We start from the raw sequence: 144179 nt of genomic DNA, 5'->3' as shown, positions 1-144179 counted from the left end.
GGAAAGGCTGAAAAAACTTGAAAAAACAATCCAGAACATTGGTAAATCTTTCTGAAACAGAGCACGCTCAACATTTGAAGAACAATTTCTCAATATCAACAACAACAATATCACCAACATAACTTCCGATTTCGTGATCGCATGCTGTTACGTATGTGTGTATTACGGTAAAATAATTTTTTTTGTTGTCTTCAATTCATTGCAAATTGAAGTGAAGTCAACATTGCTTACTTCATTCCGATGAATAAATCTGATTTCAAAACGTGCAGCACTGTAATAGTTATAGCATGTTCTCCTTTTTTATAGAATATCATATATTTCTGTACCTATATAATTCGAAAAACAACAATAAAGAATCATTCGAATTACTTGAGAAATAGTATCATTTGTGTTGATTATTAATAAATTTTTATCGTTTTCTTGGTAAGTATTTTTTAATTTTGAATGATAAATTTCAACTAGAATTCAGCTCAGCATAAAATTCATTCTGTTTTTAAGTTACATATTGAAATTCATATCGAGATCTTGTAATTATAAAATTTTATTGTATGGTATGTCATCTTAAGGTAATGAAGGGATGATTTATGTATATATTATTTCAGAATAAAGCTTTCAAACGAAGAACAATCATTTTGGAATTCTCCGGATTTATAAATCAGGTAAAAGTTATGAATTTTATAATAAAAAATTTACTTGTAAATAATCTTTTTTCTAATTTGATGATATTTCTCAATAGAATGGTTTTCTACGTCCGATTAAGAATTAAAGAAAATCTGAAAGTTTTTTTATTATAATTTGAGTAATTTTTAGAATGGTTTTTTAGTTTATAAATAGTGATTTTTATTGAGACTTAAAATTTTTTGATAACAATTGTTGCAAAAAAACGTTTTTCGCAAAATTAAATTTCATAAAATTATAGACTTATGTATACTTTTAGCATATTTTAACGTTTGAAGTAATATAATTCATAAAACTATGGAATGTAAAGTTTAAATGGGCCTTTCATGTTATATCATTAAATTTAGTAAAATTATTTCGCTGGCATTAGGTTTTAACTCGAATAAGAAGATACATATTTTTTGTTCTGCCTATTTACAATTATTTTTCCGTGTTTCGGATGTTCCTTGTCTAAAAAATTTTATTTTCGCTTGCATAAGAAAGAATATCAAACATTTTTCTTTTTCAAAATTAATAAGCCACAATAAAAAAGGAACATTACAATCACACACGCTACTTTAAAGACGTCTCCAGAGTAACTGAATGACTGTTCATATAGAAATCGCAGGTATCCTCTCATGCAACAACGCCCTATAATTCGTTGCTATCTCGAAATGTGATGAATGTTCAATTTAATAGCGTAAAATAGTCGTCTGCTCATTGGTGTGGTTTTGAAAAACAATTTTCATGTTAAATAAAATGCATAATTTCAGTGCATAATTTTGTACTTAGTGTTTCTATGGGCGTCAGTTTTCAAAAGTTTTGGGAGTTATGGCAAAAATCAGACCATCAAGCTCTTCCTGCATCACTGACATAAATATCCAAATATTTGGCATTTATTTCTTCCTATTGAGTCACAAAATCTGTATTCTTTAGGTATAATGTTTTCTTAAGCACACAAATGATTATTTTTCTAATCAAGATAATCGTCCATTTCGTGTAATTAATATATAAATAAAATGTTCTGACATAAAGCTGCAATAATTGTATATTTTTAAAATAAAATATTCTGTGTTTTCATGGAAAACATTGACGTTGAAGAAAAAACAATGATGAATAAGAGACAATTACGGGGGCCTTGCGAGCAGGCAGTGGAGCCTGCTTACTTATTTACTTATCCTCTACGTGCCTTTGGGTACTTAAGGCCTCTAGCATATCCCTCCAACGCCTCCTGCCTCTAGCAATAGATCTTGCTTCCTCCCAGCCAGATATTCTACATTCTTTTAATTCGCCCAAAAACATGCGCTGGATGGTAAGTCTGGGTCTTCCTCTTGTTCTTTTACCATCAGCGGCCCATGTGAGCACAACAGATGTAATTTTTTCTTTGGGCATTCTAAAGATATGTCCGAGCCAGCTCCATCTTCGTTTTTTAATTTCATCTTCTATTGTTTTTATTTTAGCTTTCTTTATTAGATTTTGACTTGATACTTTGTAAGACCAGAAAATTTTAAAAATAATTCTTAAACATTTGTTTTGAAAGGTTTCTAATTTTTGTATTTCAATCTTAGTTTGTTTCCAGGTTTCTGCGCCATATAATAGTACTGCTCTAACAATAGCTTTGTGAACAACTATTTTTGTCTTTATTTCAATATTTGAATATCTCCAAAATTTATGTAATCCCTTAAAACATGTTCTTGCTTTGATTATTCTCTGTCTAATATCTTCACTACTTCCTCCTTTTTTTTTTATCTACAATAGAACCTAAATAGCTGAATGACTCTATGTCATCTATTTCGTGATTTTCGATATTAATTTTGTCATTTTTCCTTTGATTTATTCTCATTACTTTAGTTTTCTTCTTGTTTGTGAATAGTGGAGCCTGCTACCTCCTATTAATATATAAATGTGTACTCAACTTATTCCCTACCGTGTTTCATGTACTACACGGTAGGGGGCAGTATTTGTAGAGGTTGTTTCAACTTTCTGTAGAAGATTCATCTGAAAGAATTTCTGCTGGTGTAAACTAAATTGCGTAAATCGATATCTCAACAGTCAGGTAATTGCGTATCATTACAGGATAATTTCCCAAAGTACTTTTTTTCATATCTTCATCTGGTATTTTAAAATATGAAGAATGCTTTTTTTTCGTGAAAATATGACACAAAAGTTATACTCAGAATAACTGAGTATTCCAAGTTTATACAAACAAACAACAAAAAAAGAAATAGTCACGTGAAGGCTATGAAGTCAGAAGAGGACCTCAAGTCTTCCGGTAGGGTTTGCTTATTTTTTGAGGATAGATGGTGAATATTTTACCATTCAAAGTTTTTTTTTATTATTATTACGTTAAATAAAGAAATGGAAACATTTATAAATACATTTTTTAAAAACAATAATTATGTATAATTTTTTACTAATCTAAATAGTTTTACAGATATAAAGAAATACTTATAAAGCCTACTTGTTATTTCATATTTCAAAATATGTATTCAAATTTTCAACAGACCTATTCGCGATCGCAACGCTCGAGTACGCCCTCTAGCGGGAGCCTGAAAATATCGGGCATTAGTTCCCTCATAACCTTTGGCAATGACGGAAGCCATTTTCTTAGCAGCAAATAAGAAGCAAAATTTCCATAAGGAAAAGGTAGAAGAACTTGAAAAAACTTACCAGAACATGCGAAACATTGGCGAAAAACACGCCAAGCATTTGAAGAACAATTTCTCAATAATTTTTACTATTCTATTACCAGCAACATAACTTACAATTTCATGATCACTTGCTGTTACAGATATTATGTGTGCATTATGTGTATATTATGTGTGTATTACGGTAAAATAATTTTTTCTGTCTTCAATTCATTACAAATTAAAGTGAAGTCAACATTGCTGCCGTCATTCCAATGAATAAAGTGAATTCAGAACGTACAGAACTGTAATAGTTATAGAATATTCTTCTTCTTTATAGAATAGTATATATTTCTGTATCTATATAATTCGGAAAACAACAATAAAGAATCATCTGAACTACTTGAAATAGTTTCATTTGTGCTGATTATTAGTAAATTTTTATCGTTTTCTTGGTAAGTATTCTTTTGTTTTGAAAGAATAATTTCAACTAGAATTCAGCTATTCTGTTTTTAAGCTACATTTTCAAATTCATATCGAGATCTTAAAATTATAAAATTTTGATGTATGGTAAGTTATCTAAAAGTAATGAAGGGATAATCTATGCATATATTATTTAAAATAAAATTTATGCATATATGCATACATTTTATTTATTACTATGCATATATTATTTGGAATTCTGCGGATTTATAGAACAGGTGAGTGTTATGATTTTTATAATAAAAAAAAACGCTTGTAAATATTTTTTTTAATTTGATGATAGTTCTCTACAGAATGTTTTTTTTATGTCTGATTAAGAACTATAAGAATTAAGAAAAAGAAACAATATGAAAGTTTTCATTTCAATATGAAGAATCTTTAAAATCGTTTTTTATCCTAATAATTCTTTATTTTACGTTTTTTAGTTTATAATTTTTTAATAAAAAGAGTTGCCAAAGTACCTTTTTTGAAAAATTAAATGGTATAACATTATGTGTTTATGTATACTTCGCGTATATTTTAATGTTTGGAGTAATATGATTCAGAAAAGTATGGAATAAAAATTCGGTACTTACGTATTAACGCCACCGGTTTTTAAGTGCCGCCAATCTACATTTAAAATTTTTGCGACAAATCATAAAATAAAACACTTTATTTAGAATCAAAGTAGTCAATCGGATTTCGGTGGGAAATGGGTCGATATAGATTTCAGCATAGATTCAAAGCAATCATATCGCCATATGAACTCTGAAATAAGATTCCAAATGAAATAGCATTTTCAAAACGTACGTTAACCAAGATAAAGTTTCATGTCATGGGAATTGGTACATTTTCTTTTTTTCAATAAAATAATACGCTCCTGAAAAAATAAAATTGCATCTTGTTTTGTTATTAGCAAATCCCAAAGACGCATTTTCGTTGCACTAAAAAATGGCGTCAAAAAAGAATTGTTTTTTGTTTTGTTTTGTTTTGAAAGCATTCTTTATTTTACGTTTTTTAGTTTCTAAATAATGATTTTTATTGAAACTTTAAATTTTTTGATATAAATTGTTGTCAAAAAAATTATATAAAATGCTTTATTTCCTACTTTTTGTTCATTTTAATGTTTGAAGTAATATGATTCTTAAAACTATGGAATATAAAGTTTAAATAGGCCTTTCATGTTAGATCATTAAATTTAGTAAAACTATTTATCAGGCATTAGGTTTTAACTCCAAAAAGAATATTCATATTTTCTTCTGTTTATTCACTAATATTTTTCCGATGTGTTTTGGATGTTTCTTCTCTAAAAAAAGAGGTACCATTTTGTTTTCTTTTGCATAAGAAAGAATATCAAACATTTTTCTTTTTTAAATTTAATAAGCCACAATAAAGAAGGAGCGTTACAATGCTACACACTAAAGACGTCTCTAGAGTAAATGAATGACTGTTCATATAGAAATCGCAGGTATTCGTCTCATACAACAACGCCTCCTATATTTAGTAGAGATAGCGAATTGAGCTGTTGGGTTAATATTTTTTCAGATTGCTGCTAGCTTTAAATATTAGATAAAAAATTATTAAGTTTTTTGCACTCATTTTGTCTTTGATAGTAGCACGTTGTTTATCTTTGATATAAAGTATATTTTCAAGAGTATTGAACTATCATAAGCATGACTGATAACTTTATTAATTATAAAAACAAAGAAGTAAGTACATATACAAACTAGAGTTTAAATTTTTAAACACAATTTTAGTTTTAGTGCTGAGTTTTTGGAACTTATAAAATAAAATGCTTCGAACAATCCGTCTTAGATATGCAATATCGAAGTAAGATTTTCTTTTACTTAAATATATGTATATAACTATGTCGCGTTGCAGCAATGAGAGGACGGGAAAAAATACCACTTATATATATATATATATATATATATAAACAGGAAAATTTTGGAAAATTTTTATACATGTAAGCATGGAGTAGTTCATGCTTCAAGTAAGCATGGAGTAGTTCATGTAGACTCAAGTTTTATAACTATTGTATTCTTTCTAATAGTAGAAAAAAATACTGTTACTTGCGTGGATGTTTTCATATTCCAGCATTCATCAAGTGTTGTTACTAGACATATAATTCTAAGAAATCTATATTTTATTAGTTAATAACGTGCATTATTATTTGATATTTCAATAGATTTGGTAGATCAGAAGTGACGGATGCTACTAATGGTGGATGGGGAAGCGGAACTGGAAGGGTAATATTTGTTTTTGTTCTTGAAGCAGAAAAAAAGAGTAAATGTACTTAGAATGTACTTAGTTTTAAGTTTAAACATCGTGCCAGCCCTGTTTCAAATCATCATGGTGTTCATTCATCAAAATCACGATACATAATGTTTAGAGCTTGTTGTGTGAAATGAGAAAAAAAATTCCCAAATCAGTACTGTCTGTAACGTTCATAAGCTGTTTATCAACGATAATAAATAGATAATATAAAATAAAACCATTTGTAGCAATCTAAGCAAAGTTTTAAAATTCTATGCTTATAATTTACACAAAATAAATATTAAAATTTAATGATATTTTTCATCATAAATATCATTCGACATCAAAATATATATTTGTCATATTTATTTATTTATTTACTTACTTAGTGCTCCAAGTGTATTAGTCAGATTGAATAACAAATTTATAGTTAGTTCGGTTAAGATATAGATAATTAAAAAAAGCAATAAAAAATTTGATAAAGCAGAACGAATCGGGGTAATATGGAATACTGCAAGAATTATGGAACACTTGAATATGTTGATAATTAATGGTTAATGAAACTGTCTAATTCGGCATTTAGGAAACGGTAGTAAGCAGGGGCAGATAAATATACAGACCCTGTTGGTAAGGGCAGAAGTATTCTATATGATAGCCGTTTATAAAAATTTTGAAAATTTAATTTCAAAATATTGCCTTAGTTATACCAGGGCTGTCCAACTGGCTGCCCCCCGACACATATTGTGCGGCCCGTCAACTTATTCAGGCTGATCGGTCTCTGTATTTCCATTAAAAGGTAAGCAAATTGTTTTATAATCCTTCTGTTCCATTGTTTTATAATTCATGAATTCAACTATTAATTGTTATTGTATAAAAGGTTATCGTTCAGCTTTTTCAAACTGCTGCCCGCCAGGTGATCAGTGACCGGAATTCTGGCCCGTGGGCTCTTTGCAGTTGGACAGCCCTGAGTTATGCGATACATATTATCAACAAATTAGGGGGAAACAAGATTATATAGCTTCAAAGGGAGTTTTATTAAATTAGTAGTTTTGGTAAGTGTTTCTTTTTTCTTTTTCCAATTGTTTTTTATAAATTATTTTATTATTCTTAGCAGGTTAATCGAAGCTTGCAGATCTATTTTATTTGGACATTATTATTTTTTAGAAGCATATTTGATATAAATTGACAAATCTTTGATAATTTATAATAATTTGTTAATTTAGAATAACTTTTTAATTTGTAATATATGTATGTTTTTATTGCAGGGTGGAGGCTCAGGTGGTTCAGTCAGGTTAGTAAATTTCTTGTTCTGCTTATACAGCTATTTCACTTTGATTATAAAATAAAAATTATTTTGCACTAACTTTTATGTAAAATAATTTACACAAAATATATTTCAAGAAGATTTAGCCTGTGCTGTTATTTATGGTATAATTAGTGTGATAAGTGATTAGAGACAATCGAGGGTATAAAGTTCTTGAAGGTAATATTAAGGTATATAATACTAAACGTTTACACTTTTTTAGCAATCACTTTACCGTGGGCAACCCCATATAGGTGGATTCAATGTCCTATCAACAAACAAGAACTATCTAAAGGTAAGTTACACCCATGCCCGGAGAGTAATTCGAACCCGGATACTTCCTGGTAAGAGGCGAACTCTTTGACCATTATACAGATGATTGGCCTATTTCGACACTTTAATTTCAATCGCCTCGTCTTCATTCTACTTCTGCCATTCTAGCTAACTCTCCCACATTGCACTATGATGAGGTTTCCTGTTGAGGAAACATTTTCATTATATATTTGAGGTTTGACGTTTCGTCACAAATCACGTGATTTCGAGGCGGAATGATTCTCGAAATTATTGAAATTCAGCACCAGGATTGCTGAATCATCAAAAGTGAGAGTTTGTTTCTGAGAGTGCAATTCAGGTGAAAAGTAGTTGTCACCATTTTTAAAGTTAATGTATACTACTATTTCTTACAATGTATTATCACTAATTAAAATTTCACACTTTCAATTGCAATTTTAAGAAATAATTTGATTTAATATAATATTTAGTTTGGTTGATCATGACTTAGGGATGATTTTGAGTTTTTTTCATGCAACTTATTTTTTATAGCAATTTTTTTAATAAAATAAAGGTCTAATTTAATTCTTTCGATTGCAATTTGTTTCAAATGATTTGATAAGATGTGGTTGATCTTTGCAAAAAATTATTGTCAAATGTGCCAGCATAAATTTTGGAAAATATTTTGTAAAACTGGTTGAGATTTTCATGTTTCTCTCAAAGTTGTGAAGCTGCTGTAGTTAGAAATTAACAAGTTTATTTACTTTATATTGTTTTTACTAAAATAATTTTTCTTTTTTTAAATTGTCTATTAAAGCATCAAAAAATTATTGGTAAATTAAAAAAAAAGCAGCCTATAAAAACAATAGCCATGATATGGTTTGTAAATGGCTAAAACATGAACAAAACTGCTTTAAAATGTGTTATCGATTTATTGCATTAGGTGTATGATTGAAAAATAACTGAATCAGTAAAACAAATAAATATACAAGCTTTAAACTTATCAAACTTCTCATATTAGATTTTGAAATCAAATGCAGAGATTAAAAACTTTCATAATTTGAACCAGAGATATAAGGAATCATCCCATTGAAACATGAGTAGTTATTAAACTGTTATATTTTAGAGATGCTGGTGGGAGTTTTGGAAAAATGCAAGTTGCAAGAGAAGAAGAGTATTTTCGAAAATTGGTAATTTCTTTTCAAAACATTTTTCTCTTTTTCTGTGCACATAAGATAGTTATAATTAAAGTTCTCTTATTTGGAAAAACTGAGTGCTCGTTGTGACTGACCTATGTCGACTAAACTTAGCTTAGAACCGCTAGAAAAAAGAATTCTTCAGAGATTTAAAAACAGGAAATACTATAAACATGACATCTTAGTTAAAAATTTTTTTATATACCTCTAAACGAAACAACAAAAAAAAACGAAAAAAATGAATTACGGTTAAAGAAATTTAACTGTAAACAAACAATCAAAACTGGGCAATAAGTATTGCAGGTATTACAGATATAAATAGATATTTTTGATGACTGTAATATAACTTCTGATAGAAATGAAAGTGGCATTTAGAAAAATTTGGAACAATCATTGTACAACTTGTCATCTAACTACACAACCATCATATATAGATAGAGATAATAATTGCAAAAATCCATAGTAAGAGCCGCAATGGCTCAGGGATTAGAGCGTTCGCCTTCCAATGAGGCGAACCGGGTTCGAATCCCAGTCGATACGAATTCTGCATTCGGCTTGCACCGACCACAGTGCTGATGCGAAATATCCTCAGCGTTAGACGGATCATGGATTAGAGTCCCCTTGCCGTTAGGGTAACCGTGGAAGGTTCTTGTGGTTTTCCTCTCCATGTAACGAAAATGCAGGTTAGCTCCATCAAAAGTCCTCCATGAAGGCAAATTTCTCTCAATACTCGATCCAGTAGTTCCCTTGTCTTCTGGATTGGGTTCAAAATTACAAGGCTGCTGAGTTGAACATTAGTAGTCGTAAACCCATAAAATTGGGTCGGCTGTTCAACGACGGTTATAAAATACACTAAAATAAAGAGCCATAGTAGAGCAGTGGTGGCTCAGATGATAGCGTGCTCTCTTCCCATTGAGTTCGATACCGCTCCTGACTCGCACGGACTACAGTGCTGACGTAAAAAATACTCAGTGGTAGACGGTTCATGGGATAGAGTTCCTTTGCCGTGAGGGTAACCGTGGTGGTTTTCGTGGTTTTCCTCTCCATGTAGCCGCTAGTTCCATCAAAAAGTCCTCCATGAAAACAAATTTCTCTGAATACTTTTAATTTGTCTTCTGGATCAGGTTCAAAATTACAAGGCTGCGGATTTGAACATGGCTACTTGTAAACTCTAAATTATGTTGGTTGTTCGACAACGGTTATAACAAAGCTTCTGTACTGTAAATTTGAAAATTAACACAGCCAGTTTATTTTTCTTCCTTCATTTTGAAACACTGATATTTTCATTGTGGCTTAAAATTTTAATGTCTGATTTCTATGTGCTTTATTTAAATATGCTTATTTAAATAATATATTTTACAGCTGATTTAAGGTTTAAAACTAAATTTATTTATGCTCATTAGCATATATGGCAGTACTTTTACTTTCGTTACTTGTACCGCCGGTACAAGTAAAAAGTACGTACTTTTACTTGTACTTCGTTACTTTTTAAGTTTAGTATTTTTACTTGTACTTTCGTTACTTTTTTAAGGAAAAAGTACAAGTATTTGTAACGGAAATATCGAATGAAATCGTTACTTTTTTCTAAAACTCGGTAAGCTTTTTTTAAAAAAAAATTCAATTAAAAAAAATACTTATGTTTTTTTTTTTAATTTATAAAATTAATGTGCAATATACATGCATTCACGGCTAATTTCGTGTTTAAATACCTTCTGTTTCAACTTATACTGCACATTAAATTATTTTTTACTAGCTCAAAGATCACAAAGCTATCTGAAACCCCGTGTTTGCTTTGTTTACGTTTGTGTTTTTAAAACGTGTTTCTAAAAAGTAAAACAATTTTAAATCAATGGTAATTTAAATAAATAAAATTAATAAACTAAAAATTAAAATCAATAGATAAAATTTCTTTTTCGTGCAAATCCATAAAAAGTTTGATATTAAAATTATATTTGATTATAAAATTATATTATACGATTATATTATAAAATTATATTATAATACTCTTCCGAATTTAAAAATAAATTAATATCCATAACTTTCAAAATTAAAAATAAATAAATAAATAGCAACAATTTTGGAAAAACATTAAAGAACATAATATTATTCAATAAAAGTTTAGGTTACTTTGAATTTTCCATTTCCTGGAAATGTACTTTTAAATCGTTACTTTTTTTGTTCAGTACTTGTACTTTTACTTCTACATTTTACTCGTTACTTTTTAAAATAAGAACTTTTTACTTTTTACTCGTTACTTTTTTTAAAAATACTTGTACTTTTACTCGTTACTTTTTAAAAGTAACGTTGCCATGTATGCTCATTAGTCATATATTTACAGAAAAGTGACGATGAAACGTCACTCGTCTGTAAATGTCATCAACGTCATCAATGTCGGATGCCCTTTCTTACCCGTCCGTACTCAACTGTTGGAAGGGTGAAGACAAGAGTGATAATTCTAAATATGCTTTTACTCATCTTCATTTAATTTTCCCAAATAAACTGATATTGATATTTAATCTATTAGGCAGTTTCTTTTGATAAATGTGAAATACAAGACAGCCACCCAATCACAATTTGAAATATAAAGCGAGTGGTATTTTAGATTCCCGTTTAAATTTTTTTTGTCAAAATTATTCCAATACAATTATGTAATCAAGAGTTTTTGACAAGTAGTTAAATAGCAAACAGTTGCTTGTTTTTAGATTTCTGACAAGTATCTTTGTTTCTATGCTATTAACGCTAAATAATTCTTTTTAGCGTCATTCAAATCAGTTTTCATCAATTTAAGCGGTAATAAAATTAGATTTCGAAAAATTACCAACTTAAACTCACGAAACGCATCATTTTACTGCTTTAAAGTTCTGAAGAAAATTTTCTAAAACTTCAAATAATAGTCAATTTCTATTTCTCCTAACCTAATAAAGCGAATAGTAAAGTGTAATTTTCAACATTTTTTTAAAATGTTTTGTACCATCTAATAAAACTATATCATCAAAAGTTAAGTTCAAAAAATATCGAGAAAAAAATTAATGCAAAATCTAAGATGGTGAGGGTAGAGGCCTTTTCTAGAGAAGATTATTCTTAGCTTAGCAACTAAGCTGTATCTGTGGAATACATTCAAATGTATAGTATGTCTAAAGTAAGAACTCCCCTAGCCATTCGTCTGGATCTGTGGCGGTGACTATGGCAACGAGGTATAACTATTTCAAGTAGTGGTGTGGGGTCATTGTTTGGGACACGGTTTGGCACGGGTCGGCGATAGATAGGGAATCCTTTTCTTTCGTCTATTGTGTTAGCCCTAGAATGAAGAGAAGCTACCCTCCCTAAAATGCATTATTCTTATTTCCATAGCAGCAGACGGCCTCAGATTATGTGGCGGGGAAGATCTTACCGTAGACGAACTGTAGCCGAAGAATATTATATATTCTTTGCTGTAACTACCTCTTTCATACTAAACGCATATCAAAACCTTTGAATACCAACTACAGAAAATAGAATATATTCAAATTTTGAGTTACAATGAAAGATTTTTTTACGGAATGCAAGGAAATGCAATGAGATTGCATTCCTTGATGATGGATGGTGTGAATACTATTTTCAAGATTTATGATGCAATAAACCATAGATTACATTCATTGTGAATAGTTTTTAGTTAAATTTTAACTGTTTGTTATTCTAATATAATAATATATTGCACAGCAACATCAGCAAATTAAAGCTTTGAGACACCAACTTCAAAAAGAGATAGATCACCAAGAGTCAGAAATAAAGAGAAGAGAAGGAGATATCCGACATTATAAGGAGCAAATCGAGGACTTGGATCGAACCCAACACGAGCTAGATAACGGAAAGAGCAACTAAAATAACTCCAGATTTATTCAAATTCATTTCAATGACTCTATATAAAATTTATAAAATAGTTTTTTTTTTTTTTGGTCGAAGTGCAGCCTCTTTTCCTTCCTTACATCATACTAAATCATATGAAATCAAAAGAAAGCAATCTATATCACAGAAGGAAAATAAAATTTAATTATAAAAATTTTAGGCTACAGATGTGATTTTTAATGTACTTTTAACTTATGTTTCTAGCCAAATCTGAACTTTATTGTAACTGTGTGTATTGACTTGTTATTACCTAAATTTTATCTGATAGATAATCGTCAAGTATAAACTCTTAAAGTGTGAAACATTATCGGGAAATAACTTTCGTGTTTTCATTAACCAATATGAAAAACATTTAACGAATTTTTATGACTTCCAAAAATTAAATACTTGTTTAAAAAATAAAATTGGGAATTAAGTTTCACTGGTAACCAAGTAAAATATTGGGTTTAAATTTTACCCCAATGGAATCGGTAACTTAACCAGTGAAACTAAATTTATATTATGCAAATTGAAACCAAATTATGATACAAAACAAGTTAAGATTTTTCAATGGAATAATTTTTATTAATTTTGATGTCAGAATTCGTGAATTCGTTTATCTTAAGAAAAGGAAAAATGATTGGCCTGCAAGCGTAGAGTTGGTGTGTAAAGTGAGCAAGGGTACGGACCCATAAATTTTTTTTTTTGAAAAACCGTCTTATATTAAGTAGATATAAAGCTCCTCTCCTGTAAATTTGTTACAAGTAAAATTTAATTTACTTGACACGAAAAAAGACAAGATAATTTAAACGGGAATCAAGTACGATTTAGCTTCTTATTTCAGTTGCAAATATATATCAACGTAATCTCGAAATATTTATACTTTGCCTACCAAAACAATATTGTCAACAATTTTATAATTATTAAACTATGCATTGAACTTGAAGTTTAATCAGAGCTTGCAACCGAATTCGTAATTTATCTTCTGTTTCGGCAGCGTTCTATTTCAATCCTTTTTTCTTGTTGCGTCAAGTAGTGTGTATATTCCGAGTAAGAAGCAGCTAATTTTATGTGAAAGATTTTGAACAAAACAGTGTTGTGCAAATGTTTCCCCCAGATGGCATTTTTATATCTATTTGTCTATTTTTTGCATTGTTTTCAGGTAAATAATTTAAAAGTTTTGTAATTCCACTAGATGGCAGCACACGCTACAGCAACATCTCATTGCCTAATGACATCCCTTAAATCACGCAAATCAGTATATGAGTTTGGGACATTTCAGCATAGTAGGCAATCTAAGAATTTAAATTATTTTTATCTTTGCCTTCGGGAATAAGAAAGAAAACTCATCCCAGTGCTTCATTACGTGTTGTATTACTCCCTTACCCCTCGAGTCATAACTTGAGTAAGGTAATCGGCTGATAAGTTTCCGGTCTGCCATACAGATGGCGCCCTAAATGCAGAGTTAGTATTTTGTTTAGCAAATCCTAACCTTCAAATAAAAGGTGTCAAAATTTTATAACGATCTGCCAATTGATTTTAAAGTTAGAGTGATTTTAATCGAACACCAATTTATATTACTGAAACAATGGATGAAAAAGAATTTCGTGTTCTTATATATCAAAATATCTAAATATATCAAAAGAGTGTGTAGGTTTTATTTTGCACGAACATTTGTTTATGAGAAGGCTGTTTTCGAAGTGGGTGCCTCGTGTGCTTAACAGTTGACCAAAAACAACAACGAATTGATGATTCCGAGAGCTGTTTGACGTTGTCTCAGACACCCCCTATTCACCCGCACCCACCCTATTCACCAGATTTGGCTCCTAGTGACTTCTACTTGTTTGCAGACTTGAAAGAAATGCTCACGGGTAAGAGATTCAACACGAATGAGGAAGTGATTGCCGAAACAAATGCCTATTTTGAAGCCAAAGATGGTTCTTTTTTTAAGAAAGGTATAGAGATGTTAGAGAGGCGATGGAGTGATTGTATATCTCTTAAAAGAGACTATGTTAATGAATAAATTTAAATTTTACTTAAAAAGTTGCGTTTATTTCATTAGACCGGGAACTTATCAGCCGATGTGTTATAATATACATATGCTTTTGTTTCAAAAAGGTAAGCTCTGTCACCAATAATTATGACAGTATGCGGCGTTACAGCACTGTTTATTTTTAAATTTTCTATAGCCATTTTAGAAAGGATAAAAAAATAAATATACGTAACTACTTCGTAACTAAGTTTTTTTTTTATAAAAATACAAAATTATTCTAAATAAATACTTAACGTATAACTAACTATTCGATACTACTTTATTGTTTGAGAAAGCCTAATAAAATGATTCTAAATCAATATTTAACGAATAACTAATTATTTAACACTTCTTAAATTATTATTTACAACAACATAACAAAATTAATTATTATAGATAATTATAGTGTTGCCAATTTGAATAGAGAAATACTCGTGTTTTTGGTGCCACATTAAAGAAATAAGTATGCAGATTATGAAATAAAACAAATGTTTTATTTTTGTATTGTATTACATATTTTTTTTTAAAGTAACGAAACTCTGAGCTTAACTGCCTTGAAAATAAGTATAAATGAATCACATTCAGTCGATGAAAATTTTCAAGGCATTTAATCAGAGTTTATCAAACTTGATGGCCAAACAAAACTTAAACGAGGGGATAGCTAGCCTTTGTAGCAATACCACATTGGTTGTTGTTATTTCTTGACATTTTAATATATCCTTGCATTCCCCATGTTGTGCCCCAACTGCAATTGAAAAAAAAAAGAATCACATTTGAGTAAATATAAATACTAAACACAAAATTTATTTTATTTTAAAATCCAATTCGATTCATTTAGGAAATGTCATTAAGTAGATTTTTAAAAAAATTATTCGCTTGTCATTTGTATTATTCAGCTTTATGTTTCGAGTATGCATTAATATCCATAGCAATTTTAAGACTATTCAATATACTTCATTTATTAAATTTTTAATATCATCAAATAGGTTCTTATGCAAACTGAAAATTATACATATCGAACTCGCTTGTAAACAATACCTGGATTTAACGAGAACCCGGTTTTAACAAGGAAATCGGAAATACTTGGAACATAGTTAAGTCTATCAGAGCAAAACTCGCTTTTTACGGAAGAAAAAAAATCCCGGTATTAGCGAGCAATATTTTTGCGATTCATAAAATTCTTACTTAATTACACCTCACCAGCTCAGCTAATTACTTCTTTGAAAAAAATACTATTTGTTGCTTTTCGTTTCGACGAATTCCATTTTGATGTCGATGATGTTTTTTGAGCCATGCGCCTTATCCGAAGAACAATAATACAACAACGAGACAATAATACAGTTTAAAGCAAATTAACTATCTTCTTTTGTAAGTACAGAAAAAAATAAAATAAATGCTATATTTATATTTCAGTAAGCATGTATCATGTTATATGAGTTCTTCTCAAACTAGTTTTATGCGAGCACTTAATTGTAAAGAGCAAATGTAGCAGAAATAAAAAATTTATTTTAAAAATAAAATGAAATATCTGTTATTAAGTCCTATAATTTTATGACACTTAATGAGTGGTGGTAAATATACTTATTACAAAATAAATGGCGTCAAAATCAATTAATTTTGTCTAATAAGCTAAAGTAATTTTTTTCATAATATCAATTTCAATTCCAAAAATATTTTAACTAACCCTTACAAGAAATAAATGGATCATTAAAAGATTAAATAAATACCTGTTCTTTACAAGCCAGTAGTCTTCGCCATCTTCACTTCCGTAACCCACTGCAAGCACTGCGTGATCTAATTGATCTGTGGAACATTGTGGCTCTGAGTATATTCCATTTCTACACAAAAAGTATTCAGTGAGTTTAATACTTTTTTCGGAAATACTATAGAATAATTATATAAAAACTAGTATCTTACTTGTATGATTGGAAACTGTTATGAGCGGCATCAATACATACTGATACTGGCCCTACAGTGGCCACAGCGTTTTTCAAAGCATTTTCATCACCGCTAGGAATGTTAACAAATCCAGTACAAGTGGCACCAACATATGGTTTTTGGAAAAGGCACTTAGGGTCATCCTAGAGTCATTTAAATTAATTTTATATATTGTTAAAATCAAGCAAAATTTCATTAAAAAAAAGTTTAAAGATTTTGTCACGCTAAATTTTCAAGCATCGAATACTTCTCTAAGCTAGATTCGATGATCATAAAAAATTCAAAAACATTACAAAAAATTGTCTTGTTAACCTCTTGAGCTATCTTTATGACTCAAACTGCTCTTACCTTAGCTGTGTAGGGATATGAAGATTCTGTATCCACTCCTTTGTTTGCTTTGATGTATTCAAAAGCTTGAAATGGCCAACCTCCTTGACAGCCCATGTTTCCTGGAAGAAAAATGTAAAGCGCTTTTAAAACCTTAACAAGATTTTTTTTTTCCAGAAATTTAATCAACTTTTTTAAATTAATTTTAAGATTATTAATTAATTTTAATTAATTTTAAATAATTTTGATTAATTTAATTAATCTATTTATTTAATTTAATTAATTTAATTCATTTTAAATAATTTTAAATAATTTTAATTAAATTAATTAATTTTAAATAATTTTAAATAATTTTAATTAATTTAATTAATTTTAAATAGTTTCAAATAATTGTAATTAATTTAATTAATTTAATTAATCAATTTAATTAATTTAATTAATCAATTTAATTAATTTAATTAATTTTGAATAATTTTAATTTATTTAATTAAATAATTTTAATTTAATTAATTTAATAAAAAGTTTAATTTGTTTTATTAATTTAATTTGTTTTATTAACCGCCTCCCTGATTATCTTGACCTAACTCTGGTATGCATACATTGCGAATATTTATTATCCCGAGAATACTTTGTCAGTACGCTTTGTTTTATGAAGTTTTTACTCAGCTGGAAGAAGAAAAAAATAATATCAACAACAACAATAATAATCTGTTGTGATTGGAAGTTTGCCAAGTTTCGCTTGGGAGTTTTGCTGTTCGATTGTGGGACTGCACATGTGTTTTGTGCGATTGTATATACGATGGATGCTGAATTTACATAGTAAAAAGAGTTAAAAAAATATGGCGTATCGCTTCACTGGCGTTTAGAAAGTTCCACTTTGTTTTATTCTTTGTTTCAAAAACTATCATGCAAAGACTAATATTTAAATTTCTCATGTGTCCGAAATAACTGTCGATGGTATACTGATGGTGAATTAAATGATTTTCACACATTAAAAAAATTAAAATTTCAACTTAAAATTTGTGTATTATATTTTGTTTTTGCTCCTCGTAGTTACTGATAAAATAAAAATTTTGTGGATCTTTTGCATTTTTTTAAAACTAAATTGCTAAGGGACGCGGTTAATATCAGATGAAAGAATTATTTGAATTGTAATTCTACTCCACTTAAAATTAAAATAAATAAATAAATGAACTAGCCAGGCTGTGGGTTGCCTGCTTCTTGATCTTGTGGTTAACTATGGCACTCGACATGATCCTGCAGATCATATAATATTCGAAAGTTAGACCTTTGGAAGAAAGTTAGACTATTTGCTTGCACGGTGTTACGTTCGATCTCCTTATAATACCCCTAAAACAAATTGAAAGATAAATTTTCCTACATTCTAGGTGGGCATATATCTGTCAACCCTTATTTCTTTGAGGGTGGGGAGGGATTTTCCGAAGTCACTTGGGGTATCATCCGGGAAAATGTCTGCTACAGCTAGCGCACAAGCCTTAATATTTCCGTTCATTCACGTAATTTTTGTCTTTATTTTAAAGCTTAATTTTGATACCAGAATGAGGAATAAATCTGATAAAATAGGCTACTTCTGAAACGATGAGATAGGTGAAATATTGCATTCACTGGACTCAAATGAAGAAATGATGAAATCCTCAAATGAAGAAAAAAAATGGACTTCTATCAATATCAATGTGAGGATTGCATGTTTTTAAACCTAGCGATTTGAAGTATTATTTAAATATATCTTTTAAAAAAGCTTAAAATTGTACAAAATGTAGTTCGTAACAGATATGACTAAGTATTACCATATGCGGATGAACAATCAACCAGGTTTTGTTCACTCAGGGATACTAAGCTGCCAGTTTTCTTCATGTGTTGACCCTCAAGAGCACCGGTTGTGGAGAAAGCCCAGCATGATCCACATTGTTCCTAATTGTCAAGGGAGAAAGTGTTATAATATGCAATGCTTTTGGCATGCTATGCAAAATTTTTAATTAAGCCTTTTAAAGAATTTTTAAAGTTTTTCGAAAAATTTCCTTTGTAGATTGTATAAAATTTGAGGAAATGTTTCACAGGCCAAAGTAGAGGAATGGTCAATCAGAGGGCTATATTGTCTAGAATTACATTATTGCTTCATCTGAAAGGATAGTATAAATACATTTAAAAAGTCTTATCCCTAGTAGCATATCTCTCAATACATTTGTTGTTGTTGTTGCTAATTCCCATCTGGTCTGACGGGGTCAGACCAGATCAATGAATCCGTTGACATTCAGAAAATCCGAAACCAGAATGGGAGAGGAATGAATGTCATTCCAGTCCAGCCCTAAACAGTTCAAGATGTGCTCAGGTGATGCCTGGTTTTGTTGGCATTTAGGGCAAAGAGGAAAGATTTTTTGATTTGCAGAAAATGTGAGACTTTTTAGGTGTCCACTGGCCAGTCGGGATAAGCAGGTACATTTAAAAAGTCTTATCCATTGTAGCATATCTCTCAATATATTTAAGGAATCTTATCCTTTGTAGCATATCTCTCAATGCATTTAAAAAGTCTTATCCATTGTAGCATATCTCTCAATATATTTAAGGAATCTTATCCTTTGTAGCATCTCTCTCAATACATTTAAAAAGTCTTATCCATTGTAGTATATCTCTCAATATATTTAAGGAATCTTATCCATTGTAGCATATCTCTCAATACATTTAAAAAGTCTTATCCATTGTAGCATATCTCTCAATACATTTAAAAAGTCTTCTCATTTGAGGAATTTAAAAGTCTATCCATGCATTTAAAAAGTTTTATCTCATGTGACATTTAAAATTCCATCAATGTATTTAAAAAATATTGTACCTTGTAACATTTAAAAGTCTATTAATGCATTTAAAAAGTTTTGTACCTATCAAATTACCGAAAAATATGACTTCAACATGAATATATGAGTACATTGAAAAAAAAAATAGTACAATGGAAATGCGTGATAATTATTCGTAGGAAAGATGAATAAATAAAGAAGACTAAACAAGCCTTTTTGCGTTTTTTTTCTCTTTATTTTTTTGTCAAGCTATACTAGTTGATTAATGTCGAGAGAAGAACAAATATTGATCTAAGATTTTCAAACATGACTTTTTGATTCACTGAATTAAAAGTTATCAGTGATAAATTCATTGATTAATATTAAATTATTTGATTATGTGATTACTCTCTCTCTCTCTCCGTGTTGCATGGCAGCTCATGGAGGGCCAAAGCCGAACGTGGATCTCACATGGTAAGTCCCAAAGCATGCTATAATGATTATCTTTGCCTTTTTAAAACTTTTAGCGAATAATTAGAACTTAGCAAAAGTGACAGAAGGCCACTAATATAGCTATTATTTTGATACCATAATTAACATCTTCCCTAGAAATTAACGATAATTTTTTTCTAAATAAATTTGTTATACAATTGAGACTCGAATTTTTTATATGTTCTTACAAAATCATAAAGTAGAACCACATAAAGTGGTTCCACCATGGTAGTGGTTCTATCACTTACGATTAGAAACTTTACAAATATGAAAAAATAGCGAAATGAACTTACCTGGTTTTTGACTGGAGTCACTAAACCTTTGTTTCGCCAATCGACTTCGTCAGGGATTCTAACATTCAGAGGCTCAACCCAAGTACTTCCATTGTTGCTTCGAGCACCATCCTTTTTAAGTCCATTAAAGGTGTTTACAAAGTCTTCATGACTCTACAAATATATTAATGTTTCAGATATTTGAAATATAAATTTTGATAAATTTAGCAAAATTTTCTAAATTTACAAAGTTTGTATTTAATTTTACTCAAAAAAAAATAAAAAAAAAAACAAGAACCTATCACATATCGGTAAGCAAAAGGTGGAGTAACCGAAGGTGACGTCATTGAAAATGAAGACAGCAAGGAATATCACGGTAATCAGAAATGGGGCTTTAGTAAAACTGAGCGAAAATCATCGCTAAATCAGGGGACCTCTGATTCTACACCTTGACCTATTGTTTTTATTTGCTAAATTTTGAAATAAATATTTTATAATCATTTTTATTGGAAAAAGAATCGAAAGTTGTTTCGATTTTTTTTAATTAACAAGCTTTAGACGCATTAAATAATCTATAACAGTTTGTGTGTGTATTTTTAAAAAAAATGACATGTAATGACTGCATGACATGTAATGACTGCGTTTTCCCCAAATTAGCATTTCTTAAGTTATCTAAAATCAAGTATTTTTTTAAAGCTTGCTTTTATAAAATTGAATAAATTAAAATCAACAGTGATTGAATTAGAAACAAAAATAAGTTACTAACTGCGGAGCCAAACGAACGGAGAAAAATGCTTAAATGTAGTAAATTTCGTTTTTTTTGTCTAATTTCGTAATCTTAAATATTATTTATTGCTTTAAATAACTAACATGTTTAAGGGTAAGCCTTCGAATCATCAAGATTTAGTCATAGCACGGCAAAATCTGATCAAAACGCTAATCAAAGCGCTCGCTTTTATTTTGCATTCTGTATATATATATATATATATATATATATATATATATATATATATATATATATATATATATATATATATATATATATATATATCAATACAAATTTACCATGTCCGAATATTCGTTGATGCCTAGTCTAAATTTGTGGATGCCCAAGTCAGCTTGAAGATTATGGCGCACGATGTCAGCAACATGCTTCTCCCAAATTAATCTTCTACTTGCTTCCTCACGTCCCTTGTATGTTTTTCCATAGGTACTCTACATAAAAAGAAATGAATTTTTAATTGTTACAAATTCATGTTACATGATTGAATATATTTAACATTGGATACCATTATGCAAGACATATCGATAAATCTTAGAATAATTTCGATCTTTTAAGCAAAATGGCAGAATTTTTGATGGCGTTTACAATAGTATTGCAGAAGTATGAGCTTCTATGTATGTCGTGAGCTAATTGGGCTGCCGACGTCCCTTTACAATGTATGTACAACTCAGAGTTTTACAATTTTAAATCGCTCAAACCCTAGGCCACAAGTAGCAGTAATTGTACACAGAAATTAAATACAAAACTTTTATAATTGATGGAGTTGTCCTTTTTTCTCGAAATATTTAGGATGAATTACTTATGCATCGCTATCTGTAACAAGAGCATCACAAATCCTCTGAAATTTATAGATGTCAGGCACAAACTAGATATCAATGATTTGGGTAAGAAAAACATACCTGAGACAGTACTAAAAATAAATGCATTATGCATGCTACAAGAGCAATATCCTGAACCAGAATGGACGAGAGTGTACACTGACGGTTAAAAAATACAAAACAGCACCGGAGCAGGAGTACACAGTAAGATCTTTTCTCACAGCGCCTCTGTGGGATACTAAATGTCAAATTTTGATGCAGAGATCTTCGCTATATCGATAGCCCTGGAAAACCTTAAGAATAAGATCAATTACTTCACTAAAGCAGTAATCCTTGTCGACTCTAAGGCAGCTATCCAGGCATTTGCCATAAACCATGATTCAGATACTCAGGCTGTTTCAGAAATTAGAAATAATTTGATTTTTCTCGAGAATGCCAACAAAATTATTATGTTCCTGTGGATCCCTTCGCATGTGGGAATCAATGGCAATGAAAAGGCAGACCAACTAGCCAAGAAAGGGACACTCGAACCACAATGTAATAAACCAATTTCACCAGACTCCCTTAAAAAACAATTTTCCAAGAAACTTATGACCGACCTAAAGCGCAACCAAGCAAAAAAATCCACCGGAAAACCCTGAGCTAACATCCAAAACAGTTGGAAGAAATTTTATCACAGTCCTCGTAAGAAGGCTGTGGCAAACTTTAGACTCTCAACAGCCAAATCTGCAATTCGGGAACCATGAACTCAGACCACTTGCTGGTATGCCCTTTACTGGACAAACAATCTCAAGAGCGGGGTGATCTCTGTAAACTTTACTGGGATGCCAGAGATCACATGAACTCACTGTAAAGACTACTCCTCTTTCTTCACTGTATATATATATATTTTCTTCTTACTTTAATTTTATCTATGTGTTCTTTTAGTGTTAATATGCGTTTGTCATGTGTTTTCTTTGTTTGTGAATGTAATTTTGTTCCTTTTTACTCCTTGTTTATGTCCACTTAAAGTTGAACATTGTATATGGATTAATATTTCCAATTAAGCCATATGTAACAACATTTATACACCGCTCTGTTACAAATCGAACATTATTAATTCAAGTATCGGAACATTATTAAATACTGCATTAAATAGAAGTTGGAAAAGTGGTACTGATTCTCATATCAATACCCTCAGTTTAAAATACTCTTGAAAACGGTGATCGTAATGATCAATTAAGGTGATGTTAAGAATTTTTTGTTTGCAACTTACTTGAACTCTCAAAAAGAAAAAAATCAACCTGGGTTTTCAGCTTTATTTTTAAAAATGAGTGGATTTCAAATTCTTGTCATTCATAACGGATTTTTCTGTCTCTTTTCTAGGAATACTGTAGCTTTTTCTTTGCTTTAAAAAAATATTTTAGTGCTTTAAACTAGACAGCTAATAATTATATTTTTAAAGAAGCTAATCCCTAGCAACGTTTTACAACCAAGCAATATCACGTTCATGTTTTCTAATTTAATTTCAGATTAGTAATTTAATTAAATGATATCAGCTACTAAGCTTGATTTAACTTATTATTTCCGTTATGCGTTAATATAATCCCTATCTATGAATTGTTTCTAACATTCTATCAGAAATAATTGCTGTTTTAATCGTAAAATGCTTGGAAAGCACTTTTTAAAGGAAAATGTAACATGAATCTATGCTTTATATCACTTTTTTTTCTTCCTCACAGCTTATTTACCTTGAAATTTTCCCAATGTTCGTTCAAATTACGATCAAAGAGACCGCTATTAGCTGCTACAACTGTGAAAAGGAGAGATAATGCCAAGATTTTCATGTTGTTCCTAAAAGGAATAAGAGTAGGTTATTCAAATGGCACACAAGATTTTCAAGATTCACATACTAAAATTAATAAATTCGTTTAAAGAGACATAAAAATGACAAGCACTGATTGGAAATAATACTTATTGTTCTTAAAATAGTATTGCGTTTTATTTGTAGAAAGTATTTTGCCTTCATTTAACAAGTATAAAAACATGATAAGGAATATTTGAATGGAAGAATACAATGCGAAAAATATGCATCGAACTAAAGACAATTAACAAAGTAAAAAGACAGATAAGAATTATCTGTTATGATTTCGCTATGAAGAACAAGAAACTTACATTACTTTTGATTAAATTATGAGAATATTGCATTTGTTTTGTTATTATTTTTAACTAAATTACATAGTTCTTTTTATGAGCATTGAACTATTTCAATTAGCGCATCGAAGATTTTCTTTTATCTTAAAGTTAAGTCGGGACAGTTTCCTATTTAATATATTTCTAAAAAAATTGTATTATATAAAAAAAATTGAATATTATTGGAGATATATATTACGTGAATGCAACCCTGCTTGCTTCGCTTATCGTCCCCCGTCATTGCCTCGCATTAATCATTGTTTTTTTTTTCTCAAAAGTCAATATTTTTTACAAAAACGCGGATTTTTTTTAAAAAAATATATATTACAGCAGCTTTTTGTAAGAACATTTTATTAACATGTGAATTGTAACGAAATGGACGATTACCTAGATTTAAAAAAAAATCATCTGAACTTAAAAAAGAAATTTAATTTGAAAGCAAACTGTGTGACTGTATAAGAAGAAATAATCGAGAAGTAATTTTAACCGTTGTTGATATTTATAAAATTTTAAACTAGGAACTGTTTTAATTACTCTTTCTTAAGTTTTTTTCCTAAAAAATTTTAATGTAACTGCTAAGATTTGAAATGTAAATTTGAAAAAAATATTATATAAAAATTATGTAAAATTATATTATGCAAATTTTTATATTTGTTAAAGTTAGAAAACAAAATTAACCTTTATACACAAATTTTAAAGTTGTTTGCAACATTTTTTGATACGTTAACGTCTGCAAAATAAGCTAAGTAACTTCAAAAAGAATTTATTACTTTACAATTAATTTTTAAAATAACTGTAAAACGAACTGAATTTGTATTTTCATGCTAGAAAGGCCTCTTCATGTATTAATTTCATTAAAAAAATTATCAACATCATATATCTTAAAAATAAAAGATTTACATCTAAAAAAATGTATAAATAATATAAATAAATAAGATTAAATATATATATATATATATATATATATATATATATATATATATATATATATATATATATATATATATACATTATTTCATACTCAGTATTACACTTAATATTTCAGCAATACTGTATATGTTAAAATCTAATTATTTTTAACTAGTTGAGAAAAAAATTTAATTAAAATTAAAAATTTAATTAAATTAAAGAATTTCCAGGCTGTAAAAAGTTTTAAAATAAGCATAAATAATAAAGGAAATTTAAACATTTTAAAACTATTTGCATGATTTTAGAAAATATAAATAGCAATATAACCAAAAAATGTTTAATTTATTCTAGATAATACAGAAAAGGGCTTTTTTAAGCAAAAAAATAATTCTATATCTAAATAAATAGTAAGCTCTAAATATGTATTTAAATTGAAAGACGGTGCTAGAAAAAATAACATAAAAAATATGATATAGTCAAAATCAAATTAATTTTTGGGGGGTTTAAACAGCACATATTTTTTTAAAAATTTAATAATATTTGTTTTTATTTCAAAATAATGAGCCATAGATTATAAACTGCAAAAACATCATTATAAATTAGACAAATATTAAAATAAAACTTACTTGTATTATGACGTACTTTAAATGGGAAAAAACGTTATGTTTAATTTTGTATCACCTAATTTGCTTTTATAGGCGTTATCAGTTTACCCTAAAAGCTGACAAAAGTGTAGCATTTAATAATACTTAAATCATACGAATTTCAAATCATATGAATTTCAAATCACACCCTTTCTGTGCTATCTATCATTCTGTGTTATCTATCATTCTGCAATTTTTGTAGATAAATATTTTCAGATCAAGTATGAAATGATAAAACAATAAACGTGACCTTTAAAACACATTGTTCAATGATATTTTCCTCACTTTCCACATGATAAAAACAACTTATAACCTTTATCTAATTAAAATTTTAAGGTCCAAACCATCAATCGCAAATTAAATCAGTACTAAAATTTTTTCCTTCAAATCGTAGTCTAAATCTTTTTCAAAGTCACCTGAAACTTGCACTATGATAAATATATATTTGTAATTTGTACAAGCTCCAGTTTTACTTTTTATTTCAAAATACAGTGCACTCCCGATTATCCGGGTTAATCACCGGGACAGGTCGCACGGACAATCGAAAAACACGGATAATCCGAAAACTCTTTTAATTAAAGAAAAAATCAAAATCGGTACAAAAAATATGAAAATTACTGACATTTACATGCTGTATAACATCAAACTAGGAATTTTCCTTTTAAAAAAATGTGTAATGCGTGTTCGTCATATATCGATACACATGTTTTACGAACCGCAGTAATGTCACCGTAATCAAATCCTCCCATATAATCTAATAAAATTTTCACAGAGCAGCAGAATGAGAAATTGTATTTCCCTCATTTACTACATCTTCTGCATCAATTACTATCATCACTATTTGATCTAACAACATAACGATGTCTTCATCTGTCAAATACTGGAAGTCAAGCTCACATGCATCACTTTGAAAAAAATCTACAAAATTTTCTTCGTCAAGAAATTCGAAAACTTAGATTTCTTTTGCTTGTTCAAGAATACTGCTATCATATTTTTCTTGAACATCTGAAGAAGATTGTTCATCAAGCGATATGATCTTTCTCCAAGATCGTGATAAAGTAAACGATTTTACCTTTGACCATGCTGCTGATATTCCATATACTTGAATCCAATAACGAATATTGCTTCCAAAAATTTGGTAGTGTTACAACTTCATGAATAAAATTTTTTTAATCTTGAAAATGTTTCTCTTTATATATTTCGTGTGACTCCGGAATGAGCACGGATAAACCGCAAACCGGATTATCCGCGCACGGAAAATCGAGAGTGTACGTATGTTTATTTTTCTGGTGGAAAACGCAAATTTTCAGTCCCAAAAGTAATTACCATTTTTTAATCTGTTGGGGATGAGAAAGAATGAATTTTTTTTTGGGGGGGGGGGGATTGAAGTGAAGAACAGGAGCTTTACAGCAGAAAATGTTCAACGGAGTTCGTCATTTACCACTGCTCTACAACATTGATAGTCGTAAATTAAGAATTGGGTAGACTGTACAATGCGGGTTATAAAATTAAATAAAATTTATGTAAAAGTCGTGGCAGCCCAATGAAGTAACCCAGGTTCGAATCCCAGCGGAGGCTGGTTGAAACGAATTCCGCTCTCAGCTCACACCGATTACAGTGCTGACGTAAAATAACCTCAGTGGTAAATGGATTATGGGTTAGAATCGCAGAACCGTCGGGCTAACCCTGGGAGATTTTCGTGATTTGTAATCTCTCCACGTAACGAACACGCGGGTTAGTTTCCTCAAAAAGACCTTCTCAATGTCTAGTTTGTCCCAATGCTTGATTCGTTAGCTCGCAAGTCATCAGGATTAGGTTCGAAATTACCAGACTTGTAAGAATTTTTCACATGTAAGAATTATCTTTTTCAATTAATTTTTTTGTTATTGTGATTAGAATTTAATAATTGTTGATGCTTTTAATCATAAAGGCTATGTAATTTGTTTTACAAATATGAATTACATAAGAAATATTAAATTTGTTTTCAGTGAGACTTTTGTGCGTAAATTCGAGTTTAAATTCAGTTGAGGAGTTAATGGAAGAAAGTTTTAAAGGACATTTTTGAACGGAAAAAAGAGATATCTCTAAGAAGAATACTTTTTTTAAAGTTATTTAACTACATGAGATTCATTTTTCCTCGGAATTCCGGGTAACTCAGCAGAAAATTTTAATGCTATGCCGCAATCAGTTAAAATTTCTCATATGGATTTAGTTGTTTTCCCAATTAGAAGCTTGAGAGCAAGAAATAAAGATGATTGCATCATCTTAATTTCCTCACTCACAAGAGAAAATAAAGCCTCAATTTTAAGTCTGATTTATTTGAATTCATTAAATGTCTCTAAAAATCATGATCCTTTCAGTTCTTTAATTGTTTGCATGTGCATTTTTCAATGTTTACGAGCAGCTCTGAAATTTAAAATAAAAAACATAAGAAAGAAGCATAAACATTTATTTACAAATTGTTTTATGAAAATACATTATGAAAATTCAGAATGTTGAAATACATATAATTTAAATTACAGTTAAACAGAACCACTTATAAATAGTAAATAATTAAACAAGTGGGTAACAAGCAATTGTTGCAATACCGCACTGGTTATCTCTATTTCTGGACATTTTGATGTAACCATTCATTCCCCAAGATGATCCCCAACTGCAAAATAAAAAAAATAATTTAAATATATAATATATATATATATATATATATATATATATATATATATATATATATATATATATATATATATATATATATATATATATATATATATATATATATATATATATATATATATATATATATATATATATATATATATATAAGTTCAAAATGAAGTTAAAACAAAGAAAAATTATAGACACATGAAAAAAAGGGGGGGGGGAATAATAAGTAAAAAAATAACAAACTACAGTTTTTTTTTTAAAAAAAAAAGGATGAAATTTTATTTAAAAAAACCGGAAAAAAAAGATATAATCTTTTCATCAGTCCACACGATTATATCCGCAAAGCAGAGTGCTTTCTGATATTGTATTAATAAAGCCAAAGCAAGATATATTAATACAATAGTGCGAGGAGCACTCAAAAAAATTTTTTTACAAAAATTACAACAAATAAAATAGAACACAAAAAGTAAAAATAACATGTAAAAACAGAAAATAAAATAAAAGAAAAAGAAAAAACAGTATAAAAAATGGACTATAAAGCAGTAGCGAAATCAGATCTACTTACATGGACGGGAAATTTTTCAAGAATGATTTAAAAATGTTTTCGCAAAAAGATTGCCAGATTACAAATTATGAAAACAAAAGCGCAAATTGAGTGTAAATAAAGGGTTTTAAAGTGCCGTTCTTGCTGCACTGCTGAAGTGATTTGTTATTCTGTGCATTGAATTGTTAGTTACCTAGGATGGGCCGAAATGTATGTGAGCAAGGTAATATTATACTGGATAATTTTAAAAATTGACCATAAATAGTTTTAGAAAATAGATGTTTATTTAAGAAAAAATATAAAATAGAAACATAAATTGCCTGTTTTGCAAATAATTTTAGCCACGGATTTGCACGAAATGGATTAGCACATGGAAAAATTATATAAATTAATAAAGAAATTTTTAGCAAACAATTTTAAACACGGATTTGCCCGAAATGGATTTGCACATGGAAAAATTGTGTAGATTAACAAAGGAAATTATTTAGTAAAGGAATTTTTTAGTAAATAATTTTGACCACGGATTTGCCCGAAATGAATTTGCACATGGAAAAATTATACAAATTAACAAAGAAATTACCTAGTAAATAATTTTGGTAATACTTATTGCTTTTCTTAACTTTCTTCATGTTTTCTTGTATTTATTTATTTATTATATATATATATATATATATATATATATATATATATATATATATATATATATATATATATATATATATATATATATATATATATATATATATATATATATATATATATATATATATATATATATATATATATATATATATATATATATATATATATATATATATATATATATATATATATATATATATATATATATATATATATATATATATATATATATATATATATATATATATATAGAGAGAGAGAGAGAGAGAGGTAAACAAACATTATAAAACTATAAATATCACATAAATTTGATTGAATAAACTTAAAGGTTTTCTTCAGGACACATTCCTTTGCAAGACGCATTTCGAAATAAAGAATCCTTATCCTAAGATAAGAAATATTCTTTCTTTTTTTGATGCATCGAAAAATTTTTTTAATGTGAATGCGTTTAAAATAAACGAAGAAAGGAAGAAAAAACTGACTTACTAAAATAAAGTAAAATAGAATGAAAAATGCGTTGAAATTAGATTGGCTAATCTAACACTTTCCAAAACTTGTTCAGAAGTAAAAAATGTCTAATATATTAAATATGTAATATATTGTAATATATATATATATATATATATATATATATATATATATATATATATATATATATATATATATATATATATATATATATATATATATATATATATATATATATATATATATATATATATATATATATATATATATAATTTGATTTTAGCTAGAGAAGATGGTTGAGAATATTTTCCACTCCTTTCCACTGGAAAAAACAGAAGCAGTTTTCAATGCAAAAGTGTGAAAAAATAATAAAGAACTTAGTCTTATGAAAAAATCCTTATATATCTTGCAATTAAAGACTAAAAAACTTGCAAAACGTACCGCAGCTTTACTTGTTCATTGATTTAAGCATGGTGCTTGGGTGCATAAATTGTGGTTTAGTAAAAGCCTAAAATCCCAGAAGATTCAATTCCGAAACGCGCTAAATGAAACAGGTTTAAAAATCTGTGGCAAAACACATTAAATGTTAATTAAGAGCAAAATGGGTTAATATTATCAATGAACTATTTTTTTTTTTAATTATGTGTTGCTAAACATTGCATGAATAGTACAATGATGTACACAGATACTGACTCACCTGTTCTTTACTAACCAATAGTCTGCACCGTTTTCTGTCCCATATCCAATAACAAGAACGGCATGGTCTAGCTCACTCGGGCTACACATTTTTTCATCGTAAATCCCACTTCTAATAAGATTCAAGAAATAAATAAAATTTAGTTAAGCAATAAAGATTTACGTTTACTAGAATTTTTTTTTTTTTTTGTGAAATAAAAAACTGAAACTCATTTTATATATTCAAAGCTAAGAAAAAAGTAACCATAGAACTAACACTGCAATCTTTCACATAATGTCGTTTTGTTAATATTGGTCAAATATTTTTGACTGAAGCGCATTAAAGAGGAAAGATACAATTTTATTAAATATTTTCGTAAATTAAAAAAGAAACAGCGTTGAAAAGCATCGGAAATTTTCTTCACAGTGAGAAAGATCATAATACCATTGACCAGCCGACATCAGGAAAACCCTGATATTAAAAATGCTATCGGTTGCTATGGGTAAAGGTTATTCCAGTCTTTGGTAGATGTGATGGGATGTGTTATATAGCTCCGTTCAAAATATATACACATTTATGTCGTAGACTAAACATAAAATCCTGCTCTTTGCAAACTGCCAACTACCGACCTCTTTTGCTAGGTTTATTGCAGCCAACCTTAATGGAGCATTACATAGTGACGTGGCATAGTCTGTATTTGTTCCTGTAACAAGGCTTGTTCCAATAAACATACGTCAAAAACTCTAAAATAATAATCTGTATTGACTATCTTTCGGTAAAAACTCATAATGCACAATACCAAGGTAATCAAGGAGAACAGTCAATATTAACTTGAATTTTGAGTGATTTTGATACAGTTTTCTTCTCTTTTTTTTTTAGCCCAGTTCCACATTTTAAGTGCCAAGCACTTAATGGTTGAATCATCTCTCTGAGAAGCTGAAATCTAAGTTTCATCACCTTTAATAATGCGATTTAAAGATAAATTGCTTTGTGAATCCATCGTGTTACTTAACAGTGTTATTGGTTTTACAAAGAATTAAAACACGAGATGTGACTCGTCACAACCTTAAGGATCTTTTTAAAATTGCTTGATAGAAAACAAATGATATATTATCAGTTCAATAATAACGCTTATTGTGAAAGTCGATCACAGAGTATCAGTTGTTTAATTTGATCGATATTTTGATCATTAATCGAAGTAGATAGTCTATCAGATCATTGATCGCTATCAGATCGTCTTCGACAAAATCTCTATCAACTTTTCAACTAATCAAATACTGTTATTTTTTAAATTTATTTTTTATAAGCAACCTTATTTAAAAGGTTTTTTTAGAACATTTCAAATGCTTCTGTAACGGAAATTTTATTGCTCAATAAGATTCATATTTGCCGAAAATCTACGGAATAAAAATTCTTATCTCATTAAAAACTGGTTTAGTTTTTTAATCATTAATCAAAGCAGTTTAATGATAGTTAATCGAAGTAGATAGTTTATCAGATCACTGATCGCTTCAAAGATGGCGTAAAAGTTCTACTATCATTAAACTTTTCAACTAATCAAATACTGTTTTTTTTTCCTTTTTTTTCAAATAAACAACTTTTTTGAAGGTTTTTAGAACGATCATCTGTAGCGGAAATTTCATTGCTTAATAGCATTCGCTTTTTCCAAAAATCGACGGAAAAAAATTGTTTACTCATTAAAAAACTGGTTTATTTTTATATTGTAAAATTAATTACCTTCCTGACTGTTTCCAAATATTTATTAAAATCGTAAAAATGTATGCTAAAAACTTTTTTTGATATCTGCTATTATTTTAAATTAATCATTCCCGATACTTTTTTTATCACAATAAATAATTTAAAATGTGAAATATTAAATAGCATGAAAAGCGATCAATTATGATCTTCGGTGTTCCTAAAAAAATCGCAAATATCAGAAAATCTAAGAGCAGAAACTTTTAAGGAATGAATTTTGGTTTTAAAACAACACTTTTTTACTCACTTATAAAGCATGAAACTGGTATGATTTGTATCAATTGAGACAGATATTGGACCTACAGTTGCAACTGCTTTTTTCAATGACTCTTCATCACCAGAAGGTAAGTAAACTATACCAGTACATCTGGCCCCAACACTAGCTCTCTTAAAACCGCAGTGTGAGTTATTCTGAAAAAAAAAATACTTTGTAAATATGAAGAATTCATATGTTAGAATTAAAAGTTAACATCAAATTTCTTTAACTCTATGTGAAGTTCATTCACAAACTTTTCTATTTTGATACCTTCAGCAATTGGATACTTGCTAATCGAAAAGTTGAGAAGTGATTATGCCTAACCACGTGCTTCAGACTTAATTGAATATATGTAAGCGACGTAACGTATACATCTCGAACCTGATTGGCTTCTGAATCGGAAAATGCCGCGGTTTTTTAGCGATGACGTCACTTGTAGGTATCCTATTTTTTTCCTGTTGGTTAGATGACATAAAAACTAGCGATTCTAATGAACTCCTGAACTTTTGATATCATCTAGTTTTACCAGTTCAGAAATTCTATAACTAATCAAGAAATGAAAATACTTTGGTCTTCTAGGATCTCAAAGTTTATAATTGCAAACAAAAATGTACCTAATAAACGTTAAAGAATTTGAAAATTTAGTGTTGAAAATAATTTTATAAAAGCCATTATCAAGAATACATACTAATTTTCTTTTAAGATATATTGAAATAACATTAATATTATTACTTATGATTAAAACAATTAAATTGAAAACTAAATAAGTACTATAGACTTAAATAAATAAGTACTATAGACAGAACGCTTTCTATCAATTCCTGCTTTTGAAACTGGAGAAATTAAGGAAACTGCAGTAGTACACTAGATTTTCAGTTTCCTTTGCTAAGGAGAGCACTTTTTGTAAAATGTTCCAGGATTTCTATGTAAATAATAAGTTGTTCGTATGCATTGTGATGTCATCTAATTTATATTGCAGAAATGTAGGCAGTATCAATCTGAAAACAAATGTAATGAAAGTTTCGATGCAAAAATATTACATTCAGAAAAATGTTGCCCCAAGTCAATTGCCAATTGTACCTTTCCGGAGTAGGGATAGGAGTCCTCAGTGTCTATCCCTAAGTTATCTTGAATATATTTTAGAGCCCACTCCACCCTTCCTCCGTAACAGCCAAGATTGCCTATAAGAGTAAAGTCAAAATAAGGAAGCAATTATTTAATGAAGACAAATATTTTAAAACATTTTACTAGAGTCCCTACAAGCAACTCTTTTTCGCTAAATCATGCGTGATGTAAGAAAACGTAGCCCCGATTATAACATTGGAGTGTTCAAATTTTAACGTGGAGGCATGCAATCTAAATGGTTCAAAAGATAGATTTTGAATGCCCTAATTAATGATGACTATATTTCAAACTCCTGATAACTACTTAAGTTTCGAAAATTTTCGTCAACAAATTGTGCAATAAGCACTGAGAAAAAAATCTGATCAAACCTAACAGAATATGGTAAAATTTACTGTGTTTCTGGTTCTATGGGATCACCAAAGAGCTCAAAAATGTTTATCGAAGTGCTTTGGTGGTGATTTCGGTAAAATTAACAAAGAAATATTGTTTTATAACATAGGATAAAATTTGGCGATTTTAACACGATACCTTAAAGCATGATATAAAGATAATTTATTCGGTTAAATTTACTCTTTAGCTTCGCAATTTTTACTGAATGTGAAAAAAAAACTATGATTTTGAAAACCAGAATTTCGGTAAACGGTTAAATACCATGAACGGACAAATTACAAAATTTATGGCTTGGATAACGTTTATTTTGGTTATATTAACAAGTATTATGGCTTTCTTTTAACAGAAATATGATTAGTACGGTAATTTTACCTGAATTATTCATCCACGCAGTTTTAAAGATAACGAAGATAATGAAAATACCGAAAGGAATAAATTAATATGAAACGGCACTTTTATAGCAACATACTGACAGTTATAGTTTATTATACTTTACTTAGTTTGTGATCTTAATACAAATGTATTTACAATTAATAAAAGAAATTCTTTTAATAATTATGATTTAAAACGTGGTTTTATATCAGGAAAATCGAAATTACCTAGTTCTTAAAAATAAATAAAAACGACTTTTTAAAAAATTTTTTTTATCGCAAATGATTATTTTCATTAATTTACACATTAGTTTTAGATACCTTTCTATTTAAGAGTATTACTTATAAAATTCCACATTTTATTGTAAAATTACATTTTATAACATTTTGTTGTGTTGTTTGTTGTTTATTTAATGGGAATTAGAAAACTTTATTGCCTCCAGAGTTACAATGTAAGGAAAGATCTTCTTTTCTTCCAATCAATCTTTTCTTTAACAATCTTCAAATCAATCTTTTCTTTAACATACTGATATCTGGACGGGGATATAAATTTTTATAATAGTCTTAGTAAATATTATAAACGATGCATTGAAATTTCTAGATTGGTTATTTAAGAAAATCTGTAGTTCGTGATGAATTTTCTTGTGGACATCTGATGATCATCCAGTAACCAATAATGTTTTAACAAAACTCATAATACCAAAAGCAGGTGACATTGGTGTGCAATGGTTTTAAAGTTCTTCATTCAATGGCAAAAAAGAACGCTTATTTCATTTACTTCATATATATTTTCCCTTTGAATATTATGTGATACTAAGTATTATGACAAGAATAACCTGAATGGCAGGACATTAGGCCCTTGACCGACAGGTCATGAGTTCGAATCCCACAGGCCGAAGGTTTATAAAATAGTGACTAGCGAACGTTAAATCTGTCGGGGTCAAACTGTCCTCCAAGTTCCCATAAAAAATCAATACCTCTGGGGTAGTGAACCGGAAAATGATCGTTCTCTGGTCAAAACTATTTACGGCAGGATTAATTGCGTATGGAGAATGAGTCATTCCTGTGAAACGGGCTGTGACACATGTGTGTGGAAAAGTCGTAGTTTTGGCCATAGATGGCGCCACACGACAACACGAATCGCACTCTTCTATCTTAAATTCTACTGAGCAGGACTTGCTGGTATTGGCAAGTGGCATTGTAACAACAGCAACTAAGTATTATTTCAGATATAAATCATGAAATTTGTTTACTATACCATATTTCCATGAGCAGTCTATTAGATTCTGCTCGCTGAGAGATATTAATTTCCCAGTTCTCTTTTTGTGTTGCCCTTCCAGTGATCCTGTTGCAGAGAACGCCCAACATGATGCACAGAATTCCTAAGGAAAACACGGATTTCTGATTTTGAAAAACGTTATTGAGCTAAATAAATAATGTACCATTCCAAACAATTGAATAGAATAATGAAACATCTTGGATAACTTTTTATTGGAAATTATTAAATTATTTTAGAAATTATTCAATTATTTTTGAAATTATTCAATTATTAGATTCTGTTCGCTGAGGGATTTTTTATCCATCAGAGTAAAGGTAAGCTATTTTTTATTCTATTAAAAATATTTTAATAAATTTGTAAATTTTTTTTTAATAATCAAAAAGCAGCGTTGATCCCAGTAATAATCGCCAACTTGGCGAGATTTAAAAAATTCGCTAAGAGGTGGGTTTTTGTAGGATTTTTCCCAGGATTCTTTTGTATTTAAACAAAACACATACTTTCATGGTACTGCTCTGTTTATAAATGTTTCATGAAAATTAGATTCATTAACATGCTTACTTGGTCCTTAACTGGCGTCACCAATCCTTGAGCTCTCCAATCAACTTTATCAGGAATATATACATTGAAAGGTTCAACCCAATTAGACCCACTGCTGCTTTGAAGATCAGCACTTTTTAATCCTTTGAGAAACTCTGCAATCTCATTGCTGCTCTACAATCAAGAGAAAACTGAGAAATAGTTATTTTTTATCTATTTAGTTTTTCACGTACTTTTTATCATTGAAATAATATCAAATGCGAAATTGAATAAACATTAAAAGGAAAAGAAAGAAAACTTTAACTAGTTCTAAATAGCTCATTTAAAAAGTATTCAATGTTAGTTAAATTAAGAGTATATGGAAAAACGAATTCCGGTAAAATTACCATACTGTATAGTAATGACAGTTTTGCTGGAAAGAATCGTAATTCGGATTAATAAAACCAAACTTTCCGGTATAAATACCATTCATTTGGTAAATTTTTATTAATATAGTTATGGTTTTTTCGGAAATTCTGGTATTCAAAATTATAGTTCCTAACACTACACATTTAGTAAAAATTGTAAAATTGAATAGTAAATTTCACTAAATAAATGGTTTTAATGCCTGAGATATCATGATAAAATTACAAAATTTTTACCACAATTAGCAAATTTTATCGCATATGATTAAACCATATTTTATTGTTAATTTTACCAAAATCAATAAAAAGTACTTCGGTAAGAATTACTAAGCATTTTAATGCTCTCATAAAGACAGAAACACGCTAAATTTCACCATATTACGGTAGTTTTTACCATACTTTTTTTCTCAGAGTAAAATTGATTTAATTTTCCTTTAGAAATATATTGACCACAGAACAAATTAAAATATATAATATTTGATACCTATTAAAAAAAAAGAATTATTCTTATTTGAAAATTAAAAAATCTTTATCTGCTTCATAAGTTTTTGTATCAAATAAAATTTCGTTCTGTCGATATTATAGTCTTAAAAAAATTAGACTTTTACTTAATAGATTCTTAGTATCCTAACTTGGTGCATACTAAAATTATTCTGCATATCATTAAAAGGAAGTATTATATCATTAATACTTTTTAAGTGAACTATAACAAAATATTTATTACCTAGTAATTCTACAGTGATTTATTAAAATGCAATATTAACGATCATAAAACAGCTGTTATTTCTTGTGGGAAACTTCCCTGTAGCTGATATAATCTTGAACAAAGATTAGGCGACGTTGATATTTAGTATTTGCCACGAGTCGATACGATAATTCAATATATTTGTTTACGATAATTCAGTATATTTGCAAAACAAAAGCTCAACAGAAAAAGGAAACAATCAAAATGTGTTATTAACGTCTTCTGGCTTCTGTGAAATAAAATAACGAATTTGGAGATATAATAGAATCTATTAATAATTAATGAGATTGCCTTTAAAATTTTCCTCATGAAGTGTGCTAAAATAGATGGTTCAATAAAGTGATTATAATTTATTAATATTTAACAGCCTTTACATTTTTCTTACTTAACATTTATTTGTGAACTCCACTGTCGAATCATCATCATGTTTGGCTGGACAACCCAGTGTGAGCCAATGCCTTCTTCTGAATTCTGCTCCACTGCATTCTATTTTTGACTTATGTTGACCAGTATATTTCCGGTATAGCAAGGAAGTCAGTTTCCACTAACTTCATCCATCTCAATCTGGGTCTACCCCTTTTTCTGCTCGTTTGAGGTTCATTAGAAAGAATTACTTTAATGTGAAATCATCATTCATTCTAAGACTTGTCCACTTCATCCGGTTAATTTTTTATCAAGTTTGCAACGCCTGGCCAGTTCTAGATTTTATATATTTGTATTTTTCTTTAAACATCGTTGATTTCTACCCCCACCAAGCAGCTCGTGATACTTTTCTCTCAAAAATGGCAATTTTACTTTCTCTGATTTCGGACAGGTTCTAAGTTTTTGAGACAAGGGTAAGTATTCGTTTGATTATTGTGTTATATAGTTTACTATATAAAACAATAATTGGACCAATACTTACCTATCGTTCAGTATTGGTCTAATTAATTTATGAAAAATTTATAAAATCTTGAGAGAAATCAAATAGTAGTAATATTGAATTAGTTTATAAGAAAGATATTTCAATATTGATGCAATCATAAATTTCTTAAAAAGTTTTAATTTTTTTTTCAAATTTCAATTTTTTTAAAACAAAGAAAGCTGTACAATTGCATAGTATCAAAGGAGTCGTATCGAAACAAATTGAGATTTGTTTCAATGTGACATAGATAACAAATTGCAATTGTTTATATAAAAAAATATAATTCCTACTCATTGCATTTCATAGTTTTTAAAAGAAAATATGAAAAAATTTCGAATATTGAGTATTGTGAGATAGTAATTACTAAACGTACCAAATCTGAATATTTGTTAATGCCTTTTCTATACGTGTAGAAACCCATATCAGCGAGGTGATTGTGGTATTCAACTTCGACAATGTTTTTTTCCCAGATCGATCTTCGTGTCAGTTCTTCGCCGTCATGATAAACTTTTCCAAAAGTTTTCTAGAAAAAAAAAGATTTTGAAATGAAATATTATTTAAAGTTTATTTAATAAAAATATTAATTAATAAAAAATAAAAATAAATATATAAAACTCGATGTAGGGATTAAATCAGAAAAAGCGCTTTGATAAAAAGATAGATCTCTGTATTAAAAAATCGCAAACATCACCACTAATTTTGATGTTCAATTTAACACTACATTTTGTTTCGATGCACAAAACTTCTAAAGCCCGACATTTGAAATTACATAAGTGAGCAGAAAATCGCACAGGGAGTGAATGAAATAAAAAAATTAACAATCAATCATTTATTCGAGAATTATTAACAGTTAAACTTGCAAAAAATAGTATGAGGACCGTTTTGCGGCTTCAGCAATGTAATTTCAGAATTGTAACGTGATGTGCTCAAAGGGTTATTTTTGTTCATGAACTTAATGCGGCTTAGTTATTATAATTTTAAATGCTTTTTTGTCTGCCTGTTTTATTTTACGCTTAACTTTGTTTTGCTGCGCGAAAACTATGAAACTTGAAATTACCATGTCGTGTAGAAAAAAATGCAAGGAGTAAGATGGAATTAAAAAAAATAGTACGTGGAGTCCCTCCGCGCGGAAGAAGTTAAACTTCGCAACCTGCGACGTTAATTGTAGAAGAATCAGCAGTCGTAGAAGGATCACTAGCTCTATTCAACGACTCTTTTTCCTGCTCCGCTCGCTTCCGTTCTCTGTAATAACGGTAATATTGTGCATTTTTCAATCTTGAACCAGTGGAAGTGCTTGTGGTTGCCTCATCGTCTCTCCCTGGAAAATCTATTTGCATTAATAATGTATGTGTCATAATGTAATTTCGGAAAAGAAACAGTCAATTGATATTCACAAGAGACGTACCTTGACATAACCTTAAATCCGTCGCATTGTCCGTAGGATTGTTTTCACTCATTTTTTACAATTGTTATCCACTAAATTTGAAAATAAAAAATACTACCCTATTAAATTATATGTGTATCAAAACAAACTAAAAAATATTTACAGAAAAACAATACTTTTATTATTTTTATGCTAGTGAGAACCAAAACAATATGGAAATGAATGAGGGAAAACTGGATCCTACCACGTGATTTCCCGACCAATAAAAATGTAGCGTTAAAAGTTTAACGCAACCTTGTTGGAAGTCGCATAAGAAGTATAACTTCAAAAATAAGATTCGATTATTAGTTATAAAAACATCAACTGTCAAACTCGTAGTAAAAAATAACATGCCAGCTAATCTACTGCTCTCCGCAATACAACTACAATGTTGTATTTGACGTGCTGAGCGGACCCATTTTTATTAATTAAATTTACGAAGGTCTCTGGCAAAGCAGAAATAATAATTAAAGTGTAATTTTAAATTTAATAACTTAAAGTATTTAATAAACACCGAATCAAACAAATATTTCTTTAATCTGTTTAAAATTGTATAGTTAAGAAAATAGTAAGTCATTATAGATCAAAAATCTTTTAAGTAAAATTTCGATCGGATTCAATAAATAGTAAATTAGGCACTTTAATATTGTTATAATTTTTATTTTCATCAATAAATATTTATGCCAGCAAGTATTGTGTTTATGACAAGATCAAATAAAATTCATAAATATTTTGTTATACAGAGCAGAAAAAAACGGACCAACCTGAATAACTTTTGATCTAGTGATCGGGTCTTCACGCTTTAGAACTCATTCTCAATGGTTGAAGGGGGTGACTTTAAACATGCTAATTATTTAGTGCAGATGATATTTTAAGTTACGAAATCAGACATAAAAGCGCACTTTCTCTGATTAAACATACTTTTTTTTGTTGAAAGATTCGGATTTCTGACCCCCAAAACATAAGGGGGAGCCGCAATCTGGGAAATATGATCCCCATAGTTTAGTCAGGAGAGCGGTTTAAAGTTTTGACCCCTAATGTTGGTTTTATTTTTCAGCGTATTTCGTCATTTCTCAAGAACTTTTTAACTTTTAAAATTTTTTGCACGCAATTAAAAAATTCATTTTTCCAAAAGTAATTGCATGCAAAAAATAAATTTTAGTAAATATTTATTCTTTTTTATTATTTTATTTAATAATAGCCGATAACATCATTTTAAAGTATCTAATTTTGCATGGTAAAATACGAAATTTGAGCGAAATCGGTTGAATAAAGGCTGAAATCGAGATACAAATATGCGACTTTTTTTCAATTTCTCAGAAACTATTAAACCGATTTCGCATAAATTTTGTATATTTGTTATGCAAAATTAGATACATTAAAATGGCGTAAGCAGTTGTATACCTTACAATTCAAAATTTTTCTACTATTATTAAATAAAATAATAAAAAATTATAAATATTTGATAAAATTTATTTTTTGCATGGAATAATTTTTGGATAAACGAAATTTATATTTGAGTGCAAAAATTTTTTAATTCACTTAAAAATTTCTCGGGATATAGCAAAATGCGCAAAAAGTAAAATTAACATTATGGGGTCAAAACTTTGGACTGCTCTTCTGACCAAACTATTAGGTTCATATTTCCCAAATTGCGGCTAATTGCGGTGGCCATTTTTTTGGCGCACTGTACATTATTAATTCTTGTATCACATTGTTTTAAATGCATTACCAATTATTTTATTGTCAGTTTTATTTTATAAATAAGTCAATTCTATATTTACGCTATTCAGTTATTCTTATAGTGCTAGAATCTTTATTTTCCTCACTAAAATATCGTTGTTAGTATATATGTTACCGTTAAAGTATGAAATCCGTTATTTTATAGAATACCTAGTTATTCCATGAAATAACTGATCGTATCCGTTAAAGTGTAAAACTCTCTTGTATTTCAGGGTTTAACTAGTTATTTCCTAGAATAACGATCTGCGGCCCGTTAAAGTGTAAAATAATCTATATGCTACAGCTCAAAGTTTAGGTACTGGTCAGGGATTTAAAAAATGTTCGTGTAAAACCCAGTGTGTCAACAAATTTTTTTTTTATTTTAGAAATAATATTCTTTGCAATTCCAAGTGCCATTTTAGTAATCCTTGTTGTAATAAATAATTTTATGGTACGTTTCCATAAATACCATTTATAAGCTGCATAAACTAGATAAATTGCTTCTTTTTCATTTTAATTGTCTATCATTAGTTTATTTATAGAATACCTAGTTATTTCATTTTAGATAAATTGTTTATTTTACACTTTAACTGTCTCTCATTAGTTAATTTATAGAATACCAAGTTATTTCGTAGAATAACTAGTTAAAGTGTCAAATTAATAACATATTACTCACTTTAACAGACACGATCAGTTATTTCATGGAATAACTAGGTATTCTATGAAATAACTGCATTATATACTTTAACGGTAACATATATAATGTTTATGGCGAAATAAAATAACAATAAAAAATATTTTGTTCCAGGGTGTTGATTGTTGTTTTAAGTAAATTGCCAAAAAGATTACTGTCAGTTTTAAAATGCAAATTAGTTCAAAACTCATATCAGTTTTCCAACACTTCTTATTTTTATCCCTACTAGTGAAGAGAATGACGCCCAGTGGCTGAGCGGTAGCGCTTCGCGCTGTCGTGCCACAGGTCCCTGGTTCGATCCTCGGGCCGGGCAAGGTAGACTCAGCCTTTCATCCCTTCAGTGGGTCGATAAATGAGTACCAAGCATACTTGGGAACTAAACACTGGGGGTTCCGCGTTCGGCTGACCACCTGACCGGAACATCTGCTCCTGCATGCCAGAGCCCAAGGTCAAGAAAACTGAGATGGGCACAGTAGGCCTTGGCCCTCTATGGGCTGTCGCGCCACTGAGTTTAGTTTTAGTGATCAGAATACGGTGATCTTTGTGTTACTGTTATCTAATATCCTTTTAAAATTCTAGTCCTTTTTTAGTCTGCGCAGACACTATGCATTATAGATATTTATGGCATAGGTATGCATTGATTTATTTATCATCGGCCAGAAAAATCGACACACTATAAATTTGAATCTTACTTTGAATGTTTCCCATTGATCGTCTATTGGAGGATCAAAATGAATGAAGCTTGCTGTTGCTACAGCGGCAAAAAGAAACAGGGCAATAAATTTCATGATGATTCTAAAAAAGAAAAATCAGTTAGAAAATTAAGAAATTTTTTTAAAATTTTCTCCCAGAGAGGTTGAGGAAAATTATTGTATTTTATAATAAAGCTCTGGAACTTGAAAAAAAATTCAGTTATTGTAATAGTAGGACAGCATTCTTTTTAACACCTTTAGTTTAATTACTTTAGTTTTAATTACTTTACTTTTAAGTACTTTGCTTTTATCAACTCACTTTAAAAAAGAATTTAATTACATATCATATTACTTGATTAAAAACTTCATTCGCTTCAAAAATATACAAATCGGAAATAACAGTCAACTTGTTTTAAGCGATCAACAATGGGCGCCCAATTTCAAGACATATCAGACGTGAATGAGAAGAAACAAAAGTGATTTGAAATTAGAGTTGCCAACGAAAAATGAGAAAAGAAAGGTGAGAAGTAAAACTAAAAAAATCACAGTAGCCGAGAGAGAAATATTTTCTCTCTCGTTGATACATATATAATGAAAACGAATCTGAAATATTTTCATAAAAATATTTTCTCGACTGTGGATTTTCTAGTTTTATTTCTCACCTTTATTTTTCCGTTTTTCGTTGGCAACTTCACATTTCGTTTCAAATGACTTTTGTTTCTTCATTCACGTCTGATAAGTCTTGAAAATAGGTGCCTATTTTTGAGAGCTTGAAACATGTCGAATGTTACTTCCAACCTTTGAAGACAATGAAGATTTCAATCAAGTAGCATCCTACAGCTTCAGTTTCTTGAGATAATTTATTTTATACAAATAATATTTTGAAATTTTGTTGAACAAGTCGAGGAGATTTCGGTTATTTATTGTTTTTAATTTTCTGGTTGTGTTTTCATGGTCACATTAGAACTGTAGCGTATCTACCACTACAAAATTACAACTACAATTCACTAGTATATAAGATATGTTAACTCGACTCTATGTCGGGGTACCTTTTCATAGATGACGGTTGACACGGTCTGTAACTACTCTCCCCACAGAACCATAAGATAGTCAACAAAAACGTCCAGCTAAAGCCATCAAACGGCGTGTACTTAAATTTGAGATGTTGTCGTAAATAATTCAATCTATTGAAACTATTTATAAAACATATATGCTGATACGAGATCAAGATTTTGTAGCATTTTCAAATGCATGAGAAATTTTTTAAAAACACAAAAAGGTGCCAAATTAAACTAAAAAAAATTCGCATTAAACACACGAGAAGAGCTAAATTTCAAATAAATTGTTCTAAACTGCAACATATTTCTACATTAGTAAATTAAAACAGCTTACCAAATGGCCTATGGAATAGAAAGAAAATTGTGACACTGAATAAATTAGCTTTTTATATAGAATACCATAGAAAACTACTGCTTTATCAGTGATTTAGAAAGTAATTATCTATTATTAAATTATTCATTTACTTATCTTCAACGATGTAAGTTCTGTTAAGTGTCGTACAACGATTACCACTTAAAAAATGACAACTTAAAAGGAAATCACTATCGGAAAAAATTACAAAAGTTCATTTCTTTCATTCAATATTTTCTTTGCATTGTCTCTTCTATTGGAAAAAACTATTAAAATAATCTGAGCTACAAAAATTTATCAATTGCATTAAAGTATAGAATTTGACGATGTTCAATTGTTTAATTTATCAGAATCACACAGGAAGGGATTTTATCTTAGGGTGAATATAAAATATAATATACTAGCTGAATATCCGTTCTTTCTATGGAATTAAAAAATAAAATGTTTAACAAATCAGTACTGAAAAACACTACGAAATCATACACAGAATTGAAAGGTGTATATCGACCGAATGGGATACCTGCAAGTGACGTAATGTAGTTTTGTCGATCCTGATTGATTGTTGAAACGTGGCATTTGATTATGTTAGCAACTACTCTTTCCATTCTATATCGTGTAAGCCAAGCCCACCAAGTGTCAATTCTCCTTATGTGGCACATACTATATTCTTTCACAGAGATTTCAATTCTTTCAATATATATTTCTTATTTAACCCTAAGCCATCTAGAACATTAACAAACTATAATAATGCATTGAAATTGCCAGGTACAAAAAACAAGGATATATCATGGTTACAATAAAATATGTAAACCAATAATAAATATAAGTTAAATAAAATATGTAGACGTGGAATAATAATATTTCAATAAATTTGATGTTGGATACTGCGCTGTATTTAATTAACAGATTTAACCTTTCATTTCACTTGCGCTGACGTCATAGATGTGGGTACCTGTGATCTTCTTCTGAAAGTGCAAGTACCAAATTTATATGCTAAAATAATGTAAATATTTTATTTTTTATTTATTGGCCTTTTACGTGACTTTACGTTATTAAATTAAGCAAAACATGTTTCTCGTAGTTTATCTCATATTAACTGTATTCAGCATCACTTGGCATGGTGTTATTGCTCACTATCAACTCATAATAGTTCAAATTTATCACTATCAAGTATTTTCCTCCGGTACATATCCTCCTCGAGGGGTCATAAGACCCTTTTTTCCATAGTATCAATCATTTTATACCTATTTTGGTATATTTGGTACCCATTACATAATCTCACAATATTTGAGATCTGTGAAGATCTTGTGAGCATTTTCATATTTATCAGTGGTAACAAACTAAAGCCAAAATTTCAAAAGCAATAGAATTCCTATGAGACTGTGGTGTAATCAACATACATTAGGTTCAGGTACCGAAGTTAGTGACCTGGTACTCCTATAAACTTCTATGTATCTTTTGTGCATTCTCTGTAATCTTCTTCTAGAAGTATAACAACTGAACTGAATTTCAAGTGAATAAAATGTAGATATACCATTGTAAAATTATTTTCCTTCTCCTTTTCTGCGCATCGCTTTACAATTTTTTCATGTTCTACGTCTTTAATTATAATCCTGGATGCTTTTAATTTAGTTGTTAAATTACTATTAAAGTTACGTTTAAATGTCGCATTTATTCTTTATCATCTATGACGATTGATCTATTTAAAATGCAGGATTTAATATACACATCCTATCCCGCCAAAAGACCTTGATAGTGACTTTAGAACATAACCTTTTCTTCATCTGACCTTCAATATACCGAGAAAGATATTTTTAAATAATGGTGGAAAGTTCTTATAATTCTAATTCATTAAACTGCGAAAAATCTCTTGTAGATTTCTTAGTAAAAATTACACCAATTACCATTATTGCAATAGTACATATTACGAAAATTAATAAGGTTTCATCTGCTTGTGACGATTTTCTACGGTTCGCCAAAACGAGCAACTTTTCTCCGTTAACTTCACTTTTTAGTGCATAGTTTTTTTTAAAATTTCTATTAATACATATTACCAATATTAATGAAGAATTGGTAGCAATTGGTAGCAATAATAATAATATGGTGATTTTTTTTACGTTTCCCCACATCAAATAAATATCTTTTATCCATTAATTTTGGTTTTCAGTACATATGTTACATTTTTAAAGATTTCATTTAATATATATTACTAAGATTGATTTAGTAACATTGATGTCAATAATAGTGTGGGACTATTGTGTACGGTTCCTCTTAACGAATTATTGCCACTTTTTCCTTAATTTTGCCTTTCAGTACATAAGTAATTGTTTTTTCATCTCAATTACAGTTGATTTTAAAATATTTACTTTTATAGAAATATGTTTTGAAAGAATTACTATAAACTGAATAAACACGTGGTTTCAGATAACTTTAGATATACTAATTTGGAGACGCTATCCTTCCACGTTAACGTTGGTTATGGAACTGATTTATCTGACATGGTTGAAAGTTATTAAATATTGAAGTACGTGCTATAAACTTTTTTATTTTAACACTTTTAAATATATTTATTTGACAATATGACAACCCTTATAACAGAAAACAATGCTGAATTTTCTTTACCAATTTTAACATTATTTTATTACTAAATTTATAATTTCTTATTAATAGGATCATCCTTAATATTATTAGGGTTTACTCTAACTAGGTCTACTCATTGCATACTGAACTGTGAAATTCTTTCATCGTTCAATTGTTAATGTCTACCATTTTTAATTAAATTGTCACTTAAAAATGTAAAATAAAAATGCTATATTCAAAATATTTAAGAAGGGTACCAATTAGAACTTTTTCGCAGAGAGAAGCTGAAAATCATAGAAATAATTATAATACACTACATTCTGTATAAACGCGCATATGAATGGAAAACGTATTTGTAAATTTTAAATAACTTTTCTCAAAGAATAACATTTTCTATCCCCAGAAACGTTTACTTCTCTAACTTGAAAAAGATTTTCTAAATTTTCTAAATGTGACGATTAAAAACATCTGATTTATGAACAAATAATCATTTAAGTGGGATCGTTTTTTTTATGCAAAACAAAACTTTAATTTATGCAACGTGAAATATGTGCATACTTAATTCTAAAAGTGCTTATTAGTCAGAGAAAATAGCAATTTTTAAACTTTTTGTATTTCGACGAAGTATTAAGCACGTGATTATTTCTGCAAATAGTTACATGAGAAAATTTTGCTTTTAAAAAAATAATACAATTTCTAAAAGCCTCTTTTTTTTGCCTGTTCGAAATATCCTAATTTTAAAATTTGAAATTTCCCTGTGAAATCATCAGGAGATAAAATTTTGTTCTTATTAATATTCTGGTGTGTAATGTTTTGACTAATAGTTCTTGGCCTACCCTCCTGACACTACTTACACTTTATGTGGAAAAAAATCATGAAAAAATAGATTATTAATAAACCATAGTTCATAAGTCATCGAAGTTATATTTATTATGGACGCATTTAATTAAATTAATTTGGTAAATCTACGTTAGTTATATGTAAGATTAGGCATTTGGAACTAATCACATGGTTGTTCCTAATCACATGGTTTTGAGTGGAGTTTAACACTCCCACGTTACAGATTCAAAGCTCGTGTTTATTATCATGCTGAATTAATTTTTTGGTTCAGATTTAATTGAATACTTGCAAATGATGTCACGCATGTATGTTGAATCTGATTGGCTGACTCACACATTGAAATTTGAATAAAAGATTAACATATAAATAAAATATTTAAAAAAAAAACCTAAGTCTAAAATATTAAATGAATTGTGGTATGAAAAATATCCATCATTTTTTTTCAAGCAAAAATTTGTCCATCAATTTCAGCCAGCGAAAGGATTTTTTACTGTATCCATTGACTTTTTTTCTCATTAGAACAGAGGTGCATAGAAATGTTATTATTTAACATTGGTTTAAGTTATGTTTTAACTTCTTTAATTGTTTTCGAATAAAATATATCATATGAAGGAGAAACGCTTGAAAAACTTTTTGGATGATAGTTCCAAGGGACATTTTAGTGAAATAAGAAACATCTGTTTTAGGAAATACAGAAACAGTTAGAAGATGTTTAAAAAACACATTCCGTATAGCGGTTAAAAACAGTTGAATTCCATTCAAACAGCTGAAAATTAAATTTTTTTTAAACGTAAAATTTCACGATAAGTATGTCACAATGTGTCTTCTTCTACTTTATTTGAATAAATTGAAATATCTGAATTTAGGTCTTCAAAATTCAGAAAATCATTAATATGTGCAATAATAAAGAGAAGGGTTTATTTTTTTTTGTCTCTCCTATGCATCTCTCATTTAACGCTTGAACCCTTTGTTTTATGAATATAAGTCTCAAAATCATTTAGAAGAGTCAATTTTTCGTTTGGGAGGGACGAATGAGAAATTAATTTTTCTTATAAGCTATACATTACGCTGTGTTGAAATTCAAATTGTAGACGTTTTTTCTTCTCAAGGATTTAATAGATAACGTCAGTGGTTTTTACTTGCTTATTAAAACGAGTTTCATAAGGTGTTTATAGGATTTTCTTTAATAATATTTATCCTTGAGTCCTTACACTAAATAAGCACAATTAAAATCAACTGATATGGGGAGGTGTCGTCACTGAATCAGCATTACCTGAAACCACGCATTTATTTTGCTCATAGGTACGGTTTTCAAAGGTGCTTCTATAAACCTAACTAGCTAGAGCCATTGTAGCTCAGGGGATAAAGCGCTCTCCTCAAAAGGAGGTTACCCTGGTTCGAATCCCAGTGATCGTAGGTCGATACGAAATTCGCACGCACCGACCACAATACTGACATAAAATAACTTCAGTGGTTGGCGGATCATGTGTTAGAATCCCTTTGCCGTTAGTCTTGCATGGGAAGTTTTTTTTGGTTTTGATCTCCCTGTAAAGCAAATGTGGATTATTGCAATCAAAAAGTACTCCACTTAAGCAAATTTCTCCCAATGCTTGATCAGGAAGTTCCCTTGTCTTCTGGATTGGGTTCAAGTTGAACATTGGTAGTCGAAACTCAAAATTGGGTCTGCTATTCAACGACAGTTATAAATTAAAAACCTCACTAGTTTAAAATTTAAAAAAAACGCTATGTTATGTTCTAAAATGATATTGCATCGGGAAAATATTCATTGTGCTTGAAAATTGCTTCATTTTGAAATTCAAATGTCGGTTATAATCAATAACACCATTTTCGGGATCGAAGACGTTAATCCTTCCAATTAATCTTCTGGTCATTAGTTCGAGTGCAGTTAATCTCTCTTTTGCTGAGCTAAAATTTCGTAGTACTTCTAATTTAAGTGAATGATATAATAAAAAAATTTTATGAATTGATATCTTAAGTGTCCCTTTGTAGAGTGTTTATGGGGTGTTTAAATATGTGATTATAAAGTGAAAGAAAATGACATTAGAAATTACTATTTACATTTTTTATTAAAATGTTCCATTATGAAACTATATCACACAAAAATAATGTTATGGAATGTTTAAAATCAATGAAAATTTAAAGTAGAATTGAAGTCATTACATGTAATCGATAATCAAACGGATGGAAAACTAGCTTTAGTCGCAATACCACATTGATTATCTCTGTTTCTGGACATTTTAATGTAACCATTCATTCCCCAAGAAGTGCCCCAACTGAAAAATATAAAATATGAAAAAATACATAAATACATTATACATATTTATATAAATACTAAAATTTGTTTGACTCAAAATTAATATTTGAGAATTAATGTATAAAATTTTCAAATAACATTTGAGATTTTCTAAATCTAAAATTGTTAATGCAAAATATTTTATTCAGATTTGAAAATATTTTATCTTAATATTAAGACAAGGACAATCTCGTACCTGTTCTTCACCAACCAATAATCTAAACCGTTTTCGGTTCCATATCCAACAACAAGAACGGCATGATCTAGCTCGCTTGTACTGCAAAATTCTTCATCGTAGATGCCACTTCTACAGAATTATAGAAGTATATATATAACAGAAATGTAGTAAAGGTATATAGATACAGGTTTACCAACAAAATTGGTTTTGTAATATATGAATAAAACACTATAGTACAACTTCTTAAATTGCATGGCAGAAACAGAGCATGATTTGCTTTTGATAGGTAAAGACGCGGTAAGAGCAATATGGGGCATTAATGGATATACACAGCAAAAAACATCTGCTAAATTTACAGAAAGAAAAACTCTTAGCTGGTGTGCTGGTATAATATAGTTTACTTCAAAGAGAAATACTCTGTTATTTAAAAATAGACGAAAGCTACCAAATAAGCTACCAAATTCTGTAGCTAATTTTTAAGCTACCAAATACTGTTATTTTAATATACAAACTCTGTTATTTTAATAGAAAAAAACTCTATAAATCAGCTATGGGTACGGTGCGAGTCGAGCGAAAAATTCTCGTGACTAGTGAACACCGGGAATCGAACTCGCTCTCCGTCATCGGGATGCGAGCGCTCTGACCCTTGAGCCACAGCAGCTCTATTGTGTGGTTATGACGCGAAATCTTAAACTGTTTTTACCTTTAAAATGTTCATTATTGAAATCATATTTAAGTGCAAAAAACATTTAAAACTACATTGACCCACCCTTCAAACTAGCAATTTAATTTAACTTACCAAAACATTATATCGAAATACAAATAATAATCAGGTAGAATATCAATGTGACAATGAAGTCGAATTGCAATTTTATTTATACGATGAACAAAACTATTAAATGATTTCTGAACTGCATGGCAAAACTGCAAAATTGCATTTCAAAGACTGGAATTTGAATTGATAGTTTTAATCCGTTTATGATTCGAGTGGAAATCGGAGAAAGAATGTTCTGTGAAAGAAAAACAAAAGCGGGAATTTTCGGCAACTTACAGGTGGATTAAAAACAGAAAAAACTGGTCTTTACCTTTAAGCACTTTTCTTTCTGTTAAATATATGATAGCTTTCTGTAGAATTTACAGTTATTTTTTATAGTGTGATAGTATATAGCAATATAATAGTGATGGAAAGATAAAAAATTATGTGAGGATAATACATTTTTTTAAGGGAAGTCGGTAGGGCATATATCAATAATACTAAAACTGACCTTTACTGATGTACTTTTTCTAAGAAAGTACACATGATATCACTTCGAAATTTTTGGGGGAACATCTGAAATATATGCAGAATACTTTTTGAGCTATGGAAGAATTTTGCTCAAAAATGATGAAACTTTTTTTAAAAATTGAAAGTTTTCAGAATGCAAACACAATGTCAGTACATTCTAACTTTTTTGCTAAATGGTTACTTAAAGTTCGCGAATTTTTTTTCGTTTTTGACTAAAGCAAAATTATTTTTAGAAGAAGAAAATAACTATCATTAGGCTTAACACTAGATATCGTTTTACACAAAGGGCAATTTATCATCACTTTGTGACACCACTTAACTAACAACTGAGCTTATAACAAAAATCTAAAAAAAAATCCGCAATTACATTAAAAATCTAAAAAAAAAATGACTGTTTTAGAGACTTGTTCCTCCTTCTCCCACAAAGAAACAAGGGAACTCGTTACGTAACAGAGCCCCTTTCCTGACTTCGAGTATCCACAAAATTTTAGACAAATATTTATATAAAAACGTAACTGTTTAGAGGCTCCCACTATCAGGCATTATGCACTTATCAAGAAGTACAGCAGCAAATAAAAAAAGTATGAATCAGTGAATTCATATTATTCCTCATGGAAATTGATTCCATGATGATTGAATTGACTCAATTGACTGGAGTAGTACTTAGTAATAGTTAAGATAATTGACCCTAGCTGAAGATTCTTTTAATTTTGTACACTGTGTACTTTTGCGTAGTTCATCATAAATATTTCTGATAACATAAGGAAATATTATTGGAAATAATAAGTGAAATAACAAAGAAGAATTACACTACATTCTTTAACACACTTACTGATATGAATGGAAACTGGGCTGACTGGCATCAATCGCTACAGAGATTGGACCTACAGTTGCGACTGCCTTTTTTAATGATTCTTCGTCCCCGGAACCTATGTCGACATATCCTGTACAATTCGCTCCAACGTTTTCTTTCTTGAAAAGACAATTTAAACTGGCCTGAAAGAAAAATACTTCAGATTGAACTCCGTATTTCACAGACATTTTGAGAACATTTATTTCAATATATTTTAACATGAATAAACCGTTTAAAATTAAGTGTTGCGCGTTTTGAATAGTTCACTTTTCATTGTTTCAAAGGAAATTTAATACAAAAAAAGTCTAACGGAGAAAAATTTGATGCTCAAACAAATAAATAGGCAAAGTAGACGCTAATACTTCAAAAATAGAAACTCATCCACTTTATTTACTGATTATTTCTAACATTTTTTATTCAATATTTGTGTTTCGTAGTTTGATTAAATTTATTAATCAGATTGATTCTGTTGATCTGTAATGTTAGGCGAAAATCAAAATTCTAATCTCAATAATAAATTGTTGCCCATTTCGTTAACTATCCGTTTCTTTCTCTCCCTTTAGTACTGCTCTTTTCCCTCCTACTTTAGCAGGGTTCCCACGACCTGGAAAAAATATATGAGTCGTTTTTCAAGACTACTGAAAAATATTCCAATTTCGCTTTCTTTTGAGAATTTTTTGCATATTTACTTTAAATTAAAAATTTATTGTAGCTTAAAGCAACTGGATTTATTTAAGTTTTTCAACCACTGCAATTTTCCAGACAGTAGAAACCTTGTTTAGAATCTCCATTGAGTTAAACTTGGAAGGCTTTTCGCTGTTTCCAATATGTGTAATACAAACATAATGAAAGCTTTAAATTTCGGTGTCGGCTGTGAGAGTTTAAGAAATTTAAAGATTCCGAGTTAAACAGTATGTATGAGTGGTTAAAAGTTGTAATAAAATAAGTCCCACATTGATCGTAAGACACGGTTCCCAGTAGATCACCAAAGTCAAGCCTCACTGATCGCTGTCAGTGACTGCGTGGGTGAGTACTTTGAACAGCCTACGAAGGAACTGAAGTGTGCAATAGAGAACCTTGAAAAACTGTTCTACCATAAAGTACTCGAATTCGAGCACAGGTTGTCGGGCTATCAAAACGGGAGAGATAGGTCCTTGGCAGAGGATCAAATTACGATGGCATGTCCTCAGATCATATTTTCCAGACTGTCACCGTTGTGCAACTTTAGTGTGACCTGAATAAATTATTGTTAGTGTAATAAAATAAAACATAATAAGCTCATCGGACAAAAAATTAGTCACCCTAGTGCGCAGACACCGATGAATCCTTAGGCTTCGTTAGATGACGCAGTGGTAAAGTGACATGCTCAACTGCATGCACACTGCTTCACCCTGATCAAAGACAAGTAGCTATCAGTGAGGCATTTTTGTTTGAAGCGGAAATTGTTTGTAAATATGGGTAAGAGTAAAGATGTGATAGAGTGGTAAAAAGGGGCAATTGTGTTTGGCCGTGCCAATGGTCATATGGTGAATAAAGTTGCTGGATTTGTTGGCGTTTCAAAGCTGACTGTTCAACGTGTCTACAAGCAGTGGTGTAATATACGTGGTCACGAAAGACACCGTCAGAATTGTGGTCGGAAAAAGATCCTGCATGAAAGTGACCGGAGACGCGTTTCACGACTTTTCAATCAAAATCGCTTCCAAACTAGACAGGAATCACTTCAGTTACTAAATGAAGATCCATCCCAGTCTTTTAGTGAGAAAAAATTGCGAATGGAGCTGCATGCAATGAACATATGGAGTCGAACATCTCGTAAGAGGTCATTGCTCGCACTTGCACATAAAGCTGCGCGACTTCAGTGGGCTAGAAGTCACCGAACATGGGCAGTTGCTGACTGGCAGAATGTAATATGGTCTGAAGAATCACGTTTTTGCATTTATTCAAAAGAAGCACGTCTGCAAGTGCAACGCAGACCAGATGAAGCATTTCATCCTGACTGTGTGCAAGCATAGGTTCAAGCCGGAGGTGCGTCTGTCATGACTTGGGGGTGTTTTTCTCATTATGGATTGGCCTCCTAACTGAGGGGGCCACTAACATGACCCAACATATTTATTTGAAAGTTCTGGACAATTAGGAGTTACCTTTCAGTCACCCTCTTCATGTAAAGTGTGTTGTTGATACCCCTATTTTTCAAGATGACAACAGCAAAGTTCATGGGGAAGGAAGTATATGTGACTGGTTTTATGAACACTCAGACACTCAATTACATCTCGGCTGGCCAGCAGGCTCACCTGACTTGAACCCCATTGAAAATTTGTGCGACATGTTGGAACAACGGGTAAAACGCCAAAATCAGCATTCTCACAATTTGGTGAATTTGCACGATCAAATCCTCAACGAGGGGCTTAAACTGGATTCGACGTACTTGCAAAATCTTGTGGGCTCACTTCCTAACCGAATCCAGGCAGTCATCAAATCTAAAGACGGTGTTACACGTTATTAAATGATCTTTTTCATGATTTCTCTAAGGGTGACTAATTTTTGGCAGGTGAGCTTATATTTCTTTAATAATACAACACTTGTTTTTACTCTGATTGATTAATGTTGCTTCGGATCAAGCTAAATTTATAAAGGTTCATAAACTATCAGAACAAACCAAAGTAGTAATTAAGGCAGAATATTTGAAACTTAGTTTACTTTATTATTTTTATAAAGATTTGAAAAACAAAATTTGTGTTACGTATCCTTTTTAATCTGAATTTCAAAAGGAAGGAAATAAAGCATTTTATGTAACGTTGCAATATATTTTAACAACCCTAAGTAACATACGTTTGCTGTGTAAGGATAAGACACTTCCGTATCGATTCCCAGATTGTCTTGAATATATTTGAAAGCATTGTCCATCCATCCTCCATTGCAGCCATTATTTTCTATGAAAAATACAAGTAAAATATACAGATATAACTATAATATACATATAAGTATACATAATATACGTATGTAAGATATAAATACAATATACAAATATAAGTAACGAGTAGCATGTATCTAAAAAACTTCCGAAAAGCTGATATCTATAAGAACATTACTTCATTGAGAAAAAAATATGGTCAAAACTTTCAAAATATGGTAAAAATTACAGCATTTTTTTTTTACTATCTGGGAAGATGAAAAATACGGTAATTTTTACAGTAGCACTTTGATAATGACTTTTGATAGAATTACAAATAAAATGTGACTTTATTATCTTGTTGTATGGCAGTAAATTTTGACTGCGAAATACATTTATGGGATTACTTGAAAAAAGAGAGTTTTATTTTTGTGAGAACAAGAAATCTTATAAGTAATTTTCTATCTTATTAATAAATAGCTATTATGCTAATAAGTGTTATAAATTACACCAAGAAGCAATTCTTTTTTGTTTTCTGTTTCATACGATTTTTTAATGGATCTTGGATATTTTCACGTTGCTAATTTCAAATCTGCAATAGATTTCTCTCTCCGAGCAATAGTTTTATTAATGCCATTTTAGTCTATTTTTAACTATATGTGCAAGTTTAAAAACGTTATATACATGACAGGGGGTCGCATAAAGACTTCTAGGAGAGTTAGGGCATATTATCAGGATAAAAGTTGCAAAGGAACCCATGCCCGCAAGCATCATCAAACGCCACTAGGAGCGTTTCCCTATTATAAACTTTTTTTCCGCATGTTTCGGTTCTCATGCAACAGTTCATAAATAGGGAAGTGCCCTAACCGCGTACGACGACATTTCCGGTGATGTACAATCTTGCAGTGGCGTAGCGAGCTTAACTCGCGCCCGGGGCACAATACCCTTTTAGCGCCCCCCCCCCATTCGAAAACCATATAATATTATACGTAAAATATACTCGCAAATAAATAAATAAATAAAGTCACGGACTCAAGCTAGGCTTTCAATTTGAGACAAAAAATGTAGTTGAGAGAACAAGACTAGATTTTGAAATGTATATGATCATCTAGAATTAGTTCAAAAGATACCTATTATTTATTTTACATATTTATAAAGAAATATTTTAAAAACACGCAGTTTTAAAACAATAAAAAAGTAAATATTTATTATCTGTAAGGAGATACATATATTTAATAATCATATGATTATAATACATTAATAAAACTAATTTCTATGTCTAAATTTTCCGTGCTTTTGATGAAGCAAATGTATCAATAATATCATCAAAATTGATCATTTAAAATTTTTCTCTTTCCACACTTAAAAATGCTAGGCCACTTAGGCGATCTGTCAAAATTAATTTTAATTTGCTGAATGAACGTTCGCAGCTAGCAATGGATACTGAGATAGTCAGGAGTATTTGAAATGCCGCTCTCAGATTTGGAAAAACATCTTCTCCATTCGAGATTGATTATAAAAGTAAGAAATTCTAATGGAGTTTTAGATTTAATTTCTTTTCTACTGCGGAGTAACATTTTGCTGTCACATATTTTGATAAAAAGTTCTATTACATTGAAATCTGTATTATAAAATTCACCCAGATTTTTAAAATTTTTTTTCAATGTCGTTATCAACATTATCCTTGTTTAATAAATTTTCGACGTCTAGTAGAAATCCAAATTTGAAATGTACACATTTCTTGTTGGAGACGATCAAAAGTGCTTTTCATTACTCGAGAAATTTCACTTTCTGCGGAAAGACCACCATAGCCAATTCTCCAGGCACGTATTGTTGTATCCATATCCCATTTTTCACAAAGAGACTCTGCTTTTTCTATTGCCTCTTTACAGAGCTTATCTCAAATTTCGGCTAGTTCAGTCGCTAATGATTCAAGATCATGGAACACTTCTCTAAAATTCAATCTAGGATCTTGTAATCTGAGCTGCACACGATCAATCCTTCTTAAGATTTCGTACCAGAAATGAACTAAAGTTATAAAACTAAAGGTTAGTATATTTTGCAACAGAACTGTAGCTTCACTTCTGTTGTCACTTGTAGTGGTAGTGTGCTCTGCTAATTTTTCTATTAGTTCTCTTATATTCTATAGCCCATAGATGATAACGATAACCGCTTCTATTCTGGTGCTCCATCGCGTTTCAGATGTGTGACCTGCCATCACGGCAGCATTATCGCAACATTGTGATCTGCAGTTTGTTAATGAAATTTCATCGTAATTTAATTTCTCTAAAATTGTATTTTCGATCGAGGCTGCATCTTTAGCATGTATTTCAATAAAACTAAAAAAAGAATCGTTGATGGAAACTTTTTTATTGATAAAATCAGCATCTACATACCTAGCGACTTGGGACATTTGTTCTCGATGTGATATATCAGGAGTTGAATCAAACAAAAGTCCATAATATTTCTTTCTTTTGATATCGTTTATTAGTTGATTTCGAACTGTAGATGCCAGAAGATGAATGAATTCATTTTGAATCTGTGGTGACAAATATGAGAACAACAAATTTTTCTGCTAACAAATTTTTTCATACTCTATTCACTTAATAATAGAATCGTCGAATAGATGTAGTAAGTAATCTTATTTGATTTATTACTTACCAAGAATGCCTTGAACTTGAAAGGTAATAACATGGTGAAATATAAAATATAATTTATGCTGACATTAAACTTATATACAACATTTAATAACATTTCATTTTTATTCTAAGCAGAGCGCGATGACAAGGACGTGAATTAAATATTGAAATATATTTAATATGAATATGAATTTAATATAATATTTAATATGAATTAAATATTAAATATTTTGAATAATATTTATGAATTAACATTTATTATATTACACTGGCACAAATTTAAATTATATTTTCCAGAAATCAATTCTAATAAAAAAAAATTATCCAGCAATTTTTTGTTTTGCGGACCATTTGGCGCCCCTTTGTGAGTAGCGCCCGGGGCATGATGCCCCCCCTTGCCCACCCCTCGCTACGCCACTGCAATCTTGATGATGCGCCCTAACTTCCCGAGAAGTTGGTCGCAACACTTACGCGAGAAATAAAACGTTTTTAAATTTGAACTTTCTGTAAAATCTGTACTTTCAAAAACAAAATAATTTCAGATTTGAAATCCCCACTCCCGAATTAGGAAAGATCAAGTGCTTGTATGAATGCAACAAAAATTTATTCCTCAGTGTTATCATAATTAACAGGTGATTAGTCACATTGTTCATGTCAACTTAAGGACACGATTTGCGTGTATTCAAATTTTAAACAATTGAAACAAAAAGAATCATGTATTCAAACTACTACAATTAAAAAAAAAACTTAAATACCCTATTTTGTTATTATATTTGCGAAGTATAAAGAGAGATTTTGTACCATATACCCAAGTGCAGTCCACTAGATTCTGTTCACTGAGGGATATTAATTGGCCAGTTTTCTTTTTGTGTTGACCTTCTAGTGATCCTGTGGTGGAGAATGCCCAACAAGATCCACAGTCTCCCTAAAATATATGACCACAAGTATAGTTAAATTTAACAAAAACCATATGAAAACGAATAACAACCTAAAACACAATTTGGTTCTTTCTTTCTTTTTTTAAAAATTATTTTATTATACTAATAAGCTGATTTTGATGAGAGTTTTTCTTTGTCAGTTTTGTCCCGCAGTGGACTGATCGTAATGACACCGTTCCCAAGTAGAACACCGAAGTCAAGCATCACTGATTGCGGTCAGTAAGCGGTTGGTTGATCATTTTGATCAGCCGGCGTAGGGACCACGGGTGCGCTGTATTAGCCTTCCTTAAACTGTTCTACCGTAAAGTGATCGACTTCGCGCCATCGGGCTACCAAAGCAGGAAAGCGATCCCTTCTGCAGAGGATCAAAATCGCAATGGCATGTTTTCGGATCATCCTCAGGGATGTTTCCCGGACCGTCGCCAATAGCCCATTGTGCAGCTCTAGTGCGACGTAAATAAAGTGCCTACCTACCTATCTTTGTCAGCTTTAAATTAAATTGGATTTAGCAATTAAAAATTGAGACCTTTTCACAGCGTCACCAATCAATTGCTGTCTTCAGTGCTAGGCATTTTTTAAATTCATTTTCACAATTGCGTGTTGTTTGTGTTTTTTTGTTTGAAATTTTTTTTCTGATAAGCTCTAATCTTAGGGATTTTGGCAATGAATAACAAATTTAATATAAATATTTTGTAAGTTTAAATTTTATTGTATGCTTACTTGGTCTTTGACAGGCGTAACCAGTCCTTGCTCTCGCCAATCAACTTCATCAGGAATGTATGCATTGGAAGGTTCAACCCAATTAGATCCGCTGCCATTTTGACGGTAGTTGCTTTTGAATCCATTAAGACGACTCACAATTTCAGCGCTGCTCTATAATTCAACAAAAAAGTAATCTATTTCTCTCTAGATTTAAAAGTAAGTATATTCTAGTTAGTGAAGTTTGCTGTACTTACTTTAAATAATTTAATTTAATAATAAAAAAAAAATTTCGCAATGTTATTATTCATGAAAGGCTTGGGGCAATATAATGGCAATGTTTCATCAAACTGGTTCTCAATATTGTTTCCAAATGGATACTTTATCAGTTTTCGCATTTTCCTCTTGCTGGTTTTGCAATACAAGTAAACATTTTAATTTCAGCAAAGAAACAGAGGTGTTTTTCAGAAGAAACTGTTTATAATAAAAGCATTATAGATCGATTTGAAACTGTGCCTTATCATGTCACAGTCCCAAGGATTTCATATTTAATAAATGTTGCATTCTTCTACGCAATAAACTTTTAAAAACAGTCAGTCTAATCTTGGAAATCCTGTGTTTCATAAAATGAATTAAATACAGGATGTCCCAAATTAGACTGACAGTTTTTAAAAAAAAATATTTCATATAGAAAATTAAGGTTAAAAAAAATTTTTGCAGCAAATCTATGTGATAAGTCAGGAATTTTTCCTCAAAAAATCCTGCTTTTGTTCAAGCATTAAGTAGTAAGTCAAGTACGAATTGCAATATCTTCGATATGTTCTCCATCACACACTACCTCATGTCGTAATAGATAAGCAAAATTTTTATACATCTAAACATAAAAGAAAAAACAGGTAACGACACAGTGCTATCTAGCAAAAACATTTTAAACTAAAGCCAGGGTCTCTGGCAGATAAAAAAAAAGTATATTTTGTCACACGAAATTACTGCGAAATTTGTATTTTTAACTTCGTGTAAGATTTTTTTGAAATCAGTCAGTATAATTTTAAATACCACGTATATTTACATTCTAAAATTACAAAAAAAAATTGGATACTTTCTTCACACCATAAAATATTTTACAAAAAAAATTCATTAAGTTACAAGTGCCTGATTTACAGAAATCCCATAGAATATTATTTTAGAAAATTCATATTTTTCACCACTTTCCCGACAATTTTAAAGATGAGGAAAAAAATTTAATGCTTAAAATAATTCAGCAGAAAATACATAATGTTACCAGATCTGAATATTTGTTAATGCCTTTTCTATACGTAAAGAATCCGAAATCAGCTAGATGATTATGGTGTTCAACTTCCGCAAATTTCTGTTCCCAAATCAATCTTCTTGCTAGCTCTTCTCTTCCATCATAAAATTTTCCAAAAGTGTTCTGGAAGCAAATTATAATTTTCTGTATTAATTAGTTATTTAAATTTTAATCACAAAAAACAGTCTTTAAAGAATAAATATATTTCTTTAAAAAATTCATCTTTTACGAGCTGATAGAATAAGAGATATCTAAAGTTTACAAAATTCTCTATCTTAATTTTTACCTCTTATCTGTATTTTTAATAATTATTATTATTACCATTGTAATTTTTCTTCAAAATAAATCCTCTGAGAGTTTTTACCTGTTTCTCATGTACTTACTAGATACACTAAAATTAAGAAAGTTCATTACAACATACAGGCAAAACTCATCATGTGACAGGTGTCCCAGTATTTACGCAAGATTTGAATTAAATAGAAAATTAATCAATTTAGTAGAGGCAACATTAAAAAGATTACAATTTGACACCGAACAGTAAAGAGTTAGTAAAGATGCTCAAAAGAACAACGCGTTTTCATTTGTGAGCAACATTTCATAAATAATGAAAGTTTGGCTGCTACAGTTTGCAAATTTCGCACCAAATATGGTCAAAATATTGATTTTACTCAATGTAAAGATAGTTGTTAAAAAGATTAGAGAGTCTGGATTAGTTTTAGTGACGCTAACCACACTAATCGTTCAATACACGTGTGTTTCGACATGTGTATTGGATAACATGCGTTTTTCAACAAGACTGCGTGACATGCCTTGCAGTCCTTGAATCAATCCAATTACTGCATAAGACATTTCCAGGTCGTGTATTCTCTAGTTTCGGTGATCAGAATTGTCCCCCTCCCTAGAACATGTGACTGAGCATTACTATTGAATTTCTTTCTAAGTAGTTATTTGAAGTGAAAAATGTATTTCAACAAGCCTACATTAACCCTTGCATTGAAGGAAGAGATTTATCCACATTTATGCAAAATGGTAATGAAAAATTTCAATGGAAGAGTAAATATGTGATAGTAAAACTGTGGAACCCATTTGCCTACTGTGCTATTCCATACATAACCCCATCCTATTTATTTTATATTTCAATTTAAAAAAAAATTTAATTAGAAAAAAAATTTGCTTTTGATTTAATTCAAATCTAAAGTAAATTTTATGACACTTTTTTTATCTCAATAAGTTATCATTGTCTAAACTGAAAGTTAAGCTCGTGAAAGGCATGATTGTTTTTACAAACTTTTGCACGCATCTCTGGTTCACTATGTGTATTTTAAATTATTGCCAAATGAGTAATAGCTGGGGTATTAATAGGTATTAAATTACATTACCTCTCCTCAAAACTGTCGATTTTTAGCCTGGTTAGCAGGGCGCTGGACTCACGTTTGTGAGAATGGGAGTTCGAATCCAGCCGTTCGAAGAATCCCCGTGCAGTAAATTGTGACTGGTACTCGGTAATTTTGTCCAGTCACAAAATCCTCCATGTTTCAAAAACAAATTATACTTCTCGGAGTACTGAATTGGAGATTGATCGCTTTCTGGTTCAGTAAAATTATGATCTGTGGAAGAATGAATGGATCAATGGGTCCACCCTATAAAGCAGGTGTGACGTATGAGTGTGGTAGAAGTCAAATTCTTGGCCATAGATGGCGCCACTGGAAAACAATAACAAGTTCACCCCCTCTAAGAGAACAACAAAACTGTCAATCTATTATCAGAATTTTTAAGGTGTCGAATAATATACATATTTTCTTATTTTACAACCCGTTGTCCATACTAGTATCACTTGTACAATTAAAATATTCTAAACTGTATGCCCACACAATTTAATTACAAGAACGTCTACCGCAATAAACTATTAATTTTTTACTGATTTTTTAAGCCTCAGAATAATTTTTAAAAAAAACATGCTTGTTCCCCTATCAAATTTGTAATTGATAAGAAGTAAGTAGATATACATTACGTTATATTAAAATATATAAACATGTATCATGCTTTATATTTAACATGTTTTATATGAAAATATACGAAACATGTACTATTGTATTTACAATAATTTATCAACAACATTAAACAGTAAATTTTGAAACTAAATTTTTAAGCTTGCAAAATAAATCCTTTTTAAGTTTCAAACTATTATTCATGCCTTTATATTGAATATATTAAAATATACTGAAGTGTATATCTGCTTACTTTTTATACAAAACAGAACTTCACAAATTTACTTTTAGTAACAAGAACTTCGATCTCAATAAAATCAAAATCACTGAATCTAAATATATAAACGAGCTTAATAACTCCGAAGCGAAATGTTTGAGCTTGCACTGTAAAACATTTTGGTGCATCGTTACAGCCATTTTTGTTGTTGAGCTAAACTAAATTTTTTTACAGTACATGTCATATTTTTTATTGCCTTCTTCACTGCTATAGTTTTATTTATTTTTGCATTCATTTTTTGTTTGTTTTTTTCCTAACAACACAGATTTTTATGTAAATTAGAATGAATTTATGGCTTCATTGCAAAAATTTCGTTTCAAAAACACTTTCTTAGTGATATATTTGCAATAATTCTTACAAACAATTGTTATTTTGTTAATTTTATGTAATTTTGTGCACGATAATGATAGTTCTATACTTAAAAATGTATTTAATTTGCTTCAACCGAAAAGTCGTGGCAACTAAACACCAAAATTTTTTAATGTGAAAAGTATTTTTTTTCTATGACTTTTTTCATTATTTATTAGGTTTCTAAGGACTTATCTGTGTTTTAATTAGTTCTTAAATTGCTCGGAATAACATACATGTTCTATCTTAAATACTTTTCTCCATTGGATAAATTTCCGAAAGTTCAGCTTTCTAATTATTAATCAATTTAATTTTAAAAAGAAAAGATCTTGAATACTAAAGCTGCATATTACGAGCGTATTTGTAGTGTACCTCTTACATTTCATTAAAAAACACAAGAGCTTTAGTTTCGAATCACTAGCGTATAACATTTTTTTTAAAAATATATTTTTATACAACGAAGTGAGAAGTAAGATATTTGACAATTCTAATTATTATAACGCATACACTATCAAAAATTTCTCATTAAATTGCGGTATAAAGTATCGGCACTTTGGGGTGTACCTTCTGTAAAATTCTTTTTTACCGTAAAATAATGTACCGTAAATTTTACAGTAATATTTATTCAATTAGATTTATTCTGAGATTTTATGGTAATTATTTTTGTTCCGTAACATGTTCCGGTAAAAATGTATTTTACACGAAAAAGTACCGGCACCCTTTGTGCAGATACTTTTTACTGTAATTTAATCTGTAACGTTTTAGAATGTACCTCTCTTATTGGTCTTGATAATTAAAAGTAGGAATTTTTGAAAGCAAACATACACGTACAGAAACATAGTATAAGTTAATTTTTTAATAGAAATTGCCGAAGGTGCCAATTTAAGAGCTTACGCAATTTTGTCTCAGAAAAATAGAGTTGTCACATTTTACCATTTGTTTACATTCGAAAAAACCAAAATCTGTGATTGCTTGTAATAATTTTTTGATAAAGTATACATTTTCGAAGCTTTCATTCAAGTATGTCACATTTATTCTTTGTTATCATTACAAAACAGCAATCCAGTCGGCCAAATGGCGACTGGTACACGTTAAATCTGTCGGGTCACGAAGTCCTCCATGTTTCCATAACAAATCGATACCTCTGGGGGTACTGAATTGGCGATTGATTGTTCTCTGGTTCGAGTCAAAATTACGATCTGTGGATGAATTAATAGATGTATGAATGGATCCGCTCTATAAACGGGAGTGACGTATGGGTGTGGTAGAAATCGAATTCTTTTCCATGAATGGCAGCACTGGAAAACAAGAACAATCGCACCCCCTCTGTCTTAATGGCTCACGACAACAACATTACAAAATAGAACTATAAGTGTTATATGAAAAGAGTTGTTGCTTCTAATGAAGCTCGGACAATCCAAAATCTCCACCCGTTAGTCTTTTGCGAATTAATTCAGTTAGGTGTGCCTTTCGTATGCCAATAGAGCGCCGCAAGTGTGAAAATACGTCTTGACTCTGAACCCTATGGATAGATGGCAGCATCACTCATTTACGAAGCCTTTTTCTTAATTTGGGCATTGATCTGAATCGAAGGAACTTTTCCGCAGATCCCTCTACACATAGTTCTGCTCAGCACACCGACCACAGAGAGTGAAAAGTTATATAAAATTCTTTCGAATAATAACTTAACGTAAAATTAGTGATGGATAATAAAGGAGAATTCTCTTCTCCTTAATTATCCATCACTAACTTCTAAATTTTCTCACAGCACACATAAGAAATAACAACAAATAACTTTCGAGGAAACATATTGGGTTTTATAGATATTTTATTTTACATTTAAAGTTTTCTGACTATTTAAAATATGCATCTTATAAATAATAACTTCATAAAAATTGATTATACATCAAATTTATTTATAAGTTGAATAAATAAATAATAGGTAGTAATCTTTACCTTAAATGCTACCCATTGTTCGTCTAGTTGATGATTAAAAGGAACATTTGCTGATACTACAACGAATGATACGATCAGAGCAATAAATTTCATGATGATTCTAAAAAAAAGTGATGAAAATTAGTTAGATCATCGTGAAAATGCGTCATTCAGGTAAATTGATTTGTTATTTTGCAATTGCTTTATTGTTTAAATAGTATTATTGGAAAGCTATAAAAGCATCTATATGATAGGCATGAAAAATATGAGAATTTATTTTTGAAAGTGGAAGTCAATATGGAGCTGAAGAGTCTTTTATTAATTAGCTTTTTTTAAGACTTTAATAATCACTCTTGCATTGTTATGTTTCATCAAGTTATAGTGTTAAAAATCGGTTAACCTTTGTCAATATTTTTACATTCATTCAAACACTCATCTTTAAAAAACTTGAAAGTGGAAAAGATAATAAGACTTATTCCATTTTCAAAAATAACGGCACATATATTGATTCACCAGCACGTCAGAAAACTTCACCATTCATTAGACATATTGCTGTCGGTCACTACTTAAATAGGTTTTATCTTTATATGAATGTTACGGAAAATCATTAGTTAAGCGCAAATAGGTGAAGCAAATCAAAAATTGATTGAAGATTGAGAAATCAATAATAAACTAATATGTTTGTATACATTTAATTATTCATGCTTACTTTTTTACAGCGCCGATGTCTGCAGTTTTTTTTTCTCTCGATGATTAGGCAATAGCTACTACATTGCCTAATTTTAGATTTATAAAATGTTTTCGAATTGTGAATAAGTTATAACGGTAAATTATATTTAACATATCAGATTACACTATTAAAATATTGATAACTTTACTTTAAAAATAAGATCTTCATAAATAAATGAATATGGGTAAAATTACTATACAATAAGTTTACAGTTCTAAACTAGTACGGAATCTGATAACTTGGGCTAAATGAAACAAGAAGAAAAATGTGATTTATGTGCTGAGAAAAATAATATGGTCAAAAGTTACCAGAATATGGTAAAATTTAAAATGTTTCTGATTCTAAGGAAGCTCCGAAACGCTCCGCTATTTTTACCGAAACGATTTGGTGATGATTTTAGTAAAATTAACAACATGATATCTGAAATAACATGATTTATTTGGTTAAACTTAGTTTTAGGCTTGGTAGTTTGTACTGAATCTGATGTGAAAAACAGAATTTTCCTATTATTATATTTTTCATATTATTTTCATATTACAAAAATAAAACAGTTATAATTTACTTAACTACTAAATTAATACAGCTTACCGAAATAGTCCATAAACGAGAAAGAAAACTTTTGATATGAAGTAAACAAGACTCTAAAGTTGAATGGCGTTGCCTTATCGGTGAATTGAAAAATTATCATTTTCCATGACAGAATGTTTGGTTGATTTATCTCTTATTCGGTAAAAGTTTAGTTCGCTCGTACATCGCTCTCCACTCAATATTAACCTATCATGGAATCGTTATCACATAAATAAATAAATAAAAATATGCACTTCTAAAATTTAATTTTTTCCCTTTGTGTCTTCATTTTAATTGAATGAAACAAGTAAGTATGAAAGCTATAAAGTGTATCTGAATGGCTAAAATATATTTACGACATTTTAAATTTTAGGAAAGTGAGATGGTTAAGGTTTTTATGCGCACGAAAAATGGAAGATTGAAAATTTGAAATCACATTCTTGATGAGACTTATGTATACTAAGAAGGACAAAAATAACAATGCTAGCAATATTTCAAAATAAGGTATTTTAAAGTGTTAAATTTACAATTCTTGTACTCTAGGAGGTTTCGTGGACTTCATTTCCAAATTACACAGATAAAGATCACAATACGAATGCTATTCAACACAAATCCTGAATTAGCATAACAACTTTTACTTATTAGTTGTTTGCTTTTTGTTACTTAGTTTACTCTCTTGTTTATTTATTTGTTAAGTTATTTACTTACTTATTCATTTGTTTATTCGTTTGTTTATTTCTTTTCCTTGCTTGTTTGCTTGTTTATTTGTTTGTATGTTTGTGTATTCATTTATTTATTTAATTATCTATTTGTTTGTTTGTTTATTTACTTATTTATTTTGCTTGATTTTTATGTGCTAATTTATCCATTCGTTTGTTTGTCTATTTATTCACTTATTCGTTTTTTTATTTATTTGTGTATTTTTATTTGTTTATTTGTTTAATTGTCTGCTCGTTTGTTTATTTATTTGTTTGTTTGTTTATTTATTTAATTATTTATTTGTTTTTTCGTTTGATTATTTGTTTATTTACTTCTTTTTTTCCTAATGCAACTAATTCAAACAATCAACAATCACAAAGACAACTAATAAACAGTTATTTCTTTATTTATTTAGGAAAGTTGTAAAACTGTAAAATGTCAAGGCAAAAGGTCACAAAACTATTAAAATCACAAATCATGGAAAAACGGGAGAAAATAGTATTCCTGAAATTGTACTGACTAAAATATCTGCCGAATGCAACTAAACCATTTGACGAATAGTTAAACAAACTAACAATTTTTTTCTTGACATTACGAATCGATACTTTCAAGTCACGCTTGAAAATAATAAAAGACTTCATTATAAAACAAACCCTTGATACGGGCCACCACTAATTAAACCTGAAATTATTGCTTAATAAGAATTGAAGGAATGAGTAAACGAAGGTTCTGAGGGACATATTTGTGAATATGAGCTGACTAACTTTTATGTTGACTATAAGAAATAAAGATTATATGCCTTTCTTTATTTCTTGTCCACAAACTTCCGATAAGCGAGATTGTTAAATTTCTAATAATCAATTAAACTGAACGCATCCTTTCTTTCGGAATATGATTTCTTATTTTCGTTTCATAATTCGTTTCCTAACCATTCTTATTTTCATTTCATTCCTCTTTATTGCTAGCAAAAAGGAGGATTTCTAAAGTTTTTTGTCCACTGACCTTAGCAAATACAATGGGAACATTTTAACGCCGAAAACATTCAAAGATAACCATTTAATGCTTTAATTCGTTAAAATATGTGAATATTTAAAGATTTGTTAAAAAAAATAATTAAATAACTATTTAGCTAAGTAAATTCCTTAGAAATCCCATTTTTTTTAAAAAGTCATGTGCTTCTGAAACTAAAAGATACTCTTTATGTCAAATATATGTTAAAAAATTTAAATAAATAAATAAAAATGCTGCTGGTAGAGTGTAAAAAAAATCTTGCTCCGCACTTCGGGAGCATCATCCGCAAAATCCATTTTTACTGTAGATACAATTTTATTCCGTAATTTTTACGGAAATATTAATTTAATAAAAGTGATTCTGGGATTTTGTTTACTAAATTCCACAGTAAAAATTATGGTACATCAGACTCTTTGCTCCGTAAAATTTACAGTAAAATGGATTTTGCGGGAAAAAGGTATCAGCATATTGGAGAGCTTTATTTTTTTGCCGTAATTTGATCCAGAATTTTTTACAATGCATAGGTGTATTTTTATAATTTTGGGATCCTGAAAGGGATACCAGTCATAAATGTGTAATGAAGTTTTCATAAGATTCCAAGGACATTCCTTAAGTTTTAAGTTACGAAGTATGAAAGGAAAGGATGAAAAAAACGTTGAATTGATATAAATTAAGTGGTCTTTTGTGATAAAGCGAAATACTCTCTAGGATTCTAAGAAAGAACTTATGATAACACTCCTGTTACAGTTGAATCATGCAATCATATTTGAATATTTGCTGTTAAACAGATTTGAACTAACAATGTAGCACTTAATGAATAACAGGAAACAATTTCAGATTGTACTTAAATTTCCGATACAATGCTTAAAACAGTTTCGCTTCATAAATTCTTATCAGAAGTTTCTTATAAAAGGCTCCTTGAGATTAGGTTTTGATATCACTCATGGGCTGCAATAGTGGCACAACTCAAAAAACACACGCTTTGAACTAAGAACAGGTGTAAATATGAAAATACACGTTCTTTCAGCAGCAATACTAGCACAACTCATAATTCAACTTGAAGGTAAGCAAACCAAACATTTAAGCAAACCAAACATTTAAGCAAACCAAACATTTAAGCAAACTAAAGCATTTCTTATGCATTTTCCTTAGCAATGAAAACTTTAAACCCACTCATCTCAAAATATGATTTTTTGAGTTGTGCCGCTATTGCAGCCCATGAGAGATATATTTGGAACAAATACAAAGCTTAGTATTTTCTCAACGACGGTTTTTATAGTATTAAAATGATGGGTTGATGAAAACAAATAAATGCTTAAACAAATTAAAATTTGTCTCATAAAACCATTGGACCACAAATGAAGAAAGATTAATTTTTGCTTTTTATAAATAAAGCTGAAACTAAGTGAAAAAACGAGTCAAAAGCACAATGAAAAGAAACTGACTACGCATTCACTGTAATAAATTCTGAATCAAATTACGGTAAAGTACCGGCGTTCAGGGTACTGGTACTTACGGTAAAATCCATTTTTACCGGAACATGTTACGGAAAAAAAATCTAATGTGTGTTAATTTTTTACAGTAATAATTATCTTAAAATCACCGGACTACTGTAATTAAATAAATATTACTGTAAAAATTGCTGTATAATTTATGGTAAAAGGTTTTTTTCGGTAAAATGGATTTTATGAATGATGCACCCAAAGTGCTGGTTCTTAATACCGTAATTAGATCCGGAATTTTTTACAGTATATAAAGTCATTTCAGAATCTAATGAAAAATCTTTTCAAGAATCTGATATGATATTTCTTACAATTCACATACTTTTATCATGATATATCATATACCTTTAGAGCATGTCATAAAAAACATTTGTTCCGTTAAATTTACTTTCATGTTTTGTATTTTTCACTAAATGTGTGGTAATAAGAATTATAATTTTAAAAACCAGAGTTTCCGATAAACCGTTAGCATATGAATGGAAAAATTACCAAATAAATGCTTTAAACCGTAAATTTTTATTTTATCAACCAAGATTATATTGTGTTTTTTTTCCCTTCAGAAATGTTATTACGGTATGGTAATTTTACCAGAATTTTTCACCGTATACTTAAAAGTAATCTGAAGATTTTCTTAAACGAAATTCCTAAGAATGTGTGAAGGTGTTTGTCCCACTTTTTAAACTAATTGCCAACAGATTTTTAATTGCATGCAAATTTTATTTGAAAGAGAAAATTTGGAACAAATTAAGAAATTTTTTGTCAAACATAAAATGCGTCAAATATCTTTAGCTCTTTTCTTCAGAATATACTTTTGTTAGAAAGCTTCAGATATTAGCTCATATTACTTAAAAAATAATAAATTAACGTACCTTTACAACAGCCAGCAGTCGAAACCAATACCTGAAGGTAACAATGAGGTCAGGACTGCACACATAATTTCAAGAGAAAAATTAAGTTTCAAAATTAACTGAGAAATTGCAGTAAAAAGTCAACTTTTTTAAAAAATTAAAATTTTCTAAATATTTTACTATTTTAAACTAAAATCTGAAGATGACTTTTAGGGGGTTAGTTAAAGTTATTTTATTTTACTTTTTGTTAAAAGTGTTCGTTCATCTTAAAAGTGAAACCTTAGACAGAAAGTAGTATTTTTTTCCCTTTACACCTGGACCCTTTCCTCAAGCCTTTATCTTCGTAATTCTGTTTGAAGAAGTAACGAAACGGAGATAATGCTTCGCAACGTACATTGGTGATTCATGTGAAAGTACATTTATGGTTAATATTAAAATTAACATTAGATAAGAATTGGGTTGATAACATGACAGTGATAAGACATATAAATAAGAAAAAAAACTTCTCGTAAATAACATATTAATTCCTTGCTTTTCTACGGATCATATTACAGGTAAGATTTATTATTTGAAGTATTAAACTTCACACAATCGAAACTCAAAGCATTGAAAATTTCACATTCATTTATTTTATTTTTAATTTATGAGCATTTGCTAGTGTTTCGAAATGCTTCATGTAGCTAATAAGTACTTTTCACTTTCAATAATAAATTTTTAAAAGTTTCAAGTGTTCTATATTTTCATTGCCTTTATTTATATGTCAGATTCTAATTATATTACCAGAATTTCTAAGCTGTATTTACGTTAAAGTATTTTTAATTTTAATATGAATTTTTGTAGTTATGCTGTAATTTTATGGTGTTTTTCTAATATATTATTAATTAGTGAATATATGGAAAATTTTATTTAATGAATGATTTATTATTTTATCTAATTTTTGTAAAAAAGACTAAGTCTTATAACTTATATTTTAATCTTATATATAATTCTTTAATCTTAATAAAATTTTAATCTTAACCTTAGTCTTATAATATTTTAAATACTGTTTTTGACCTAATTTAATCGATGTGTTTTGTTGTTTTTAGTGTAAAATCATAATTCTCAGTCAGATTAATAGAGTACTCATTAATTTAAGTAAACAATTAAATTTGGTTGAAGCCATTTTATACTAGCTTCAAATTCAATTCACTGATTATTCTAGATAAATCATGAAGCTCTACGCTTTACTTCTCCTTTTTGCTGTTGCATCTGCAAATTTTATTCCATTTGATTCACAGTTGGATGAACATTGGAAAAACTTCAAGGTAAGACGGAAAATTTATTTACAGGATTTCAATATACAGTAATTTGCTTTACACTTTAATGTGTTTGAAAAAGAAATTGTTTTAATTCTATTATTGTATATGAAATAATTTTTATCATAATTATTATTCTAATAAATAATTTACAATCAATTATCCCTTATAAAAATCTGTCAATTTAAAATTGTTAACTTTTAAAATATTATCTTTTTTTTTATAATACGTTGTAATTACGACATATATATATATATATATATATATATATATATATATATATATATATATATATATATATATATATATATATATATATATATATATATATATATATATATAATATATATATATATATATATATATATATATATATATATATATATATATATATATATATATATATATATATATACATATATATATATATATATATATATATATATATATATATATATATATATATATATATATATATATATATATATATATACATATATATATATATATATATATATATATATATATATATATATATATATATATATATATATATATATATATATATATATATATATATATATATATATATATATATATATATATATATATATATATATATATATATATATATATATATATATATATAATAATAATAATAATAATAATAATAATTATAATAATAATATAAGAACGTGGGACACAATTGCTAAATTGGAATTCATAAATAATCCTATTTGATTTGATAATTTAGCAACTATCAAATTAAATTAATAGTACAATTACCATAGTTAATTAAAACTTTGTTACCCTTTTTTGAAGACAGAGACATGCATTAGAAAGATTAGAATTATTATTCTGTTGTGAGTTGCATTTGACTGCTTAAAATTAAAACTCTATCTATTTTTTTTTAAATTTATATTCAAGGTTCTTATTGAATTAGGAGTGCTTCTAAATTTCATCGTTTCTATAATGATATATTTTTTTAAATTTAAAGTGCTCCGCCTACCGGGTGTATGGTGGTCAGGGATCTGACCTTAAGTCAGAAAGGTCCAGAGTTCGAATCCTGAATAAGGCATGGATGTTCTTTCCTTCTTTTCTCTGTACTATCTGTCCCTCTCATTATGGGAGCAACATTAGCCCTCTCATTATGGGAGCAAAAAGAATAACGCAGTGTGACTGCCGTAATGGATTTATTCAGCCGAAACAAATTTGTTCTGCAACTACAATTGTACAAGTTTTATTTGGCAACAGGGAAAAATCATCGAATGACGAACTCGTCACTAGAGGAGCTGTCAAACAAAATGCCGTCCATGCAGGAGAAAGCGTACTGCGTTTTCGAATATGCCAAAACCTCCTCGGTAACTGTTGTGCAAAGACATTTTCGCACGAAATTTCGTAAAGAACCATCGCATCGGCATAACATAAGCAGGTGGATGAAGCAGTTTCAGAATACCGGAATCTTATGCAAGAATAAACGAATCAGAATACTTATGCAGAACAAAAGCCCAGGACGAAAAGAAACAAACCCCGAAGTGGTTGAAGGAATTCTTGATTCGCTTTTACGGAGTCCCTCAAAATCAGCGCGACGGGCAAAACTGGCTGTCCCTCACACAACGGTGTGGCGTGTTTTACGGAAGCGTCTCCAATTCAAGCCATGCAAATATCAGATGGTCCAGGCTTTAAAACCTACTGACAAACCATTGCGCAAGAATTCCTGTGTGAAATTTCAGGAAAAGCTCACGTGAATGGTTTCGAGAACACACTGGTGTTTACCGATGAAACCACGTTCCGCTTATGTGCCAAAGTTAATCGCCATAATTTGCGATCTTGGGGCACGGAAAATGCCAGTGTAACATTAGAACATCAGCGTGATTCTCCCAAGGTGAACGTTTTCTGCGCTTTATCAAACAGTTGTGTTTTTGGTCCATTTTTCTTTGCTGAAAAATCGATTAATGGGGACATTTACCAAGACATGCTCTCTGAGTGGTTGCTCCCCCAGCTGGAGGAAGCTATTCCTGATTTAATTTTGCAGCAAGATGATGTTCCCCCACATTGGAATAACAACGTACGTGAGTTCCTGAACGAACGTCTACCCCATTGCTAGATTGGTCGTGCTGGACCACAGGATTTGACATGTCTTCATTGGCTGTTGAGATCACCAGATCTATCGCCTGTGATTTTTTTCTCTGGGGTTTCATTAAAGACAAGGTGTTTGTGCCTCCACTTCCTTGGGACTTAGAGGAACTGAAGCAGCGTTGAACTACATCACAGGGGATATGCTATCACGAGTGTGGCAGGAGCTTGATTACCGTGTAGACATTTGTCGTGTCAACGGAGGGGTACATATTGAACACCTGTAGAAACTTGAATAAATGTAGTTTTGAGGTAAATTTGAATTTTCTAAATATATTAATTATAACGTTTATAGTCATGTTTTCTTTTTGCGCCATTCAATATGAAGCACCCTGTACTTTGCCCCTGAAAGAGTGGTCAAGAAATCTGCCCTTCTAATACCCGAATAATTAAAGTCAATATCTTGGTGGGCATTGGAAAAAAATTAAAATGCACTTAATTGTTTTGTCTTGCCTTTTATAACAAACATCAATCAATATTAATTATTATACAATAAAATCATAATATTTATTAAAACAAATAACTTAGTGAAAATAGAAACTTTGAAAAAAACTCGTGCAGAATTCATAAACAAAAATGATATTTTTAAAATCTCAAATTTCATCTCTGTAGTTGCAGTTCTATGTTCTGCAGAGTATCCCACGTGGTATTTTTATTGCAAGTTTAAAAATTAATAATTCTTGGACTAATCATCAAATGTTTATTTTTTAGTTTCATCGTACTTCCTGCTCATGTTTCTGCATATTCTCATAATTTCAAGTTTCTAAATTTTATAATTAATAAGTAGTATAACAAAATACAGCGTAAAGTTGAACATTCCTGAAACAACAACAGCGGTTCTTACAATTTTTGATATAGAGCAATAAACTGGTTTAGAATTGCATTAGACAGTTTTAAATATTCCTTACGGTCATTTTCCAGTTGATTTGTGGCTACGTATTTGAACCAGAGTCTACTATCAGGTCTTTAAAAAAATATAGTTTTTAAACAAAAGCATTACCACATTTCATTACTGAAAAATTACTGCATTTTATGTTTTGTACTTTTAAGAATAATTTTTTGTGTTGGGACAGTAAAAAAGAATTATTAAACAACACAATTCTTGCTTTTTACAGAACATTGAATTAACTGTCAAGTAAAATAAAAAGCACATTAAGGAAAAAAATTAAGTATTATTTTTAACCTTATATTATTTTTTAACCTCATAATCATTTCTATTTTTGAAATTAATGTTCTGTAATTTGTTCACACACAGACGATCAAAGAGTATCAGCAAAAACTACAATAAGCTAAATTGTAATATTAAAAGCAACTTATTAGTGAAAGATTTCGTATTATTTTTAGCCTTACATTTGTTAAGTAAATTATTCCACATTTATAAAATGTTTTATGTGAAATATTGTAAAAGCTATAAGTTCATTTCAATTTTTTCAGAAAACTTTTGGAAAACACTATCATGGACGTGAGGAAGTAGGCAGAAGAATTATTTGGGAAGAAAATATTGCAGAAATTATTCGTCATAATTTGCGAGCTGATATGGGACAACATAAATATACAAAAGGCATCAACGAATATTCTGACCTGGTATGAATATTTTTGATTTTGAGATAATATTTTTATTTGTGTACATGTTTTTCAATATGCTTTAATATAAAAATGAAAAAAAAATGTTTATCACATACATCATGAATTTTTTTTTAACATGAACCTAAAATTTTACGTTCACTTATTCATGTATTTAATAATAGATATTTTATAACTTTGATTGAAGTAAACTGTAACTTCTTCTTCTTAGATATTTTTCACAAATCTTATGCACAAAGTTAATCATTAAAATAACAGAAAAAAGTCAAAATGTTAATTTATGAATTCTTTACTAAATGTATCTTTTTTCACCAAGAAACGATTTTGTTTTTAAAATTGGTGGAATAAATTACTATTTTATCAAAGCAGATCATGTTATGCAAACTGTTATTAAAATAACAATTATTATCCTTAATTATGCATGTTGGGTTATCTTTTATTATGCATGTGTAATGTTGAATATTTAATTTTAGTTAATTCACGTTAAAATACTCGATACTATATGCGTCATAAGATGTTAAAAAAGCAGTTATTTTTTTTATAAATTACAATTAAAATATTTTTTAATTTATACTTATTAAATGCTCGTTATCGATAGTCCAATGGTAACAGAGTAGATCAAGACTTTCTTTTGACGAGATTTCGATCTATTCATCTGTCTGACAATGGTCCGGCATAGTCAACTGACAACTGAAAGGTCGTTTTCAAAAGAAAAAAAATAGGTTTTTTTGTAAACAATTTAAAAAAATTAAACTAAACTTCAGTAATTTAAATTCCTTTGTTGTTTGCTTGTAAGAGTAAACTTTTAAAAAAATCAGCTCAAAAAAAAAATTTTTTTTAATCTAGAAAAAATGTTTAAAAAACAGTGTTTTTTAAATCTAATTTTTATATGCTGGGCATTTATAAATATGTAATTGACAATAAATTTGTAACAGTATTAAATTACTTAGTTTGGAGTTAAAAGCGCAACAGTCAATTGTGGCCACATTGCCCTTAGTGTATATTAAAATGTGTCCCTATTGTAAGGATTTTACATTAATTTTTTAATAAGGTTTCATTTCAAAAAACAAAATTTATAAAATTAAATGAATTTCTCTAGAGTCACTCAGAATTTGTGAAAATGTTTAATGGATTCAAGAGCAGCAACCTCGAGAACAAAAATGGAAGCACCTGGTTAGAACCACTAAATGCCCAAATACCTGATAAAGTTGATTGGAGAGATCAAGGATTAGTTACACCAGTTAAAAATCAAGTTAGTTCTTTCAGTTAATATATTTTAATATTGTTTAATTCTTTAATTTCTTTGGAAAATATTTTCGGGTATTCGGCATCTTTTAAAATTAATTAGGGAGAAAATGTGGATGTAAAGCTATGATTACAAGTAATTTGCTTTCTTCTATGTAATATATAAAAAAAACTTTTTTTCCTATTATACATTCATATCTGATAAATAGTAAAAACGAAATAATCAAATCGCGTAAAAATGAATAGGGGAAAATAATGAATAGATAAAATTTATTCAGAATCGAAAATAAATGAATATTTACTAAAACCCAATTGTGAACTTAGAAAAAAAGTATGGTCAAAACTACCAGAATATGGTATAATGTATCGTGTTTTGGGCTGTATGGAAATACAGAAAAACTAGGTAATTTTTACCAAAGCGCTTTGATAAGGAATTTTGCAAAATTAACAATATATGTTTTAAAATGCTAATGTGGTAAATTCTGTGATTTTTTAAGAATAATTTAGTCGGTTAAATTTAATTTTCAATTTTGTATTTTTTATTAAATGTGTGGTAATAAAAAACTATAATTTTGAAAACCAGAATATCCGGAAAAACCGTTACTATATCAGTAACTGTTACCATATGAATGGTTTAAATACCGTTTACTTTGGTTTTTATAACTCGAATTATGGTTTTATTTTACCGGAAATATCATTACCATAGAGTACGGTAATTTTAGGAAACTTTCAGTGTAATTTTAGGAGATTTTTCAGTGCGTATATCATTCTTTGAAAACATGGTTAGTTTTTAAAAAAGAAAGAAATAAGTAACTAAAGTGTTTCATTGTTTAAATTTATTTCTCAGAGACAATATTGTTCGGTTTATCGCAATATATTATTAATATAAACATTTACATTTATTTTTCAAATCAAAGCACGCTGCTTTTTTTTTAAAGTGAAGTAGTAGATTACAGAAATAAATATCCAGTTTGCATAAACAAATATGAGCCGTCAATTTTGTCGATAAAGGTACGTTTAACATATAGATCCTTTTTCGAATCTAAGCATTAACGAGCTAAGAGTGCCGGAGAAAATGAGTCACACAACTGTGTCCTTTTTTTAATTCTATTTTAAAAAAATATACTTGAAAATATCAAAAAAATAGTATGTGAGTGCTGTTTTTTTCCCGCTGTTTCTTATAAATGGCTTATAAAAATGCACGTACAAAGTATTTATTGTTTTCAAAGCAAATTATCATCTATTGTACAGTGAACGAAAAAATAAACCACCCTGAATAACTTTTGATCTAATAATCGGATCTTCACGTTCTAGGATTCAATCTCAATGGTTCAAGTGGGTGATCTCAAGTATGCTAATTAATTAGTGCAAACTATTAACTAAGTTCCGAAATCAGACGTACTTTCTTTGAAAAAACATACATTTTTTTTTCTCGAAGAATTCGGACTTCTGACCCCCCCAAAATATAGGAGGTAACCTCAATTTGGGAAAAAACCGTTTGGTGTGGTAGAGAGGATGCAAAGTTTGAAACCCTTAATGTTAATTTTACTTTTTACGTATTTCGCCATATCTCGAGAAACTTTTGGAGAATTTAAAGATTTTTGCACACAATTATGAAATTCATTTACCTAAAAGTAATTCCATGCTAGCAAATAAAATTTATTGAGTAGGGGAGAGTGGGGTCAATTGTAACATTTTTTACTTAACTATTTTTAACTAACAAAAAATCCAATATATTATTAGTATTAATTGGCAGACGAGTAAAGTAGACTATCCTCTACTAGAAAAAAAAACCTTATTTTAAATGTTATTATATTAGTTATTAACAATTTTTGACAGTCGTGCACTTGTTACAACTGTCCCCACTTGCGGGGTCAATTGTAACAGTTCATAAATTCAACTAAAACATAGTTAATTATACATATTATCATAGTTGTGATATATTTTTTATTGATCAAAATAGTAGTGATATTTTAGGAGTAAAAATAATAATAAGCAGAAACCTAAAGGGTTAAACTTTTAACTTTAAGGGGTTAAATTTTTAATTTATGCTGTGAAAGGTGAAAAATAAAATAATGCACATACAACATAATATAAATGACATAGGAAACTATTGGTGGTTTTTGAAGAGTTAAGTAATGGTTTGTAAACATAAGATTATTTATTTTCAGCTGTTACAATTGTCCCTTTATTTATTGTTACAATCGTCCCCGTGACGCCATTTCAGCTTCATTTGTTAAAAACAATGCTAGTTAATTAACAAAGCTAATCTTTTTTTTGAAATGTTAATTAAGGTGTCCACTTACATATTCGGTTAATAATTTTTATTTGTTTAAACAAAATTACTTTGTTACAATATAATATTCTAATACCAAAAAAAGTACTTACTTGGAGTGAAAATATCTTTTGTGATGTAACTCTTTCAAAAGTACATAAAAATGGTTGCCAGCAGGGGTGTACATTTATTAAATACACCTTGTGCGCCACCTAGGAACCAAATCTAGAACCCGACACTCAAAATTTTTGCTCTGTTATAATCGTACCCTGTTACAATTGACCCCACTCTCACCGTATGTATTATTTTTTATTATTTTATTTAATAATAGTCGAAAAGATTTTGAATTGTAAGGTATACAGTATTTTTACATCATTTTAAAGAATGTTATTTCAAATGACAAAATACAAAAGTTGGGTGAAATCGGTCGAATTTTAACTGAAAAATCCTCTTTTGCAAAAGTCATATTTTTTTAAAAATTTGATTTCTCAGAAACTTTTCGACGGATTTTGTTCAAATTTTGTATTCTGCCATCTGAAAAATATATTCTTTGAAATGATGTATAAAATTGTATACCATACAATTCTAAATTTCTTTCACTTATTATTAAATAAATCAATAAAAAATAACAAAATACTCACTAAAATTTATTTTTTGCATGGAATTATCTGTGGCTAAATGAATTTTATAATTGTATGCAAAAAGCTCCTCTTGACAGAACAATTGGGACCATATTTTCCAGATTGCAACTACCTCCTATATTTTGGGGATCAGAATCTGTCTTATCTGTTGGGAAATCAATCTGTACTTGGGAATCTGAATCTGTTGGGAAAAAAGGTATGTTTAATTAAAAAAAAAAGTACGTTTTGTGTCTGACTTCGTAACTTGAAATCTCGTCGGCACTAATTATTTAGCATATTTGGTCCGTTTTTAATTTTGCTCTCTGTACGTACGCTCTTCACCAAAATATTCAAATGTTCAATTCTCTTCATTTCGCTTATATCTTTTATAATTCTTTTTTAAAGTACTTAATACAAACTCTTTGAAACCTAAAGTATATCTTTGGACCCTTTTAAACCTAAAGTATAACTTTTAGAACGAAAAAAAACAATAAAAAAAGGTTTCTTATCTGTTGCACTTCATCTTGAAATGTAATCTAGATTTTAAGAGAATTTTAGTATCAGTTATCACAACAGTTTCAAGTGCAAGTAATTTAATACCCTGATAGCTATATTTTAAAGGCCATCATGCGGAACTATTTTCAGATTTATATTTATTTAACATATACTGTCTAGTATTTGCTTAGTAGATTATATTTTAATTATTTGTTTTTATTCACGAAATTATAACATATATTTCTTAGATAAGATTAGTAAACTTTCACCTTTTGTATTTATGTTTCACTTAATCTGAAATTGAATCAAATTGCATTAATACTTTTCAGCTTTGAATACCAATATGTATTTGTGAAAAGTTTTTATTTATTTAATCCAAATAAAATTCAGTACATTGGATAATATTTATTAGTAATATAAAACTACTGATTATGATATTGATATCCATTTTGTGTTTGTGTTGTAACGAATCAAGCTACATTAAAGAAACAGGTTTTTTTTTTTTTTTTTTTTTTTTTACAAAAACACATTTATTTGACAACAATGCAAAAACTAAGTAAAATTAAATTAAAATACTCGTAGCGGGTAAGTAATAATGCAACCTTGCTATAATATAATTATAAAATTATAACCTAATGAATAATGTAACCACTGGGATAATGGGATAATGGAATATTGGAAATGAATAATGAAATGCGGGCAGACTATATTTGAGGGTGCCCCTTGATTCTCGCCAAGTTTTAATCGCGGTTGATTGCCAAGCTGGGCGATGTTGAAACCCAGTCGTGATTTTGATTGATTTAGATTTTAGCGCTATTTTTAAATGTTCAACGGTATACGAAATTTCAGAGGTCCGTCAGTTCTAGGTTGGATACCGGCTGGTAAGGTTACTTTTGTTTCTGTTCCATGACAACAATGACAACAATACATGACAAAATAACAACAATAAATAAGATAAATCTTAAGTTTCTGTACGATTTGAATAACAATGGAAAAAAAGCAGTGATTGACTGGTGTATGAAGGAAGATTTAATTAGTGATAGATATAAATGTCCTGTTTGTTGGAGTAGCTTTTTTCCCCTTTTCTTTCTGTGCTTACTCCATTAATTTTTGTTTTGATTCAAAATGCATTTTATTGGGTTTATTAATTTTGATTATATTAGGATCATTGCAAATTTATAAAGATTTGGCCGATGTTTTGTTGAAATTTTCCAATGTTTTATTGAAATATGATTATGTTTTGGCCGCCATTCCTGTTACCACAGCGTTCCGCGTTAACAGGAATGGCGCCAAACATAAGTCGCCGATTTCGCCAAGGGGCACCCTCAAGTAAATTTTTACCAATGAAATAAATGGAAAGCCCCGTAGCGGGTTAGTATGAACCTTAAATTCAAAACAAAAACTATTCTCATCAAAAATCAACAACTCTCTGATGTTCCATAAAATGTCTCGTTGTTTTTTTTTTTTTTTTTTTTTTTTTTTTTTTTTTTTTTTAAATTTATCTCGTTATATGTTTTTTGTAATCATGTTTTTGTTAGCCAAATATTTTTTTAGATATTTTTAGACTTTATAGTGTTTTTAAATGTTACAAATATTTTAAAACTAAATATTAATTCGCGATCGCAACGAACTATAGGGGGCGTTGTTGTATGAGACGAATTCCTGCGATTTCCATGAGAACAGTCATTCAGTTGCTCTGGAGACGTCTTTAATGTAGCGTGTAGCATTGTAACGTTCCTTTTTTATTGTGGCATATTAAATTTAAAAAAGAAAAATGCTTGATATTCTTTCTTGTGCAAGTGAAAACAAAATGGTATCTCTTTTTTTAGAGAGAAAGATCATCCAAAACACATTGGAAAAATATTTGTAAATTAACAGAAAAAAAATATATATATATCTTCTTATTAGAGTTAAAACCTAATGCCTCCGAAATCGATTTACTAAATTTAATAATATAACATGAAAAACCTATTCAAACTTTACATTCCATGGTTTTATGAATCATATTACTTCAAAAAGTATACATAAGCCCATAATTTTATTTCATTTAATTTTGCAAAAAAAGATTTTCGACAACAGTTTTTATTAAAAAAAATTTAAGTTTCAATAAAAATCATTATTTAGAAACTAAAAAGAGCAAAATAAGAAATGTTTACGAAAGAAAAATAGATTCTAAAAATTCCTCAAATTAAAATAAAAAAACTTTCATATTTTTTTAAATCTTGATCTGACGTAGAAAACCATTCTATGGAGAACTATCATCAAATTAGAAAAACGAAATTATTCATAAGTAAATTTTTTATTATAAAAATCATAACACTTACCTGATTTATAAATCCGGAGAATTCCAAAATGATATGTTCTTCGTTTAAAAGCTTTATTCTCAAATAATATATACATAGATTATCCCTTCATTACTTTAAGATGACATACCGCACAATAAAATTTTATAATAGCAAAGATCTCGATATAAACTTAAAAACAGAATAGCTGAATTCCAGTCATTCAAAATTAATCATTCAAAATTAAAAAATACTTACAAAGAAAACGATAAAAAAAAATTTAATAATCAGCACAAATGACACTATTTCAAGTAATTCGGATGATTCTTTACTGCTGTTTTTCGAATATTATAGATACGGAAACATTGCATACTATTCTATAAAGAGGAAGAATATTCTATAACTATTACAGTTCCGTCCATTCTGAAATCACATTTATTTGTTGGAATGAAGTAAGCAATGTTGACTTCACTTCAATTTGTAATGAATAGAAGACAACAAAAAAAATTTATTTTACCCGTAATACACACATCTGTAACAGCAATCGATCATGAAATCGGAAGTTATGTTGTTAATAGTAGAAAGGTAAAAACTATTGGGAAATTCTTCAAATATTGGGATTTTTCTGCTTCGGAAAGACTTACCAATGTTCAGGATCGTTTTTCAAGTTCTTCTGCCTTTTCCTTATGGAAATTTTGTTTCTTATTTGCTGCTAAGAAAATGGCGTGCGACATTGCCAATGTTTATGATAGAACTAAATGTCTGATATTTTCAGGCTCCCGCCAGAGGGCGTACTCAAGCGTTTGCGATCGCGAATTATAAAACTGAATACTTATTTTGTAATTAAATATCTATATTAAAATTAATTATTTATTTTGAATTTGAAGATCAAATTAAAACTGTTTTTTAAAAGAAAGATATTTCATCAAAGTGTCTCGATTAATAAATAGAAATAATATAACAGCACACTGTTTTCAAACAAGTAAGAGTTAAATCTATGTCTTAATTTAACAATTACCTGTTTTAAATAAATAATCTCAAGAAACAGAAGCGGTAAGTTTTTAAGTTTTTATAGGATTAAAAACTGCATTGGCTTCAAAAATTTATAAATAGAAAATAACACCAGTCATGTTTTAAGCACTGAAAAACAGACTACAATTTTCAAGATTAGCCAGACTTAAATGAGACGAAACTACTGTAATGAGAGAAACCGTAAACTCAATTTATACCGGAACATTTTTTCGAAACAAAAATCTGCAAACCGTAGTTTTTACAGTAATAATAACGTAAAATCACTGAATCACTCTAATTAAATAAGTATTTGTATAAAAATTATAGTTTAATACTGTAAAAAAGGATTTTACGGTAAAATAGATTTTACAGTGACGCACCCAAAGTGTCGGTGCTTCGAAGCGTAATTGATCCGGAATTTCAACTCCAACTTGAAACATAAAAATATTTTTGAAAATTTAAAATTACATAAAAATATCTAATATTTTTTAAATTAATATATTGAGTCCTTTTTTAAACATTTTATTATCACAATAAAATTTTATAAAATAATTTTAATAAATTTATTAAATGCATCAACTTCATTTTTAATTAACGTCATAGTTATAAATTTTTGAACTTGTCACACCGACAAGAAATTTTATAATATTTACTTAAGTAACCTCAAACATATTTTTTTCCAATGCCTCCCAGATATTGACTTTCATCATTCGGGTATCAGAAGGGCAGATTTGTTGACTACTCTTTCATGGATACCATACTAGGTGGACCGACCTTGCTCCCACAGTAGAAAGGATAAATGGTACAGAAACGAGAGAATGAAAGAACACCCATGCCTTATCCGGGATTTGAACCAGGGACCTTTCTGCCTTGAGGTCAAAAAGGTCCTAGTTCTAAAACTAAATTCTCTCTTTATAGTATTTAATATTTAGTCTTATATTAGTCTCATATTTAGTCTTTTGAGCTGAAACCAAATGATTTTGCTATAGAGCGAGAAAGTTTTTGTAGTTTCAGAATAATAAAAAATGTATTAAATTACTTCTTATAAAAGAAATTACTTTCATTACAAATTTTCAGAAATTTTCGTTATGTTGCAGAAACAATGTGGTTCTTGTTGGGCTTTCTCTACAACTGGTTCGCTTGAAGGACAACATAAGAAAAAAACTGGTCAACTTATATCTCTCAGCGAACAACAACTTGTTGATTGTTCCCGATCTTATGGTGAAAATATTAAACTTGCCTATTTTTATAAGTGCAGCTATGCTATTTAGAGAAATGGGTTATTAAAAAGATTAAATGTGTCTTTAAAAACATTCACTACTTCCAAAACTGCTTTCTGGACATTTTTGCTATCCTTCTTACGCTTTAATGCACTTTGCTTTTTTTTTTTTGCAATTGAAATGAGATCTTTGTAATTTTGATTCTGCTTTACTTTTCTAAAAACATCAGTCAATTCATCATTTCAAAGGTAGTTTTCTAATAGTTCTCCAATGTATCAAGACAACAGGAATATATTTATAATTTGGTTTTCTTTCTTGTAAAAAGTACACAGGATAGCAGAACATATTTTCCTAAGAACAGCGTAAGTAACTTTATCGCAAACTACTCTGGGGAACAAATTGTTTTGTTGCATTTATACAAATGCTTAATCTTCCCTAATTCGGTTATGGGGATTTCAAACCTGAAGTTATTTTGTTTTTAAAAGTACATATTTTTTAAATGACATTTTTAGTCTATTGTTTGTCGAAACGTTCAAATTTAAAAAAGTTATATGTAACAGAGAGCCGCGTAAATGTTGCGACCAATTTTTGGGAAGTTAAAGCTCATCGTCAAGATTAAAATTGCATAAAAACCCATGTCCGGAAACGTCGTTGTACGCCGCTAGAGCGTCTTCCTATTTAAAAACTGTTGCATACGAACAGAAGCATGCGAAGAAACAATTTATAAAAAGAAACGCCCGTAGTGGCATTTGATGATAGTTGTGGACATGGTTTCCTTTACAACTTTTATCCTAATATAATAATTTTAAATCTGAAATTAATTTTGCTCTTAAAGCTACAGTCTTTTTAAATGACATTTCTTGCCATTTTTAGTTGAAAAACTTTATATATAGTAGAGGGTCACCTAAATGTTGCGACAAACTACTAAGGAAGTTAGAGCACATTATCAGAATTGAAATTGCATAGGATACCATGGCCAAAATTTTCACCTTATGCGACTAGGAGCCTTTCCCTGTTATGATCTGTTCAGAAGTGCACGAAGAAAAAAGCTCATAATAGAGAAGCGCCCCTAACGGCGTATGGCGACATTTTAGGAAATGAGTTCCTATGCAGTTTCAACCCAAATGATGCACCTTAACTCCTTTAGAAGTCAGCCGCAACATTTACGTGACTCTCTATTATATATAACGTTTTTAAACGTGTACATTTCAACAAAACATAGACTAAAATCGCATTTTTTTTTTAAAAAAAAAAAGTAACTTGGTGAGAGAAACCAATTGCAGATTTAAAATCAGCAATACAACAATTTCTAAGATCAGCAAATAAATTCTCGTGTACCAGAAAGCAAAAAGAAAAAAAAATTGTTCCCCAGTGTTATTCTTAAACACACTGTGGAAAAATTGGATAAAAATCTAATAAACTGAATAAAAAATTAAAAGATTGAATAAAAGTAATCGAATGAATTAGGTCCAGGGTGAGAACAATCCAGGTGAGAACAATATTTTAGAATTGGATAACAAACCTATTCTCCCTTTTATTTAGTATGCAGAAAATTATTAATAAGATTGCATAATAAATTACTAATTTTTCTAATTTATATCGTTTCTGTGTTTTTCAACACTAAAAACTTCATAACTACTTTAACAATCGTTTTAAAAAAATTACGATAGGGTATCTCCTACTTCAGATGAATATTTTCAAAAATTCATGAATCTGTTTCTTTTTTTAGGAAACAGTGGCTGTAATGGAGGTTTAATGGACAGTTCTTTCCAGTATATCAAAGATAACAACGGGATAGATACTGAAGATTCATATCCTTACACTGCTCAGGTAAGCATATAAAAATTCCATCGACTCAAATTAATATTCTTATGAATAGATTTTCTACCTCGTTAAAGTTGATCATAGCTTCTAGAATGTGTGTAATGAAAATACTAAATGCATCGTTGTCACTATAAAAGACAGCAATAGAATTGAAACTGAAAAACTACATAATTACGTAGCTTCAATAAGGATTTTAAAATTCCGCTTGTTTTATATGTTATTAGGCTTAACCCAATCTTATTATAAAAAAGTATTCTATTTATTTAATGTTGAAAATAACTGAAAAACCACATAATTACACAACTTCGATAGGGATATTAAAATTCCATTTGTTTTAAATGTTATTTGGCTTAACCCAATCTTACCATTAAAAAAGTATGAATTTCATTTCATATTGAAAATCTATTTAATATCTAAAACAACTTTTAGGAAATATTGAAATTTGTAAACAAATCATTTATATTTTTATAGTAGGCAAGAGTGAAATCAATATTAAAGAGTAATATCATTACAAAACTTTTAGACTGATATTTAACTTTTTTTCGTTGTGAATTATATTCATTGTTATTAGTCTTAAACTATCCTTATTATAAATAAGATCTTATTCAATGCTAAATACATCCCTTAGTTGCTTGTAATAAAATCTCTAAGAGCCTCGTTTTCAATATGTAGAAGACGAAAATGGAGTGGACACGGCAAAATAATATCCACAGTTCTAGAAAGGATAAAACTCCGTTTGCTTTCAAAGTTATTAGATTGAAGCTAGGCGTAATATGAATAAGCATTCATCTTAGTCAACGTTGAATACAATCTTTTGTGTCTGGTAATGAAATTTCTTAATGTCTCATTGCCAACATTTAGAAGACAAAAATGGAATTAACGAAAAGCAATCATATCCTTACACAGCTTTCGTAAGAATGTTAGAAATTCCATTCGTTAAAAGTTATTAGATTGAAACTCAGTTTAATGTATATAAATAAGTACCAAAAAAACGGACTTTCCTGAAAAAGTTTTGATCTAAGGATCGGATCTTAACGTTCTATGACTAAATTTTAATATCTTGAGGGGATGACCTCAAATATGCTAATTAATTAGAGCAGACGATATTGTAAGTTATGTAATCAAACACAAAAACACACTTTCTCTGAAAAAAATTTTCAACGAATTCGGATTTCTGACGCCCAAAATGTAAGGGGTAGATGCAATCTGGGAAAAGGGCGACGTTTTTAAAATTCGATATTTCAAGAACTATTCAACCGATTTTGCACAAATTTTTTATTTCGCCATTGTGGGGGCGGAGTTATCGACCACGCCAACCTTCATCTACCAAAAGGTACCTCATGATTGAATCAAGTTAGCATGTCTTATATACCCGTGAATTGATGTTTAATATTAGTAGTGGTCGTTACGCCACAATACTCCAGCACCAGAATTTTATCAGGGATAGAATTCGATACCACTAGTTGCTGTACTTGTGAAAGACCAGGAGGGCTGCATTAAGGTCACTGGTTTTTTTTTTTAGTGCTGAATGTGAGAGGTGTATTAACTTCACAGTCGTAGTCGCTTCTGTGTTGCCATTAGCAGTCGAGTGTATGCATGCAGCCGTTGTGTATGATCGAGACGTGACTGAGTAGCAACAGCGTGAGAAGGATTGGATTATGTCGCTGTCACAAGTAGCAAGTCAACTGTTCAATGTGGACTACCCATCGAAGTAGGCGTTACTGTCAAGATTTTTGCGAAGTGGGCGTTACTGCATGTTCAAATCGCGTCCGGAGGTGATCAATGTGGGGGCGGAGTTATCGACCATGCCAACCTTCGTCAATCATGAGGCAACTTTTGATAGATGAAAGTTGGCATTGTCGATAACTCCGCCCCCACACCATGTAAAATTACTTACTTTAAAAGTATGTAAAAAATTGTATTCCTCACAATTCAAAATTTTTCCGGCTATCATTAAATAAAATTATAATAAAAATAAATATTTACTAAAATTTATTTTTTTTAGGGAATTATCTTTGGATAAATGAATTTTATAATTGTATGCAAAATTTTCTCAATTTGATTAAAAATTCTCGAGATATGGAAAAATACGCAAAAATTAAAATTAACATTAAGGGGTCCAAATTTTGGATCGTTCTTTTGACCAAACTTCCCAGATTGCGACCACCCCCCATATTTTTTCGGGGGTCAGAAATCCGAATCGGTTGGAAAAAGAGGTAAGTTTATTCTGAAAAAGTGCGTTTTTGTGTCTGATTTCGTAACTTAAAATATCGTCAGCACTAATTAATTAGCATATTTGAGGTCAAAGTTATTCCGGGTGGTCCTAGTCGATGTTAAATACCATCTTGTAATGAAATTTCTAAATGCCTCATTGTCATTATGAAGAAGACAAAAATGGAATTGACACTGAAAAATCGCATCCTTACGCAGTTTTGATATTAAAATTCCAATTGTTTTAAAAGTAATTAAACTGAAACTAGGCCTAATGTGAATAAGAGTTCATCCTAGTAAATGAAGATATGTGTAGTTAAATTTCTGAATGGATACAAATTACAATGTCGTTGATTTATAAGAAATGTATTTTTATTTCTTTTCCAGGATGGGGATTGTCATTTTAATGAATATAATGTTGGTGCAACTTGTACTGGATATGTTGATACTCCTTCTGGAGATGAGGATGCATTGATGAAGGCTGTCGCCACCGTAGGTCCAGTATCGGTCGCCATTGATGCCAGTCAAACAAGTTTTCAACTTTACAAGTAAACAACAAATATATCTTTGTATTTAACTGCTCCCTCTTTTCCTTTTTTATTACAAATGAGAATTTAAGAAAAATACCGTAAATCTAGTATAAATGAACACGTATTTTATTTTTATATTTTAAATGCATTCCCTTAAAATGAATATAAAAATTAGTTGGCAATTATTGGGTTCAAGTAGTTCTTAAATTTGGGCTACTTGAACTTACATTTAATTTTCTTCTGGGGTTCTTAATTCTCAGAAATAAAGAAAACAGTATATTTTCTTTTAATGAATTCTGACATCCAATTAAAACTCGGTTATCATTAAACACTTACATGTAACCATCCAATGAAATAGTATTATCATTATGTGTCTCATAAAATAACATATTTAACCTCGAAACAAATATTTACAAGTAAGCTTAAAAGACAAATTTACGAGCTTGGATAATACTGTGATATTTCCTTTTTTACTTTTTTCATTTTTCACTTTGACATTGTTTATGATCAGTGATTAAATACTAAAACTAGTCTGCCCTTCTTCGAACTTTTTATTTTATAAGTTGTTTTTACGTTATTTACTTATAGATTTTTTTTTGTTCATAACAAATTTTAAAATAAATATACTTGTTGAATAATTATTAAAACTCTCAATATAACATCGCATTTTAGCATCATTACTCTTTATATTGTAAGAAAATTTAATTTATGTATTTTGAGTAATATTGCTTCGAATATTGCTTGAATAATATTACTTGAGTAATATTACTTTTGAAAACCTATATATCATGTTATTAGGGAAATATTTGATTCGCATAACTTTTTGAATTTTCATAAAATTATTTTTTATCATATGTTGGAATAAATTAAATTTAATAAGATGATAAAATTTTAGGAGTGGCATCTATGATGAACCGTATTGTGGTAACCAAAAAAGTAATTTGGATCATGCTGTTCTTATTGTTGGTTATGGCGCACAAAATGGAACCGACTATTGGATAGTTAAAAACAGGTAAATATGTAGAACGTTTGAGTAAAAACATGGACTTAACAGCTTAAAATAATCTTGTAGTTTTGCATGAATGTTTTGTGTACAAATATTAGTATTAAAGTTAGTTAATTCAGCTAATCAAGTAATCCATTGTCTTTCGATTATGCATCCATAGCTTGTTAAAACTAAATGAATAAATAAATAGCAAAATAAAATAATATGAGAAGTTGTCACTGAGAGACAATGAAACTCAGGGGAACCTCATTTTGCGAAAAACGAAGTGTCTGTGCAAAATACGTGGAGGGGAAAACGCTGCACAAGCGGCTAATTCACAAAATTTAATTTCTTGAATTCGTGTTTTTTATTCTACCTAAACAGAAAAAATTCAATTTTATTCATGATTATTTTGTAGTGTTTTCTTAAATTCATTTTTTTTTTTGCTAACAAATCACTAAAATTTGCCCTGAAATGCCAAAATCTACTCTTAGTTTGGAGATTTTAAGTTTTGGAACAAGCAGCAAGTCAAATTTTAGAGCAACTTTTAGATATTTTAATGTATTCTTCTTTTTAAGAAATATAATATTTTTATATTTTCGCTTTACAGCTGGGGAACTTCATGGGGTGAACAAGGTTACATTAAGATGTCAAGAAATAGAGGAAACCAATGCGGAATCGCCACTTTAGCTAGTTACCCTCTTGTTTAGAAAATCAACATCATCATCAATCCTGAAGTGAGCAATACCAATGCTTGAGGCCATGATGTTTTATGAGCATTTAAGAAAAGTATTGCATGAAGACTAATTTTTTCTTTCAAAATTTTTTGTATATATAAGCATATTTTTTTGAATATATAAGCATTTATAAACTCATACTTTGCGCTATGTAGACTAAAGCAAAAAAATACGTGAATAAAGCACTAATGTTAAGTACATAAAAAAACCTATTATAGTCTCAGTTCTATAAACAAGAACCTTCCTCAGTGTCTAAACATCAAATGACTTAACTGCTTCTTATATCTTTTTTCGATTTTCTTGTTGAAAATTGTTCACCTGCCCCTATTGGTTAAACTGCTTTTCACGTGCTAGTCTCTTTACTTTCTCTACCATTAAGGTGTTCAGACACTGAGGAAGGTTCTTATTTATAGTATGCCCATTAATGTACTTTCATTTGTGCTTCATTGACGTTGTCTTTGATTTAGTCATCTATAAACTGTTAGGAACTAAACCACAATATTTTGCAAAATTACTGCAGCCTTAATACGGTGTCTAGTTGTAACATGTTTCAGTTTAAATAAAACCATTTTAATTATAATATTGTCAAGTCTCAGTAGCTCAGGGGTAGAATTCGCTTCTATAAAGCCGAAGGTCCTCGGTTCGATCCGGGAAGCGGGCACTAATTTTTCTATTTCGTTTATGAGCATTCCAGAAGCTTCTGGAATGTTCAGTCTATGTCATTTCCTCTTTCGTTGTTCCTAGGAAGCTTCTAGAACATTCTGTGATAGTATAAAAGCAATCCCGTGATTGTAAAGAGGAGTTCTTCTGGGCGCAGACTAGTTCCCCGTGTTTGTAAATTCCTGATGTTAATAAATTATCAAAACCTCAAGTTGTAATCTTCATTAAATCTAAACACTTTAACGTGACAAATTTGGTGGAGGCGCCGGGTAAGAGTTAATCTCCCAATCAATATCACGGAGCAAAACACTGACTGGCTTAGAAGAAGCCGTCGAGTCCAAGGACTTCTACCTGAATTTGGACTATACGAAAAACCTAAACAAGCCGTTCCTGAAACGACTGTGCCAAAGACAGCCATGGCCAATGTGCCAGAGACAGACATGACCACTGGGGACCAACAGGATATGAAACCTGCCTTTTGGATGACGCCAACAGTTGCTGCTGAAGCCAGGAAACCAACAATCTTCCGGGGTACTCCAGGACAAGATCCGACAAAATGGCTGAAGGAATACCAGAGAGTGTCATCGTACAATCATTGGGATGACACTATGCAATTAGCTAATGCCTACTTCTTCCTGGATGGCACCGCAAGACAATGGTACGAAAACAATGAGGACTCACTGACGTCTTGGACTTTATTCGAAAATGGTTTGAAAGTGACCTTTGGAGACAGCCAATCCTACCTTAGACGAGCCAAAGACCACCTCAAGTCTCGCGCACAAAAATCAGGCGAAAGCATCCAGTCTTACATTCAAGACGTTCTCGGACTTTGCATTCAGGTTGACCCGACCATGTCCGAAGGAGATAAGGTTTCCCACCTCATGAAGGGCGTCGCAGAAGATGTGTTCCAAGCCCTTCTTACGAGAGAAATCCTAACAACAGCCGATTTTACAAAGTGGTGCCTGTACATAGAAGAAATGAGACAAAAGAGAGTGGGACGGTACAAGTTTGCCAGATTACCTAATGTTGTCCCTATGGCCGCAGTGGACGAAGCACCTGACTTGGCGGTGCTAATTCGTCAGATTGTCAGAGACGAAATTCAACATTTAAACACGCAGCCATTCGAAGTCCTTCCCCGTGAACTGCAAACTCCTGAGGCTTCTATTCGAAACGAGATGGACCGATCCATAGCAGCCCTTACAACCAACCGACCTCCCTTTATCACGACAGGACGCCCGATTGCAAGACCTCCTAGACGTTTGACTACATACGCCGCAAAGCCACAAAATACTGTTCCTTGGAGTGAACCCCAACGAAAGACCGACCTGTGGCGTACCACGGATAACCGTCCGGTGTGCTTTCATTGCGGACGACCGGGGCATGTCGTTCTCTATTGTCGGGAACGCCAAACCATATTTAACGACTACCGATCCAACAACCCGAGAGGATATCCGTCAGCTGACTATGAAGACGATGCTACCTACGACGCACCTCCCAGACGAATATCCCCTAGTCCTGCCCGAGGACGGTCACCGATACGTCGTATGAGATCTCCATCGCCGATGCTGCACCGCCGTTCCAGCCAGTCGCCAACCCGAGAGGAAAGCTAAGCCTTGCGCCCTCAGTGGGAGGTGAGGCTGCAATTTTTCGAAATCCTCCATTGGCCGCTAAATTGCAGGGAAACCACATCGACATTCTCATCGACGACGAACCCGTAAAAGCACTTGTGGACTCTGGAGCATCCTTTTCCGTTATCTCCGAATCATACAGACAAAAACGACGAAAAGTCATGTTCCGAGCCTCAAAGGACACTATCCTTAAGGTCGCCGACGGCAATTTTGTGAGACCACTGGGTACTTGTGTATTGCAACTGACCATAGATGATCGAACACAGCCCTACCAATTTACCGTGATGCCGAAGTGCAGCCATAGCGTTATTCTCGGTTTTGACTTTTTGAAAGCATCACAAGCCGTAATTGATTGTGGCCGAGCTGAACTTACCTTTGACGAACTTTTACAAGATCAACCAACGAAGCCTTGTACCTTTAACCTTCATGCTGTGTCTGACTTTGTCATCCCTGGCCGTTCCTTCAAACGCATTACAGTAAAAGCCCCAGAAAAACAAGAAGACATTGATTTAATAGTCAAAGGAAATAAAATTCTGTGCATTAATCAAAGAACTGCTATCCCCTCCACTATAGCCTCCTTTATCAATGGCGAAACTTCAATATGGGTGGCTAATGGACATGCACAAGCACGTCACATCCCGAAAGGCATGTGCATTGGTTACGCTGAGCCTGCCAACTCCGACTACTTGAACACGTTGACGGAAGTACCTTCATACGCTGATGTTGAAGACTCAAAGCGCACTGATCTAGTCGACTACTCTCAAATGATGGCCGAAACCCTGAGCACGGAGCAGCGAATGCAATTGCAAAACCTGCTGAGAAGCTTTCAAGACGCATTCTACTACAGACTATCGCGCCAAGAATACAAAATAAAAGTGAAACACAAAATAGACACCGGAAGCCATCCAGCAATCAGCCAAAGACCATATCGAGTATCTCCTACAGAGCGACGCATAATCAATGACGAAGTTGACAAAATGCTGAAACGGGACATCATTCGACCATCAGAGAGTCCGTGGTCGTCTCCGGTTGTGCTAGTTTGTTAGAAAGATGGAAGCTGGCGATTTTGCGTTGATTATCGTCGCCTCAACAAGGTCACCAAAAAAGACGTTTATCCTTTGCCCAGAATAGACGATACTCTAGACTGTCTTAAAGGGGCCCAATACTTTACATCGATGGATCTGCACTCTGGTTATTGGCAAATAGAAGTGGACGCGGCTGATCGGGAAAAAACAGCGTTCGTCACTAGTGAAGGGCTATATGAATTCCAGGTGATGCCGTTCGGATTATGTAATGCTCCTGCAACGTTCGAGAGAACTATGGATAACTTATTACGTCACCTAAAATGGAAAATGTGTCTTTGTTATTTAGACGATATAGTTGTATTTTCGCACACATTTCCTGAACACCTTCGGCGGTTACGCTGCGTGCTATCCTGCATTCAAGAAGCCGGACTTACTTTAAATCCCAAAAAGTGCCAATTTGGAGCTAACGAAATCAAAATCCTTGGGCATCTTGTATCCGGACGAGGAGTAAAACCTGATCCAGATAAAGTCGCAGCTGTACAAAATTTCCCTACACCGACGACTGTGCATGATGTCAGAAGTTTTCTGGGTCTGTGTTCTTACTACAGACGATTCATCCCAAAATTTTGCTTCCGCGCTAAACCCCTTCAAGAACTTTTAAAGGGAGACTCAAGATTCTGCTGGGATCAGGCCCACATAGATGCATTTAATGACCTCAAATCGGCGCTGACTTCACGACCTGTATTGGCATTATTCGATGAAAACGCACCCACCGAACTGCATACCGACGCCAGTGGATATGGTATAGGAGCCGTGCTGGTCCAGCAACAAGAAGAAGAAGAAAGAGTCATCGCATATGCTTCGAGGACCCTATCTAAAGCCGAGAGAAATTATTCGACCACTGAACGTGAATGTCTGGCAGCTATATGGGCAATAGGGAAATTCCGCCCATACCTCTTTGGGAAGTTCTTCAAAATTATTACTGATCACCACTCTCTATGTTGGTTAGCCAATTTACGAGATCCATCTGGTCGACTAGCAAGATGGGCTTTGAGGCTTCAAGAATACGACGTCTCTATTATTTATAAAAGTGGAAGGAAGCATGCTGATGCAGATTGCTTATCACGAAATCCTGTTCCTAACGAAAACATTTCAGGAGTTGAGTCCCTTGCTGCAGTGACTGACTTGGCTTCGGAGCAACGTGACGACCCGCAGCTTGCCAAGCACATCAGAGTCTGCAAAAATTCAGCCGACTCGTCAAGCGCAGGGTTCTCCATGGTGAATGACATCCTTTGCAAGAAGAATTTTGATCCATCTGGAAAACAGTGGCTACCAGTCATTCCTAAGAAAATGCGGTTAGAAATTCTCCGCCATTTTCATGATGAACCTACTGCTGGACACCTGGGATTGACAAGAACATATGATCGTCTCCGAAAGAGATTCTTCTGGCCGGGGATTTTCCGAAGCGTTCTCCACTACGTAACACATTGCAAAGAGTGCCAGCGTCGAAAAGCTGTCCCACTGAAGCCACCCGGCTACCTGATCCCCATACCTCCAGCCGAAGTCCCATTTCAGCGTATTGGTATGGACTTGCTTGGACGTTTTCCAAAATCACAGGATGGAAATAAATGGGTAATCGTATGCACCGACTATCTTACACGATACGCTGTGACAAAAGCTATTCCCAATGCAGAAGCTCCAGAAGTAGCAAAATTCTTTGTTGAAGAGATTCTTCTAAAACATGGAGCTCCGAGAACCATCATCACGGATCGTGGTCAAGTTTTTCAGTCGAGACTCATTGCCGAGATCAACCATCAGTGCAGCGTAGTTCATCGGATGACGACCGCATACCACCCTCAGACGAATGGACTCACAGAGCGCTTCAACAAAACTTTGGCAGACATGCTATCCATGTACATAGACGTTGAACACAAGACCTGGGATCTGATTTTGCCGTTCGTCACGTTTGCTTATAACACAGCTAAGCAAGATACCACTAAGCATACGCCATTCTTCTTGACATTTGGACGAGAGGCTGAAACAACATTAGATACCATGTTCCAGTACCCCATCGAGGATTCGGAAACAGACTTCATTGCGAGGTTGAAGATCCGTGCAGAGGAATCTCGCCAGTTGGCTCGGATCCGCACTTTGGAAGCGCAAGAGAAAGACCGACGCCGCTATGATTCCAAGCATCGCGCAGTGCTCTATCAGCCTGGTGACTTGGTGTGGATTTTTATTCCTGTGCGCAAGGTAGGTCGCTCCGAAAAACTTCTCAAAAAGTATTTCGGCCCGTATCAAGTTTTGCGTCGCATTTCGGAGGTCACATATGAAGTTCAAGATTTTGACCCTACATCCAGGAGACGTAAACCAAAGGACATCGTTCATGTACTCAGGATGAAACCCTACTATGCACCAGAAGCACAAGAGGACTTGTTTCCAGACACACCGAGTACAGACCAAAACATGCGGGTCGCCAGAGTTCAGAATCAAAATGCAAGAACTGATGTCTCCAAGGCGACCACGGCCTATTCCGGACCAATAACAAGATCACGCAGGAACCTATAACAGCGAGACGCTGTTCTTTTAAGACGGGAGTAATGTCAAGTCTCAGTAGCTCAGGGGTAGAATTCGCTTCTATAAAGCCGAAGGTCCTCGGTTCGATCCGGGAAGCGGGCACTAATTTTTCTATTTCGCTTATGAGCATTCCAGAAGCTTCTGGAATGTTCAGTCTATGTCATTTCCTCTTTCGTTGTTCCTAGGAAGCTTCTAGAACATTCTGTGATAGTATAAAAGCAATCCCGTGATTGTAAAGAGGAGTTCTTAACTGAAACAATTGTTGATCTAAATTCCAAATTTTTTAAAAAGGCGATGAAATGCAATGCAGCAAATTTTTATAAAATTTTTGAGGCAGATATGTTAATAGAGGACTCTAAAATCAGACCTATTGCATACTTTCTAACTAGTGATGCAATACTTTCGACGAATTTTAATTAATTTTAACAAATATTAATATTAAAAAGGCTTTTAAAAGGGCCAATTTAGTTGCAACATTTACCGCTAAACTTTATTGGCGCTGATTGCATTATCTCAATATTATTTACTTGATATTTCTCCGCTAGCCATAACTGGCGCTAAATTCCAACTTCAAATGTAGGCGTGGCTTAGGGCGCTGCAGTCGCGCACATCCAATATTAAACTAAGATTACATTAGTTTTCTTCTTTTCTCTCTCTCTCCTTCTCTTTTACCACAGATACAACCAAGTCAGATCTCACTAGTACCAGATGGAAGGGTAAAAGGCCCCTACGGGGCCTAAAGGCCCTAAGCAATCCTAAATGATGATGATGAAAGAGGAGTTCTTCTGGGCGCAGACTAGTTCCCCGTGTTTGTAAATTCCTGATGTTAATAAATTATCAAAACCTCAAGTTGTAATCTTCATTAAATCTAAACACTTTAACGTGACAATATGTTTTAAATCGAATATAAATTTTGTTTAATTATTTAAGGGATTTTGTTTCAATTTAACATCTTATTGAAGTTGCACAAGTTAACATGATAATATGGTTTAAGGTACCTATGTAAGGGTTCAATGTTGAACCAAATTTTCTCAGAATGTGCCAGTTGTCAATTTTTACAATATTAATAAAAAATGTTTACTGAAACAACTGTTTACTTGTTTGTGATAGTATGTTTTATAATGTGCGACTTGTTTTTCCATAATATTATCTTATGAAGCAATGTTCTTAAGAACTATTATTAAAAGGTGGCGTTGTTTCATATTTAAAGGAAGGCACTCAAAATACGCCAAATCTATTTTAAGAGAAACCTGAGGATAACGACAGAAATACTGAAAGTAAATTATATAGCTCATCTATTCTTTATTATTTTGTAGAAACGTTACCACTAAATTGTTTATTTTTCCCTTCATAACTTAGCTAATGTTGCTTCAATATTCAGGAAATATTCAATATTCATTAAATTATTGCACTTAATTATTGATTGCAATCTATATTATTTATGTAGTAAAGTTGCAATAGGTTAATAATCCAACAAAAAGATAAAACAATAAAGCAGACACTTTCTTAAAAGCAAATTTTTATTTATGAAAATTCAAAAAAATATAGTACATTAGTTTCCTAAGTATATATTTATTCAGTTTAATTATTTTCACAATGTCATTTTTATTATTCAGATAATATGATAGTTACACCTCAAAAAGCATTGATAAAGAAGTCAAATTTTAATCGCACTTCAAACTGTTGGATAGCTTGCTTGAGTGGCAATTCCACACTGGTTGTTCTTGTTTCTAGTCATTTTTATGTATCCCTGAATTCCCCAAGTGGTTCCCCAACTGAAATAGAAAGATTAAAAAATTTTAAAAATCTACTAAGCAACAAAACTTATAATAGCATGGCAATCTAATATTTGTAACAATCCTTTTAGCAGAATTTTCAAATTGAATCTGCAGCACTTTCTTCATAAATCCAAATTTGTCTGAAACCTCAACGATGTCAGACTCAGACTATTATTGTGAAAATTCAGCTTAATCTAAGATGTAGAAAATTTTGCAAATATATGGTCTAAAAATTAGACATAAAAATTTCATGTTAAATTAATAATTAAAATTGAATTGAATTTTATACAGTGGTACTTTAAAAATTAAATAAGTCTCTATGCAGTTAAATCTGTAATCAAGTAAGAGAAATTTTTATTTAATTATTTATTTACTTATTTATTTATTTATTGCTCTTTGTTATTGTAATTCTTTATAATTGAGGTGCTGTAATTGAGCCTACAAATTTTTATTGGAAACAAGATTTGAGATGTTTTAAAAAAGAGTTGCAGCAATTTATCTCCATTTAAAAAAAAAATCTTAGATAAAAAAAATATGAAGTCATCAAAATAACGTAGTACAATTTTGACTAATAATTTAAAGTCATCAATTAGAATAACATTATATCCTGAAAATCTGCAATAATTAAGCATCTAAATAACACACTAATAATGACACAATACCCATACATAGAAAAGACATTGTTCACACGTATAGATACAGATGGAACATAAACTCTCCGACCCAGGTACCGAAAAGCAACAAGCAATTTAAATAATGTACTTTAGCTACTCAATTTAAAAAGATTGATTGATTTGTTTGCATGTAAAATTTGAAACACAAACTTCAATTTATACAAAATTGCTTACTTTTGCTGTTGAGGAAATTATATTTAATATATTATTAATTATATTACTCTCTGATCATACTCACTGAATGCAGTTTCAATTCTTAAAAGTAAATCATTGATATTTTGAACCGAAGTAGAAAGTAAAAAAAAAGTTTATTTCAATCAGTATATTAATTTTTATTAAAATTTTAAAAACATTAATCAAAGCAAGATAATTTTATTTGAGTTGTTAAAAGATTGTCAATGCAACAAAAATTAATGCAATATAAAAATTGTCAATGCAGTATATATTTTTGGATGATTTTGATTTTCTTTGATTGTTTAAAATCGTCAATTTTTATTCACTTTTCATTTTTGCTCTGCAACTAGTAGTACTAATTTTATTTGATCTTCTTTTTTTAAAAAGAAAGCAAAATCTAAGTCAGAGAATACTTTTCAATTTAAAACGAAGTGGAGCAGTATACTCATCAAAATTGTATAATTTAATTCAATGAAATGAAACATCTGAAATAAATGTAAATGTTCAATTAGATTTATATTATTCGAAGCACTATAAAAATTAACTATATAGTCAATCTAAGGAATTTGAAGAAGATGCATAGAAAACCATTGTAAAAGGTTTTATAGAAAAACTAAAAAATAATCAAACAAATAATAAGAAACTGTAAAGAAGCAAAAGTTCAAAATATAATTTTCAAAAAATTAAAACGTATTTCTTGTTTAATACAGTTTGGTAACATTTAATTTTGATTAACTAATTGTTAGTAGTAATTATTAAATAATCAAGTAGTAAATTTTTATGTGTACCTGTTTTTGACCAACCAATAATCATTTCCATCTTCAGTTCCATAACCAATGGCCAAAACACCATGATCTAACTGGTCAGAGCTGCAAGCGGGTTCGTTATAGATTCCACTTCTACAAGGAAGATTTTCAAAAATTTTGAAAATTAAATCATTAAATGAAGTGTACAAATGAATTTCTTTTCAGTTCTTGGAAAAAATTATTACTTGATGGATAATTTTGATTGCAGTAAACTATTATTTTTCCCAAGTAATATTTTTCGTTTTTTATTGACAAATATGGCTGCAATTAAGATATACTAGCTAAGGTCGATTAATCGTACCTATTTTTCAATCATGCATCAATAAAACAATTGGTTACCAAAAACAAGAAGTGAAACGGAAAAATAAATTGATGACATTACCTTAAGAACAAAGCATGTTAAAACAACCAGAATATGAAAAAGTCTACCGTGTTTCTGGCTCTATGAGAACACCGAAAAGCACATTAATTTTTACCTAAATGCTAAAATTTGATAAAAGTCATAAAACTTGGTATTTCTATAATGATACCTAAAAGCATTTCATAAAGCCATTTATTCGGGTAAATTTACTTCTCAGTTTTGTATTTGTTATTCTTCTCAGTTTTAGATAAGTGCAAATAAGAACTATAATTTTAAAAATAAGAATTTCCAGGAAAACCGTTTCCATATGAAGGGAAAAATTACCAAATGAATAATTTAAATATGGTATATTTTCGTTTTTTTACCAGAATTATCGTTGTTTTTTAACCGGAAAAGTCTTCACTATACGGTACGGTAATTTTGCCAGAATTTGTTTTCCGTATAGCAGTCAAAAGGCGTAGGTAATCAGTGAACCGCCAGAGGGCAACTAATATTGTTTGGTTTCGCAAGTTGGATACATCTTTATTTGATATTTAACATTATTAAAAATGGATCTGTAATATTCAAGAAATTTTCTTCGCTTTAGATGGAACCATGCCTTGGACAGTGCTACAAGCAAACATTTCGTCTAATTTCGGAAATTACCATACATATACTCCTTCTTAAAAGATATAAATTTCCTCAAAAGCTTTAGGCTCAATGCTACATACCTATTAATATAATTATTTAAAAACTACTGGGATAAAAGTAATAGGAGTATTAGTAAATGAGTAGTCAGGCATAACTTGGAAGTGAACTCGAGAAATCATCTTGTCAAGCTAGCGCGCTAATGTTCGACCATTGTGTTGCATTGCACCATCTTGTCTAAGCACACACATAAAAATGCTAATAAACAAACGCAAGAGGAGTTTTGTTATATATTTGAAATTCACCTTTTTTCAAAAATCACATAATTTCGAGATGGAATAATTGCGAAATATAGTAAAATAAAACTAAAGAATCGCTTATTGGGATTAAGGAGAGTTGACACGTGAGAAAAAAAAATTGTATCCTTCAAAATGATCAGGAAAGCACTAATAAAGTGATAAAACATTAAATTTCTAATTTGTGGGTAAAAATAGATCATATTTTTTAACTTACTGATAAGTCTGGAAACTCCAGTTGCTGGCATCAATGGCAACAGATATTGGTCCAACTGTTGCAACAGCTTTCTTCAAAGCTTCTTCATCACCGGTGGGGATGTCGACATATCCAGTTACAGTTGCACCAACATTGTTCTTCTTGAAAAGACACTTGGGTCCATCCTTTAAAATTTAAAATATCATTTCTTCTTAGATTGAATTAATATTATTGAAAAGCAAAGTAAGATATCCAGCAAGTTCAGTTTTGTTAGTTTTAAGTAATTTGATTAATCATTAGTTTCCTCTCATCTACCTGCATTGAACAATTTAAGTAGTGGCTAAAATAACTCATTTGTTTTAGCATTTTCTAAACATAAATAAAGTTTATATTTAGTATCCACCTGATGTAAACTTATTTTAGTATAAGTAAATATTCGAACCATTGATTCACAGTTCTTCGCTAAAATATTTATTTGCATGGTTTGAAATTTCGTTCAGAATTGTTGAAACTATAAACAACTATGTAACCGAATATTATGAAATTTACCTTAGACGAAGAGTTTTAAACGAAATACGTCTAAAGTAACACAGGAATTATATTTTATTATATTAATTATAGGAATTATATTAATTATATTTTATTTCATAACCGGTTTTGAACAGCTGATCTAATTTTTAGTGCACGACTATCAATGTTCTATTCTGTAGCCTTGTAATTTTGAAACCAACTCAAAAGAAAACAGAATTCCTGGATTAAGTATTGCGACAAACTAACCTTCATGGAGGACTTTTTGATGAAATTAACTCACATTTGCGTTACATAGAGAAGAAAACACTGCAAGGCTATTCAAACTCATGATCCGTCTACCACTGAAGATATTGTACGTCAGCACTGTGGTCGGGAAGAGCCGGGAGCAGAACTCGTATAAATCGGCCATCAATGAGATTCGAACCTGAGCCCCTTCATTGGGAGGCGAACACTCAATCTCCTGAGCCACAGCGGCATTTGTTTAATAATAGCCAAAGTTATTTAGAATATTTTATTGTGAATAGAATGATAAAAAGATTATAAAACTCAAGCAATCATTACGTAATAAAAACCTAGACTAGATTTTCTCAACCAAGATCATTAAATATATAACTATCTATAATCTATTATCCTACTCTATATCTTTGTTTGGAAAAAAAATATAAGCTGTAGTTTTTGAAAACAACAGCGACAAACCTCAGCTGTGTATGGGTAAGATGCTTCAGTGTCGATTCCTTTGTTTTCTTTGATGTATTGGAAAGCTTGGTCCATCAGACCTCCCTCACAGCCCATGTTACCTGAAAAATATGAAGCCTCAATGATATATAGGTTATGGTTTTTAGGTTTGGTTATATATAGTTTATGGAGTTTTTAAAAATATGAAGTAAAAAATTGCATATATTTATTATTAGTGCATTTTTCATATTAAAATCGAGATAGTCTCATCCGTAAAACCTATAAATAAAAAAATATGTGTATTTGATTTATTAAAACAACACAGAGATAAGTATAATATACGAATTTTTAGACGAATCCAATTCAGAAAATGTGAATGCTTTTTTTTTTCTGTTTTCAATAAGTGAGTTTCAGCATTTCAGCTGCAACTTAGGAAGCTCTTAAAGCATTATTTTATACTTGGTGTCGAATTTCTCTTAATAATACGAGCTATAACCTAATTTTTTTTCTCAAAAATGGAACATTTTGTTATGAAAAACCCTTTAGACCTCATAAGAAACATTCATGAAGCACAGAAAAGGATTTCAATGTTTAAATTAAGTCAAGTATTTTGATCCAAGTGGAGAAAAAAATTTGTAACATAACTATACTGTAGAATAATTCTAGATAAGAATTCTAGTTTACTATTTGTAGTTAAGAAATGATAATTCTGGTAATGAAAACCGAAATAGACGATATTTGAAACATTCAATTTGTAGTTTTTCCGTTGGGAACTGGTTTCCAAAAATTCTGGTTTTCGAAATTATAGTTCTTACTGCCCGCATGTAGTAAACAAATACAAAAATTAAAAATAAATTTAGCCGAATAAGTAGTTTTTATGCCATATTCTAAGGAATCATGATAAAATTACCGATTTTACCACTTTTACCCTTTGTCATTACATACTATGAAACCGCATTTTATTGTTAATTTTATCAAAATCATTACCAAGGCGTTTTGGTAGAAATTACTGATTGTTTTAGCCTTCCTTTAGAGTCAGAAACGGTGGCTTTTACTATATTCTGGTAAAGTTTAAACATACCTTATTTTTCAGTGCAAATATACCCTCGATAGCTGACCATAATATGCTTTTATGCCTAACTAAAGGTCAGAGTATTTCAGAATGTCACATAAGCACAGCTCTCCAAGTCATTTCAATTTAGGGATCAAATTTCAGGATTTGTAAATATTGTTTTAGTTATTCTGATTTTCATACGGATTATTATTATTATCACCCTTTACGTATGCTTTTGGAACAACTGCTTCAATTGAAATAAGTGTGGTTTTCAAATGTCGTGAATTAATATTTAAACGAGTAAGAAAACGCAAACGATATCAGAATCTGAAGAATCCCGATTGAAAAAGATTCATTTGAAAATGTCAAGAGAATTTTTTCTAAGACACTCTTCTGTTTCCCTTCAGAAATCAAGCAAATTTTGACACTTTTAAATTTCCCCTTTTTTGTTAATGATACGTTCAGTTCCAACAGCATTTCTTTCTCGTTGGAATATTAATATTTGTGCACTAATGTGTATACTAGCTAATTTTATTGTTATCAAATATTTACAAAAAATATCTATAAGTGACGATCGTTATAGAATTTTCTGTACACGTATTGCTGTATCTAGTATTTTATTTTATTCACCTTCTGCTCCAGAACAATCTACGAGATTCTGTTCACTGAGAGAAACCAACTTTCCTGTATTCTTCATGTGCTGTCCCTCCAAAGATCCGGTGGTGGAGAAAGCCCAGCAAGAGCCACATTGTTGCTATATTTAAAAATACATACATTACTTTTTTATCTCAGTTGACATAAAATAGGGCGTTGATTTTAATGTAGGTAAAAGTTTTGTGTTTTAAAAAAAAAATGAAAATATAGTACTTAAATTTCTTTTTTTCTTTTCTTTTCCTTCTTTATTCCAGATGAAATTTGTTTGAGAATTCAAGATACTTCCTAACCATCATTGAACAACCGACCGAATGTTCAGTTTACAACTACCAATGTTCAATTCCGCATTCTTGTAATCTTGAACCCAATCCAGACGGCAAGGGAACTCCTGGATCAAGTATTGGGAGAAATTTGCCTTCGTGGAGGATTGATTTTTAATGGAACTAATTTGCGTTACAAGGAGAGAAAAATCACGAAAACCTCCCAAAGTTGCAAGGGGACTCTAACCCGATTTCCGTATACCATGGAAGATATTTTACGTCATCACTGTGTTCTGTGCAAGTTGGGTACGGAATTCGACATCAATCTGCCATCCCCGGGATCATTGGGAGGCGAACGCACTCTCAGCCATCGTGGCTTAGGATTCAAGATAGCCACTTTTAATTGCATTGAAAAAGAATTTTAATATAGTATATTTTCTTTAACAAGCTTCTCGATTCATATTTATCACCAATGATTTTAGATTTTCTACATCGAGTTATGTTTGTAAATGTATTTCCTTATTAGTCAAAATATATACTTTGAAATTGAAATAAGATTTGATGCAATATCTGATCTTATATCTGTTGTCCTATGATCTATAAAATAAATACCTGATTTTTAATAGGGGTGACAAGTCCTTGTTTTCTCCAATCAACAGTGTCTGGAATATGGACGTAGACAGGGTCAACCCAAGCATCTCCACTTCTGCTTTTTAGACCATCACTTTTAAATCCATTGAAATGCTTTACAAATTCGTCATGGCTCTAAGAATTAAAAAAGCAATAAATTATAAATTAGCATTGCTTAAAAGCTGCTTATTCACTTGCCTATTTTTTTTTTTAAATTTTGTTTAATAAGTGAATAGCTAATTTATTTCATGTAACGAAAAATAAATTTTACGTCATACATTTTTGTTAGTAATACAATCTATATCATTCTAAATTTTGAGAATCAGACTTCAGAGATAGTTTTTCTCTCTTCTTACAGTTAACTTCTTCAATCCGCTTTAAAAAAATACAACTGCGCAATCTCCAACCGAACAGAAATCACTTCACGCATGCGTACTTAAGATTCAGCTCACCTTCACCGGCACGACAGTCCCTTTTTTAGAATTACATTCCATGTCGTCCTGTTCTTGACTAATTTTTTCTAGTTTGTTATTCTAATAGTTTTAAAACCTTTATTCAGACATTCAATGCACCTAAGTTTTGGTCAAATTCTTTAATATCAATACTGGAATTCTATGTACTCTTTTTCGGGTACTAACTTCTGATAACTAATAAAATTATATAAAAATCAATACAAAATCTAAAACAGAACTTAACTTAAGTATTTTGCAATTAACTAAACTCACAACGAATCATTTAATATTCATCGAAATATTTTTATGTTAAAGTTATCGTTTGTAAAAAAGCAGATCTAGTTTGAGCTTTAAATGTTGCTTTTTGTTTTAAAAAATATATATTCTAATACAAATTTAATATATATATAGGATTACAGTATTAATAGCTACTAACCACAGTTTATTACTTACAATATCAGCATATTCGTTGATGCCTTTTCTGTAAGTGTGAAGTCCCATATCTGCTTTCAAGTTGTGATCAATAATATCTGCTACTGTTTGTTCCCATGAGAGACGTCTGGAAAATTCTTCCTGGCCATTGTAGCTTTTTCCATATACTCTCTACGAAAAGAAATTATAGAATATCAAATACAGGTTTGTAAAACAATAAGATATAAATTATTTATTGGATTATAGGATTTTTACATAGTGCACAGAGAAAAAGAGTTTTGATAAAATTACGTTACTTTTAAAGTAACAACATTTCTGGTATTAAAAATAAATAACAAATAACAAATATCAGCATAATTCTGGTAATTAAGCAAAAATATACTCTATTTAAACCATTCCTTTGGTATTTTTTCCTTTCACGTTGCAACAGTTTACAAGAAATTCAATTTCTCAAATTTATAGTTCTAATTACCACCCATTTAGAAAAAATTCAAAATTGAAGAGTAAATTTAACTGAATAAATGGTTTTTATACCATGCTCTAAGGTTTCATGATCAAATTACCCAATTTTGCTACAATTACTATCAAACAGCATGGTTAATCAAACCCTATTTTATTGTTAATTTAATCAAAAGTTATAACCAAAATGCTGCATTGAAAATTGACGTGTTTCTCGGTGTTCCCGTAGAGCCAAACACACTGTAAATGTTACCATATTCTGGTAGTTTTAATCATACTTTTTTTCTTAGTGGTATATAGATGGCCATAGAACAACAAAATCTAAAGAATTTTTAGTTTCTATTAGCTTTTCAATTTTTATATTAGTATTATGAGGTATTAAATTTATAAAACTTATAGAATAATAAGATATATAGTTTATTTATTCACTTGTAAGTTTTCAGAACTATGAAAAGGGATTTATAGAATGCAAGAAAATTAGAAAATTGTTCAATAAATAGTTCACGCTTTTAGAACATCTAGGTTTAATGTAAAATAACAAACACTTAGTTTTAATCTTTGCAATAAAAAAATTATTTTGTCAATAAATTTAAACGGAAACAAAGAAATGAAAAAAGAAAAAAAAAGAAGAATTTTTAAAAGTTTAAGTTCTTAGAAACAGAAGTAAAATATAGTATTAAAAAGAATACAGAAGCTGGAATTACACTGAATTTTTGTCGAATGCTTAGTTCTTCTATACAATTGACAAATGAATTTGTAACACTAATCATTTAAACAATATTCTACGAACAAACATTCATTTACGCAAAAATGTAAAAAATCGGCGGACTGTGTATGTAGATCTTAGAAAATGTAGGAAAAAATTCAAAAGGACCAATGGATAAAAATGCTACTTCGTTGTAAATTTTTATTAAAAATTTTTCATATGCTAATTTCACAATTTATACACACATCATGAGCAAATCTTTGCTTAAAATGTTATTTTTTTTACCTATTTCTTTGAAATTAGCTTTTTATTTCATCATAAAAAGATTTATAATGTCACATTTGAATTTGTATTTCGCCACAAATAAATTACATCTAAATGATTCCTAAATCTTACAAAACTCTTACATGCTGGATGATAACATGGATGTTTTGAACCAAAATTATGTTGAAAATTGTTGAAACCCTAATAAAAACTGAAATTAAACCATTTTCCCCTTTATGTTGTGCTAAATTATGATGTATTTAAATTTCGAAGTGCGATAATTTCGTTCAAAATAGCATCATATTAACTTTTTTAGCAAATTTGAACTATATTTTAATACAAAACAAACCATTTCTTTAGAAAAAGCAGAATTTATCTAATCATTTAAAAAAAATTATTGTTGCAATCCAAAATAACTAAAAACAATTTCTTTTTTTTTTTAGTTTACTATATGACAAGCGTTAAAAAACATCGAGAAATACACATTTGAAAACAATGCTTGGCTTATATTTTCATCTAATTAAGCACTGAAAAATATATTTATAATAATTTTATTTTTATGAATTATTTATGATCATTAATTATTTTTTGTCAAGCGCAGTGATCTTTTAGTTAATTGTTAAAATAATAGTTTCCTAACGTGAGTTGTTCCTGTTTATTCTATAACTTCTTATGAATTCAACTTTCTTGTAAATATTAAAACATTAAGATTGTTTATGGATTGTTATTTGTTATTGAAATTAGAATTATAGCTGAAATAAAGTTTTCTCTTAGAACATTTTTAAGTATATGTTGTTTTTTTTTAAAGTAAATTCCCTTTATAAATAACCCCTTTTCAAAGAAAAATTCTTTTCAAAATGTAATCAATCTAAAAACTTAGGAAACTTTCTCTTAAAATTAGTGGATTTTTCTCAGTGGAGCAAAGAAGACTTTCTGTACTAAATTCTGAAACTATGGATGCAATACGTGCATTCGCTTGTATACAAAGAATCTTAACTGGATTTATGAAAATGTTGAGGAATTTACACTTAAAAACTAAAACGAAGACAGTTTTTGTTTTTTAGTGTTTTTTTTAATCTTTTTCCTCTTTTTAGTGTTAAGATAGAAAAATAAATGTAAAAAAGGATGAAATTTATACAAAAGAAAAAATGTCAAAGAAGAAATGAATAATTTATTTACCTTGAAATTTTCCCAATGTTCATCTAATTGAGGATTGAAAGGTAGTCTACTCGCTGCTGCCACAGCAATAAAGGCAAAAAGTGCAATGACTTTCATTTTCTTTCTTCTTACTTCTAAAACATAATAAATACATTTAAGTCCTTTTCATATAGCAAAAAATATACATTCTGTAAATATGTGAATACATGAAATAGTTTAAATTCACAGATTTTAGCACTTTAAATTCAAAACACATGTATATATTTATTTAATATTCTACATATATTATCCAATAAATAAAAAACTTCACATTAATTTTCCAAAATATTTTTTCTGTCTTATTATAAATTTTAACCAATTTTAAATTTACACTTTAAAATTATAAACACATGACACAAATATAAAGTTTGCTAAAGTAAATTTATATAATTTTACCTTAATTATATGATGCTGAATTTATCAGACAATAAAATGTATCGAATGAATTACTTTAACCTTTTAGCAGCTAGAAACATGAACATTCTGAATAGTTTTCCATTAATTGAAATAATTTCTTACTAAATTGGTAAGATGGTGTGTAACATAAAATTTCTGGGTGAATTGTTGCGTGTTTAAAAAATAGTGACAAAATAGTTACAAACTATTGTAATTATACACCAAAAAAATTTACTTTAAAATGGGGCATGAATGACAATATTTACAACTAGTCTGGATGATTTCGATACATTTAAGATTTAAAAAATTAAATTTATTTGAATAAAAGTCTTAAAAAGTCTTATATTTTTATATTTAAAATCTTTTAAATTATTAAAATCAAAAAATAGCTACTCCAGGATAAGCCAGTACAATCATATTAAAATTTATATACAAACTGAAATAACCATTTTAAGTTGATAATAAGTAATATTGAATTAAACCTTAAAATGACTAAAAATTAACTTTAATAAAACTTAATAACATTTCTCTCTTACTCCAGTAAATGCGCAATTTTTCCAAGCATAATGAGAGTGACATATATTGTAGTATAACATCAGGTTTAAATATGAAATAGGTTTAATTTTAGATTAGTTTTTAATTTTAAATTAAAAGAACAATATCCTTCTCCTATATACTTGCTCAAATAGGCTTATTTTATTGAAATGTAGTTGTTTTAATTAACGTACCTAATTATAAATAATAATAATTATAACAATCTTCGTGCTGTTTTAATATCTGTCACTTATTAATTATTTCAATATTTTATTAATATTTCGACATTCACTTTGAAAAATAACAGATGTGATTGTTCAAGCACTTTTTCTGTTATATTTATTTTAATATGATTAAACTATTGAAACATAACAGAGTAGATGCATCGACAGTAAAAATCAGAAAAAAAACTTTACATTTTTAAAAAAAAGATGATTTTTTAAAGAAATTTCGAAATAAAATTACATTTTAAAATTAATAACAATATTATGCTCGATATTTATAGTTATTAAAAAATATTTAATTACTTATACAATGATAATATATAGAAATATACCTGTGAAAAATTAAATTTTCCAATAACTGTAAAGAAGCTTTGAATTTAAAGTAAAGTAAGTGAAAATTTGATTAGTATTAAATACTTAAACCTAATTGCTTGGATATATAATTTTTGCACAATCTTCCGAAAAAGTAATTTTTTGGACAGTTTTACTAATTTGAACATGAAACATATAAATTTCAATTCTAGATATTTATTCAAAGCAGAAATTTGCAAGTAATTGCAGGAAATCGAAAATAAAATAACAAAATACGGTTTAAATAATGGGTAGGGTTTTTTTTCCACTTCCCCAAAATTATCCTCCATAAATATGAGGAACTTTTAAGATAGATTTTAAATTAATTTGATTAGACTTCCAGTTTATAAATTTCTTTAAAAAACATTCATAAAAATACCCTTTTAATACAATTTATACTGAAACATATGAAAAATTCTTTGAAAATGGAGTAAATCAATTAAAAAAGTTCAATCATTTAAGTGACTAGTTTTTATAAGTAATTAGATTTGCATTGATTAACAAAACATAAACATAAGTTAATTCAGTTGCTATATAACATAAAATTAACTAAATCGAAAATTCTAGATAAAAAAAGGTAAACTTAAAATGAAAAACTCACAATGATTCTTTTATGATTTTCAAGCTCCCAAACTTTTCAGAGGATTAATAAAAGTGAAATAAAATCCTATATTTATAGGCAGTTCTGAAATGATTCATTTAAATCAGAAGTTGAAATGAATAATTAGATAAAATCAAAATAACGTGATAATTGCACGAGACAATTCACCCTTTCTTTTGTCCCAGATAAAAAAAACAACTAATACTATCTATTTTTTAAACACTCAATGAGTTTATAAAGTTTGATAAAACATCGAAAAATAAAAACAAACAACACGTCAATAATACATAAATAGCCTTATGCGAATGATACTAGCTTATCTTTTTGAAACATATGATTTTTTAATGACACAAATGAAATAATGCATTATTTTTATATAATAGTACTGATTATCGAATCTTTAATAAAAAAAATCAGCTTAATAGCTGACAATGCATTAAAAAACATATTTGACAAAAAGACAGGAGATAAATATGAGTTATTTATAATTTATATAGAATTTTCATTAAACATATTTTTTAAACTTTTTTATCATAACTTGTATTAATTTCGGTCAATATGAGAGAAAATAATTAAATTCAACCTTTTAATAATTTATTGCAATATTTTAATAATTATTTATAATTATGAAACGCAGCATGGGACATCGGTATCACTTTCTACGTTAAAAGTAAAAACTTCTACACTCGGCTCACTTCTAAACAAAAATTTTTAAAATTTGCACTTATTAGAAGTTATTTAGGTCTAAGAGAAGAAGTAATTCATCGTTTTAATTTCTTTAAATTACAAAATTAATTATTGATAAATTTTTGAAGATGAATGAAAAACATATAAACTACTTTTTTTTTTGGATTTCATATTTTGGAATATAATCTAATAGATTTTTAGTTACTATTAGACGGCATTTTATAATTGAAATATATTTTTACTTGTAATTAGAGCTTCGAAAAAATTATAAAATGGATATTAATTGAGGATGGAATATGAATTTCAGATGTATACAGTAAATCACAAAAGTTAGTTGTACGCTGTATCAGGACAAAACCACTAAATGACAAAACGACTAATCCACAGACAGAACAAAACCACAATCCAAGTGTTACGAAACAACTTGTTATGACAATATTTTAAATCAATTTTGAATGATACCGGTATGTCTAGGTTCATTTGAATTCGTTACTCATTTAACATATTCCATTTTGTATTTTATTCTGTATTTATTTAAAAAAAATTTTTTGGCTTTTTATTTTATATTTTTTGCTTGATATGTTTTATTTCGAATTTTTTACTTAATTTGTTCTATTTTCGTCTCAATTTTTTTTTGTGTTCCTCACACTATTGTATTGATCTTGGCCAAAGAATACGTGCGATACTCTTTGCTCGCCAAGATATTGATATATTTTCCTTTGGCCATATTAATACAACGTTAGAAAGCACTCTTTTTTGCGAAATAATCGTATGAGCTGATGACGAAATTATATCTTTTATTATTTTGTTTTCCAACTTTTTCATTTTTTTGATGAAAGTCTTATAAAAGTCTTTTTTAAAATATTTTATTTTCCTTCTTCTATTTTCATAAAACTTTATTACATTTTTTACAAGATATTTACATGTTATTTTATAAGTCCTATATACTTGCAGCCAGGTTATGCACAGTAAGTAAAACTTATTATTTTAGACTTATTATAACTTTTATGTATATATATATATATATATATATATATATATATATATATATATATATATATATATATATATATATTATTTCCCTGTATTAAAATAAATAAAATTATGAGGTGTTAGGTGAGTTACCTACTCATGGTCCCCCCCCCTGCCTTACATTAAATATTTACCGATTCCCTTCAATTTCAGACTTGGTTCGTCACGATTTTGTTCTACGAATCATTTTCCAGATTTGTTATATTATTATGAGAACAGTATTTTCCCTCTCCACAATTTTAAAAGCAAATTTTTCATCTCAAAATTTTAACATATCACGAAATGTCATGATTAAAACTTCAGAAATTGTATTATTACATTTCAATATAGATTTCTTACAGTCTGTAATTTGTGGATGAAGTAAAACACCTCTTTCGAATAACAGCAATTTCAAAATAACGGTTTAGCGAAGAATAAGATGCTTGCATACAATTGTTTTCTTTTATACGAAACATAAAATAATGTTGATATGATGTTTAAAAAAAGCTTTTTGGTTTGAAAAGATGCTGATTTTTCCAAGGAAAATGAAAGTTCTGCTATTTAGACAAAAACTAAACTCTCAAGTATTTCTAAAAATTGCAATTTTAACTTTAATAATAGAATACAAAATAATTACCCAAGTATAAGACATTTACAAATTTTACTTTAAAATTAAAATATTGCGATTTTTTAAATTTTTTAATTAAGCACTCAATTGGAGATTTCATCCACCATTTTTAGAACAAGTTATGAAGCAATTCCAGAGTGAATAATTTAAAGAAAGTTTCTGATTGAAAAAAGTGCATGTTGCATTAATACAAACTCCTGAATTTAATCTTCCAATTGATTTACGTAATGATTACTTATGTTTTAGTTTAGTTAATCCTTGAGATTTGTATAAAGAGAAATACAAGTTCTGCTTCAACCTATTCCTGAAGTGTATACCACCATTTTAAAGAAGTGCACAATATTCCGATTTAGCGATGCAAGTTTATAAAATAAATGTCAAAAATTGCCATTATTTGTTTTAATAAATTTATTAATATTGTAGTTAAAAGCAGCCGTTTTAAAAATAATTTACGAATCAACTCCGAAATATGTGAGAATTGTTTTAAGAATAACCGCTGAAGAAAATATTCATATTCAAAAATGACACAATGCACATTTGTAAAATTTATTTCTAAAGCCCCCTTGTAATTTGAGTTCATTCGTATTTACATCAAAACCTAAGAGTTGACTGCCATCAGACTAATTCATAACTTATATATAGCATCATTTTAATGATTTTAACGAGTAAATCTCTATCTTCCTCTCTCTCTCTATCTCTATCTCTATTTCTTTATCTATCTCTATTTATCTCTCTATCTCAAAAATATCATTATCGCTTAAATGCTTTAAGCACAAGTTTAGTTAAAAACGGATATTTCGGCTGACATTTTCAGTCATTTTCATAATATGTTTTAAACGAATTATGTAAAAATATTTATCTCCAAACCACTACAATTCATCATTATGCAAATTTGAAAACGAATTTGTAGTGTCCATCGAAAATTTACTATTTATTCCCATTTCTTAATTACAAATGGAAATTTTAAACTGCTTTTTTTTTAGTTTAAAATTACTTCTTATCCCTAAACTGTTTTACGGCATTATGATCAAAAACTACTGATAGAAAAAATGGAAACTCTGAGTTGCAAATTTGTGAAATGAATTTCTAATAACTCCTTCAAAATGTTTTAAATAAATCCTAACTTTTGACTCCTTTCTGTCATTAATAAAGAATAATAAATGGAAAGTTTTTCACTTTCAGCTGCCGTTTCTCAATCATACCCGACCTTTAATTGAATGGAATGTTTGACAGCTATTTTTATTTTGTAAATTCTTAGGTAAATCATCTGTATCTTTATTTTTTTGCTCACTTTTATATCTTAGTTTGTTTCGTTGTTTTCTTATATCTGTCTCCACTTCTTAATAAAGACAAGCCTATTTTAAGGCAGAAATGAACTCTTCTTCTTGTTTTTCAGTGGCGCTATCTATTGACTAGAATTCTTTTTCTGTCACACACATACGGTCACAGACCGTACTTTTATATTACATGGTTATTAGAAAATTCGAATGCTAGGTAATATTTTTGTTTTTAGTTTTTAAAATTCTCGAATCAGTTTTTATGTTAATCTCTCGTTTAAATGTTAAACAGGGTCACAGATTAAATCGTTTTAATGTCGTTCGTTTATTTTTTATTGTAAATAGTAAAAAGACTGATAATTACATATTTCCATAGCTACCTTCAGCAATATCAATGTAGAGTTTTGTGATTTTGCTGGGTGAATTTTGTTCTCTTTAAGTATTTATTAAAATTGCAATGATTGTGTTTTATTCATCTTGTTGAGCTTTTCTAGGAAGGAAAATCTCAAAAATTCCCATTTCTATTTTGCATTGCAGATTTTCCCTCTACCTCTGCCTAAAATAACCTTGTGTAACTATTTTGAAATTATGAAGAAGCTATTTTAAAGCATTAAATTTATTTTCCTTTTTGAAAACATTTTATTATATTTGACATTGAAACATTTAACCATAAAGTGTTCTAACTATTTGTGAAGCATATTCCAAAGAAAATATTAAATAATTACACAAATAATAAAATTACAGTCCAAACATATTTAGTATTTTCAAATATTTTTATTGACAGTAAATTCAAAACAATTACAAGTTCAAAGAAAAATCGTTGTTCTAACATTATTCTAAAAACTAGGAATTCCAAACCCAAATATTGTAACAGTACATTTTTCATCATATTTATCACACATATGAAACACACATAAATACTTTGAGTGTTACGAGAAAAATACCATTTCAGTTCAAACAAGTGGATAGCTCGCTGAAGATGCAATTCCACAATTGTTATTCTTGTTCCTGGCCATCTTAATGTATCCTTTAATACCCCATGTAGTTCCCCAACTAAAATAAGAAGGCTGTGTTAGATGAAAATAAGTTCCCATTTTTTACTGCTATTCCACACAAAAATAAGTAGACGTTGTATTTTTAAAGTATTAAATACTCATAGTTACCATTACTAATTTTACTATTCGAAATTTTGAAGCGCATTGTACCATAATATCGTGAAAATTCATTTCAACTGTAGTTTAGTGACTTTAAGTGAAAGACTTTAATGCCAAGTTTAATCTTATTATTCTGCAAATAAGTCTTTTTTAAACTTAATTACATGAAACTTGGGTTTTTCTTGAAATGAATAATTTTTAATTTAATCCTTCTTAAACTTGATTATACAAAACTAAGGTTCATCTTGAATGAAATTTTTTTTTTAATTTAATCATTTTTAAACTTGATTATAAGTAACTAGGGCTATTCTAGAACCAAAAGGTTTTTCAATTAAATCCTTCCTAAACCTGTTTACACGAAACTGGGGATCATCTTCAATCAAAAAATCAAAAATGCTTACTTTTTAATCATTTTTAAACTTGATTAGAAGAAACTGAGATTCATCTTGAACCAAACAATTTTTCAATATCATCCTTCTTAAACTTAATTATACGAAACAAGGGTTGATCCTGAGCTAAAAAATTATTCAATTTAACATCGCAATTTGATTGCAAACATTCACTCAGCATTACAGCAAAAAACAACAATATTATAGTTTATTAAAGTATTGATATTATGGTTCAAGTTACCTATATTATAGTACAAAATTAAACTGATTTCTTAACCAATATTAACTATCAATTCCAACATTCAATAAAAGGAATTTCTTTTTCAATATGTTTAAATTATAATTACTTAAAATATTTAAAATTTTCCTTCAAAATTTTTAAAATGAGATCGAATGAAAACAACCAAAAAAATTATACCAGTTTTTAACCAGCCAATAATCGATGCCATCTTCTGTCCCATATCCAATAGCCAAAACAGCATGATTTACGTAATCTGAATTGCAAGCTGGTTCGTAATAGATTCCACTCCTAGAAAAACATAAAAATATCGGAAATTCGATATATATTAATATTTCTGTATCAATTGAAAAGTATAGTTTAGTAATATTTTGAAAACAATTAAATATATGGTTTAAACCATGTTGTGGTTGCTTCTGTATTTCTTCTTCTGTATTTCCGAAAATTGCAGTTGCACACTTTTTTACGAGTGATGCAACAATGACCATTTGAGTTTTGACTCAATGGAGCGTATATAGTGAAAATCATATTTTATATGGCAATAATATGACGATATTCGATATGAATATATGTAATGGGGAAAAAATAATTATATATAATGCGTTGACTGAAATCAATTTATTTGAATGGCACTGAAAAAAAAGACTAAGGTTTTTTGATAGATAAATAAGCATTATGTGATGCATGATGATGTTATATTTATGTGTCATGAAGTGTAATTGAAACGTGCTTGTGTTGTCTTGTAGTACTGACAAACTTCGCACAGGAAGTATAATTTTTCGATTCTTTTTTACTTATATATCTGTGTATCATGTATTCCTATTTTTATCTTTATTTAAATATTAGTTGTTATATTTATGTATTTTCAATGCTCACCTCACATGATGATAATTATTAATTCCTACTTTTATTTCCAGGCAGAAATGATCTGGTTTCCACCTCAACAATCCTCCCCTGATGATAAAGGGGTAAAGGGCCATTCCGGCCTCAGACACCCCGGCCAACCGATACGACTGCGACTCCGAATATTGCAGTGTTCAAAATAAAAAATGAAAAGTTGGTTTTTAAGCAACTTTCTGATGTTTTTACTTGCCAAAAAGTTTCGCCATAGTAATTTCTTTTATCTCAACTTACTTGTAATTCATGAAGCTCAAATTGCTTGCATCGATTGCGACTGAGATTGGACAAACCGTTGCGACAGCCTTTTTCAAGGTTTCTTCATCACCACCGCTGGGAAGGTCAACATAACCCTCGATTGTGGCTCCGACATCTTCCTTCTTGAAGAGACATTCGGGACCATCCTTAGAAAACACGACAACATAATTTTAAGAAAAGCTTGTCTTGTATTATGTTATAAACAAGTAGAAAATGACTTTTATCAATAGCTTCGAAATAGTTTATTGTGTTAAAAATAATTTATGAATAAGTTTATCTTATTGTTAATAATTAGTGAATGTTAATATGTTTTAAGTATTTTATTTAATAGATTCATTAATTATAATGATCAATGAATGAGTTATTTTTTAATGTTAAAAATCGTTAATAGATAAGTTTATAATACCACTAAAAATTATCGTACAATTTTGTAATATTAGTAGCAACTAGTTATGTAATTTTAACATCCTCCAATTTATTATCTTAGGTGAAGGAGTAGATATCCCCACGGGGGATAATTAACTCCAAAAACACTTTGGCAGTCAGTCACGTAATTTTATGGATAATTTAGCTCAAAACGTGACCTAATATTTGTTAATAAGCTTAACGCTCTCGGATTTGCAATTTAAAAAGTCAGAAATTCAAAAGCATAACTAATGCACCATATCGTTTAAAATTATACTTATTTATTGGGACAAAATGCCGAAAGACAAAAAAGTCGTAGAGAATAATCTGCATTGAAGCAAACTGCGATGAAATAACTCTCAGAATATGATGTTGAGCAACCCAAACAATTGTGCGAAGGAACACTTTATTCCGGGTTGTTAACACCGAAAGGAGCATTCATCTATGATTTAAAGGGTGTAATTTAAACTTTAACACTTAAAATTGAGTTAATCTTACACCAAATCACACGCTTTTATACCATACGGGAAATATTTTCACTTCCGAAAACAAAATCGGTGGCGCTTGCCACGCTTTGAATATTTTGAAACGCTTAATAGAATATTGTGAAAAGTTTGCGTACAATCTTGAACAAGCTGGCGTGAGTTTGTTGTAATTTTCGTGCTGATATTCATCAATAGAAAACGGAAAATTCTGATTTATATGTATGCATGCTTTTAGTTGTGTATTAAGAATAATTATATTTTATTTTTTAAATCTCTAAGTACTTTATTTTATTTTATTTCATAACCGTTGTTGAACAGTGGACCCAATTTTTGGGTTTGCGACAATTAATGTTCAACGTCATAGCCTTGTAATTTTGAACCCAGTTCAGAAGGGAACTCCAGGATCAAGTATTAGGAGAAATTTGCCTTCGTTGAGGACTTTTTGATGGAGCTAACCCGCATTTGCGTTACATGGAAATGAAAAAACATGAAAACCACTCCAGGTTAACCTGACGATAAGCGGACTCTAACCCATGATCCGTCTACCACTGAGCATATTTTACGTCAGCACTCTGGTCAGTGCAAGCCGGATGCGGAATTCGTATTGACTGGGATTCAAACCCGGTTCGCCTCATTGGAGGGCGAACGCTCTATCTCCTGAGTTCGTGGGAACTACATTAACTAATTTTATATTGTATAAATTCAATCAGCTTCTGTTAAGTGTAGTTTGAATTCGTTTTAAGATTCTCTTTGTGCGTCCGCGAATGTTTGATTTACGAACTAATTTTATTTTAAGAATTAGTGCATGTATGCATTATAAATTAATGATTCTTACTTTGCAGTGTAAAAATAATTTTATTGACCTTTATGCATATCTTATTTAAGTTTAATTATAAATTTTAATCTTACTGAATAACAAAAATGGTGGCGGTTACTTTACAACACCAAGTATTATATAGTAAACGTATAGTACATCCGTATAGTAAAATACTAGATTCAATAGTTATGCATGGCGTTTCACTACAACTTTGTTGAAAAGAAGCTGCCACCATTTTTGGCACTTAGATATTCAAAATTTCTTTTTCAATGTATACCTTTGAAAGTTTGATGTAATGCCATGTATTGTCCAAAAACTAATAATTTATTTGCCTTGTTAAAAAAAAGCAATTTAAAAAATTCAATAATTTCAAATAAACAAAGCGTTTAAATTTTAATAATAAGTAAAAAGAGCAATTACTCTAGCTGTGTAAGGGTATGATGCTTCAGTGTCAATTCCACGATTCAACTTTATGTATAGAAAAGACTGATCCACAAAACCTCCATTGCATCCCCCGTTTCCTTAGAAAAATATAAAGCAAAAATGGAAAATATTAAAAAAATTTATTGAATCCTTTGCAAACAGTGAAGTACTTTTGTGTGTAGTTTTTATGAGTGTACATTTGTGAAGTTTTAAGAAGTTTATTTAAGGAATTAGTAGTTTTTAAGTAACAGTTTTATCAGGTGTATAATCCATATTTAAAAATGAAAATAGCTGAGAAGCAATTTTTCCTGTTTGGAAAGATCAACTACTAAAGCTACAAACAAAATGTAACTGAATTACAGACATAAATCTTCAAAAATGGTATATTTATAATGAAATTATGCATCATATTGCTCGTATAAAATGAGATTTTATGAAATGCTTTATATAAATCCGACAAGTTGAAAAATCAGTTGAGGAAAAACGGAAAACGATAGAAATTTAGGGTTACCTGTGTTCGATTCAAGAAATATAATAATAATCTCTCACGAATTATAAAATTATTAACAAAGTTCTTTAACAAGTGGAGCTACTGTCAAAGGAAAGCTATAAAACAATGTTGGTAAAGTGCGAAAATTCTTCGATTCTCTTAAAAAGTTCTCGAGATATGACGAAATACTCAAAAAGTAAAACTAACATTAGAAACTTTTCAACCGATTTTCTGACCAAACTATTGGGGCCATATTTTCAAGGTTGCGGCAATCCCCCATATTTTGAGAATCAAAAATCCAGATCCGAAAAAAATATTTTCATTCAGAGAATGAACGTTTTTATCTGATTTCGTAACTTAAAATATCGTCTGCAATAATAAATTTTCATTTTTGAGATCAGGCTCTCAAACTATTAAAATTGACTCCTTAAACACAAAAATCCGACTATCTGATCAAAAAATTTTCAGGGTGTTTCAATATTAATTTTGTTCAAGATAACGATCAGTATCACCTATGACCCCTAGATTTCTAAATTGGACCTTCTAGAGTTTTAAATTATTCAGAGATAGCGAAGTACATTATATGGTAGTTTTAAAGGATACTTTATTTGAAACTAACTCCTATCTAGCTTCTATTCTTTCTTCTAACTTCTTAACAGCACACGTAAAAAGAATAAAGACCCATGCAAATATTCTACTTGAATAGTTTAAAACGTAGTAAAAGCATGGTTTTATAGTTTCAGGAGCTATGTGATGAAATTTGTTATTACATAGTTTTGAAATGTTGTGAGACTGAAATTCCGATTACCTGAGCAAAAAGGCAACATTTCTGTCTTCTTTCGTTTTTCTTCCATAGATTCTTTAAATTGTCAATCATTTTTAAGATAGTGATAATTTAAATTTTGTCTCTAGGATATAGTAGAAGTGTAAAAAAACAAATAGTGTAATAAAATATTCTTGGTGTCGTGGAACACTTATATCTATGAGAGTTATGTATGTCGTTTCACTGCACTTCCATTGCCGGTGTTAAGGTACACTAACATTTTTTACAAAGTACTGAGCTATCTATCAGCTCATTTCAGTGTTGCTATTCCCATCTCATAATAAAGTAATTCATAAGTGATAAAAATAAACTAATTACTAAATTTTAATCACTCCTTGATTTAGGTAGGTGTATTATTTACATCGCGCTAGAGCTGCACAATGGGCAATTGGCGACGGTCTGGGAAACATCCCCGAGGGGTATCAGAAGACATGCCATCACAGAGAACGAAGACATGCTTCTTCAGAGTGGATGGTTCCTCCACTTTGGTATCCCGCGCAATCTCGGTCCCTACGTAGGCTGATCAAAGTGGTCACCCACCCGCCTACTGACCGCAGCCAGTGATGCTTGACTTAGGCGTTCTACCGGGAACCGTGTCTTTACGATCCACTGTGGGACTATCCTCGATTTACTACAAAAAGAGAACTTGTACCGTGATTCCCTGAATAACTTTTGATATAATGATCGGATCTTCACGTTCTAGAACTCCAGCTTAATGGTTCGAGAGGGTGACCAAACAATATGCAATTTAATTAGTGCAGACGATATTTTAAGTTATGAAAACTGACAACGTATTTCCTCTGAATAAACAAACCTTTTTTCCGACGGATTCTGACCCTTCAATCTGGTAGCCGCAATCTGGGAAATATGGTCCTAATAATTTGGTCAGGAGAGCAGTCCGAAGTCTTGGTCCCCTATTCTTAATTTCTCTTTTTGCGTATTTCGCCATAAAACTATTTGAAACTAATTAAAACTAATTCGAATTAAAAACTTTTTGCATACAAATATAAATTTCGTTTATTCAAAAGTGATTAAATTCAAAAAATAAATTTTTGTAAATATTTACCGTTTTCTATTTTTTTTTACTATTTTACTTAATAACAGTCGTAAAAATTTTGAAGTGTAAGGTACATTAATTCATACATAATTTCAAGCTATCTAATTTCACATTGAAAAATAAAATATTTAAGCGAAATCGGGTGAATAGTTCCTGAGAAGTCGAATTTTAAATATGTGACTATTTTAAAATTCGATTTCTCAGGAACTATTCACCCGATTTTGCTCAAATTTCGTATTTCGACATATAAAACTAGATACTTTAAAATAATGTAAAAAATTGTGTACTTTACTGTTAAAAATTTCTTTCAACAACTATTACTAAATAAAATGATAAAAAGTAATAAATATTTATCAAATTTATTATTTATTAACAATATTAGCAAAATTTATTTTTTGCATGGATTTATCTTTGGATAAACGAATCTTTTAGATGTGTGCAAAGATTTTTAAATTCATTAAAAAAAGTTCTCGACAAATAGCAAAATACGCAAAAAATAAAATTAACATTTGGGGCTCTAAACTTTAGATCGCTCTTCTATGGGGACCATATTTCACAGGTTGCGGCTCCCCCTATATTCTGAGGGTAAAAAATCCAAATCCGTCAAAAAAAGATATTTTTCTTCAGAGAAAGAACGTTTTGTGTCGGATTTTGTAACTTAAAATGTCGTCAGTACTAATAATTAGCATATTTTAGATTACCTTCTCCAACCATTAAGATTGAGTTTTAGAATGTAAAGATTCGATTATATTAGATCTAAAGTTATTCAAGGTGGTCTAAAGTTATACTATATTAAAGATCTAAAGTTATTCATGGCTCACTCCGCCTAGTCACAATTGGTACCAGGGTACCAGACCGGGTATCTGTTTGACAGCTGACAAAGATCGTCAGTCTCAAACCGCCATCACACGTCTCCTCTGTGGACTCCTGAAATCACTGAGGTACTCTGGAGGAGAAAAGTGCTTTGCCCTCTGTACCAAGTGCTCTTTGACCCAGGCATCCCCTGAACATCTAATGGACTGCCTCGGTCTTTTAAAACAAGACCTTATTGAAAGACCCTTACTTGCTTTAGACTTTTTGAAGGTGAACAATCTCATGGACCTTGTCTAGCTAGGCTAGAAATAGGGATTTGAAAGAAGAAGAAGGTGGTCTTTTTTTTTTTGAACAATACATTGCAGTGTAAATATTGTGCGTCAAATGCGTTACTTAGCTCAACACCGACAAAATGTCAGTCAGATGTGCCAAACACCTACAAAAACGCGTATAATACTCAAATTTCTAACAATTGTTTTCGAAAATATACCTATTAAGATCCTCGGACTTACTTCCATGACTTAATTTATTTAAGTTACTTTGACGTTTACACAGTGTTTACTAAGGTGAAATTAATCATAATATTTATCATATTTTAATTTTAGTACAAGTAGTATTAAATTCGAATTGAGGTAGATATTGTTTGACTTACCCTCTGGTTTTGAGCAATCTATAATGTTTTGTGCACTGAGAGCCACCAGGTTTCCCGTCTTCTTCTTCTGTTGTCCTTCGAGTGATCCAGTAACAGAAAAGGCATAGCCAGAGCTGCATTCTTTCTTCATTCGAAGGGATAATTATTTGTTTAAAGAACAAATTTTGAAAAAATGAAAGTAATAAAACTACTGAAAAAATAATGAATTTCTTACAGTACTTGTATTTCGTCGTATTTTCGGATAGTTATTTGAAGAAATAAAATCTAATAAAATTGAAATTATCAGGATTTCTCAAATGAAGTTTGAATAAACGGGAAACTTTCACACCAGAAGCACCGTAACATCTTAGCGGACTCCATACATACTTGTTATATGTTTAGGTAAGGTGTGCTTCACACCTGATTTACCAACTCACTTGAGAACATTTGAAGTGACTGTAAAGCCATGCTAATATGGATGCGTCCCGAATCGCGTCCTAATGTGCTGTAGAATGATTTTTGAAGACGTAGGGTGAACACTAGGAAAACAGTCATCGTCGAATGATTGTTGAATGAGGTTGAAAACAGGTTAAATTATTACTCATACTCTGATTTTTCTTAATAAATCCATACGATGGTGATGATACTACTGAATTTCTGTAGTTACCACCCTTGCCCACCTTTCATTTGGTAAAACCCTTGTAAAATAAAAATTTTACAGAAATAAATAATTAATTTCCCACTGCATTTTCCTTTTTAGTATTTAGGAAACCATAAATTTTAGAAAGATGCTGTACACAAAATATGCAGTATGCTAGTTTTAACTTTGAGCTAGCCTATGGACACTAATCAACAAAGACCATAGAAGATTTTTGTACTAGCACAATGACACTACTGTCTAGCAATCATGAGATGATCAGTGCTCAGAGTGATTGCAAATACACTGAAAGCTCATCGCCTGATTTCAAGACTAGAACTGCAAAAGCAAAAGAATGTCCTCCACGAAACGTTAAACATTGCAACCCCGTTTATACCTTCAGCTCTAATTATTTTGAATTTAATTTATTTTTAATATGAAAAAAATAAACCTTTTTTGTCATGAAGTTGGAGTGAGTCAATGAGGAGACCCACAAACACATTCAATGATTGATTATCCTCAATAATAACAATATTTAGTCCATGACCGGGTTCAAGAAATTCAGTTCTAGGTTCAAAATTAACTTGAGAATTTTCAGGAATTTTAATTTATTTATTTCTATTCAATTTTTTACAAATAAACTTATTGCATTTTCTGTTGGGATAGTTTTTCATTACTTTTCTTTTCATAAACAAACAAAATAAAAGCTACCAAGCCTCAAAATTGGAAACATAAAAAAAATCAACATTCCATCTTCTAACGATACTTCTCATTTCCTAAAAAATACTTTTAAAATAGAATCGTTTAAGAATAAATTAACACATTATTAAAAAGACGTATTTAACAGAAATGTAGAACTTACACTTAAGAGTAAAAAAATTTAATTTAGGATAATACATCAGAGTTGAAGCGTTATACACGACTGGAGACTGGGATTGAAAAAACTAAATTTCAGACATGCTTTGGATCAAAAACAACTTGAATTTTTTTTTAATTCTCAGAAAATGTGATGTACTTGTTTTTTTTTTAATTTCATTTTTCATAAATAATCTGATTCAAAATTTAAATAATCTAAGATTCAAAATTAGAAACATACAAAAATTAAAAAAATAATAATAAATATACCCTTTCTATCTATCTGCTAACAACCAACTCCTAATACTTTTTAAAAGTGATTGCTTACGACTAAATGAGAGTAAAAATCATTATTAAAAAGAGGCAGTTTTACTTTATTTTATAACTGTCGATGAACATTCAACCCAATTTTCGAGTTCGCAATTACTAATGTTCCACTCCGTAGCCTTGTAATTTTGAACCCAATCCAGAAGACAAGGGAACTCCTGGATCAAGTACTGCGAGAAATTCGCCTTCGAGGAGGACTTTTTTATGGAACTGACTCGCATTTTTCATTACATGGAGAGGTAGACCACGAGAACCTCCCACGGTTAGCCTGTCGGCAAGCGGACTCTAACCCATGATCCATCTACCATTGACGATATTTTACGTCAGCACTGTGGTCGGTAAGAGCCGGGTGCCTAATTCGAATCGACCGACTATCGCTGGGATCGAACCCGGCTCACCTCTCTGGGAGGCAAGTGCTCTATCTCCTGAGCCACCAGGGATCAAAAAAGAGGTAGTTAACAAAAATGCAGAGCTAACATAAAAGAGTTTTAAAAACATTTAGGACAATGCATCAGAGTTGAAACTTTCAAAAGTGGAGGCAGGTTTAAAATTATACCACTTCTAGGATTTCCAAGTGTAAGAAATTATAATATAGGTGGAAAAATATTTTTTTACCTGATCCCTGATAGGAGTGACCAGTCCTTGTTTTCTCCAATCAACTGTATCGGGGATGGGATCATTAGATGGAGCAATCCAGTCACGGTCATTTTTGCTACGTTGACCAATATTACTAAATCCAATAAAATTTCTCACAAATTCTTCATGGCTCTATAATTAGAAATTGAAAAAATTACTTCAAAAGTGTACTGAATTTTAAAAAAAAATGTTAAGGTATTTCATGAAGGTTAACTCAGTGTGAAAATCATTTCTTGAAATAGCAAGAGCCTCGTTGCGTTCAAAACTTTCATAACATTCTTAAAAAGTGTAATGCAATTTCAAGTAGCATTTTTGGTGTCCTTGTTTTCTTTCAAAATTGATTCTAAAACCTTACAGAAGAACATTCTTATTTTGAATAACAGCAGTTCCATAAAAATAAATGTTTTCATTGAGGGAGATCTCTCCTTCTTACAATTATAGAATAAATTATTGTTCATTAAAAAAATGCTCAAGCAGTATGTTTTAATACATTACTGTGTCCCGAAAATTTTTAAATTATGACTAGTAAATTATACGAACAAGCATTTTGTGACTTTCGGTATTCTCTTACTTAAATAAAACTTATAACATATTATCATTTAATTATAACCATATAGGGGTCGGAGCCAATGAAACGTCCGGAAAATCATCATCTCACTAGGAAAGTTGAAAAATTTAGTAGTTGTAAAAATGTAATATTTTCTCTCTCTCTGCATTGGTATACTTTTGACACTTGTCTGGCAAAAACATAATAACTGAGTCATAATTTTGTTTGGCTGAGATACGAAGCTCATTAACGGCTTATTCAATTATCTATGTTTAAGTATTTTGAGTGTAGTTCCATTCGTTTTACAATGGAGAAGAAACAAATGAAAATATCTAGACAGCACGTCTGCTGAATAGAGAAGGTGAGGAAATTTTTCATGGTCCAACTCAACGTAAAGTCAGAATCATCCATTGAGAAAAATGATGATAACCGTCTTCTTGCAACAACAGCAAAAAAAGAACTTCACGCGTGTTTGCCGAAGCTAGTGATAAAAAGTGCTTCCAGACTCAGAAATATAACTGTGGAGTAGAAAAATATTTTGGTCACAATCTCAAAAAAAAATAAATAATAATTTCTAAAATTCGAATTCAGAAACTCCTAGCAGAACATCGTCAGAAAAGGAAATTCTTGGAGACCACGTCTGATCAATATCTCTTGTACGGAAATTCAAAAAAATATCGCCAAAAGGTTTATTTTTACAAGCATTTTATAATCGCAAGTTATTTTAAAATCTTGAGCAGTATCTGTAATGGAACTTTTAAACTGGTTAGATATCAAATATTTTAAAACCACTCGAGAAAAGGAAGATGTGTCTTAAATACAAGTGTTCTATATCGAGTTTCAGCCGACCAGGTGGCCGAGTGGCTAGCGTGCCTGACTGCGGAGCCGATGGTTGCGGGTTCGAATCCCACTCAGAGCATGGATGTTTCTTTCTCTCTCTCTGTGTTCTATGTCCTTTCTCTTTTGTTTGTGTGTGTGATTCTGTGAATGTGACCCGCCCATGTATATATATATATATATATATATATATATATATATATATATATATATATATATATATATATATATATATATATATATATATATATATATATATATATATATATATATATATATATATATAATACAAAAATTATAAATACTTTTGTATTAATAACAACATTAAAACTCCTTCGTTTCCATAAAATATCTTTGGTAAAGAATAGGTGTAGAAATTCTATTTTGAGACTTCAAGGCTGAAAACATACCATTGAATTGTAATTAGATTTATATTTCAAAGGAGGAGTTATTTTTAGAATCTTGTCCCTCTTTCACTTCCATATTGGGAAGCATTAAATGGTTATCTATGATGCGTAGAGTTACAAGGTATGTACGATTTGAGCCTATTCACCTCCTTTTCTATTAGTATTTAATACGGGAGTGATGGTTTTCGCATGTCTCTTGCTGAATAACGTCTTCCATAAAAGATCTGCCGAAATCATCCTGAGCTTTTCCCACACACCCTCTCTTGTGGAGTGAGGGTGTGAACTGTTATAACCACCAGCCTACCTTTAAATAAACCTTTTGATAACGTATTATGGCTTACGACTGAATTATTCAAGCTGAATACAACAATGATAACACGGATGTAACCAAACTAGAAAATAAATATTACCCAATAATTGAACTTGTTATAAAGCCATATTTTACTGTTAATTTCACCAAAATCTTTACCAAAGCGATTCAGAAAAATTACTGAACTTTTTGGTGTTTCTATAAGAGACAAAAACACAGTAAATTTTACCAAAATAGTTTTGACAATACTTTTCTTTTAAGTGTAGAAATAAATACAATTGGAAGTAACAAGAGATAATTTTTATCTGATATTTGTTCTTTTTTTTGCATATAGATAAAGCATTTTTTTGAAATTTTGCAATTAAACATGTTACAGAAACATGACATTGCCCCTCACATTTTGTCCACGTTTGCTTGCAATAAACATGCTGACTTCTGTTGATTTCTTACAATAAAATCTTATAAGCATATAGTTGGAATTAGAAATATTTTTGATTGATTTAAAAACAATAATGCTAGATTAATAATATTATTCGTTTATGTCATACATCAGCACAAATATTTGCTCAACCGAATAGTGTCTTAACTACTGATTTATGTATTGTTCACATTCTTCTGAAATCTCATCGATACGCAGAAAAAAATATTATTTATTTATTTTTTACGCAGTTCTGATAGAACTCAAACTGTACAATTATCTAACTTTTCTTAAAGAATTTTCTAGTTTTAAGAAAACTAAGCATGTTGAAAATTGACTCTATAAAAAATTCCGGATCAAATTACGATTAAAAGTACCGGTACTTTTACCAAAAAATCATTTTTTACCGAAACATTTCATGCAACAAAAAAAAATCTGATATACAATAGTTTTTGCAGTAATATCCATTGCAAAATCACTGAATTACTACAAATAAATGAAAACTATTGTAAAAATTACGAAATAAAGTTTTACAATAAAAATGTATTTACAGTAAAATGGATTTTAAAGATGCTGCACTTTGGGTGTCAGTACTTTTTACCGTAATTTCATCCGTATTTTTTGACAGAGTATTCCAAATCGTTATTTGATTTTCAAGATGACTATATCCCAATTTTTACTCACCCGAATCTGTAAATTATTCCCAAATGAAAAGTTTTAATCCTTACCATGTCTGTATACTCATTAATGCCTTTTCTGTAAGTGTAAATTCCCAAAACAGCAAGAAGATTATGTTGTACTATATCTGAAATAGCTTTTTCCCAAATAAGTCGTCTTGAAAACTCTTCTGAGTGGTTATATCTCTTTCCGTACACTTTCTGATCAAAGAAACATAATGTTACTTACTTATTTTTATACTAATATTTTATTCTTTAAATATAAATACAAAGTTCTATCTATAAATGGATTTCATTTTAATATACTGTAAGTAATTTAATCTGAGTAGCAATTTTATTAATTGGGTATTCACGAAACATAAAGTAGCATAATAAAAACATCTAAATTAATGATTAAATCATTATAATCATCATCTAAGAAACATTTCCAACTATCTCATGATTATTTTGATTTCGTAATATTTAACCACAATCAAACCTTTAATCGTCTTATATTTTTCTAAAATATTTTAATCTATTTTTTAAATGTTTCATAAACAATATTTTTAAAACTTTTCATATACAATTCAGAAGTCATTTAATTTTTCAAGTGAGAAAATTATGTTATACTATGTTTAATGAAGATTAATAACAAGACTAAACTATATAAAATATCATTATCAAATTTTACCCGTCTTTAGAAAATACAGTGCATGTGTAATTGTGTATAGATTAAATTAATATCACGTGCCAACACCATTATGCGATGGCCTCAAATTATCCACTATAGTGTAATGTCTTTGTAATTCATTATATAGCCACTATATTGTAAACTCAAGCAACCATCTATAGGCATAGTAATGAAGTTTTAAATAAGAGTTTATAATACTTCTTTCCTCATTATTTTTAAGGTTGCCAAACTTTTTTTTTAGATTCAACTGAAATATTACACTGACAGATAAAGGCATATATATTTTTTTTAAATTTTAGAAACAAAAAAAATATTTTTGAAACACAATTGGAATATTTAGTGCTATACGGTCTTTTTGAAAATGCTTATAACCTAAAAGATTATACTATTATATTTTCGAAACATAATTGAAATATTTCATGCTGTATGGCATTTTTTGAAAATGCTTGTAATCTGAAAAAAAGTATTTTTGAAATATATTTGGAATATTTTATGGTGTGTGACATGTTTCAAAAATGCTTTTAAGCTGAATTTTTGAGAGCAATTAATTGATAAAATTGTGTAGCATTGAATTTAAATTATTAAGCTCCTACTTTAATAAAAAAAATGATTGCATTGGTGTATATTGTCCATACATGCGTTTTGCTTTTAAATCATAGCAAATTAATCCTTGAAATATGGTTTATTTGGCTTAAAAATTTAATAAGTATTGACTTTAAACTCCGGTATACTTCTCAATAAGCATGGCAAAAAAAGTAAATATAACGAACTTATGAATAAATGGAAAAACCTTGATTTACCATAGTTATTCAAACTCAATCAATACCAATGATTTTGGTCGCACAAGTTGTGCCTTTTTTCAACTTAAGTTTAGGTGAAACTCATTAAACAATATTCTTAGTTAGTTTCTTAATCTATTTGATATTTGGAAAATGTGCTTTGACAATATATCACTTCATGACATGAACGCACTTACACGAGCGTTTTTAACTACTCTAACGAACTCATTTTTCAGAATCAAATAAATCACTCTTTTACCACATATATTTGTCTATATATTTTTATATCAATAAATGGTTTCAATTGCCTAAAAATCTAAGGAAGTTAACTTGATGTAAAAGTTTCATAGGCTACTCACCTTAAATAATTCCCAATGATCATCCAATTGTGGTCCAAACGATAGACATTGTGCTGAAGAAATAGCAGCAACAACGAAAATTACAGCAAATTTCATTCTGATCCAAAGCACTGTGGACTTAAGTTCCACAACATTCAAAGCATCTGTTTATTTTTTAAACAAAAATGATTAGAATGATTGGAATGTTAATTATTAAGTATAATATTTTAGCATGTTATTATTTGTAATGTGTGCAATTTAAATGGCATTGTAGAGTGTTTATCAATAATGCGGTGTTTTTTTTTTTTTTGTAGGAGTCTCTATCTAATTATATTTCTGAATAGCGTCAAAATAGTCTCTCGAGTGTGCTAAATTATTCATAACCGTACCTAAAAAACATCAATGAATTGTCATTCAACTATTTCAAAAAATACCATTCATAGAATGGACTAATAACACTAAAACTTTTATCATCTATTTAAATCATTGTAGTAAAAGGACTAATCAATTTTAATCTCAGTAAACTGTCTAATAAAACCAACGGTAATAATGTCTAATGTTACTCTTGCAATTCACAGTTTTATCTCCTTAACAAAATCTACAATTTTATTTCTAATTTGGAAAAAAAATAATGCTTGTACTCCCAATTACTGGAATATGCCCTTCAGAGGAGGAGTACTGAATTCCGTCTTCACTGCAAAAAATTTCTGATCAAATTACAGTGTAAAGTACCGGAACTATTTTTGCTGTAAAGCTGTATTGCTTTTAAGGTAATTATTACTGCTACAATTGCAGTATATCAGACATTTTGTTCCATAACATGTTTCGTTAAAAATGGATTTTTTACCGTAATTTGATCCGAAATTTTTTACTTTGTTTTACCTCACCGATGTGTTATGAGCCTCATAATTTCTTTTAACCTCTTAATGATTTCAGCAACTGAGAACGAAGCATAACAGATATCTGCATTAAATAAATAACACCTTAAATGACATGATTCATACTTTAATAGCATTTAATTTTTAATTTTGTTTGCAGTATTAAAGAAGCCTTTTGCGATAGATTTTATACATTTTAATATTTCTTGTTCGTATTTTTTAAACAAAGTCGTATGGTGAAGAATCGGTGAATAAATTCTAAGACATACAAAGAAACGAACAATTTTGAACAAACGAAGAAAAAAATCTGTTTGAAAGTTCCACATTTTTAGTATTAAAAATTATTTCCACTTAGCATTTTAAAATGATTTTTGCCAGTTAAAACTGTACACTTTAAAATAATAACACAGTTTCAAACATATATGAACAATCTTTAAAACTATACACTAAATTAATAAAATTGTTATGAAATTAAGAAAATATTACTCACAAAAATGCGTTGCATCAGAAGTAACTTTACACTTAAAGATATTTACCGATTTTTAATTCTTCTACTCTCTAAGTTTTGTTTCTAAAAAACTGATAATGTTATCACAAGTTTCATTAATCATGAGTTTAGTTAAACAATTTATTTGTACTAAATGAACATTTTCTGCTATTGATAATAAGATAAAATACAAAAATGGATAATATTTATTGTCTTTTGTTGCACCACGTCTCTTAACTATTCTATAACAATTCTTTGATTTTATAAGTTTCGTATTGCTTCATTGTAAAAATCAGCTTGTAGACTCATTAAATATAATTGAAAACTGTTATGAAACTATTTTTAGTTAAAAATTCTTTATCTGCTAAACTTATAAATGTATTTATCATTAAAATGTAGTCATTTTAAAATAATAGCTGAGCTTTACACAGTTAAAATTTTCTTTCTGAAATTACAGTAAAATAACAGGCAGCACTCTGTCCATCTACTTAACCTTAATGTTAACTGTAAATTATGGTATGGAACATTTCTTACCTTTACGGTTTTTAACCCGTTTATAACTAGTTTAGTTTTTTAAAAAAAAGCATAAATGCAAAACTGTACAGCTACAGCTTCTTAACTATTTACAACTAGCATAGTTTCAAAACCGTTAAAAAGAAATTCTGCATAAAATTTCGTAGCCCTAGAGTAAATATTTATTAAAATATAGAGATTTTTACAGAAAATTAATTTTTTCGTCTTACGTTTCTTCGCTATAACTTCATAAATATTCAATAGAATTAAACAAAATTTTTGGAGAAATTTAAAGTTAATTTCAAAAATGTTGATTTAAAATGTTAACATTTTCTTTAAAAACTGCGCAAGATATGAGAATTTAAGCTGATTCTTTTATACTGCGCTTGAGCAGAAAAATTTAATAACGTTTTTTTTAATAATTTTGTAGGGAATCAACAAATGATAAAAGCTTTATTTGAATGTCTTAAAAATTTAAAAAGTTTCAAGCAATTTTCTAATTAGTTTTTGTACATTTTAAAAGAAAGCTCAAAGCGATAAGGGGTTATCCACAAACTACATCTTGCACTATTAAACAAGATTTTTTAAAAATGAGACCGTCATTCTGGAGGATCATCTCCCATAAAAGTATGTTCTCTTTTGTATATTTTCTTCCTCTATACCATCAAAGTTTAGTTTCCGGCAATTTTTGTAAAGTATTACCATTTGTTATTAAATTTTGTCTTATAATAAAAAATAAAATTTGTGAAACACCCTAGAATGTCTTGAGCTTTCTTTTGAAAAGTACAAAAATTGCTCAGAAATTTACTTGAAGCTTTTTAAATTTTTAGGATATTTAAATAAATTTTTTTTATTATATACCAAATACAATTCACTGCAAAATTATAAAAAGTTCTTGTTCAGTACAAAATTATCCCTCATTTGAAGATATTCTCCTGTAATATTTATCCAGCTTTCTTTCCTAATATTATTTTCTTTTATTTTTAAATTTTAATTTTATTTACTATTCTTAGTCAAAGTCCTTAAGTTAAAAGTTTTGCAACATTTATTAAGGCGATGTTTATTTAAATAGTAAATTAGTCCCATTCACTTTTATTATAAATTTTATGGAATGTTTACAACAAAATACGAAAAATAACTGCTAAAATATTTAAATAAGCATTCAGTGTTAACTTTTCGCATTATTCTATTTTCCTTAGAAAAAATATTTAAAGAGTTTTCATAATAATAAAATTTGAATAGGAATTTCAAAAGCAAATTTGTCAATGAAGTTGCAATGGTGAAAGATTAAAGACTTTAATTTTAAATTGTATACCAGTCGAATCGGAAATTAAATCTGTGGAACCAGAAATTGGAATTCAACAACAAAATTGGAATGTTTTAATGCAATAATTATTAATTTTAAAATAAAAATTTGTTTAGAGAAAATGACTGCGAAACTCTAGCAGTTGTCTGCCACGAATTCTCCAGTAGTTTTAAAAAATTCTTTGCAAACCCGATAATGAGCTACTAGGAAAAAATTTGAAATAATCTAATAGCTAAATCTAAGACTAGATCACCCGCGACTTTAAAGGCTTTTCAACCTATTTTTAATCCCTTAATAAATAACAAATAGTTTTTTGAAAAACAATTCAGTGTGTATTAATTCTTTAGAAAACAAAATTCATTTAAGAACATAAAATATTTTATTTTAAAACATACACAATGTTATTTTAACAATTATAAGATCTTTTTTCCAACTTTTTCCTCAACAAATCAATTTGTCCTCCTTTTTTCTGTACATGCACAAAAATTAATTTCTAATTAGTGCAATACAAACAAACGTGTACAGTCATGTAAAGTTTATCACAGTTTAAACGAGTGGGTAGCTGGCTTGTGTTGCAATTCCGCATTGGTTGCCTTTGTTTCTGGACATTTTGATGTACCCTTGGATACCCCAAGTAGTTCCCCAACTGAAATATGAAAAATAGAAAATTATTAAATATGTATTAATTGAAATATATATCAAATCGAAGCATGAAAAAGAAATTTCTATGAAAAATAGTTACAGAGATACATATTTTTTTATGATAGTTACTTGATACATATTTTTTTATGATATGAAAGCAAAGAATAAAACTTGATATATTTTGCACAAAATAAAACCTAAGCAAAATAAGAAATTTAAATTTTTAATTAACTCTTTAGTTTATGTCAGATATGTCTTTAAAACATTGCATTAATTGCAATTTTTTTTAAAAAAATAAAAATCATATCAATAGGTAAGTAAATTATGCTATATCTTTGAATAATGTATTTATTTATAAAGAAACCTATATGAAAATTTATGCACAGAGAAAAAAAGTATGGTCAAAATAACCGGAATATAATAAAATTTACCGTATTTCTGGCTTTATGCGGGCACCAGAATTCTCTAAAATTTTCACTGAAGCGCTTGGTAATAATTTAGGACGAATTAAACATAAATTTTGATTTTATAATATATAATAAAATGTGATGAAATTTGGTAATTTTATCATGATACCTTAGAGAGCGGCATAAAAAACAGTTATTTGACTAAATTTACTTTTCAATTTGTATCTTTTTACTAAATGTGTGGTAATAAGAACTATAAGTAAATCAAAATTTCCTGTAAATCGATACTACATGAACGGAAAAATTATCGAATGAATTGCTTAAATACTTTGGTTTTTATTACCGAAATGATATTTTTTTGTACCAGAAATTTAATTACCATACAGTACGGTAATTTTTCCAGAATTTTTCTTTGTGTGCGCATTAGTAAACAGAATTGTTTATAAGCTCATCCAACTTTCTAATTAATAAAAACACTAATGGATTTATGTTGAATATACTACTTCAAAAGTCAATTAAAATTAAGAAAAGAGACTCACTGTAACTTAATATTTTCCTGTAATTTACATATGATATATAAAAATAGGAAATAAATTTGGATTTATTTCATTTTTAATATTTTAACATTACATGAACACACATTACATTACATAAATTTATTGTTCATACGTTGTTAGTTAAATTTCCTTCTTATAAGAAAAAGTAGTCATACCAATATTAATTGCTTACTAATTACTTATTTTACTATTTATTTTAAAGTAATAGATAAATAAGTTTCGAGCTTATTTATGAATTTTATTCTTATATTTAAAAGAAGTTTCGAAGTTTTTATTACCTGTTCTTCACCAGCCAATAGTCTTGGCCATCTTCAGTTCCGTAACCAATAGCCAAAACACCATGATCCAATTGAGAAGAGCTGCAGCTGGCTTCATCATAAATTCCATCCCTAGAACACAAATTAAAATTAACCGCTAAATTATTTAACTATTAAGCAATGCGATTTCTGAAATTATTTAAACAATTGCAAAATTTAACAGTAACCTAACAATGATATAAACGTCGATGTAAATCCAATTAATATCACGAATTGACTGTTCTATTTATGCAATTTAAATGTAATTTATATTTATTGTGTGAGCCTATGGTTAAGATTTCGTACGGCGCATACATCATTTAGAAATAAAAATATTATGCTTTTTTCTGTCAAAGCAATGACAAATTTTAAATTTAAAAAAATAGTATGTGACTCAAATTACAATTCTGTATTTTCACTATAGAGTTTTCATCTTTTTTTCCATTGAGAGAACTAAAAAAAATTTGTACACTATACTATATGTGTAAACTTATCAATTAATTTTTTATTACATTTTATTCTCTTAAAAGTAATCCAAAAATAAGGTACAATTGATTTTTAAAAATTTGATTTTGCAATATAAAATTTCACGTGAAGAACTAATATTTCCCAAATACAATTTTTTTCAAAAAAATATGCAAGTTTAGACCAAAGATTATTTAAGGACGCTTTTTTGTAAGTCGCAATATTTATTTAATTATTTAATTTTTATGAAAGCAATTTCTTTCTAAATGAAATTATAAATAATTTTTTATTATTAACTTTCGCTGAAAACTAATTTGCTCTTAATACAAGTGAAAAATATTTTGAACAATTTGATATTGACTGTTTGCAAAGATTTAAAAATTATGTAAAGAAGATAATTAATTCTATCAACGAAAAGAAAATAATCAGACATAAAAATTAAATAAATTACTTTTTTAGTACTTAAATTATTTTTCGTTTAAAATCTAAAACGATTCAAGGTGGCAATTTTAACCTTCTCCTTGTTCTTTTTTTCAATAAAGTAATATGAAAAACAGAAATTAACTTAAAATAATAACATTTATTCTATACGTACTGATAGAGCTGGAAGCTAAAGTTGCTTGCATCAATGGCGACAGAAACGGGTCCTACGGTAGCAACAGCTGTTTTAAGAGCGTTCTCATCTCCGGTAGGAATGTCAACGTATCCAGTAACAGTAGCTCCAACATTAGCTTTATTGAAAAGACATTTTGGACCATCCTAAAAAAATAAATAAATAAATGCCTAAATCACATTTTTTTTACATTATTTTGGAAATTTATGATGCTGTCCATTGTATCAACCGAAAATTTAAAAAAAAACCTGTCTAAATATTATTTTAATTACAAAAAGTTCAGAAATTTGAAAAGCAATACAACATTTTGTTCACGAAAAAGTAAAATAATAAGTTACGAATTTATAAAAGTTATATTCTTGAAATTATATTTACTAAAATATTTTCGAAAAGCAAATTAATTTATTTTTGGAAAATTAAACCTACTTGAAACTTTTTTTTGAAATGCAAATTAATTTATTTATGAAAAATTATGAATTTTGTTTAGGATATTACAAAAATCTACTTTACGTCACGCTTGAAATTCAAAACGTCTACATTCCAATCACACACTTCATTCTCTCTACAATAAATAAAATATAAAGAGAAAAAAATTTATGAAAATAATTCATAAAAAAAAATGTAACTCCCATGAACCTATGATACTTTTTAGAACAGATCCTACCCTGTTTCAAATCGTGTAAAAATTTAAAATCCATTTTTACCGTAAAATATATCATAATTTTTATCGTAGTATGTATTTAGTTTGAGTAATTCAAGGAATTACTGTAAAAATTAAGATACGCAAAAAATTTTGTTCTGTAACATGTGCATAAGGGAATTTAACGATTAAAAAATATATCGGCACCCTGAATTCCGATGCTTTTTACCGTAATTCGTAAAGTTAAATAGTGTGCACTAGCAAATATAAGCATTTACAATTAGTGCTTTTTTTTTTTTGCTTATGACATTACACATTGAATATCGTTTCAACAGCTTCAAAATAATACTGTTTAGGTGCTTTTTTCTTACAAATTGAGGGGAAGTTTTACCTCAGCTGTGTATGGGTAGGATGCTTCAGTGTCAATTCCTTTGTTCTGTTTGATGTATTGGAAAGCTGAATCCATAAGACCTCCTTCACAACCCATGTTACCTTAAAGAAAATATAGCAAACCATGAATTTTCATCTTCTGATCAAAATGCATTTATAGCCATGTTATAATAACTACGTATATATTTATTAATTTAAAAAAATTACCAAATTCATTGTATACTTTGTATTATATACCTTATATTTAAATAAATATTAATTTCTTGCAAATTTTAATGCACTTACCTTGCGGTTGAGAGCAATCTACAAGGTTCTGTTCGCTGAGGGAAACCAAATCTCCGGTCTTCTTTTTGTGCTGCCCTTCAAGAGAACCAGTGGTAGAGAAAGCCCAGCAGGAGCCACATTGTTGCTATTAAATAAAATTCTCTAACTTAATAATTATTGCATTAAATATGATGATTGTTTCTTGTTTTAGCTACCACTTTTCCTTTAATGAATAATGATATGGGTAATTTCAAAACTTAATTTTATATGCTTTCTTCATAATTATTGTGAGTCGTTATTGTTCCAAGAAACTGCACGTTTTGTTGTAAGAACGCAACATTTTGTTTTTATTAAAATTAAGCAAAATGAAACAGCTGGAGAAAAAAATTTTGAGAAAAGATATAATTTTGTACCTGGTTTTTGATTGGAGTGACCAGTCCTTGTTTCCTCCAATCGACAGTGTCTGGAATGTGAACGTTAGAAGGTTCTACCCAGGCACTTCCTTCACCGCTTCGGATACCGCTGCTTTTAAATCCGTTAAATTGCCTTACAAATTCTTCGTGACTCTGAAATAAGAAATTTAAGGATACCAAAATTAAGATCAAAATGTTTACTTTGTGTAATGTATAAATTAAATAATAAATTGAGGACATTTATATTTGTGTGAAGTATAAACTTAATAAATTGAAAAAGTTAAATTTGTATAATGTATATAAATAAAAAAATTGTAAATGCTTGATTTATAAATTGTGTAAATTAAATAATAAGTTGAAAACGTTTAATTTCTGTAATGTGTAAACTGAATAAGTAGAAAGTGTTTAACCAGTATAATGTGTATAAATAATAAGTTGAAAGCATTTTATTTTAGCACTGTGTTCATTAAAAAGTATACTGAAAACGTTTAATTTGTATAATATTTCAATTTGGAAAGCTTAAAAATATTTAATTTGTAAAATGCGTATAAATGATAAGATGAAAACCTTTACGAACTGTGTATAAATAATAAGTTACAAGTGTTTAATCTGTGTAATATTTACATTCAATAATAAGTTGAAAACGTTTAATTTGTATAATATTTAAATTTAATGAGTTTAAAAATTTTAATTTATATAATATATGGAAATAATAAGTAGTAAACGTTTGATTTGTGTGAGGTGAAAGTTTTTCTTTGAACTGCATTTTTCATTTTAAATGTATTTTGTATGTGATATTACTAAATATTTTATTATAAAGAATGTTTAAAAAACATAGTACTCATCACAGGGTTAATAATCGATAGCTATTACAAGTTTACGCTTGTAATGTAGTTTTGATTTAATTGAAATTATCAAACAATGCTAGTATTTAATCACATAAAATAAAAATTTTGTAAATATTGATTAAAACTTATTATAACTGACTGGAAAATTCTAGTTTTGACTAAAATTTAATCAAGATAACTTTCACTTGAATTTAAAATCTTAAATCAGTTTGAGCTTTTAAAGTAACATGAATAGTATTGTAATTAAGTAGTTTCATTTTTATATTAAAATAAAGATAAACTAGAGCACATTCTTATGGGGAAAATACATGATTATATATTATTCAACTTTTTTTTAATTAGTTTTACGAGCAGTTTTCAAAAATGAAAGTACCATGTGTTTCTATTAGAACTAGCTGACTCAATCACTTTGAGAATTATCTTTTTTTTAATATTAAATTAATTACATGTCCATACTTAGGATACATAACGAAGTTTATGTTAAGTATGTCAAACCTTGTAGTTATATATAAAACATATATTTCAAAAATTCTATGAAAACTTACCATGTCTGCGTATTCATTAATGCCTTTTCTGTAAGAATGAATACCCAAATCAGCTTGAAGGTTGTGTTTTATGATATCTGTGACAGCTCTTTCCCAAACAAGACGTCTTGAAAACTCTTCTCTGCTACCATAATTTTTTCCATAGATTCTCTATAGAAATACGTCGCATTTTAACAACCTCGAAAGTAAATTCTAGTAAGGATTACATTTTTATAGAAAGAATAAAGTATAACTTAAAGCCATATTTTTTTATAATAAGCAATATTATCTTTTTTATAATTTTCTAGTTTTTAATGACTAATTATACACATGAGCTATAGATGTGCTAAACTTATGATTTCATCTCCCGACTTCATCATATGCAATAAACAAACTTTTAAAGAAAAATTAAATTTTAGTTAGTCTTGAAATACATATGAATACCTCATAAATCTTTAAAAAAATTTCATATAAATTAAATAGAATAATAAGTTAATATTATAACTGAATAATAAGTTACTATAATAGAATAATAAGTAATATAAAAGAATAATAAGTTAAATAGAATTAATTAAATGTGCAAAAAATTTTTAAATGTTGAGCAGTCGAGACTAATAAGAACGGATTAATGGATTAGATATAGTATTTAAAATTTACTGAATACTGCTTAAATTTATTAATTATATTTATTAATATATTATTTATACGATTTAAAAAAAAGCAGTTTTTAAACTTTTAATCCAAATTTCTCAAGCAACATATAATAACGTTTTCTAAAAATATTAATAAAAAAATTTAGTTTTGTGTTAATAGGACAAATTTAATATTTAATAGCACCAAAAAATTCTTAGTTGCTGTTAAAGTTATAATTTAATTCAATGTTAAAGTTATAATTTAACATAAAAATTTTGACGTGCTTTTCTTCTGCACGCTATATAAATATCAAATAATTATTTTTGAACTTCCTTATCAAACATCTATGCCTTAAAGTGACTGACCAAATTATACTTGTTTTGAAATACTTTTAAGCATATTTATTTTATAACTAAGATTTTTTGGTTTTTACGAATGACAATTGGATTATACAATCCTCATTGATATTACTTTTCCAATATTGCATTATAGAATTTAGAATAAATAATCAAAACACAAACAATTTCAACGCATTATTATGATTTATTTACCTCTATTTACGTTAGTTAAATGCAATTGCAGCTTACCTTGAAATTTTCCCAATGTTCATTCAATTGAGGATTGTAAGGAAATTTTAGTGCTGTAGCAACAGCAATAAAAGCAAAAATTGCCAAGTATTTCATCGTAATCCAAAATAATACTGAAAAATAATAATAAACAATTTAACATTCACTTAAGCTCAAAATGTACATTTAAAACAATAATATTTACTCTATACGATTCATATTATTTTATTATCAATAAATAAAAAAGGTAAACCTTTAAGTAACTGATTAAATATTTGAAATACTTTAGACAGCATACATTAGATTTTATCTTACGAGAAAAATAAGATAATTAATATTTTTTTCATTTAAATGTGAAATATAAGCAAATTAAATCTCTATTTATTATTATTTATATTCATTGATTAAATTTTTATAAAAGCTTCCGTAAAAAATTATTTTCTCATACAATCATAGACTAGTTATTTTTTTAGTTAATTTACAATATTAAATACGTTTAAGTATCAAATAATTAAACAAGCAAGTTTATTAGTTTAAAATATTTTACTTTGTAAATAAATATTAACCAGTCGGATGAATTAATTATTTAAGTACCATGATATATAGCAACACTTTTTAAATATCACTTCAATTGGCATTGTTGAATAATTAATTCATATTTTCTTATATTAGTTTTTATTTTTATTATTTAAGAGCATCTCATATCTACTAAGCGAAATTAGATATAATGCAACACTTTTTCAAATGCTACTTTAATAGGCATTGTTGAATAAATAATTCTCATTTTCTTATATTAGTTTTTATTCTTATTATTTAAGAGCATTTCATATCTACTGAACGAAATTAGATACAAATCATTTTCAGAACCAAGTTTTCAAATCGAGACTAAAAAAATTGATTTAGTAAATATATTCTAAAATAGCAATTAGACTATAACAATTTAGCTTAATTATTATTAACCTTATCTTATATTCCTTACAAATCTCACAATTAATATTCAACTTAAAAATTTATTACATAACCAATTTTGCTAACCAAAAATGTTAAAAACTTATTACATATAATCTAAGTTATAATTTCACGTTAAGTTTGCGACATGAATTTTAAACTTTATTCCTCATACTTAAAACTTTATTTGCCAATAATATAATAATGATAATTAGTTTTATTAGCCAATGATTGAAACTTGTTTGATTAAGGATCTAAAAAACATATTTAAAAGAATCAAAATAAAAATAATTCATTTTTTGAAAAATTAAATTTATATTTTATCTTAGTTTAGATAGTTTGATGATTGATTAATATTTTTGAATACATTTTTCGATACCAACAAATATAATATTGAAATCAATTTCTGAATGTTTTAAGTCGATTGTTTTAAAATGAAAAGAACAACAAAAGTATTATAAAAATGAATAATAAAAAGTAATGCTTACGCAAATACTTTATTTGAACAGAACCTTTTGCTTGTGGATGCTACTTGAATTTAATTCCTCATATTTATACCTGTTTTATCAGGGATAAATTTCAGTAAAACGGTAAGACTTTCTCTTGTTTTATCTAAATCAGTTGATATAATTTTCAGATATCAATGCATTTATCAATCATGAATTCTATTTAAAAATATTACTCTAATACGTGACTAGGTGTGTAGTGATAATAAAATGAAAAGTAACGTAAAATTGGGTAAAATTGAAAAACAAATGCATAAGTTTATCACATTTAACCTATGATTCGCTATAAACGCGTGATATAATGCTCTTTACCACGGTTTGGAGGGGTTCAGGAGGTTTTGATATCATCGAGAAAGAAAATATGAATAACTTTTTTGACTTGATCTAAAATAAAACTTAGGGTTCTGAATTTTTAATAAGAGTTAATATGAGCATAGATATTATTTAAATGCAAACTTTTTGAAAAATACTTCAAAAAAAAATTTTTTTTTTCTTCTTTAGAGCTAAAATTCGATTTAAAAAAAAGCTAAATGCTATGGCTTTTTGTGTGCATTTTTAAAAATCCTGTTAATGACTTAAAAAGAGTTTCGATAGACAGTCAAATATGTTTTTAAACCAAAGAGGCAAAAAAACTGAAAAATAAAAAATATTTCTTAAAAGTATTTATATTGTTTTTCGGATTTTCGTAAGAAAAATAATAAAAATATATGATTCAATTTTACAGTAATATTTATTAAATTAGAGTGA

At 29.5% G+C, this 144179-nt stretch overlaps 9 protein-coding genes across 11 annotated transcripts; 3 read left to right on the top strand and 6 right to left on the bottom strand.

The window, feature by feature from the left end:
• The first annotated feature begins 5458 nt into the window (after positions 1 to 5458).
• On the top strand, positions 5459 to 12898 carry LOC139426335 (ATPase inhibitor mai-2, mitochondrial-like). The gene is made up of 5 exons (XM_071184677.2): positions 5459 to 5576; positions 5935 to 5995; positions 7268 to 7293; positions 8702 to 8765; positions 12471 to 12898. Exons 1-5 carry the CDS (start codon positions 5539 to 5541, stop codon positions 12630 to 12632), a joined length of 351 nt encoding a protein of 116 aa, XP_071040778.1. The 5' UTR covers positions 5459 to 5538; the 3' UTR covers positions 12633 to 12898.
• Positions 12899 to 15139: 2241 nt separating this feature from the next.
• LOC107442060 (cathepsin L-like peptidase) lies at positions 15140 to 26003 on the bottom strand. 2 transcript variants are annotated; one of them, XM_087153409.1, is made up of 9 exons: positions 25795 to 26003; positions 23818 to 23920; positions 21551 to 21700; positions 20507 to 20659; positions 18741 to 18864; positions 16954 to 17054; positions 16585 to 16748; positions 16395 to 16505; positions 15140 to 15412 (listed from the first exon to the last, which is right to left on the bottom strand). In XM_087153409.1, exons 2-9 carry the CDS (start codon positions 23911 to 23913, stop codon positions 15313 to 15315), a joined length of 999 nt encoding a protein of 332 aa, XP_087009535.1. In that variant the 5' UTR covers positions 23914 to 23920; positions 25795 to 26003; the 3' UTR covers positions 15140 to 15312. The 2 variants fall into 2 exon arrangements, with proteins under 2 accessions (XP_087009535.1, XP_087009534.1); XM_087153408.1 differs by lacking the exon at positions 25795 to 26003 and adding an exon at positions 24041 to 24160.
• Positions 26004 to 28240: 2237 nt separating this feature from the next.
• LOC107442061 (cathepsin L-like peptidase) lies at positions 28241 to 43212 on the bottom strand. The gene is made up of 8 exons (XM_087153406.1): positions 43104 to 43212; positions 38946 to 39095; positions 36541 to 36693; positions 35962 to 36085; positions 33898 to 33998; positions 32809 to 32972; positions 30828 to 30938; positions 28241 to 28465 (listed from the first exon to the last, which is right to left on the bottom strand). Exons 1-8 carry the CDS (start codon positions 43197 to 43199, stop codon positions 28366 to 28368), a joined length of 999 nt encoding a protein of 332 aa, XP_087009532.1. The 5' UTR covers positions 43200 to 43212; the 3' UTR covers positions 28241 to 28365.
• Positions 43213 to 50001: 6789 nt separating this feature from the next.
• LOC107456496 (cathepsin L-like peptidase) lies at positions 50002 to 71293 on the bottom strand. 2 transcript variants are annotated; one of them, XM_043054131.3, is made up of 9 exons: positions 70965 to 71293; positions 65608 to 65707; positions 61012 to 61161; positions 59751 to 59903; positions 58894 to 59017; positions 55393 to 55493; positions 52543 to 52706; positions 50444 to 50554; positions 50002 to 50227 (listed from the first exon to the last, which is right to left on the bottom strand). In XM_043054131.3, exons 2-9 carry the CDS (start codon positions 65698 to 65700, stop codon positions 50128 to 50130), a joined length of 996 nt encoding a protein of 331 aa, XP_042910065.2. In that variant the 5' UTR covers positions 65701 to 65707; positions 70965 to 71293; the 3' UTR covers positions 50002 to 50127. The 2 variants fall into 2 exon arrangements, with proteins under 2 accessions (XP_042910065.2, XP_042910064.2); XM_043054130.3 differs by lacking the exon at positions 70965 to 71293 and adding an exon at positions 66905 to 67059.
• A 5-nt stretch (positions 71294 to 71298) lies between these two features.
• LOC107446866 (cathepsin L-like peptidase) lies at positions 71299 to 91973 on the top strand. The gene is made up of 9 exons (XM_043054127.3): positions 71299 to 71497; positions 72145 to 72247; positions 75809 to 75958; positions 77058 to 77210; positions 84984 to 85107; positions 86836 to 86936; positions 89529 to 89689; positions 90567 to 90683; positions 91267 to 91973. Exons 2-9 carry the CDS (start codon positions 72152 to 72154, stop codon positions 91364 to 91366), a joined length of 1002 nt encoding a protein of 333 aa, XP_042910061.2. The 5' UTR covers positions 71299 to 71497; positions 72145 to 72151; the 3' UTR covers positions 91367 to 91973.
• A 369-nt stretch (positions 91974 to 92342) lies between these two features.
• Positions 92343 to 93675, top strand: LOC147803094 (uncharacterized). The gene has a single exon (XM_087153401.1). The coding sequence runs from the start codon at positions 92470 to 92472 to the stop codon at positions 93661 to 93663; it is 1194 nt and encodes a 397-aa protein (XP_087009527.1). The 5' UTR covers positions 92343 to 92469; the 3' UTR covers positions 93664 to 93675.
• Positions 93676 to 98785: 5110 nt separating this feature from the next.
• On the bottom strand, positions 98786 to 112289 carry LOC107446867 (cathepsin L-like peptidase). The gene is made up of 9 exons (XM_071184296.2): positions 111616 to 112289; positions 109492 to 109604; positions 106905 to 107054; positions 105982 to 106134; positions 105086 to 105209; positions 103423 to 103523; positions 102217 to 102380; positions 100698 to 100808; positions 98786 to 99058 (listed from the first exon to the last, which is right to left on the bottom strand). The coding sequence occupies exons 2-9, from the start codon at positions 109585 to 109587 to the stop codon at positions 98959 to 98961; spliced, it is 999 nt and encodes a 332-aa protein (XP_071040397.2). The 5' UTR covers positions 109588 to 109604; positions 111616 to 112289; the 3' UTR covers positions 98786 to 98958.
• Positions 112290 to 115972: 3683 nt separating this feature from the next.
• LOC107446862 (cathepsin L-like peptidase) lies at positions 115973 to 133018 on the bottom strand. The gene is made up of 9 exons (XM_016061633.4): positions 132905 to 133018; positions 131558 to 131700; positions 129801 to 129950; positions 126533 to 126685; positions 124120 to 124243; positions 120282 to 120382; positions 118134 to 118300; positions 117180 to 117290; positions 115973 to 116271 (listed from the first exon to the last, which is right to left on the bottom strand). The coding sequence occupies exons 2-9, from the start codon at positions 131651 to 131653 to the stop codon at positions 116172 to 116174; spliced, it is 1002 nt and encodes a 333-aa protein (XP_015917119.3). The 5' UTR covers positions 131654 to 131700; positions 132905 to 133018; the 3' UTR covers positions 115973 to 116171.
• Positions 133019 to 135080: 2062 nt separating this feature from the next.
• Positions 135081 to 143536, bottom strand: LOC107443575 (cathepsin L-like peptidase). The gene is made up of 9 exons (XM_043054128.3): positions 143415 to 143536; positions 142000 to 142112; positions 140801 to 140950; positions 139408 to 139560; positions 139016 to 139139; positions 138732 to 138832; positions 137683 to 137846; positions 136605 to 136715; positions 135081 to 135366 (listed from the first exon to the last, which is right to left on the bottom strand). The coding sequence occupies exons 2-9, from the start codon at positions 142093 to 142095 to the stop codon at positions 135267 to 135269; spliced, it is 999 nt and encodes a 332-aa protein (XP_042910062.2). The 5' UTR covers positions 142096 to 142112; positions 143415 to 143536; the 3' UTR covers positions 135081 to 135266.
• Between the last annotated feature and the right edge of the window lie 643 nt (positions 143537 to 144179).

The sequence above is a fragment of the Parasteatoda tepidariorum genome, chromosome 10 (assembly GCF_982258835.1).
Source record: "Parasteatoda tepidariorum strain Cologne lab strain chromosome 10, Ptep-v5.0, whole genome shotgun sequence".
Lineage (NCBI taxonomy): Eukaryota > Metazoa > Arthropoda > Arachnida > Araneae > Theridiidae > Parasteatoda > Parasteatoda tepidariorum.
The sequence above is the reverse complement of the archived record's forward strand: the minus strand, read 5'-3'. Positions and strand labels throughout refer to the sequence as shown.

What these genes read in the sequence shown, in the direction of transcription:
- LOC139426335 (XM_071184677.2), top strand. Translation starts at nt 5,539, where the DNA reads ATGCTTCGAACAATCCGTCTTAGATATGCAATATCGAA. An exon ending in GGGGAAGCGGAACTGGAAGG is followed by an intron (nt 5,996 to 7,267) that starts GTAATATTTGTT and finishes TTTTTATTGCAG; the next exon opens with GGTGGAGGCTCAGGTGGTTC. An exon ending in AAGAGTATTTTCGAAAATTG is followed by an intron (nt 8,766 to 12,470) that starts GTAATTTCTTTT and finishes TATATTGCACAG; the next exon opens with CAACATCAGCAAATTAAAGC.
- LOC107442060 (XM_087153408.1), bottom strand. Translation starts at nt 24,114, where the DNA reads ATGTTTTTATACTTGTTAAATGAAGGCAAAATACTTTCTACAAATAAA. An exon ending in CATATCCCTACACAGCTAAG is followed by an intron (nt 16,749 to 16,953) that starts GTAAGAGCAGTT and finishes AAATGACTCTAG; the next exon opens with GATGACCCTAAGTGCCTTTT. An exon ending in TACTGGCTTGTAAAGAACAG is followed by an intron (nt 15,413 to 16,394) that starts GTATTTATTTAA and finishes TTTCAATTGCAG; the next exon opens with TTGGGGCACAACATGGGGAA.
- LOC107442061 (XM_087153406.1), bottom strand. Translation starts at nt 43,199, where the DNA reads ATGAAATTTATTGCCCTGTTTCTTTTTGCCGCTGTAGCAACAGCAAGC. An exon ending in ATCAATGGGAAACATTCAAA is followed by an intron (nt 39,096 to 43,103) that starts GTAAGATTCAAA and finishes TTTTTTTTCTAG; the next exon opens with AAAACTTTTGGAAAAGTTTA. An exon ending in CCTATCCCTACTCCGGAAAG is followed by an intron (nt 32,973 to 33,897) that starts GTACAATTGGCA and finishes TTTTTTTTTCAG; the next exon opens with AATAACTCACACTGCGGTTT.
- LOC107456496 (XM_043054131.3), bottom strand. Translation starts at nt 65,700, where the DNA reads ATGAAATTTATTGCTCTGATCGTATCATTCGTTGTAGTATCAGCAAAT. An exon ending in GGACTGCACTTGGGTATATG is followed by an intron (nt 55,494 to 58,893) that starts GTACAAAATCTC and finishes TATTTTTCATAG; the next exon opens with AAAATAATGGCTGCAATGGA. An exon ending in CCCAGTTTCCATTCATATCA is followed by an intron (nt 50,555 to 52,542) that starts GTAAGTGTGTTA and finishes ATAATTCTGTAG; the next exon opens with AAGTGGCATCTACGATGAAG.
- LOC107446866 (XM_043054127.3), top strand. Translation starts at nt 72,152, where the DNA reads ATGAAGCTCTACGCTTTACTTCTCCTTTTTGCTGTTGCATCTGCAAAT. An exon ending in TGATTGTTCCCGATCTTATG is followed by an intron (nt 85,108 to 86,835) that starts GTGAAAATATTA and finishes TTCTTTTTTTAG; the next exon opens with GAAACAGTGGCTGTAATGGA. An exon ending in TATTGGATAGTTAAAAACAG is followed by an intron (nt 90,684 to 91,266) that starts GTAAATATGTAG and finishes TTCGCTTTACAG; the next exon opens with CTGGGGAACTTCATGGGGTG.
- LOC147803094 (XM_087153401.1), top strand. Translation starts at nt 92,470, where the DNA reads ATGGCCAATGTGCCAGAGACAGACATGACCACTGGGGACCAACAGGAT.
- LOC107446867 (XM_071184296.2), bottom strand. Translation starts at nt 109,587, where the DNA reads ATGAAAGTCATTGCACTTTTTGCCTTTATTGCTGTGGCAGCAGCGAGT. An exon ending in AGATTGTTCTGGAGCAGAAG is followed by an intron (nt 103,524 to 105,085) that starts GTGAATAAAATA and finishes CATATTTTTCAG; the next exon opens with GTAACATGGGCTGTGAGGGA. An exon ending in CTTACCCATACACAGCTGAG is followed by an intron (nt 102,381 to 103,422) that starts GTTTGTCGCTGT and finishes TAAATTTTAAAG; the next exon opens with GATGGACCCAAGTGTCTTTT.
- LOC107446862 (XM_016061633.4), bottom strand. Translation starts at nt 131,653, where the DNA reads ATGAAATTTGCTGTAATTTTCGTTGTTGCTGCTATTTCTTCAGCACAA. An exon ending in AGATTGCTCAAAACCAGAGG is followed by an intron (nt 120,383 to 124,119) that starts GTAAGTCAAACA and finishes TATTTTTCTAAG; the next exon opens with GAAACGGGGGATGCAATGGA. An exon ending in CATACCCTTACACAGCTAGA is followed by an intron (nt 118,301 to 120,281) that starts GTAATTGCTCTT and finishes GTGTTTTCTAAG; the next exon opens with GATGGTCCCGAATGTCTCTT.
- LOC107443575 (XM_043054128.3), bottom strand. Translation starts at nt 142,095, where the DNA reads ATGAAATACTTGGCAATTTTTGCTTTTATTGCTGTTGCTACAGCACTA. An exon ending in TTAATGAATACGCAGACATG is followed by an intron (nt 139,561 to 140,800) that starts GTAAGTTTTCAT and finishes TTCTTATTTCAG; the next exon opens with AGTCACGAAGAATTTGTAAG. An exon ending in TCACTCCAATCAAAAACCAG is followed by an intron (nt 139,140 to 139,407) that starts GTACAAAATTAT and finishes TTTATTTAATAG; the next exon opens with CAACAATGTGGCTCCTGCTG.